Source organism: Haliotis rubra, unplaced genomic scaffold (genome assembly GCF_003918875.1).
Source record: "Haliotis rubra isolate DU_JTF1 unplaced genomic scaffold, ASM391887v1 Scf642, whole genome shotgun sequence".
NCBI lineage: Eukaryota > Metazoa > Mollusca > Gastropoda > Lepetellida > Haliotidae > Haliotis > Haliotis rubra.
The window spans coordinates 114,586-235,815 of NW_025767349.1; the positions used below are offsets into that span (position 1 = coordinate 114,586).

Genomic DNA, 121,230 nt, shown 5'->3' on the forward strand with positions numbered 1-121,230 from the left:
GATGATGTCATTATAAATTCATCATCACCATCGTGACCGATGAAAGCTGCAAACCACACCCATCCTGAATGCTGTTATTTCAAAAACGTTTAACGACCTGGTAGCAGATGTTGATAGAGATAAAGCAAGTCTCGTTAATTGGAAAAGGGTACCACACCAAAAATGTTCAATAATCGGACACTTGTTGGTCGAATATTGCCCAAGAAACTCGTAAACAATATTTTGAATCCGCCTGAAATACCGCATGCGCGCACACTGTCTGCGTTCGATCATGGATGTGGCGGCTGTTGTCTTCTGAGCCAATCAATACACCCCGGACTTAGGGAGATGGAGATCAATAGGCAGTATATGTACATATAACCAGCTGGTAAATGGTTCTTTGAAAAGTAAACACTCCCGGTGTATTCCAGCAACATCTTGACACAAGGCGTGTAGGCAAGCGTGCGCGGGAGAGTTGATCGTTCTCAGTGGCGCTGAATCCGATAAATCTGGACAGAACCGCTCGACCTTAATCTCTGTCTAACTCTCTGTCTGTCTGCCTCTGTGTGTGTCTGTGGCGTGCGTACGCGCGCTTTTCATGATAGATGAACATAAATTCGTGTTGCATTTATTAATATCTTATTTATCTGTTTTATTTTTCATTTAATGTTGCTTCTATACCGTTCCTTGAGTAAAATAATATTTGTCCGTAACTTATCATAAGTACAATCTGTGCATGAAGGCACTTACATAAAATCAAAACCCAAAACCTTTAATTTAGAGTTACTGGAAGAACTAATGTTTGAACACAATAGGTAATTGATAGATTTTAAAAAATACAAAACACCTATGCGTTTCCTTTTTGGATATTATTATTACATCAAACAAAAAATTCAATGTCCCTATCGTTTGGCAGTATATCTTATTTCGTAGTCTGTACTTTGAAATGGGTGATATGAAATTTGACTCAACTGACTTAATACTTAGCACATTGGAACATTCACAATGCGACAGCTGTATTTATAATGACCGGTAGCATAGCCTCTTGAAAACTGTAATTTGTGTTCGTATTAGATATGTCCTATGACGTAACGAAAAAAGTTGTTTTTCACATATTGATCACTTAGAGTATGCTGAGTGCCCTCATGTGTCACATCGTGTGCCACACAAGCACTGTGCGTTGGGCGGCGCCCGTAACAGCAGTAGCTGCATAGAAGCAGCGGATTCTCATCATCATGCATATATCACGGTCTCCGTTCCAGGGAGGTTTTTTGAAGAAAGTATTTGACATGTATACAGTGACCTTGACGTCAGTAAGTGACGTGTTTACAGGTATCAGTGATGCCGAAGCCACAATTTGACATGATTACAGGTTTCAAAGACTCTGAAATCAGTATTTTTCGTGTACACAAGTATGAATTATGCCGAAGCCAGTATTTGCCATGCATACTCGCACCAATGATACTGAAGTATTTTACCTGTATCCCGTTAGCAAGGAGTAAGTATTTGTTTGTTTGTTTGTTGTTTAACGCCACACTCACCAATATTCCAGCTATATGGTAGCGGTCTGTAAATAATCGAGTCTGGACCAGACAATCCAGTGATCAACAGCATAAGCATCAATCTACACAATTGGGATACGGGTAAGTATTTGGCCTGTATATAGACACATTATGGTGACGTCAATATGTGCTGTGTATACAAGTATCAATGACACTGAAGTCAATCTTGGACCTATAATGAGGGACGGAGACCTCCGTGCGCGTGCGTGCGTGTTTTGACTGGAAAGATTCTGTGAAGCATCCATCTTAATTTAGGATCATGAGTGGTTTTAAAAGGTTTTATGAAAGTATTATTCCAATTAATATTAATCAAAGCTTCATCTTCCCATTTGGCAATAATGCAATTTTTCTTCACTTTCTGTGATTTTAAAACAATAGCTCTGATCCTTTTTTACATGAAGGAAGATTATTTATACTTATGTAAAGTTATCTAGTATCACATTTGAGCTTTTTTCGATACCTGTTGCTTTGAGGTATTTACTAATGGTCTTTACAATTCCAGGAAACTCAAGAAAATATATCTTGTAGAATTTATGACAAAATTGTACAAGTTTCTTCAGCTTCACATCACCATTCAGTAACCAGTAAATATCAACAATATCGTGTTCATAAAACGTTTAACTGTAAAACGATTTGCGATCTATAATTATGTTTCTGTTATACAAAAGGGGTTCCCTAAGGAACTCTTCACAGGTATTTGATTTAGTTTTATAACTATATTTGGCAAAAGCATTTAGAGTATCTTTCCAAACCTCATTTTGCATAGATTTTAAAAGCGTAAGTGGATTTTCACTACCAAATAATGAGAGGTTAAAATATTGTGGAATATTTTCTATCAACAGGTGTTTCCACTTTCTCTCATAATCGACTTGAAGTACTTTTCTAATCTATGTTACTTTCAATGCATCAAAATAGGCATATATATATATCAATTATCCCCTACCCTCCCTCAGCAACGGGTTTAACAACTGCTCCCAAAGAAAACCAAATAACATACAATTTAACTTTTTAAGAAAGTCACCTGGTGGGTTGGGCAGATTAAGAAATTGGATATTTAGTTTGGAAATAAGCAAATGACTTGATAATAGCAATTTTTCCTATAGGAGTTATGGTTCTTTTCATCCATCGTTTAATTATTTCTTCAATTTCATAAACCTTATTTCCATAATTGAGTTCATTTTGTTAATATCGACCGAAAAGAATATACCAAAAATCCTGAAACTTTCTGGGTTCCAACGTAGGTTTAAATCTGATCTGAATTTCACATTACTGCATTTCTACAACTTCCTATCCAAACAACTTCTAATTTATCATAGTTAATCTTAAGTCCAGAAATGTGTGCATTTAACTCAAATGTGTCAATGACCCTTCAAAAGATTTCTTTGAACCATCCAGAATAAGTTCAGTGTCATCTGCATATTGAGCAATTAGGTAATCCATATTGTTGACCACCATATCCTTGATGCTTTCATTTTAATAAGTAAGCGAGTGAGTTTAGTTTTACTCCGCACTCAGCAATATTCCAGCTATATGGCGGCGGTCTGTAAATAATCGAGTCTGGACCAGACAGCTTAGTGATCAACAGCATGAGCATCGATCTGCGCAATTGGGAACCGATGACATGTGTTAATCGCCTCTTACGACAAGCATTGGTTACTGAAGATCAATATTCTAACCCGGATCTTCACGGGTCCTTTTTGTACTAAGAGCTGATAATATTTCTGCACATAATAAGAAAATATATAGTGACAAAGAGTCTCCTTGTCTACAACATGATGTAAGATGATGTTACACAATAACTCCACATACACAATAACTCATCCCATCTTGTAATCCATCATTAGGTGGTTATCATTTTGTTAAATACTCTTTAAAAAAGTCAGGGAACCTGAACTTTTAATTTGGATAGGAAGTATAAGAGTTAACAAACTTTTCAAAGACAGACATCTTATGAACGCACCACCATTTTTTCTTTATCACCACCCCTAAACACAACGCATGGGATGCACGTGCACAACGCATTAGCACCATACATGCTTGGGGTGTCATTCTTGATTTTGACGGTTTAAGGAAGGTCGATATATCACCGTAGACCATTCTTTTTGAAAATGTAAATTTCACGTCATACACCAACCACCTCTCAAGAGCGATTCCTGTACTAACAACTATGGTCATAAGGAAGTGCAAGTGGGGATCTCCCAATTTTTTCAATCGTAAATTAAAAATGTAATTCCCGTACTTTTTTAAAGATTATATTATGGTTGGTTATTGTATTTAAGCTAGTTGATTCTACACACAGGAAGGTCACGTTCATTGTCAACTCTGTCGAATCATTTCACTTTAACAGCAAATCGGTTTAAAGCTAATGGTACGTTTACGGACATAACCGCCTAGCAGAATGCAGCTTCGATTTTCGGGATGGTGATGTTTCCAGTGTGGGGAAATAACGAATAATATCATGTTTTGCTGAACGTTCCTTCTGTCCGAGTCTGCATTTACAGGGTAATAACTGTCTGGGTTTTACATTTGTACTACCTCAACTACCCATTGTCCAGTCTTGTTCTATAAGAGTGCAGCTGCACTGATACGTGAGTTCATGTCGACCCTGATCACCAGCTCTGGAACTTGTCGGTTGTTGTTTGCAGTGCTATGACCATGTTGCTTGATGTTTTTTATATATTGTTGTCATGATTATTGTTATTTGTTTTTGTTTGTGGTTGGTGGTTGTTGTTGTTTGATGTTTTTTATATGTTCTTATTGTGATTACTGTTATTTGTTTTTGTTGGTCGTTGTTATTGTTGATGGTTGTTTTCGTTGGTTTTTCAGTTGTTTGTTATTGTGATTGTTTTTATTATTGTTGGTCGTAGTTATTTTTTGTTGTTTGTTGTTGAGAGGGTCAAGGAATTGGTGAATGGGTGGGTGGATGAAAGTATTGTTGGTGGTTCCGAGCGCTGTTGTTTGTTGTTGTTTTGTTGTTGTTGCTGCTGTAATTATTTTTATTAATACGGGTGAACCGTTACATACTCGATTAACACTTCCATAAACTTTCCCCTTACTTTACCCTTTACCGGACATACACCAATGGCTGCAAAACGTTTGGGTCCAGGGGCTATGGATGTGTGACTCACCTTAAGTTTAGATCCAGCTCGTACTTACGAACACCTACTGTCCAACCAACATTAGAATGAGGTGCGCGAAAGACGCGTTTGTGAAAGGAGAGTGGGGAGCGTGCCGTGAACTGATCCACTACCCACTCGAAGGGGGAACAGGTGTGAAAACTTCGCGCACGTGATTTTTATGATCCTTGCAGTAATCACTTTCTACGCAATGATTGGGAAGCGTCGTGTTTCTGCTCGAGCATTTGTATACTAGTATCTTGTAAAGTGGACTGTTAAAAGAGTATTAAACTTTGCAGGTATTTGAAACTTATCATGTCGCACTCTAAATTGGGTAAACGTATTATCCATAAAATATTCACACATACAGAACCTAGGCCAGGACAGAAATTAACCTTTTGGTATTTTTTTTGATCGTTAAACACATACAAAATTCGAGTGTTGTATTGGGTTGTGTATGGAAATAGTCAACCGCAAAATAGCAAATAGAACCCGTTCCAGTAGAGCGAGAGTAGACTGACACGCTTCACAGCAGTATATCGCTTTACATACCCTCGGCCCCTTAATGGTAAAACGGACTGCACCGCTATTCAGATTCACGGGTTCAAATGACAGGTCGGCATTATTCTTAAGTTCGTCTCAGTAGTATCATCACTGATAGTTAGTGATCCAGGCTTATCTAATTCTGTTGCCATAGCTACATGTATACGCCCAATGTAATTTGTTTCTTCGCATAATCGAGACTGGTTTTCTTGAGTTGACATTAAATGTAACATAAATTATTGATCATGTTGAAAAAGTTATCGTGGCGAACGAGTAATGTTTTACGCCGCATTAGATATATTCCAGCAATGTAACAATAGGGTGCAAAATGAATGAGTAATGAAACGATGTGATGGGATAAGTCTTTAAACGTAGACTAAACCAACACATTTTTGACAGTCAATACTTTGTCAAAAACAGGTTAAGGTCTCTTGGGACACATGTGAGGTGGAGCATGACTTGATGTCAAATACGCACCACTTTGTTACGTGCCCAATTCAACCAAACCATTAGCCTCCGGAGACATATGCCACTCAATAGAGGTTAAGGACCACCCGATTCCTTCATATCACTATAGGTCATACAGACAATGATTAAACACATGCTTATGAAACACTGGTAACGCCTATCCCGAGGTTGAGCTAGGTGTCGGGATCGAGCCCACCTGTGACCGGATGATCGAGGGAAAAATACCAGCGCCTTGAGCAAGCACTAGTTGTCTGGATATGTGCGCTATAGAAATATCGTACAATAACAATAACAATAACAATAACAATAACACGTCCACATGTACATTACCTAAACCTGTGCATAAGAAACTGCAAGCAGTATATCCCAAAGTCAAATCTCAGTTCCCGCTACCGCCAAACACAGTGTGTCAGATCACGCAATAACGACCAATGAAATAACTTACAGGAAGCGGCTCCAGTTTCAAACTGATGATTTCCATTCAAGAATACGCTTTGAAAAATATGCTGAAGTTTTCGATTAAAAAAATTGAAAGTGGATAGAAAATCTTTTTCAAATGTCAACTAGATGGCCAAGATTGTATGACACTAGACCCGCGGGCTATGGGGTCAAAGTTGTACTGCATATAAGGTTGGTTGGTTGATTTGTTGTTTAAAGCCGCACTCGGCAATATTCCAGCTATATGGCGGCGATCTGTAAATAATCGAGGCTGAATTAGACAATCCAGTGATCAACAGCATAAGCATCGATCTACGCAATTGGGATACAATGACATGTTTCAACCAAGTCAGCGAGCCTGACCTCCCGTTTGACGCCTTTTACGACAATGAACTACAAAAGTGAGTGAGTGAGTTTAGTTTTACGCCGCACTCAGCAATATTCCATCTATAGGGCGGCGGTCTGTAAACAATCAAGTCTGGACCAGACAATCCAGTGATCAACCAATGAACTAAAGGGACAGATAGACAGTGAATTAGACAGAATCTGTCCTCTGTGACCCTGCCCCACGTCCCACAAGTTAACCTTTTCGAGCTTGTATGATTAGAAAACACATTTCAAGCGCACTTTCCTGATCATGTTAGCGACGCTATGATTGGTTGGAATCAAAGTCGTTTAGACGTGACCCGTCACGGGATGTCCTCAAATCATTGTTAAGCGGTAAGGAGAACTGAATTTAATATCCGATTTTAATTAGAGTAAGCGTGCACTAGTATATAACACGATGCAGATAGCCCGAACAAGCAGGCCTCCATAAACAACTCCCATTATTGGCATTAAGAAGCCCCTGCAGCAGTGATAGGGCAGAGCATGTACGTGCATTTCAGACCGCCATCACAGTAGCAGAAAGCAGGTAGAACATAGTGTCTGAAGCAGTGTAATCATTATTATAAGGAACCTGAAATGAAGAGTGTTTTGCTTGTGTTGATTAAGGTTTTTTCAGTTCTGGATATAAAGAACTTCTGAGGAATGGTCTGATCAGGGACTTTTCGGCCAACGTTACCTGTTTCCAATAACGTTTATTTCCCCATTGTAGGAATACAAATATCTACAGTGGGCGAGCATTACTTATCTATCACTACTGTACATGTACCAACTGCTAACATGTAAACTGAAGTACAAAAGAAAGTTCACACCTGGTGTTTTCGAATTGTTTTCCAAATCACGTAAATATTTTGAAACGTTTTCGATTGGGACTTAAATTCACAAAGTGTTGGTAACACCGTAGTTATCGGACCAAATTGCGACGTTGTCAGCGTCTCACGCTCCTCGCCAGTGTGGACGATTTAGTCGATGTTGGTATTAAGGCTAAAATGGGATATCTTTTGCTGTTTGAAATTACGCATGAACATAATCATTTTCAGCGAATTTTTGTGGCTTCTCAACAGATCGGTTTTGAATAATGTACATGAAACCTTATAGTAGTGTCACATGGCCCAAGAGTAGTTTCTCTTTAAAATTTCTAATGGCGTCCTTAATTTCCGTCAGACTTCGTTATATCCAGACTTGATTTCAATCATTATGAAACCTTGTTAACTCGAAATCGTTTTGCTATGTAGTAATACCAGTTATCCGAAGTTCGAAACAAACGCACTGCTAATATGCATGATCATGAAGGAGTATGTGGGTACTCGGTAATAGCCCATGTGGTTCCGTATTATATTCATTCATTTGTCGCCGAAAAGCTGTGTTAAAATGCCACGATTGAGTGCTGCCGACCGAAATATCGCCATTGGTCGTGTTCAAGCCGGAGAAAGTTTTGGAACTGTTGCACGGCACCTAAATGTTCACAAAACAACGATATCCCGACTTTGGAGCCGCTACAACAACTTCAATTTGACCAACGATCGCCCGAGAAGTGGAAGGCCAAGAATCACGACCCCCTTCAAGATCGGTACATCCGGGTCCATCACCTGCGTAATCGGCATGCCCTACCAACCGTGACTGCCACACAAATACCAGGTTTGAGGAGAGTGTCAGCTCAAACGATTAGGAACCGTCTGAAAGAAGCGGGTTTACGTGCCTGTAGCCCAGTTGTTGGACCTGTACTACGCCCCTACATCGACGCCGACGACTCAGGTGGTGCAAACAACGTAAGGATACGGACTTTACAAAACTGGAGGCGAATCTGGTTTTCTGATGAATCACGTTTTCTTTTGCAACGTCACGACGGAAGACAGCGTCTGTATAGGAGACGTCATAAACGTTTTGCGCCCATCTGCGTCCGACAGGTGGACAGATTTGGCGGAGAAAGCGTCATGGTTTGGGAACCATCTCATACAACCAGAAATCAGACTTGGTGATCGTTCCAGGGAACCTGACAGCCCAACGTTACATCAACCACGTGTTAGAGCTTCACCTTCTCCCGATTATTGACCAACAGACACAGCTTTTTCAACGGGACAACGCCCGGCCTCATACTGCACGTGCAACAATGAACTTTCTGCAGAATTCCAACGTCAATGTCTTGCCATGACCCTCTAAATCACCAGACCTCAACCCTATTGAACACCTGTGGGATACTCTGGATCGACGCGTACGTCAACGTCAGCCGCCGCCACAGACGCTGCAACAGCTCGCCGTTGCACTGCAGGAGGAGTGGAGAGCCATTCCCCAGGAAAGAATCCGGCGTCTTATCCGTTCTTGTCCAAGGAGATGCCGTGCAGTGATTGCAGCGCGTGGTGCTCATACGAGATACTGAGAAAGACGCCCCTGGTGACAAACTGGTGTCTGTGAGATGACTTTGAAATGACAATTTTAAACATGCCCATCTGGGTTATTATTCTGCCAAATTTCAGACTTCTGTCTTAAATAATAAAATGCCGTGTCGTCCTAAAACTTCAGATCAAAATCTCTAAAATACAGGGGTTGCGTTTCTTTTTGACAGAGTTTATTATATGCCTTCATCGATATATCGAGCTCACGGAGTTCGAGTTAACACGGTTTCATTTAGGGTGACTAAATACAGTGCTGACTTGGATGTAGTCCAAACCTTCAGGTTCTCACATCACCCGTACCATGACAATGCTACTAATTATAACAGGAGCCTGGAGATTTGTACTACAATACCAACATGCATAGTTACACAGCTGTGTAGACCCGGGTCAGTGTTGCAGCATGCCCAGCGATGTATAGGAACCGCTCGGGGACGTGGTAGCTGGGGGCGTAATATCTCGCCATGTACCAATATAGTGAGGCGTTCGGAAACGGGTTATCGCTTAAGGACCATTAAGCCCATGTCGGTTAACAATAAGTCTCGTAAATCAGTGACCGACATCATGAGCACCATTCAGCCACGATAGCACCCAATAAGTCAAATCAAGGTTTAAGCCAGTGAATCTAATTAAGGGGATATTTGGGCGTATTTTGACCTGGAATAACCACAAAGGAATACATTCGGAACAAGGCTTGGGCAAAGTATTACATATTCCCATGGCAACGTCCCCGAGCGGAGGTAACATAGCAACAGTTGTGCGAGGCAACATGGGAGTAATGTAAGTAAAATAATCTTACCCCGGTAGGAAGAAAACAGAAACATATTCATTATTAAAATATGAAAATTAATGAAAACAATCAGAACACACATATTCATTACAAGCAGATCTGTTTCGTGTTAATCTATCAGAGAGTAGAGCTTGCAACTGTGGTGCTCCGGTGGAAGATGCTAACCATTTCTTCTTAAAATGTCCAAAATTTGTCAGTTGCCGTTTTGATCTGAAGAAAGACTTTGAACTATCAAAAGTTCAGTTAGACATTGATACCATTCTTTACGGCAACCCTGCTCTGCCAAATACTATCAATGAAAATATCTTTAGACATGTGCATAAATACATTGTACGAAGTAAGCGCTTCAATTAATCAATAATATGTCTCAATATTATTATGTCCATCCATTACGTCCAATCATTATTGTTCATTATTGTTCATGTTTCTGATGGGAGCGGGTGGTAATAAGTTACATAACTTGTGCCCAATCCATTTCAACACTGAATAAAATATGTTCAAACAAACAAACACACATATCATTGAAAAAAAGTATATTTAAATTATTTAATAGGTTCATACCAAACCAAATGCAGTAACATCAATATATTACCATTATAATCTAACAAGCATTCGCTTTTGCGAGGTCAGGACAAGCGCAAAGTTCGTAAAAATATCCTGCTCGCAAAATTTTCTCGTTTTACTCAAAAGCATATGTGAAAATTTCATCCGTAACTCAATCAGCAATGGAAAACGTAAAACGTGAAAGCTACATGCTAATGGTATATATCATTTAGTCTAATATACAACCTGACGAGAAAAAATTACATCCACGTGAACCATAGAGATATTGAAAGCGCTTTCGTCACACACACACTAACAAGACAAAATTTTTTTAGAAATTACAATAAAATTTAGTTTCTAAAATCAAACTTTAAATCATACCAAATGAGTTACACGTCCTTTAATACACAGCCGTCTGATCAATAACACACGGGTTTTTTTCCAATTTTATGAATTTTCAGATTTAGAAAAGAGTTTTGAGACGTTGCGATTCACATGAGGAACACATTGATAGGCTGAAAGTTAATACTATATAGAGTGTGCTTAATTTACCCCTGCAACATGGTGTCAGGTAATATAAATATATATATCAAAGCTGATATTCAAAAGACCAATGCCTTATGTTCAGCTGGTTGCAATACGTATATATACATGCATAATATATACTCATGGAAACGAATAAGGGAACACATAACAGTACAAGTGTTCTTTTATTTATTTCCAGAATTTCACTCACATTGCAATAGAAAGCTTGTGAAGAAACCTGGAAAAGAATAAAGGAACACTTTTCTCGTTTCCATGAGTATATATACCATATACAGGGGCGTAGGGCGGCTTAGCCCCCCCCCCCCCCCTTTTTCAAGACGACACCATATCTACCTTACCATAACTACAATTTCATTTTGATTTTCAATACTTTTCATAAATTAGCCCCCCCCCTCCCCCTACCGTTCCTACACCCCTGATATAGGAAACTTGTATCTCTATAATATGGACAAGGATGGAACAGTTACACTAAAGTTACTAAGTATATGTATATATATATATACACATGACTAATTTAACGTGACTGTGTGACTCACCACATCTCCAAGTCGAATGTAGTAGTCGGTCGTATTTAGCCCGCAGGTGACGCTGGGTGGCGTTACCGTTAACGTCGTGTTAATGTTTTCAACGTTCTCCGGCGAGGCATAACAAGCCAAGTTTTGGCCGCTACTGGACACACAGTCACGATAAGGCACTGCAGAATGGGTACATATTATCACAGAGAAAAACACAACACAATATACAATCCACTTGATGGAGAAAGACGTCTCACTCTTTCCTCTGTCGATGTACCTGTGATCAGACATGTAACCTTGAGGGGATGCTGACATTTTGAAAAGTTGCTGTTCGTTTCCGAATGGCACTGAAGGGATAATCCACAATGGAAGTCCAACTAAACACACGCTTTGTTAAATAAGTTTGAAACTACATCTTACTGTGGACTACTTCGAAGATCGTGAGTTCGCTCGCATTGACGTCCCAACACATGTTGCACACGTCGATACTGGTGATGACAGCTTGTTGCTGATTGGCTGAATCCATGTTGAATGACAAGGTGTAGGTAGGGAGAATTTGAACAATGTGTTGTCTGTCGTGTATACACGTAGTTTGCGAACGCGACCTACAAATGGTTATCGATATTTATTAAATTCTATCACGCACTAGATGTTTAAATTCATATGCATTGATTCTGCATCACGAGGCTTAATAACGAGATCAATATCGTTTAGCTTTTTTTTTTTATAAATTAACCTTATCGCAGAAAACCGATCGAAGTAAGAATCAAGGGACATTGGTAGCCCAGCGGTTAAGGTGTTCGCTCGCCACGCCGTAGATCCGGGATCAATTCCCCAAATGGGTATAAGCTGTGGAGACCTTTTCAGCTGTCCCGTACCGTTATATTGCTGGAACATTCTATCGTGCACATTAAACAATAAACAAACAAACAAAAACACAACTGATTTCGAAATTAAAACCTAAAGGTCCGGGTTAGAATTGATCTTCAGTAACACATGCTTGTCGCAGGAGTCGACTAACGGGATCGGGTGGTCAAGCTCGCTGACTTGGTTGACAGACGTTATCGTATCCTCATTGCGTAGATCGATGGTCATGCTGTTGGTCATTTTATTGTCTGGTCCAGACTTGATTATTTACAGACCGCCGCCATATAGCTGGAATATTGCTGAAAGCGGCGTTAAACAACCAACAAACCAACCAACCAACTAAAGTCCTAAGACCATAGAAGTATTGCACGTGAATCGTGCAGTTCCTCCGTGTACGGGGCGGTGGGGTAGCCTAGCCGAGTGGTTAAAGCGTTCACGCGTCACGCCGAAGGCCAGTGTTACAATGTGTGAAGTCTATTTCAGGTGTCTCCCGCCTTGTCCATTTCCCATTTTACTCTTGCTTGCTCTGATGCAGATTATGACCAGTCATCTACAAGTTGATGGACTAATACAACTCACCGAGAGGTAGCCATCATGTTCAATTTGCAAATTTATCTCAGTCTTTGATTTGCAGACTTTCTGCATAGTTTCTGCAAAAACAAAATGTTGATGATCGGATGTCCATGTCAGCAACACGGGAGCTCGATCAAGATTAGATTGCTCTGGACTTTTTGCAAAGACGTGGACGTGTCTCTTGGCCTGCTGACGAAGGTCATACGGAAGGTCATACGTAAGGTCATACGGGGTGGTTGTGTGCTGGTTTGTCGTTTTGTTTTATTTTTGTTGTTTTTTTGTTGTTTGTGGTGTTGTTTTTTTGTGTGTATTTATTTATTTTTTTTTTTTTTTTTTTTTTTTTTTTTTTATTTATTTATTTTTTTTTTTTTTTGGGTACGCCACGACTTCAGAATGGGGGGATTACAATTACCTTTTCGCGTGGAGCATTTCTGGGACGTCAAGGTACACCAGCAACGGAGGCCGGACAGTGCTGCAGGAGGGATGGACAAGACTCCCTGAAATTATCATTTGGAGAAAGACCCGTGAAGATCCGGGTTAGAATTGTTCTTCAGTAGTCCATGCTTGTCGTAAGAGGCGACTATCGGAATCAGATGGTCAAGTTCGCAGCCTTGGTTGACACACGTCATCGTATCCCACTTACGTAGATCGATGCTCATGCTGTTGATCACTGGATTGTCTTATCCAGACTCGATTTCTTATAGATCGAGGTCATATATGTGGAATATTGCTGGATGCGGCGTAAAACTAAACTCACTGACTCATTGGGAGAATGATTCAGACTATACCATGCCACGCCCAACAATTACCACAATATACTACCATGTTTGCTATATGGGTGGGTTAGGCTTGTTCCTTCCGTTTCCTTTCTCTGTGTATTTCTGATACCAGCTGCTATTTTCCGATTTCCCTTCCTTCAGGAAGATCGTCACGATATGGCTGCAATATTGCCGATGTGACGTCAAATATTAACTCACTCACTCCTTCAGGAAGAATATATACTGACGCACAAAAGAAAGTATACACCTGGTACTTTGGGTTTATTTTCCCCAAATAACGTAAATATTTTAAAAGGTATTTTGATTTCAAGTCACAAACACTGTGTGGCAGAAACACCAGGTGTGTACTTTTATTTGCACGTCAGTTGTACAGACATCCCACATGATGGGGGATACACAACATACAATGTGTATGTAACATACAGTCCCACCTTAAATTCAAAATGGAGATATGATACTGGTCGAATACAAATCACAAATCTATACTCTTTTTTCCAGCATAAATGATTAATCATCACGTGTGAAAGGCCACATTGTCAGATTGTGTCAGATAAATATACTGTAAACCAAGTTCAATATATGTCAGCGGCAACATACAAAGCCTGCGCCACGTGGAGGCGAACTGCGTGCATCAGCCACGCCAAAACATACATCACGGCTAGATAATCAATACTAAACAATAATGTAGGAAGGAGACGTGGATTGTTTCATCAACTTTTTCCGTCCATGTTTTTCCATCCATATATCACTGACACTGACTCACCGATTCTGAGTGTTATATACCAAGAGAAAACAAGAAACCTCCTTAAAATTATGATTTATTTTATTTCCATGCGCTGCATGTAATAGATGCTAAGAAGGTGTAAATTGTAAAACGAAAATGTTTAAGTGTGAGGTAGGCAAATATATGCAAGGACATATCACATACATAGTTCTGACACACGAAGCCTTCGCCAAGCAGAAAATGGGTACCCGGTGGGATAAGTCATTATGACTATTAATCTTCTAGCGTCTCACATGCCGCTTTGGTTATCCATATTAATAGTGTCCATGATGTTGTGTGCGCTTTAAGCAGAAATTGTTTTAATTGTCAAGGTATTTTTTAGAGTCGGCAGTATAAAAAACCCACTGTTATTATTTTGTCCGTAAACTAATACAAAATGTGAACCCTTAACTCATTACCTTTAGTTGTTTAAGTGAGCGAGTGTGTGAGTGAGATTGATTTTAGGCAGCTGTTAGCAATATTCCGGCGGGTGACACCAGAAATGTGCTTCACACATTGTACCCATGTCGGAAATCGAACCGTGACGAGCGAACGCTTTAACCACTAGGCTACCCTACCGCGTATGTGTAGTGTGTAATGTAGAATACTAATTATATAGTACCGTATATTATGTAGACCAAGTTAGGTTACCATGTCGACTCTGGCAGACTCAGGGTAAAATATATACTGCCCATCAAAAGTTTAGACTCACTAGTGTACATGTAGCCACTTACTTCAGGCAACCGTTCTAAACTAAATTTTGCAAAATATTCCATACTGTTTAAAGATGCTGTTTATACATGAACTGATATATTGTAAAACAAATTCATAACGTTGAAAAGAGTATTGTCATGTGTTCAATAAATGATGAAACTCGGTTTAAAATGGCGAATTCTTATCAACACTTTACACCAAAACGCAGCTGTTCACATGCACGATATTTGCATATACTTTTCAGCAGTTTGATGCATGATCCTCGTGCAATTAATCTGCATAATGTTTGCAGTTGTTTCCCCCAAGTTAGTGGAGAATTTCATTTCTTTGTAACCATATATACATACATAACATATAGTGAATGTTTTAAGTGAGGTAAACTTTTGATGGGCAATATATGATACATGACAAAATTAATAACTACGTTGTTTGTTATTATCTGTGTGTAATACAGTTCTTTTAGTCAACGCAATTACTTTCATTTCGCAGGAAAATCGTAAAAAAAATATCATTGGAATTCAATGATAATGATTATTCTCACTGTCTAAGGGATCATTGACATGGTTGGCACATTCTTTGATTCGAAATCCATTTTATATGTAGTAGTAATAAATCAACGATGAAATTTATTTCCATTCTGGTTCTGGTTTTATCTTCGAGTTTTCGTGAATTCTGACAACGAGCTGGAAGTGTACGCTGCTCAATAACTACTGATTAGTTTCGTTTCGAATTCACCCTCAGCCATTTTAAGGTTGAGTGAGTGGTGAGAAAAAATATTATAATAAGCGTAATAAGGGCTTGTAAAATAGCTCTGGAACAAATTTCACTTTTCTGTGCTGCTCGAGATTCATTATATCAGGGATACTCTACAACATTATATAGTCTCCCTACTTATATGTGATGACGGGTCACCAAAGCTGAAATAGTAAACAACATATGACAAACACGTGTTTCATAGATTTTAATAGATAAAGAATTTTAAAGATAATATTTTGAACTGGACAAATTGCTTGCAACTATTTTCATACTTGATCTCATCTGTGTCATTACGAATGAAATTTATGATGTCTTTCAGTGGCATTTAGAAGTTGTACATTGATGTCCAAGATATTTTTATGGATTAAACTGATGTCCAAGATATTTTTATGGATTAATATTAATATTAATATTTTATGAATTTATGATTAGGGTGTTTATGAAATTATAAATTATAAAGAACTTTAATCCATAAAAATATCTTGGACACCAATGAAATTTATGTTCATCCTTGTTTAAGCAGAAAAGGGGGCGTGGTCGATTGGTTGTGTTGTCGTAAATCCAAACAGTTAACCCTATGGACCTTTATATACGTATATTTACCAGTTATGTATGTATGAAACAACATTGATACAGCTTTATTTCATGTGATAGTGAAAGATATGGCATATTAAGCGCGTAGTTGATTGTCGTAAAAGTGCCGGAAAACGTCATATCAAAATGGCGACCCGCATGGCGAGTCGTGTTTGGAAAAGAGGATGTCAAAGGTTAAAAAGGTATAGACTTAATTGTTGTTTTGAATGATTCATGCTAATTAGTCCTCCCTGCATTGCGTGATGTTTGTAAACAAGTCGTTGTCGGAACCCAAACGTTAATGCAAATGATTTCCGAAAAGAGTGTTTGTGTGACATTGAAAACCTCATATTTTGCATGAATCGCTGTTAAAATAATCACTGATGACGGATTACAAATAATAACGGTGTATGAAACAGAAATAAAGCCTACTTTCTTAAGGAGTGTAACGTGTCTATTTGAAACTCTGCCACAGGTAAATATGGTATATACTGGTGAATAGTTGGTCCGATATTTGTGAAAGGTGTTAACTTAAATATTTTCTGATGCAACTCTGATTTCTCGAAACTGTTCGTTAGGTGATTATTATTATTCAAATAATACTTTCCCAGAAGAGGTTAAAAGGGTCTATCATTGTGCGAATATGAGTAATATTACAGCTATATCATGGTGGCGGTCTGTAAATAATTGAGTCTCGACAAGACAATCCAGTGATCAACAGCAGGAGTACCGATCTACGCAAGTGGGATACAATGACATGTGTCAACCAAGTCATACTACCTGATGCCGTTAGTTGCCTCCCAGTGGAATAATGTAAAAACTATTTGCCTCCCGTGGGTTACTGAAGATCGATTCTAACACAGATCTTCATGGGTCGTGCGAAAGTGACTTGCTTGTATATACAGCATGAAGGGTTGGAAGGAATGTAGAAGGACATGTGTGCTCATGTGACCACAGCCCACGTGACCACAGCCCACGAGGTCCCCTTGTTTTAATGGGACTACCAGACCCGTGAAGATCCGAGGTAGAATAGGTCCTCCCCAACCCATGCTTGTCGTAAGAGGCGACTAATGGGATCGGATGTTCAGGCTCGCTAAATGGTTGACACATGTCATCGGTTCCCAATTGCGCAAATCGATGCTCATGCTGTTAATCACTGGATTGTCTGGTCCAGCCTCGATTATTTACAGGCCGCCGCCATATAGCTGGAATATTGCTGAGTGCGGCGTAAAACTTAACTCACTCACTAATGGGACTCCCAACAGTAATGATTGGAAAAGAGTGCTTGATCTGAAAGGGGATCCTAGGGGCAGTGTTAGAGTTGGGTTTATCCTACCCTAACTTGCACACCTAACCCTAAGAATTGAAGGGGCAAGCAAAAGATCTGTGAAGAAAAATCCAAAGCCAGCAACATCTGCCAATTCATGCTACATAAGATGTACATATACTCCACTTAATTGCATTTAATGCTCCACAAAATTGCTTTAAATATTCCCTTGGCCACATGACCACTCAAATGATCCTCTAATTTTCAGCACCCCCAGATGTCGGAGTTTCTGCAGCAGCACCCCTGGTGCAGACATCACCTCCGTGCCACTCTCCAAGCCCCTTCCCAACATTGCTGCCCCCAATACGCCTCAGTGTCTGGGTCATCGGCTGATACTCAGGTCACAGTGCTCAACAATGGCCTCTCTGTGGCTTCACAGAACAAATTTGGACAATTCTGTACAGTAGGAGGTATGGAGAGATTTTTGTGTTTTGTTTGTTGTTTAACACCATACTCCAATATTCCAGCTATATGGTGGCTGTGTGTACATAATCAAATCTGGATCAGGCAATCCAGTGATCAACAGCATGAGCATCGATCTAAAAAAATGGGAAACAATGACATGTATCAACCAAGTCAGTGAGCGTGACAACCCGATCCCGATAGTTGCCTCTTATGACAAGCATGGGTTGTTGAAGACCAAATCTAACCCAGATCTTCAGGGTTTTTACTAAGCAATTACCATAGCAATATGACTGGAATATTAAATAGGTGAGTGTCAAAAATTTAATGCTGATTTTAAGAAATGTGTATCAAATTCACAAGTTTAATGAAATTGATATATATTGATAATTTTTATAACCTGCCACTATCAGGGTATGAAACTCCCAAAATGTCAGCCAGACCACAGGGCTGGTTAGATGTAAAACTTGCCAGCCCTGACCATAACTTACCTGCCCACAAAAATACTAATTTACTTAGTATAATTAAATTATAATTTTGTAAAATATTGAAGAAACTAATACCAATGCAAGAAAAGTATTAACTGTTTATTTCAGATTTGTGAGTGAATTAATAATGATTTATTATCCTGAAATATGATGGATATCTTCATACACATGTCTAAATTTTAGCACGACCATCGGGCAGGTGAATTTGAGAATCTGGCAGTCCATGTTGAAAATAACCTGTTCTGGGCAGGCAGGTATTTCGAACGCTGCTACTATGACTAGTGAATGTTGAACGATCCTGTGATATTTTTAACATAACAGTCAAATTCTGTTCCTATTTATAATATCTCAGTATTGTATTTCCTCCCGTGTTTCAGTTGTGTTGGACTCCGGGTCAAGATATGAAGTTGCATACCCCAGTGGGATCTCTCACTTCCTGGAGAAACTGGCTTTCTGTGTAAGTCATTCATTATAGAGGCTTATGTGGTTAAATGCGTTAGCTCATCAATTCGATTCCCCAATGGGTACAAGAACATTTTATCATTGCAACTAAATGGTGCATCACCACCATTGATGCAGGGACCTGGTTAAGCATGCTTAATGAAGGTCCCTAGCTGTCAGTTGTGAGAGGACGGTGGGTTGGCCTTGTGGTTAAAACGTTCGCTTGTGATGCTGATAGCCAACATGGGTACAATGTGTGAAGCCAATTTCTGGTGTCCCCCGCTGGAATATTATTAAAAGCGGCATAAAACCATATTCACTCACTCACTCAGTTGCAAGAGACAACTAAATAGGTCAAGGTCGTGAAGTAGGCTAATGATTCTTGACTTAGCTAATTATCCACTTGAAGTATTGTGCCTTAGCGATGAATTGATTCTTTACACTAGTTTTCAATCACTTTCAAAGATGTACTTTTAAACGGCACACACTTTGTTGTCAGCTAGCCTGGCTTGTAAGTATGATCTTAGTGATGCTTTAAATCACCATTCAATTGTGTTGTACTTTCTACAATTATACTGATATTCTGCTTCATCGGCAGATTTTATGTATCTAGTTCCATGGAGTTCTGAAGACACACTCACTCACTACAATTACACTACCTGCTTCATCGTATCTGTTCCATGGTGTTCTGAAGACACACTGGGGCTGATGAGGGTTCGTCGATTCCCCACATGGGTGCAATGTGTGAAGACCATTTCTGGTGTCCCCCGCCGTGATATTGCTGGAATATTGCTAAAAGCAGTGTAAAACTAAACCCACTCACTCAGTCTGAAGACACAAATGTTTACTACCTACAACAAAAGATACAGGTAGCTTGCATCAATATTGTAATCATTATCCATGCTTAACTAATAGGAAGATAATCCATTACCAGGACAACTGACATCCTTGTAATTTGTTTTGCAGTCAACAACAGAATATGAAAATCGGGATCACATCTTGCAAGAACTTGAAAAGCATGGCGGAATATGTGACTGTCAGGGATCAAGGTACTGTCTAAAATTGATGTGTGACTGTCAGAGTTATGTAAAGGGGTGGGGAGGGTATATGTGGCTGTCAGAGGTCAGGTATTGTATAATGAGGGGACGAGATATGCTACCATCATGGAGTATGGGACCATAGAGACGGTGCTGGGGACATGTGCCTGTCAGGGGGCAGGGCACTATAAACATTGGGGACAGTGGGAGGGTATATGTGGCTGTCGGGGGTCAGATATTGTACAGTGGGGAGGGGGATATGCTACCATCATGGGGTATGGGACCATAGAGAGGGTGCTGGGGACATGTGCCTGTCTGGGGGCAGGGCACTATGAACATTAGGGACAGTGGGAGGGTATATGTGGCTGTCAGGGGTCAGGTATTGTATAATGAGGGAGGGATATGCTACCATCATGGGGTATTGGACCATAGAGAGGGTGCTGGGGACATGTGCCTGTCTGGGGGCAGGGCACTATAAACATTGGGGACAGTGGGAGGGGATATGTGGCTGTCAGAGGTCAGGTATTGTATAATGAGGGGAGGGCACCATCATGAGGTATTGGACCATAGAGAGGGTGCTGGGACATGTGCCTGTCAGGGGCAGGGCACTATAAACATTGGGGACAGTGGGAGGGGATATGTGGCTGTCGGGGGTCAGATATTGTACAGTGGGGGAGGGGATATGCTACCATCATGGAGTATGGGACCATAGAGAGGGTGCTGGGGACATGTGCCTGTCTGGGGGCAGGGCACTATAAACATTAGGGACAGTGGGAGGGTATATGCGGCTGTCGGGGGACAGATATTGTACAGTGGGGAAGGGGATATGCTACCATCATGAGGTATTGGACCATAGAGAGGGTGCTGAGGACATGTGCCTGTCTGGGGGCAGGGCACTATAAACATTGGGGACAGTGGGAGGGTATATGTGGCTGTCAGAGGTCAGATATTGTATAATTAGGGAAGGGGATATGCTACCATCATGAGGTATTGGACCATAGAGAGGGTGCTGGGGACATGTGCCTGTCAGGGGCAGGGCACTATAAACATTGGGGACAGTGGGAGGGGATATGCGGCTGTCAGAGGTCAGGTATTGTATAATGAGGGGAGGGGATATGCTACCATCATGGAGTATTGGACCATAGAGAGGGTGCTTCAGACATGTGCCTGTCAGGGGGACAGGGCACTATACACAATGGGGACAGTGGGAGAAGGGATATGTAAATCGGGGGTCAGATATTGTACAGTGGGGAGGGGTCGATATGCCCATCATGGAGTATGGACCTTCTGAGGGTGTTGGTACAAATGTGCCCATCAGGGGCAGGGCACTATAAACATTGGGGACAGTGGGAGGATAGCCTTCAGAGGTCAGATATGAGTACAGTGGGGAGGGGGATATGCTACCATCATACAGTGGGAGGATATGCGGCTGTCAGAATGTCAGGTATTGTATAATGAGGGAGGATATGTTACCATGTCTTCTGTATGGGACCTGGAGAGGGTGCTTGGACATGTGCCTGTCAGGGGCAGGGCACTATAAACATATGATAAACATTAGGGACAGTGGGAGGGGATATGTGGCTGTTGGGGCTCAAAGTGTATTAAGATCACTGTTTCAACTGATAGCATACCCCTAGAATGGGTTATTTTTACTTTTAGACAGAAGCCTTAAAGGGCAGATGTCTAACCAAACTCATGAGTGGCACTGGTACAAATGACTGGTGTGTTCACAAGAATCATCAACAATGATGAAGAAGCCTTCAGATGTCTTCTGAGGGCACTGGTACAAATAGACCATGCCCCTAAATGGGTGTGTTTTGGAAGAAGCCTTCAGATGTCTTCTGAGGGCACTGGTACAAATAGACCATGCCCCTAAATGGGTGTGTTTTGGAAGAAGCCTTCAGATGTCTTCTGAGGGCACTGGTACAAATAGACCATGCCCCTAAATGGGTGTGTTTTGGAAGAAGCCTTCAGATGTCTTCTGAGGGCACTGGTACAAATAGACCATGCCCCTAAATGGGTGTGTTTTGGAAGAAGCCTTCAGATGTCTTCTGAGGGCACTGGTACAAATAGACCATGCCCCTAAATGGGTGTGTTTTGGAAGAAGCCTTCAGATGTTTTCTGAGGGCACTGGTACAAATAGACCATGCCCCTAAATGGGTGTGTTTTGGAAGAAGCCTTCAGATGTCTTCTGAGGGCACTGGTACAAATAGACCATGCCCCTAAATGGGTGTGTTTTGGAAGAAGCCTTCAGATGTCTTCTGAGGGGCACTGGTACAAAACAACAGACCATACCCCTAAATGGGTGTGTTTTGGAAGAAGCCTTCAGATGTCTTCTGAGGGCACTGGTACAAATAGACCATGCCCCTAAATGGGTGTGTTTTGGAAGAAGCCTTCAGATGTCTTCTGAGGGCACTGGTACAAATAGACCATGCCCCTAAATGGGTGTGTTTTGGAAGAAGCCTTCAGATGTCTTCTGAGGGCACTGGTACAAATAGACCATGCCCCTAAATGGGTGTGTTTTGGAAGAAGCCTTCAGATGTCTTCTGAGGGCACTGGTACAAATAGACCATGCCCCTAAATGGGTGTGTTTTGGAAGAAGCCTTCAGATGTCTTCTGAGGGGCACTGGTACAAATAGACCATGCCCCTAAATGGGTGTGTTTTGGAAGAAGCCTTCAGATGTCTTCTGAGGGCACTGGTACAAATAGACCATGCCCCTAAATGGGTGTGTTTTGGAAGAAGCCTTCAGATGTCTTCTGAGGGCACTGGTACAAATAGACCATGCCCCTAAATGGGTGTGTTTTGGAAGAAGCCTTCAGATGTTTTCTGGGGGCACTGATACAAATAGACCATGCCCCTAAATGGGTTTGTTTTGGAAGAAGATTTCAGATGTTTTCTGAGGGCACTGATACAAATAGACCATGCCCCTAAATGGGTGTGTTTTGGAAGAAGCCTTCAGATGTCTTCTGAGGGCACTGATACAAATAGGCCATGCCCCTAAATGGGTGTGTTTTGGAAGAAGCCTTCAGATGTCTTCTGAGGGCACTGGTACAAAAAGACGATACCCCTAAATGGGTGTGTTTTGGAAGAAGATTTCAGTATGCTCGGAAGTTTTGCTTGGAAATTTTAATATGTCATCTGATTATAATTAATTCTTCTGTCTTGGAAATTGACTCAATGCTTGAAGGAAAATGATGACCTGCCTTATGTGTCTTTGTTCCCTGATTGACCCGTGAAGGTCCTGGTTAGAATGTTGATCTTCAGTAACTCATGCTCGTTGTAAGAGACGACTAACGGGATCGGGTGTTCAAACTCGCTGACTTGTTTAACACATGGCATCGGTTCCCAATTGCGCAGATCGATGCTCATGCTGTTGATCACTGGATTGTCTGGTCCAGACTCGATTATTTACAGACCGCTGCCATATAGCTGGAACATTGCTGAGTGCAGCGTTAAAACTAAACTCACTCAATCTTTGTTCCCTGATTGGTGCACATGTTGTCAACCCCTGGTTTCTTTGACACAAATGTGATATAACGAGAATATTGCCTAGCTCACAGTGCAATAACATTTTCTCACTGTTCTTTTGTCTCACTGTGTCATGAGAATGTGTCATGTGAGGTCATTTTGTCATGTTTCAGAGACACAATGATATACGCAGCATCAGCAGAAACAACCGGACTGCCAGCTGTAATGAACATTCTGTCGGAAGTGGTCCTTCGCCCCAACATAACAGACAATGAGGTTAGTTTGTGATCACCTTCAGTCAATATGACCTGTGAAGGTCCGGGTTAGAATTGGTCTTCAGCAACCCATGCTTGTCGTAAGAGGTGACAAACGGGATAATGTGATCAGGCTCGCTGACATAGTTCACAGATGTAATTGTATCCCAATTGCGTAGATCGATGCTCATGCTGTTGATCACTGGATTGTCGAGTCCAGAGTCAACCATGCTCTTGAGTTCCACCCAGGTTTTAAATGTCCGAGACATGCATAACAAGGGTTTCCATTCAACATTGAGCTGGGACGCTGTGATATAAGGAGTACCATGACAAACGCCATCAAACCCAACTCACTCAGTCTTCTGGAGATAAATATTTTTAAATAATTTTCATCTGAAAGCTAAATAGATGGAACGTCCAATATTATCATCCTCCTTTTGAAAGATAAAGATCCACATAATTGTAATAACATTGATGAAATGCTGATGTATATGAAGTAGGGGGTGTCGCGATACGCGAATGTATCGATGCATCGATACATTTTTACTGACGATACGATACGCGATTCATGCTTGCGCGTATCGATTCCTAATTTAAAACTTTATCGATTCAAATTTTTATGCTATATCCATCTCCTTCAAAGTCTTGATAGTAAAATTATACGAGATCGCTCCGATAAACAGATGTAGCTAGCTTTACTTAAAAAATAGGTTGGAAACTAACAGCTTTTGTGATTGGCTAGACTATTTTGATGGACCAATCAGCGAGCGCGTACGTTGCCGGTAAGGTAATGCTATGAAAAGGCGCGAAAATTATGTATCGCGATACGTATCATATCGTGACCTTAAAATCGTGATACGTATCGTATCGTGAGATTGGTGTATCGTGACACCCCTAATATGAAGTGGGTTTGTTTGTACAGCTTGAAGACTCCCGGGTGGCGATATCATTTGAACTGGAGAATCTCAACATGCAGCCTGACCCCCGAGCCCCTCCTGATGGAGCTCATCCATGCTGTGAGTTGTACTTGAACATTAAACGTTATGGCTACTTTAGGGGACTAGAATATCCAAATATGAGTGTAAAAGTGCAGTATCACTGAGATCTGGTTGTTAGATATGTATTGTGATACAGACTGGCAAAACCACTGGTATCACGATACACCGAAACAACCAATATGACTCCTTGTTTCTTAATATCGCAGACGCAATATAAGCCAAGACCACAATATCATACTATTATTTTTGACAAAATGGTTGTTTTTGAATGTACTAGTTTATGGGTGCATCCACTGTTACCATGTCATTGTGTTCTAGGGTAGTTGGGTAGGGTAGTGGCTTAAATGTTCGCTCGTCACGCCGAAGACCCGGGTTCGAGTCCCCACATGGGTACAATGTTTGAAGCCCATTTCTGGTGTCCACCACCGTGATATTGCTGGAATATTGCTAAAAGCGGCGTAAAACTAAATGCACTCACTCACAAAAACCTTGAAACAAGAGTGTTTTCCCGTCGTGGAGAGAGCAAGCCCATCTGAATCTTACACCTTTTAAACTCAATTACTCAAATACGAACTCATGCTCCAGGCTGCCTTCCCGAGACAACACCGTAGGTCTCCCCAGGTTCTGTCCTGCTGAGAATATTGCTGTCCACACACGGAGCAGTCTGTACACATACCTCAAGAACTTCCACACACCCAGGAGGATGGTGGTGGCGGGGGTGGGGATGGACCACCAGCACCTGGTGCAGCTCACGCAGGAGTACTTCATCAACAGGAAGTCACCCATCTGGACAGAGCATGCTGGGATCATCGACACCAACAAGGCAGACGACAAGTCGGTGGCACAGTACACCGGTGGCCATTTACAAGTAAGTCGGAGATACATTGTGTTTGTGCGAGTTGGTTGTATTGTCAGGGAGAAGTGTGTGGTTATGTGATGGTGAACTTTTCAGTGAATTTGAGCTGAAACCCCATCTAAGGATGTTGTTCAAACTGAAACCGCATCTCTGGATGTTGTTCAAACTGAAACCCCATCTATGGATGTTGTTCGAACTGAAACCCCATCTATGGATGTTGTTCGAACTGAAACCGCATCTCTGGATGTTGTTCGAACTGAAACCACATCTATGGATGTTGTTCGAACTGAAACCACATCTATGGATGTTGTTCAAACTGAAACCGCATCTCTGGATGTTGTTCAAACTGAAACCGCATGTTTGGATGTTGTTCAAATTGAAACAGCATCTATGGATGTTGTTCAAACTGAAACGTCATCTATGGATGTTGTTCGATATTGAAACCGCATCTATGGATGCTGAACCAAACTAAATGGCACACAATGTATGGATGCTGTTCAAATGAAACCCTATGTACAAATTACATTTAAAGTGAAACCCTCTGTATGGATAGCCTTTGAACTGAAACCACTTGTATGGGTCGTGTTTGAACCAAAACCAAATGGCACACAATGTATGGATGCTGTTCAACTGAAAGCCTATGTACAGATTACATTTAAATTGAAACCCCATGTATAGATAGTTTTGAACTGAAACCACTTGTATGGGTCATGTTTGAACTGAAACCAAATGTAACACAATGTTATCGAACTTAAAAGGAAAGCATTTATCAGTGTTGAACTCAAGGTCAAGACAGAATAGGCCGGAAATTGACTGTCTTTTGAACTTTCAACAGGTGGAGAAAGATTTATCAGACGTGAGTCTAGGTCCGACTCCGTTCCCCGAACTGGCGCACGTGGTGATTGGGCTTGAGAGCTGTTCCCACCAGGACCCCGACTTCGTGGCCTTCTGTGTCCTCAACATGATGATGGGAGGTGGCGGGTCCTTCTCCGCTGGCGGGCCAGGCAAGGGCATGTACACACGCCTGTACCTCAACGTTCTCAACAGGTAGGGATATTACAACAAGCCACTATATGTTGTGCCTGGCTGGTTTCCTTTCTTTTGTTGTAATGATTATCCATTCAAATTGGAGTCTCTTAAAGACTTGAAAGTGCGTATGTATTGATCACCAAGCCATTCTACTTGAACACCACTTAACCTCAGCAGGTTCTGGCACAGGAGAACTGCATGTAGACTTCATGCTCTCTCCCTGAGGAGTATACTATGTGAGTGAGTAAGGTTTTACGGCCCTTTTAGCAATTTTCCAGCAATATCATGGCAGGGGACACCCGTAATGGGCTTCACACATTGTACCCATGTGGGGAATCGAACCCGAGTCTTCAGTGTGACGAAAGAGCTCTTTAACCACTAGGCTACCCCACCGCCCCCAGTATACTAAGTCCATCCTCTGTATGCAGGTACCACTGGATGTACAATGCTACAGCCTTCAACCATGCCTACCAGGATACTGGGCTCTTCTGCGTCCACGCCAGCTCGCACCCATCACAGGTAAATAGCATGCATGCCCCTCGTTAGGGCAGTGGAGGCTGATCAGGAAGAACCATATCGGGGGAATTAATCTCAGATTTTTAAGTGCTTGTGGAAGGCAAAATGAAAAGAATTTTTAAAACCATTCTATCTCGCATATTGCATTTCTCCTGAATGCTCCCATGCTGAGTGGGATTGAACAGTTAGGACATGTATCCTTCATTTTCCTGGCCTTGGAACTTCTCACAATTCAGTCATAATGAGTGAGTGAGTTGTGTTTTACATCGTGAAATGGAGTAAAAGAAATATCCTTTTGTAAAGCAGAGAAATATAAGTTAAACAACATTGTATGAATGATGATGATATAAATATCCTGTGTGTCCTTCCAGCTCACTGAACTTGTCGAGGTCATCGTCAGAGAGATCGTCAACACAGCCGGCAGAATTTTCCCGGTAAGTCTTCATCTGCCTCTGTAAGTCTTCATCAGTCTTCATGAGACATAGGCTTAGAGTTAGGTCCCTTTGGCATGCCAGGATTCGCTGATTTTGGTCCTGTGTTCTTGATTTTGCAAATGTAATGAGATGCTGCTATCTGCATAATGTTAGACTTTCCACCTGCATTATGCAAGCATGACATCACATAACTGAAATGCCATCAGAGTTCAAAGATTTGATACCTCTGACTGATTTGATACCTCTAATTTTAAACTTATCCTATCTCACGACTTGCACCTCTCTCTCTTCATTCGACCATGAGTGGAAACGAATTAAAACTTTGCTCAAGACCTACCTTGCCCCTCTCCCCGTGCTGTGCATGCCTTCCTGTCTAAGTCGTGCTCGCTAGTCCATGACAGCACGAGGCATGCGCAGTCCTCACCCACATGATCACCTCACATACTCATTCTCTTTCTTGTCGCTCCACTGAGTGGACGTGAAAAATTTTCGTCTGAGAATTGCTCAAAATGGTTAAGCCTGTTAAGGCCAGTAAGCGGAAGTTTTCGTCCGTTGTAATAAAGTATTTTCAGCATGGGACCCTCACACATCGTGTGTTGATTGTGTGGGTGTTTGTGACTGGGACACACGCTGTCCTAAGTGTTCAGGTCTGTCTAATGAGGCGTTTAAATCTTACAAGCGTGCTTGTGCCAGGCGTTTGGCAGATAGGGCTAGGACTATTTCTGCGGGGTCTGGTCCATCTCCCGCTAAGAAACAATGCTTAGATCGCCCCACCCTCACTGCTCACCGTTCTCAATCGGCCGTCTGCGCCTGGCGAAGATTTTATGGGCCTTCGTCAGATTCCTATTTATCTGAGCGTGAGAGGGGCTTTTAGGGGAGGTTCCCTCACCCAGTTTACGTTCTCAGGAGGAGCGTACCAGGGTGGTAATGACCGATATTTCTTCTCACGCCAGACCTGCGATCTACATTATCTCGTAGGTCTGTTTCTTCGGAACGATCACAGACTTCGAGAACTTCTAAGCATTCATCGTCAAAGCGGGGATCGGCGCGGTTGGAACGTACCCGTTCTCCTAATTCCACGGTTTCATCTAACCGGAACAATTCACCCACACGAGTTGAATCACCATCTGGTGCGAAGGTTCGAATGCGTTCTTCCACGGCTGGCAAGAGTCGTTCTAGGTCTCGTTCACTTTCCCGAGCCGGCTCACCCGGCCGAGCGGCTCACCCCGCCGAGCCGGCTCACCCTGCCGAACCGGCTCACCCTGCCGAACCGACTCACATCGCCGAGCCGGCTCACACAGCCGAGCCGACTCACATAGCCGAACCGGCTCACCTTACCGAACCGGCTCACCTTGCCGAACCGACTCACATCGCCGAGCCGGCTCACACAGCCGAGCCGACTCACATAGCCAAACCGGCTCACCTTACCGAACCGGCTCACCCTGCCGAACCGACTCACATCGCCGAGCCGGCTCACACAGCCGAGCCGACTCACACAGCCGAGCCAGCTCACCAAGCCGAACCGACTCACCCTGCCGAACCGGCTCACACGGCCGAGGCGGCTCACCAGAACATCCTCGAATGAGTTCAGTTGATCGAACTGATTCACGTAGTCGAATGGGTTCCTCTGGCCGTACTGTTTCACGTACTCAAATAGGTTCACCAGGACGAACCGCTTCACATTCCCGACTCAATTCACCTCAACAGGTGTTTCCGTTCGACTCACCACAGCGTTTTGATTCCCGTAGTCGTTCAGTCTCACCTAGTCGAAGTGGTTCGCCATTTCCATCCGGTTCACCTAACCGCTTGGTGTCTTTGCGTCAGAGGGATAATAGAAATCGGTCTCATTCACCTCAGGGGAATCAGAATATCCCCTCTAGCCAGCCTAGTGCTAGTAGCGTCTTCACGGTCAGTGCCTTCCCATGATAGTACACATCAGCAGCGCCGTTCTGTGCGGGTGGTTTCACCTGCTAGGCAGCGTTGCGGCTTCAGTGGATCAGCGTTCACCTTCCGCCTTTCCACTTCTATTTTGCCCGGTCACAGATTATTGCTGAGTCTTGGAATCCTGCTATTGATTCGGCTCAGCGCCCGATTTAGATACCATGCTTCGTGCCGTTCGTCTGCTTGGAATCAGTGTCACTTTCGTCCTCACATGTTCAACAATCGTCTGGCGTGCTTAGCAATAATCGTTCTGGGGATTTGAGGGATCGGACTCGATCTCAGACTACTTTCCCTTCACCTGGGCAGTCAGACATCTCCACTCCTGATGGCAGTTTTGATGTTGTTGAACCGGCTCCGCGTGTTAGCCTGGATAGTTGAAAAACTTCAGCTACCTCTTAGTAAAATCTCCAGATGATTTGGCCCGTCTTATGCCATGACTAATAGAGATGTTGCCAGTATCACACTTTCTTTGCGTCCATGTCTTCAACAATTGCCTTCTTCTCTTGGCGGCTTTCAACAAGCTTAGAAGGGCCGAAGGATGGTTTGTCTGCTCAAGGTTCAGACCATCCACGGCACATACTCATGGTGTGAAACTTTGGTCAGCGGCACCTTCAGTCGATGATGACATTTCCATGGTCTGTGGCAAAGCGTTCCATTTCGCCGTATTTGGTGGAAGACAGGGAATTGGCTCACTTAGATACTACGGTTCGCCATGCTATCCCTGCCATTAGCTGCATTATTTCAGCTGTTGGCGCTGTTGCTTGCGGAGGCGGTCAACCATGCATATCTGGACCAGGGCGCATACATCAGGGGTAGTATGACTCTGATTTTAGACCAATTCCAGGTGGTCTTGAGCAATTGTCTCATTTTTGGCTATTTACTTGCAATACGGCGACGGGTCCGTTGAATTTCTCCTCATGGGAAGATAGATTCAAGGCTGAATTATTTCGTCAACCATGGTGGGGGATCACGGTGTTCAGTGGGGCTATTGCTGAAATCGCATCAAGGTGGACCGTCTTAACCAATTTCAAGTATCTGTTGATCTCTTGGAATTGCAAAAATTCAGCTCCAGATTCTATTCGGCATCGCCCGAACCGCACAATTACCCCTTCCAACCAAGACCTCCGGGACTGTATGAAAGGCACGGCCTCTCAAGCATCGTGGCAGAGGCAGGAGGCCATTTCGGTGGTTCCGCATCCGCGTAAAGCCTATCGACCCGACACGGGGAACTGGCCATAGACAGTCCAAACAGTGACTCACGGAAGTCAGAGCTCGGATTGGTTCTGCGGATCCGGTGGTTCCAGTGTTCGATTCCCCTGTAGGAGGGAGGTTAGGTCTGTTTGCTCCCAACTGGGAGGTTCTGGGAGATCCTTTTGTCACAATGACTCTCATTCACGGCTATCGACTGCCTGTGGTCGGGGATCCACCCCTCACAACTCAACCCTTGCAGCAAATATATCCTCTGGATCGGGCTGCAGTCCTTTCAACTACAGTCCAAACTCTACTGGAGAAACATGCAATAGAACACCTAGATCAGGTGTGCATAACTCCAGGATTTTACTCCCCGATTTTTCTGGTGCCAAAGAAACACTCCAGCAAGTTGCGTCTCATCTTCAATATGAAGACATTCAACTCTCGATTCCTGCAACAACCACCTCATTTTTGCATGGTATCGGTCAGTCTTCTCCGCTCAATTCTGAAGAAAGGGGATTTCCTCATATCCCTAGATCTTCAAGGCGATACCTGCACATTCGATTCACCCAGATCATCGGAATATCTAAGGTTCACCTTCGGGGCCATCACTACCAATGGAGCGTCCTTCCATTTGGAATCTCTGACCCGTGGCTTTTACTCGGGTGACCAAACCCATCAGCAGTTTCCTACATTCTCGGGGAGTGACCTTCGAAAGCTATATCGACGATTGTATTCAGGCACAACAGGATCCAAACGTTCTTCAAATCCATCGGGAGTTCACCATCAGGCTGCTCAAACAGTTAGGGTGGCTCCTCAATTACGAGAAGTCGGAGTTAACACCGACTCGCAGACTTCAGTTCATAGGAGCAATCTTCGACACAGAACAAGCCAAGTTGTTTGTTCCCCAGGACAGGTGGACCAAAATTCAGCGTCTGGTTCCGCTAGCCTTGGATCACCCCAGAACTCGCCAGTGGCAGGAGTTGTTAGGCGTCTTAACGTCAGCTCAGGCTCTGACTTACAGAGGTCAACTGCAGCTTAAGCCCACTTCAGTTATTTCTCGCCCTCATCTTCAAACCAACAACCCTCAGGTGTTGATTCGGTTACCAGGGAACTACGTCAAATTCTACGTTGGTGGCTCAGCGTACAGAATGTTTGCGCCGGCGTCTCTTTGGTGCCATTCAGTCCAACCCATCAGTTGTTTGTGGGCGCCTCTCTAGAAGGTTGGGGCTTCCACTTCCTTCAGCATCAAGTGGCAGGGCAGTGGTGCGATCCGAAGACAAGTCACTCCACATAAACATTCTGGAGTTCAAGGCAGTATTACTGGCGATTCAGCACTGGGCGGCTCTACTCAAGATGTCTCACCTGCTGATACAGTCCGACAACTCGACGGTAGTGTGGTACATCAATCACCTAGGGTCGACGGGTTCAGCAGCACTCCTACAGTGGACGTTTCGTTTCTATCTTCTGATAGATTCTCTCAACATCGTCGCAAAGAGCCAGGCACATTCCGGAACAAAGAGCGTTCCAGTCGCCATTAAGCCCACAGAGTGGCAACTCCTGCCCAAGATTTTTCGGACGATAATTTACCCGATCTCTCGACCGGTGTCGACCTGTTTGCCACTTTCGGTTCAACTCCCAACTGCCGAGATTAAGTATCTCCAATTCCAGATCCACTAGCTTGGGATCACGACGCCCTGGCCATTCCTTGGGAAGGCCTCAACGCTTATGCGTTTCCACCTCCGGCTCTACTTCACAAGGTCATTCAGAAAATTCTGTTAACCAACAAAGTACAACTACTTTTGGTAGCCCATTTTTGCCAGCCGAAGTTGGTTCGTCGGCCTAAAAGTCTATTCAGTCGAAGCAGCATTCCTCTTCCGTCGCGGGACGACCTACTAGTTCATCCGCTTTCGGTGTATCCGCAGTCACCACAGATGTTCAATCTTCACGCATGGCACATTTGCAGAAATCACTAATAGCCAAAGGTTATTCTCACAGAGTGGCCTCAGCTATCACTGCAGCTCATCGTCACGTCTACCGTTCTTTGTATGGCGATAAGTGGAAGAAATTTGAATGTTATTGTCGGGTCAGAGGGATCGCTTCCCCTACTACTGCTTAAGCCCCAGGTTGTTGCGGAATATTTACAACATTTCGCGGGCTACAAAGGAAACTCAAGGGTTCCACTTTAGCCACCTACTTGGCGGCTCTTAATTCGGTCCTAGCCACGACTTCTGAATGCGAAGGTTTAAATGCGGTACGGAACTGCAGTACTTACTTCGTTCTTTTAAGCTAGCCGACCAATCCAGGAAATTTAGTCCACCAGCTTGGGACTTATCCGTGGTCCTGCACCACTTAGTGTCGAGCATTATGAACCCTTACAGGACAAGGAGTTTGAACAAGTTTCATTCAAGACCTTTTTCTTATTGCCTTGGCCACAGCGGCCGCGTTATATCAGAACTGCATGCTCTAGATATCAACCGTGTCCGTTTTGAACAGAGTAGACATGGCAAGGTATTGTTGGGATTGCTGGGATTTTATTGCAAAACCAGTTGCCAGGTCAACCTGATCGTCTTTTACGATCCCGCCTTTGTCTACCATATTGGGTCCAGCAGATGTTGAAGATCTGTCTCTTTGTCCAGTCAGAGCGCCGCATTTACCTTAAAGCATCGCCAAAAGAGCCGCCGTCTGCGTAAGAGACTATTTATACCCTTGTCTACGGCTTCCAAAGGCGGAAGTTTCTCGCACAACACTCTCATATTGGCTCTGAGCTACAATACTCACGAGCCTACACTTTTGCGGTTTGCCACCACCCTCTGACAGTCAACCCTCATGAAACCAGGGCTTTGGCTTCTACTATGGCGTTGCATAGCAACTGCTCGTTAACTGCCATAATGGAGGGGTGTTTTGGCGATCTGACCGCGGTATTTTCGTCTCATTACCTCAGAGATGTGTCGGTGACCGGATATTCAAGGCCTTCATCAGTTTGGACCATTCGTCCTTGCCCAGCAGTTATCAGCGGCACAACATAAGCAGATAATGAACTTCCTTGTGCTCCGATGCTATATGGATCCCACTGTGCAGTTGATCCCAAGTCGCGATCATTTCTGCTTGTGTACAATCTGAATAAATCTGAAAAACTTTTCTGATTTACGTCTTTATTTCTTCTTCCGGGATTTAGATTTTCTCCTCTCATTTGTTTGAGACTACAGAGAGTAAGCCACCTCACTTACTGTCCTCTGCTCCGCGGAGTAATTAAGTCAGTGAAGTGAGTCCTTCGAAGTGTTACGCCGTGGCGTTCATGCTCCTAAGTGCCTATACACATCTATGTGATCTTATTGTGGTAAGTAATGGAAGTCATAAGATGATGTTGTGGTACTGAGCGTTAAAAATTGTGAGTTTTACCGATTCAATTTCTCTTTCACCCTCCTCGGGGCGGTGTCTGTGGGGGTTGTTTGAAGCAGGGGCTGGCCCGATACTAGTCGTTTGACTTTTATTACGGGGGTACCTTGGAAATCGTGGCGATGCCACTGATTACACTCGTTAAGCTTCGTCCTTTCACTTAGTGAAGGTAGTGACTGAACACCACATTGCTCGGGAATCTCGGGTCCCTGGGAGCAGTTGTGCTTAATAAGTCAATGGGTTCGACCTAACCCTCCATGCGTAGTAACTTGGTAGTTATTGCCCTACCTTGCAGTTGCTTCCCTCACGGTTGTTTGGGTAACACTAGCTGTTATCGCTTGAATTCGGGTAATCTATGACCCACCTTCCTACCGTGGGATAAGTGCAAGTCGTGAGATAGGATAAGTTTAAAATTTGAAAATTTTAACTATAAATTGTATATTATATACTTATCCTATCTCACAGCGATAAAGTCCCTCCCTACCTCCCACTACATAGATTACCACCGTTCCGGTTTTGTCCTTTTATGGCTCCAAGATCGAGAATGAGTATGTGAGGTGATCACGTGGGTGAGGACTGCGCATGCCTCGTGCTGTCATGGACTAGTGAGCACGACTGAGACAGGAAGGCATGCACAGCGCGGGGAGAGGGGCAAGGTAGGTCTTGAGCAAAGTTTTAATTCGTTTCCACTCATGGTCGAATGAAGAGAGAGAGGTGCAAGTCGTGAGATAGGATAAGTATATAAATATACAATTTATAGTTAAAATTTTCAAATTTGATACATCTGATTTGTTACCTCTGACAGATTTGATGCCTCCAATTCATACATGTGACTGATTTGATACCTCTGATTCGATACCTCAAATTTTATGCTTGACTGATTTGACACCTCATATTTGATACCTCAGACTCATTTGATACTTCATACTGATTTGATACCTCTGACTAGGTAATAATGCCTTCTATCCCCAGGATGAGCTGGACCGAGCTAAGCGGCAGGTCCAGTCTATGTTGCTGATGAACCTGGAGTCCCGGCCCGTGGTGTTCGAGGACATCGGCAGACAGGTGCTGGCTAATGGGCATCGCAAACCAGCCAAATACTTTTACGAAGAAATCAGTGAGTATCTGTCAATAGCTTCATTCAGTGTTCATCTTTCATGGTACAGTAATAAACTCTGGATCAGTCTCTGTTTCTCAAATGTTAAACTAGTTACTTCTTCCGTCAGTGTCTGTTAATACTGTACTAAGTGAAGCCAGAGACATATCAGAGTCCCTCATTATATACATGGTTGAAGGACCCGTGAAGGTCCGGGTTAGAATGAGCCTTCAGTAACCCATGCTGTCATAAGAGGCGACTAACGGGATCGGGAGGTCAGGTTCGCTGACTTGGTTGACACATGTCATCGGTTCCCATTTGTGCAGATCGATGCTCTTGCTGTTGATCACTGGATTGTCTGGTCCAAACTCGATTATTTACAGCCTGCTTCCATGTAGCTGGAATATTGCAGAGTGCAAAACTAAACTCACTCACTCACTCATGGTTGAAGGACTTGTGTCAACAAAACTACTAAATATAGTAACATGTGTTATATTTGGGATTACACTTTCTTAGTAAAGTACAGATTTTAGTACTTTTTGAGTTGAGTCCCATCCGGGATTCAAACATAGTATCAGGCTCTTACCACTGGTTCAGATTTAGACTAGGCCTCTTTTTATTACTTGTTAGCTGTTATTTTTCTCACATTTTGTAATGTTAATGAGTAGTTGAAATACAAGTAGATTTTCACTTATTTTAATTGTAAGCAAATGGCGTCAAAATGATGAGAGTAAATAGATATATTTGCTCCTTAATGTGGAATATTCTATGTTTTTTCTTCCTGAGTTTTCAGTAAAATAGTGATTGAAAAGTAATGAGGTGAATTTTCGGGCAATTGTGATATACATGTGATATTATCATTACTAGTCGAGTCCATTGGAGGTCGATAGAATGACAGATACAACTCAATAAACTTATAGACACAAAATAACAGCTGGCTTCTTTCATCATGTAGACAAGATCACTGAGGAGGACATCAGAAGAGTTGCCTCCAGGATGTTACGAAGTAGACCTGCAGTAGCTGCCTACGGTTCTCTAGCCCAGATGCCATCGTACGGGAATATTGAGACAGCACTGGTTAGCAAAGATGGCCGCATGCCAAGGAAGTTCTCACTTTTCCGCTCTTCATGATTGAAGAGTTCTGTAGTTACTAAACTTGTGATATATACACCAGATTGTCATGAGGTATTGAAATACACTCACAGCCAAAGATGGTCCTGTTGGAATTGAACACTGGATGTCAACTGTGGTGTGTGTCACATGTGTTCCACTCCTCTTCCACTCATTTGTATGAAATCTCTGTTTTAGTGATATTGTCTTGGTTTAGACTTTGTGGAACTCAAAACCACAAATTTTGTGACTGATGTGTTATTACAGAGTACCCAGTGTCTTGCATGTCTATGTTTGCATTTATGATGTGGGATATGTACCCATGATCAACGGATCCTGGTAGCAAAGGGACACAACTCTGCCAAGTGATTTGCAGGACTAATTCACCACCGGGTATATGACTGTAGGACATGGTGATCCAGTGGTCTAGTTCATCTTCTATGCTGAGTTGTGTCCCTTTTCTGAACCTGGATGTGCTGGTTGAGGGTTTAAATCCTTCTTTAGCTTTCACACAATATGGTCTAACGCAACTAACTAAGCTAGACAGATTCCTTACAAAAACACAAAGGTATCAGTGCAGATTGTAAACCAAAAGTCACTGTGTTCTTTACTCTGATTGGTTGAAAAACATGATTGAATGGTATTCGATGCCCAGAAATCGTAAGACCATTCGCTGCGTATTGATACATACAAACATTGCACACATCATTGTATTGTTACATCGTCAGCAGTGGTGACGTCATTCAAATCATATTGTGACGTAAAGTCCGAATGACGTCACAAATCAGTAGTTCCAGATGCTACCATGGGAGACAGACGAAACGGCCGGCTGATGACATTTCACTGCTGTACCAGAACTCGATGTCAATGAGTGCAGACACAAAAACGTGTGTGGACCTTTTGGTTTACTTTTGTGTTTACAATGTCGATATACATCATGTGTTGGCCAATTTCCGGGTGTTATTGAGTATTTGAAGCACGGGAATATTTTATTTGAAACCTCCGGCTAACGCTGTCGGTTCCAAATGAATTCCCATGCTTCAAATACTCAATAACACACGGAAATGAACACATGATGTTTATAACCTATTTCATTCATATCTTCTCACTTATTATACTCTTAAGTCCATTTCTGGTGTCACCCGCCGTGATATTGCTGGAATATTGCTAAAAGCGGCGTAAAACTAAACTCACTCACTCACTCACTCACTTATTATACTCATAATATATTATATTACTTAAATATGTTATGTTGCGAGAAATATACTTGACACAAATTCACTGCAGATCACCATGTTTGACAGTTATACTGCACACCATCCAATTTTGTCAAAACAAGTACATGTACTTACATCTGTGAACTGTAATGGAAGTTATCAATATAATTTCTTTCCCAAATACTTTTGTGAGAGAGGTGTGCTAGGTTTTCATTAAGATTTCACGCTGCTCTGGACCCATTCATCTTAGCTTTGTCTTGGAAGTGCCATTACCATGTGTGAAGCCCATTTCTGGTGTCCCCCCACTGTGATATCGCTGGAATATTGCTAATAGCAGCATAAAACCATACTAACTCACTTTCCACTCGCTAACTTATGGTGTATATTGTAGATCTGTCTTACAGCTTTATTAAGTGACCAAATGGATGTTGTTCAAGATACCATTATATTGGCTGGTCAGGCGACTTGAACCTAGAAACAATGCCACCAGATGGTTCACTCACTCACTCACTCATTGTCTGGGCAGGTGAGCAGTAGAAGTGGTCACCCACTGACATAGACCTGGGTTCTATTCCCAGCATACGTTGTGTAACTGGGGGGAACACTTGCCACACAATGTTCAGGATGTGGTTACACTGGAGTCCAGGTTTGATTCCCCACCTTGGTACACTGAAACCCAACCGTATTTTCCCTCTACCCCCATTCGGGTGTGTGAGGTGAGGTGAAATTGGGTTAACGTCGTGCTTGAGAATAGTTCGCTCATATGACGACGTTGCGTGTGTATGTGTATGTGTATGTGCGGCTGCTTGTACTAGCCCAGACTGACGCTGGTTTTATAGTGCTAGCCCACTGAGATACCATGCCGCAGTGAAGCATGAATGCCCCACTCAGACACATTAAACTGACTCCGAGCCGACCAGTACTTGTTGTACCCATTAATGCCGAGCGCCAGGCAGAGACCAACAAGTACAATGACTCGGTCGGGGATCGAACCCGCTCTCTGGCGGACGCTCTAACCACTACTGGAGGCGGTCCATTCGGGTGTGTAATGCTGACGAATGACTATGTTACCATTAGTGAATGAGATCTTCTTTAGCTGGTTTACCAGTCAGCATTGTTTATGTATTGTGAATTTTGTACCTTTCATCTTTTAGACCCTCCTTGTATCTGTGACATGGACTTCCATAGAGACTAGTTACTACAGAAATGGGGAATACAATTCAAGGAGAGGAATTGTGAAAAAACTGAATAAAATCATGTAAGAGACATTTTGTGTTTATATTTATTATCTCTGGGACAAGAGACGGGTCGTTTCTAAACTGGAGAAGGGGAAGAAAGGGCATGGATTTTATCCACAAAAAATATTAAATGTCCCAGAAATTGTCAGCAACATTGGGTTAGATTTGATTTTCAGTAACCCATGCTTGTCGTAAAAGGCGACTAACGGGATCGGGAGGTCAGGCTCGCGGAATTGGTTGACACATGTCATCGGTTCCCAATTGCGTATATCGATGTTGATCACTGGATTGTCTGGTCCAGACTCGTATTATTTACAGATCATATAGCTGGAATATTGCTGAGTGGGGAGTATAACTAAACTCACTGTTTCAGTTTGGTTCTTAATTGGAATATATAGTTAGGCTCATAGCCATTTTTAGAGAAATACATACTTAAGAAATGTACTGACTGAAACTTGACAGCTGCCCGTGCAAGATCAACAGAAGAAGCAGCGTTCTTCAGGGAAAGTAACCAAACCAAAGCCCAGTGGTCAAGTGCCAAATCTGCTTCATGTTCACCCGACCATGTCCCAGTGTGGTGTACCTGTTTAACTGCAGCAGGGTTCCAAAGGCGACCCCACACTTTGAATAAGCATATACATACATGCTAGGGCTGCGCACTATAACCGGTTTACCGGTATTTACCGGTTCAGACATGAAAACGATACGTATTGCGATACGCTGATCGAAAACCGGTATTTTGACATGCATTCGGAAAACTTTGTAACAGTCGGAAATCTTCGGATATTTCCGTTTTTTCATTTGTTCTTTTCCCTGTTTCATTAGTGCCAAATGTTACTTACATTTTTATTTTGACATGATTAAAAGTTTTTATAAAAGGTTAATCAATCATAGTGATTTTGTTGTGTTTTTGCTTTATAATCAAGCATTAACTCGATTATAAGTAGTTTTTGTTAAAAAAATAATCCTTGCAATATATTGCAATACATATCACAATATATGCTTCCGCATCGCAATATATCGCAATATGAAAATTCTCTGCAATACCCACCCCTAATACATGCGCACTCTCCGTCCGGCGCCCAATTCATCAACCTATCCATGCGCCCATGCACACGCGCACACACAATCCACCGTGCATCCAACCATGCATCCATCCATCTATTCATGCATGCATCCATCCATACACACATCCATCCATATACATGCCGTTTTATCACTTTCAAGATAATTGTGCTATTGTTTCTAAACATCTATTTAAGTGCAATAATATTGATTTCAACGTTAAGCCCTATTTCAGCTCGCCTGTGTTGTCGCTAAAATTATGTCAAGCAATATCGAAAACATGTCGCTAACTAAATGTCATTATTATGCAATCAAGTTTCTACCGACACAATAAGAGCGATGTTGGGCACCGGTGTAACGGCATACATACAAGAAAACGTGGTTTTACCACTACATGAACTTCCCATCAAAACAAAAATCAATAGAGTCTGACACGAACAGTATCGATCCACTATTTGTAACAGTTCCACATTCCATAAAATATATCTCCCTAAGAAGTATCCATTTCTTAATAATTGAAAAACTGTCAGATATTCTTCTGTTTATTGCCACCCTATATATTGGTAATCATGGTAAATGGCAATTGACGTTGGTAGATGTTCAGGTGTATGGGAACAGGTGTACTCAGGTGTTCTGGCGACGTTAATCGACCGGTAGAAAATGTGGTGCATTATGGGGAATTTATTAGTTTTGGGGTTATAATTATTGAGTGCTGGATTACGGGATTATCTCATGCTTGTTCGAACCATAACTTTTCGACCGTGTACCTTACACACTGAACTACATGCACTAAGCCAGTACAACTTGTCATAGGTGTCGGGGCGGTGGGGTAGCCTAGTGGTTAAAGCGTTCGCTCGTCACGCAGAAGACCCGGGTTCGATTCCCCATATGGGTGCAATGTGTGAAGCCAATTTCTGGTGTTTCCCCCACCGTGATATTGCTGGAATATTGCTAAAAGCGTCGTAAAACCATACTCACTCACTGTAACAGGTGTCCACTGGCTGGTCCCAGTATTTGACCATAAAATAATTTCAGTATTCATGCAGAGCCTTATCCAGATTTCATTGTTCTTGATTTATGACCGCCTCCGTGGTGTAGTGATTAGAGCGTCCGCCCGGAGAGCGGAAGGTCGAAATGGTTCGATCCCCGACCGCGTCGTACTCAAAAGACGTTAAAATATGGTACTTGTTGGTCCCTGCCTGGCGCTCGGCATTAATGGGTACAACAAGGACTGGTCGGCTCGGAGTCAGTATAATGTGTCTGAGTGGGGTATTCATGCTTCACTGCGGCATGGTATCACAGTGGGCTAGCACTATAAAACCAGCTTAAGTCTTGGCTAGTACAAGCAGCCGCACGTACATTTACTCACGCATGCACGTCGTCATATGAAGCGAAATATTCTCAAGCACGACGTTAAACCCAATTTCACCTCACCTCACCTTGATTTATGAATTCTCGGTGAGTATTTTTTGGAGTTAAACTACATATTACCGGGATATCTTGAAACAGGGGCCTGGGATTCGATGGGAATTGTGAACTGAGACTGCCAACACCCTCTCCGTTTGCGGGATTGGGACTGATGGTTGCAGTGAGGGTTAGATGGCATAGCCTAGTGGTTAAAGCGTTCGCTCGTCACGCCGAAGACACGGGTTCGATTCCCCACATGGGTACAATGGGTGAGATGGCATAGCCTAGTGGTTAAAGCGTTCGCTCGTCACGCCGAAGACACGGGTTCGATTCCCCATATGGGTGCAATGTGTGAAGCCAATTTCTGGTGTTTCCCCCACCGTGATATTGCTGGAATATTGCTAAAAGCGTCGTAAAACCATACTCACTCACTGTAACAGGTGTCCACTGGCTGGTCCCAGTATTTGACCATAAAATAATTTCAGTATTCATGCAGAGCCTTATCCAGATTTCATTGTTCTTGATTTATGACCGCCTCCGTGGTGTAGTGATTAGAGCGTCCGCCCGGAGAGCGGAAGGTCGGGGGTTCGATCCCCGACCGCGTCGTACCAAAAGACGTTAAAATATGGTACTTGTTGGTCCCTGCCTGGCGCTCGGCATTAATGGGTACAACAAGGACTGGTCGGCTCGGAGTCAGTATAATGTGTCTGAGTGGGGTATTCATGCTTCACTGCGGCATGGTATCACAGTGGGCTAGCACTATAAAACCAGCTTAAGTCTTGGCTAGTACAAGCAGCCGCACATACATTTACTCACGCATGCACGTCGTCATATGAGCGAAATATTCTCAAGCACGACGTTAAACCCAATTTCACCTCACCTCACCTTGATTTATGAATTCTCGGTGAGTATTTTTTGGAGTTAAACTACATATTACCGGGATATCTTGAAACAGGGGCCTGGGATTCGATGGGAATTGTGAACTGAGACTGCCAACACCCTCTCCGTTTGCGGGATTGGGACTGATGGTTGCAGTGAGGGTTAGATGGCATAGCCTAGTGGTTAAAGCGTTCGCTCGTCACGCCGAAGACACGGGTTCGATTCCCCACATGGGTACAATGGGTGAGATGGCATAGCCTTGTGGTTAAAGCGTTCGCTCGTCACGCCGAAGACACGGGTACGATTCCCCATATGGGTACAATGTGTGGAGCCTATTTCTGGTGTCCCACGCCGTGACATTGCTGGAATACTGATGAAAGCTAAAACTAAACTCACTCACTCACCAGCAGAAGGTAATCGGGACTAAAAAGTGTTTTATTGGCACGCACATATATCATGTTTAATTAGCAGATTCAACATTTAAAAAGTAAAAGCGTTCTTCATCTATTCATTTTCTGATATAATGTCGAGTGAATTATGATGTGAGCTCTTGAATTTTAAATATTAATTTATTTATTTTATTTTAATCGAGAGGGTGAGCAAATGAAAGTGAACGTATTTGGGATTTAGGGGACTGACGGTTTGCACTCTCTGATCTGACAGGCCTTGCAATTTGCTTTTCAGTATTTTTTTTTTAAATTATTGTGTCAAAAATCACGTTTCATTATGTGCGATAAAATCCCGTTTATCCATACGGTAAAGATTAACGTGGAATTGCCCAGGAAATCAGAATTTCAGATAAACGAGTCATGGTTTACAGCTACTATAGATTTATGTTGCTTTTTTTCTATAGATGAGTTTCCAGATTGTCAGAGTCCGTATTATCGAGAGTAAGCCTCAGTCACTGCTTGCTCTCCCCAATGATGTTTAAAAGTTCACTGTCCCCATATGTGTCGTGTACGAAATAATTCTCACCCCGAATACAAATAAAGTAAAATCTAATTTGAAAATATTGAGGTTTATTTATCCGATCAAAATGTGTTTTTGTTGTGATTACCAATAATCAATAGGTAACTGCTGGCTGGAGGCATCGCGGTGGAAAGAATCAGACGTATTACTATTATCATTATGGTTACTATGGCAGCCTAGTTGTCAAATAATTCGATTGCCCTGGTTCGAATCCCCACATTAGTACAGATGCGGTCATTAAATCTCGTCGTAACATAGCTGAAATACAGCCGATGCGAAGATAAACTTTTACCCACTATCTCTTCTTAATAAAAAGAGTTCAAAATCGATAGGCAAAACCAACAAAACAAATAAATGGATTCAATGTGCATTTCCATTTGTATGAAAACATAAAATATATTAAACTAGTAGTGTCAAAATGAAATTGAATATAATTAATCGTGCATATTCGCGCATTGAGCACTCGTGCACCGGAACACCACGTCAGCCATTCGGTCTACTCATTCACTGATGCGTCCATGTAGCACACACAGATGTACAAGTATGTGTAAATTCTCCCAACTTAAACCCCGCCCTTCCGTCGCGCACAGCTTGGTTTAATGGTGGTGAATATATAAACCGCGCGCGGTCCGAAAAGACGATCGATGTGTGTAACATGTGTTTACGTGCGAAGTAATTCCCGTTTAGATATTTCCACGAACACTTACTGCAACGAAGGGAGGTTACCTTGAGAAGAAACCCAAGATTTCCATATCATTTGGATTATTTAAGTGAAAGGCATTTTCAACTCGTCCGGGAGGAAAACTTATCGTGTTCTAGAATCAACTAGTGGGCATTGATTATATGGACGTTCCGTGTTATTCTGAAGTGAAATGTGTCTATATGTGTGAGTCATGGTTGCAATCAACCGACTGACAACGTGAACTACTTATGTAGACTTCGACAAAGACACTACCAAGTGCCCATTACCCACCGTTGATCACCGAAATGTTTACGATGGCACTGAACGACCAAACCACTTTTTCCCTGTGTATCCTTGTATTCGTCCATCAATGTTACGGTCAGACTTGCCCAGAGACCCGGGGTTGTATACCGAATGATCAGGAACTCGTCTTAGCAACAAGTACAGCTCCATCAGCAAGAACCGTTACAGCTACTTCCACGTGCGGTGACCCGAATCCAACTATATACATGAGTTTGGTTACCTCTGATACCACGAACTACACCTGTGCTCCGAACGACCACCGAAAAGAACTTATGACAGATAAAGATAACGTAACTATCACAGTACCCAGTCTTCCCATTAGTTTTGAACTTCAGCCTAAATGGTCCACGTATTGGCAGTCCCAAAACACCGTCGACGGTGACGGTAATCGTACCAGGGTTGAAGTCGTTGTCAACTTTACGGATGTTTTTCTTATATCCGAGGTACAGATATATTTTTCTCGCCCCTGAACGTCCTCGCCAATGTCAAGGTCGACGCACGACCAGCCGCCATGTACATTGAACGTTACGTGAACGGTAACTGGGAAATGTGGCGTTATTTTGCTGAAAATTGTAACGATTTTGCACAAACACCAATGTCGGCCACAGATCCCACGACAGTATTCTGTGCAACACTGACCAGAGGCGATACTAAGAATGAACAACAGAACGCTTTCAGAGTAAGTAATACAGCATTAATCATTATAGACCGAGTTTGTTTTCAGCGCTCTTTGGTTATCGTATGATCGATGTTGCAGATCGATACTCATGGTGTCAGTCACTGGATTGTCAGGCCCAGACCCGTTTATTTACCGACCGCCATCATACAGTTGGAATTATGCTGAGTGTCACGTTCGAGTTGACGATCCAATCACTTTTGTGCCCTATCTGTCAATGTTGGAAATGTCCTGTGCATGACTCGCTTGAAACCTCTTGAAAACTTTACTAAAGGTTTTACCTAGTGGTTAAAGCGTTCGCTAGTCACAGCGAAGACCCGGGTTCGATTCCCCACATGGGCACAAAGTGCGAAACCCATTTCTGGTGTCTTACGCCGTGATATTGCTGGAATATTGCTAAAAGCGGCGTAAAACTAAACTCGCTCATTCACAAAAACTTGAAACAAGAGTGTTATCCGTCGTGGAGAGAGCGAGCCCATCTGAATCTTACACCTTTTAAAATGTAAACATAAAGGTCTCGAAAGTTTGGGGAAGGATTTTGGCCAGATTCTGTTGTTTTGATTTCGGAGAAGAAACTCAGACATAGATCAGCAAGAAAGGGATCTTTATTTGCGTCCGTGGGGACCACTGACCCTTGTGTGCGCACACATATGCATACACTCACTCACTCATACGACATTTGCTTTCACTTCTGACAAATATTCTTGAAGTTAGTTAGTCTTGAATACCACGGAGGGAGACACTAGATATGGGCTCCACAAACTGTACCCCTGTGGGGAATAGTCTAGAACCTCTGGCGATGCAGGGACATCTCTGGTCACCACGTTAGTAAGTAATGCCCCCTGGCTCTAATAATGAAGTGCTTATTTAAGTTTGTTTGGCCTGATAATGGTGTACGATATTAAAATGTTAAACGTTTTGATGAAACTGAACTTGGTACTTTTCTTAAATTGCAATAAAATCAAGTTTAAAAATGTGCAACTCCAACTGCCTCTGTGAATATATAGCAATCGCCCCATCATTTAGTGAGGGTGGTATACATGTATATATATATATATATATATGAGTCCAGATATTTCTTCTTGCCAAATCTCCTTTATATCTGCACAAGATCTTTCTTTATATATATATATATATATATATATATATATATATATATATATATATATATATATATATATAAGAAAGATCTTTCTTTTATATATATATATATATATATATATATATATATATATATATATATATATATAAGAAAGATCTTGTGCAGATATAAAGGAGATTTGGCAAGATATATATGAAATGGGGTTTAACGTCATACTTAAGAATATTTCTCTCATATTTCTCTCATATGACGACGTGCATGCGTGTGTATGTGTGGCTGTTTGTACTAGCCGAGACTTAAGCTGGTTTTATATATAGTGCTAGCTCACTGAGATACCATGCCGCAGTTAAGCATGAATAGCCAACTCAGACACATTATACTGACTCCGAGCCGGTCAGCCTTGCTGTACCCATTAATGCCGAACGCCAGGCAGGGACCAACAAATACCATATTTTAAGGTCTTTTTGGTATGACGCGGCCAGGGATCGAACCCGCGACCTTCCACTCCCCCGGGCGGACGCAAAAGAGGGATGGACAGCCTTGAGGTTGAGTCATGTCAAACGTTGATTGTGCTGACGCGTAGTTTTGACTGCTTACACCCTCAGTGCCATGTTGCATGGCCTGAGACATTACCAGTATGTCATTCATACCCTGTTATTTTATACCAATAGTTAATGTAGTGATGTATACAATTGTTAAATCGTATGATCCATCTCGTCACGAGGAATAATACAAAGTTTCAACTTTCACTGATGATCTTTTCTCTCCAATTTAATTTTGAAAACATAAATTTTGTATAAAAGTTAATTGCTGGGGTTCCCATACTGACATTCAATAATTCCTGTATTTTTTTAACTCTGACACAGACAGTTATTACAATACTTTCGGAAAGATATATCCATGTGCATGCAATGAATTAACCCAGATCTGTACGCCAAAGAATTTGGTATGAAACCAGCAAACAACGAATTAATGTTATGCAGTTGTGTCATACACTGTACTAGGTTTACAAATCAATACAAATTACTGCTAAGTAATAACAATGGCAGTATACAATAGAGAGGCTGTACAAAACCCAATGGTAGTACCATTACAGTAGCAGTATGCAATAAAGTAGCATGGATAATAGCAACAGAGTCAGTGATAATATACTACCCATCAAAAGTGTACACTCACTTAAGGCACTCACTATGTGTTATGTATATATCTATATGGTTACATCGAAGATGAATTCCTTCCCTAACTTGGTGGCTCTTTAATCTTCAAGGAGCTCACATTAAAAAAGTTATTCATTCCTTGTTAAAACCAGAAACAATCTATTCACAGTAGAATCATCACATAAACAAATATATTAATTATCCAAGACTGGCATCCACTGGAGACATGACTTTGGAGAGATTAAAGAAAAGCTTCACTGTTTACAGACACAAATTACTGTTTACAAACTGAAAAAGCAAATTTGGAGGAATGATATTGAATAATCAATAAAACGTCACTTGACTTTTGATATCAAAGATATTAAAACTCGTCGTGAAAGTAGACGTAGGCGTACTTGTAGACATATTTGGTTATAAATACACACTTTGGTGAGGTTCTGCACGTAGTAACACACAGACAAAATATCTAACAATGGCCGTGTGGCTTTTAGTAATAGTAATAGTCCCCTTATATGGCGCTCATATCCAGGCACATTGCTTGCTCACGGCGCTACGTACATTACTATCCCCGGTCATAGGACACTATCGTACTTTCCGATACTTTTTAACTCCCTGGGGAACATACAGCCATGCTGCCTGTTAGGCGCAATGAACTAAACACTAACATTGCCAGCACATCCTCACGGGTACCCATTTTACAGCTGGGTGAACTGATACAATGTGGATCTAAGTATCATGTCCAAGGATACTACGCAAATGTGCCCACCTCGGGACCCGAACCTATAGGTGCCTCCACCGGGGATCGAACCCGGGCCTTCAGCGTGATAGGCAGACGCCATACCACTGTACTACTACACACCACTTCAAACGTTTACCAACTAAGAGGAACATTTTGTTAGGGACAGGTAGCTTCTTCACTGCAAGAAATGCGGCGTGACGATACTAGGATTTACACCGAAACGTCTCATCTATTTCATTACAGAAGCTGTCTATCCATAAACAATGTTCCTCTTCATTACCAGCTTGTAAATGCCACTTAATGAAGTTTAACATACAATAACCTACGGTTATAGCTACCTTAAGTGGACCATTTATACAGTACAACCAGAAATGTTTGAGAATTTAATGATTGTAAATGTTTTATTTTTTTCACTCATTACTCACGTATTAAATGTGAATATTAACAGAACATAACTCCAGATTCAAAGACAGGTGAACAGTTAGTATTTTGTCAAGTCACCATGGGCAGCAATGCAAGCTTCAATGCGGCGGGGCATACTTCTGATCAAAGAAGTTAGGAAGTCGTGGTCCATGCTGTCCCAATATCGGACCACCTCTTCTTTCATTTCAGCAATATTTGTCAGATTTTTCTTATTGACACTTTCCTTCATAAGTCCCCAAACATTTTCTATTGGATTTGGGTCAGGGCTATAGCTTGGCCAATCTAATAATGTCATATTTTGGGTCCGAAACCAGGCCTGTGAATGCTTTGAACGATGTTTTGGGTCGTTGTCCTGCTGGAAAATCCAAAACTTTCCATAGAACACGTGAGCAGATGGAAGTGAATGTCCCTCGAGAATATCTGTGTACCGCTCACTGTTCACGTTCCCTTCAAATACACAGAGGGGCGTTGCCCCTAACACAGATATGCCACCCGAAACGTTAAATTTCGGACTGTACTTTGGGCGCTGATACAAAGGTTTTTCAGTTTGTTTGGTCCAGAATTTCAGTGTATTAGGAACAGCCACACAGAACTTTCATCTGAGAAAATCACATTGTCCCAGTTAAAATTTCTATGCTGTAAGCACCAGTTCAACCTTCGCTCCTTTTGTTCAGGTTTCGAGATCGGTGATGGAATTCCTCGACTTTTCTACCAACCCATTGCATTCAGCTCAGTTCTAATTGTCTCGTTACAGACAGCCACAGTTCCTCTATCGATCATATCCAGCCTTAAGTTTTCTAACCTCCTTCGTTTGTTTTTAGAAGCAAGAATACCAAGCCGCCTCCTGTCACCGACAGTCAATTTTCTGGGCCTGCCTGCGCCTCCCTGGTGCTCAATGCCATATCCATTTGCAATATTTTTCAAAACACGATAAACAGTGGACAAAGGGATGCCTGTTCTACTTGAAATCACTTTAGCTGATCTGGTAAACAAAGGGGGTCCTCCCTTGAATGAAACCAAGCACTTGATAGCTGGTCAAGGTTGTTTGTACTAGAAATCCAATCAATTCTCAATAATTTCTGGTCATACTTTATCAACTCGTTATAGCCATAGTTTGTTAATGCTACCTTAAAGCAGTTCGTTACATCCGTCAGTTCGTTATAAGCGTGTTCGATATAACGCAGTTTTCTTTATTTAACCATAACCAATCTGCTGTTGTTTCCAGGTGGAGTTGCACCCAGCGTCAGAATACAGCACCGAGTTCCTGTCGAATCAGACAGTGATGGAGTACTACACCGCCTCGGCTGTGAGGATCACCCTCGTTAAACCAGCCAGTTTGGAACCTCTGCAGTCTTACTACGCCATAGCAGATATCAAAGTAGACGGAACTTGTTTCTGCCACGGACATTCTTTAACATGCACAGGACCTGTATGTACCATTATATTGTTTTAATTAATTAACTTAACATTTGAAATAAGAAAAGTCTTTTCAAAATTAGTATTTAGGAGTCCATGTCAGCCATTTGTACCCATGCATACACTCGTAAAGGTCCGGGTTAGAATTGGTCTTTAGGAACCCATGCTTGTCGTAAAAGGCGACTAACGGGATCGGGTGGTCATGCTCGCTGACCTGGTTGACACATGTCATCGGTTCCCAAATAGCGTAAATCGATGTTCATGCTGTTGATCACTGGATTGTCTGGTCCAGACTCGATTATTTACAGACCGCCGCCATATAGCTGGTGTATTGCTGAGTGCGGCGTAAAACAACAACCAAACCAAAACAAAAAAACACTACTTAATCAACTTAACATTTATTGTTGCAGTATTTCGTCTCTGCGTAAAGTTTGGGTTAAAAGGGAGTATTCACTTGAAAAATGGGTTAGACCAAGTCGTACCAAAATATGAAGACGCTGCTTTGTTGAAAACACCCCAGATTAAAGCAGTCGCTCTGTAAAACCCCAGCTGTTGCCCCGGTATCAAATACATTAGAGTCTAATAACCATTCCTTTCATTTGTTTTTAGCCACCAATGAACACCGGTGTTTACTTTCATTTACAATAATAATAATAATAATAATAATAATAATAATAATAATACCATCCATGGTACGACCCTGAACATGCCCAGGGCGTCATGGGAAATGATGATTTAAACTTCTGTGGAATAGACCCAAATACAGCCTCAGAAGAATTCCAGCCAACACACCTGATCTTGTCCTTAATGATAAAGCCAATTAATTTATTTATATCATTGAATTTTCTGTCCCTTTTGACAGCAATGTGATTGGCAAGATTCAGGAAAAGCATGCTAAATATGCAGACCTAGCCTTTAAAATGTCTCGCTTGCATCCCAAGTACACTGTCGTCAGGCTCCCCATTGTTCTCGGTGCCCTTGGTTTGGTACCTCCTGATTTCTTGGCGCAGATCAGGAGTGCCCGGGCTCTCCACCGGGAACACAGCCCTTCTGACACTCTGGGTAATGCAGAAGGCTGCAGTGTTGGGGAGTCTACATATTCTCCGGAAAGTTCTTGGTGTTCGACTAGGCAGCGTTTACTGGGAGAAGTCCCATTCGCTGTCTGGGCTGCGTGTAGAGGGGGCAAGGACCCTTAGCTGATAATGATCCTTACCAGCCTGACTGTGCCAGGATCACCCGAACCCTCTCTGATGCATTTTCATCTCAATCTGTAAAACATAATAATAATAGTAATTATCCACTTATATAACGGTTGATCACTGGATTGTCTGGTCCAGACTTGATTATTTACAGACCGCCGCCATATAGCTGGAATATTGCCGAGTGCGGCGTAAAACTAAACTCACTCACTCACTTATATAACGCTGAACTCCACCCCCGCACTGACATACCCTAAGCGCACACAGCATGATCGACATTATTACCCCGAATAACCCAAGCTGCCTGTGAGGCGATGGAAGGTTACCAGTCATATGACTTATCCCACCGGGTACCCATTTTCTGCTGGATAAACAGAGGCAATGTTGAACAAACTCACTTGTCTGAGGTGTGTCCACATGGGTGCTTCCTTATGGGGCAGGACTGAAGTCCTGGAAACTCTCAGGTGTCATGCTACTAAACACGGTCACCCGTGCAGTTTAGATAATAGTGACAGCTTGTAGACATTTATAACTTTTTACGGTATATATAATAACGATTTACTGCTTTCTGCTTGATAAATGTAGTCTATTGCATAACACTCTCCTGTATTCTATTGAGATCCACTGCATCATTGTACATTACAGTCATGTATAACTATGCACTACTGCATCCAGTTGCAAACAGTACTCTGTATTCTGCCGATCTGATTGTGCTTTACTGAACCGTACAATATTATAACACTCTCTTTCATATTGGACTGAACCGTACAACATTACAACACTCTCCTTCATAACGGACTGAACTGTACAACATTATAACACTCTCCTTCATAACGGACTGAACTGTACAACATTATAACACTCTCCTTCATAGCGGACTGAACTGTACAACATTACAACACTCTCCTTCATAACGGACTGAACTGTACAACATTATAACACTCTCCTTCATAGCGGACTGAACTGTACAACATAACAACACACTCCTTCATAACGCAAGGGCGTAGGAACGGTTTTCGTGTGTGTGTGTGTGTGTGTGTGTGTGTGTGTGCTAATTTATGTAAAGTATTGAAAATCAAAATGAAATTGTAGTTATAGTAAGGTAGATATGGTTTCGTCTTAAAAAAAGCCCCCAAGCCCCCCCTGTTCCTACGCCCCTGTAACGGGTGTGTACTCTACTGCATAGCTATACTCTGCTTTGGACTATAGTACAGCTACACTCTGTCGCCTTTTACCTCATAACTATACTCTACTTCACTAGTCTGTGCTCTACTGCGGAACTATACTGTGTTGCATTTTACTGGATAAGTATACTCTATTTCTCTATTCTGGGCTCTATATAGTGCGACTATATTCTGTTGCGCTTTACTGTATAACAATACTCTACTTTACTATTCTGGGCTCTATAGTGCGACTATATTCTGTTGCGCTTTACTGTATAACAATACTCTACTTTACTATTCTGGGCTCTATAGTGCGACTATATTCTGTTGCGCTTTACTGTATAACAATACTCTACTTTACTATTCTGGGCTCTATAGTGCGACTATATTTGGTTGCGCTTAACTGTATAACAATACTCTACTTTACTATTCTGGGCTCTATAGTGCGACTATATTCTGTTGCGCTTTACTGTATAACAATACTCTACTTTACTATTCTGGGCTCTATATAGTGCGACTATATTCTGTTGCGCTTTACTGTATAACAATACTCTCCTTTACTATTCTGGGCTCTATATAGTGCGACTATATTCTGTTGTGCTTTACTGTATAACAATACTCTACTTTACTATTCTGGGCTCTATAGTGCGACTATATTCTGTTGTGCTTTACTGTATAACAATACTCTACTTTACTATTCTGGGCTCTATAGTCCGACTATATTCTGTTGCGCTTTACTGTATAACAATACTCTACTTTACTATTCTGGGCTCTATAGTGCGACTATATTTGGTTGCGCTTAACTGTATAACAATACTCTACTTTACTATTCTGGGCTCTATAGTGCGACTATATTCTGTTGCGCTTTACTGTATAACAATACTCTACTTTACTATTCTGGGCTCTATAGTGCGACTATATTCTGTTGCGCTTTACTGTATAACAATACTCTACTTTACTATTCTGGGCTCTAACTATACTCTATCGCATTTTACTGCATAACAATGCTATACTTTACTATTCTAAGATGTATACTGCCTAACGATACTATATCGCATTTTCCTGCATAACTATGCTATACTTAACTATTCTCAGATCTACTGCCTAACTATACTATACCGCCATTTACTGCAAGTATATGCTCTACTGCCCTATTCTGGGCTATACTGCTTACCTATACTCTACTTCACCATTATGGGGTCTACTGCATTTTATTGAGTACCTTTACCCTTCAGTATTCTAATTCATTACTGCTGCACCCCACTGAGCTCTACGCCATGCCTGTACTCTACCGTACCCTACTGCAATTTATTACCCACGTGGTCAACGTATGGGTAGTTGCATACTAATCTCGTACGTCACACGAGTGTCGTATCCCGTTGACCTGTGTCGTAACGACTTGACCTGAGATTCTAACGATTTGGTGCTTCGGAGTAGTTTACTGTAGGAGGCTGTACGAGGCGATGACAACTGACATGCATCGTGACGTCGGTTACCAAGGCAGTGACGTCATTACAGTACGACGTCATGCAAATATTGTACTACTGTACAAAACTCTTCCGCAACCTCTTTATGAAACCGGTTTCGGTTTGAAACCAAAAACATAACAAAAATACGCTATTTTGTTAATTTAATGCATGTAAGACGTGGGTAATAAATAAAATACCACACTCGGTCTCATTACATACGAATTATACGAAACTCGTGACCTTCCTATGTTATCTGACCTCGCTTTCGCTCGGTCAGATACCATAGGAAGGACACTCGTTTCGTATGTAATGAGACCTCGTGTAGTATTCTCTACGTACTGCATCTCTACCGCAGTGCATTCTTCTGCATAGTTCTCCTCGACGCTGACCAGCTGTTGACGCTCTATTTACCAGTAGTAAGCAATTCGCTGAATGTTATCGACAGATCCCATGAGTTGCTGGCGTTGATCATGTACGCCGTGGACATCAGCGTTGTAGTCGTACTGACATACCGCTCTTCGGCATCACCGTTCTGTGTAAATACATTCGAAAGAATGGCAGTTTGTTTAAATTTGAATAAAACAAAGTAAATATATTGATAGATACCCTGACTCGGTTGATTTAAAAAATTATGTTAGACCTAAACCCATGACTCCCAAATCCGAAGCTGTTGCACTGTAGAATTCAATAAATTATGCCTTCTTTGAAATCTGAACAGGTACATTTACAGATGCAATTTTACTCGTGACGATCTTATTTCATTTCCCATTACATGAAGACCAGCTGTCACCCGTGGGGATCCGGGTTAGACTTGGTCTTCAGCAACCAATGCTTGTCGTAAGAGGCGACTAACGGGACTGGGTGGTCAGGCTCGCTGACTTGGTTGACACATGCGTAGGTCGATGCTCATGATGTTGATCACTGGATTGTCTGGTCAAGACTCGCCGCCATACAGCTGGAATATTGCTGAGTGTTGCATTAAAAGACAAACAAACAAAAACACATGTTTATGTAGTAGATAAGTTGCAAACAGTAACAAATAAGCAACAAGCGTCCCGAGGTCCCCTGAATGTTTGTCAAGGCTGCAACCCAGCGGTCGCTCTATTCCCGTGGGCGATGGTGGTTCACACGTGTTGACAGCCTCAGAAATCCCCCTTTGTGACACGATAACAGGCCTCTTTGTACGTGTAATTTACCACGAGCAATTCGTATTGATGTTTGTGACACAAATACCATTACGTATCTAACGGCAATGGGTTCGCAAGGCCCTTTCACAACACGAGCTGTTGAACACTTGGTCTAAACTGATCGCTAAACTGACGCGAAGGGCTTGAATGGATGCCATGTTCCAAGTGTATTGACACGTTTAGTGAACGTATGTTCGCGATTTTCGGCACTTAAATCTAATCAGGAAGTCATAAGGTTTGTGTCCTAGACATACGGGTAATTCGTTTGCCGGTCACGTGTTACTTTCGAACTTTAACCTGTGACGGTGATCTCACACACACACGCACCCACGCAAGCACACATACACGCACGCACGCACGCACACACACACACACGCGCACACACACACACACACGATCAGGCACCAGCGAAGGGTAACAATTTGGTAACAATTTATCAGAGGCGAAATTACAAAAAAACGTGAATATAATAAATGCTGGCGAGCATGGTTACCATGACAACGCAACCAAATCTGATTTTTACACCCCTCGTACGGATAAGAGGGGTTGGGGGTCGAGAGTTAATGATATACCTATCATATCCCGTTGTCAAACACGTTGCTTAACACTGTGTCAATTAAAACATTTTGGTTTTTTAACTGACCAAACTGCAAAACTGTCGAGGGCAGGCCAATGTATCTTAGGTCTATTACGTTAAATACCACATACATACTATACTACGTTCGTCAATCTACACGACGTGAAAAAATAGACTAACTTATTAAACGTTTGTGATAGATCAGGGTCGTCGATTCCTATAAAAAACCTTGAAACTACAATGCCCAATGGACCCAGATACACCCTAGGTATGAGAGGGTTCTTGGCTACATGAAACTCAATGTAAACTTCACGTTGTGTTTTCCAGAACATGAACGAATGTGTCTGCAGTCACAACACCGAGGGGTCGAACTGCGAGAAATGTAAACCTCTCTATAACAACAAACCCTGGGCTATGGGGACACCGACCTCTAGTAACGCATGTGAAGGTAAGTACAGTCAATATGATACCCTCTACATTACAAAACCTGGACAATAAGGATACATGTGAAGGTAAGTCGGGTCAATACGATAACCTATATATAACAAACCCTGGACAATGTGGACGCCTGTCACTGTAAACTCATGTGAAGATAAGTCAGGTCAATACGATTACCTCTATATAACAAACCCTGGAGAATGTGGACGCATGTCACTGTAAACGCATTTGAAGGTAAGTCAAGTCGATCTGATCATCTCTACATAACAAACCCTGGAGAATGTGGACGCATGCCACTGAAAACGCATTTGAAGATAAGTCAAGTCGATTTGATAACCTCTACATAACAAACCCTGGAGAATGTGGACGCATGTCACTGTAAACGCATTTGAAGGTAAGTCAAGTCGATCTGATAACCTCTATATAACAAACCCTGGAGAATTTGGGTTCGATTCCCAACATCCGTACAGTGTGCGAAGCCCTTTTCTTGTGTCCCCCGCCGTTATATTGCTGGAATAAATCTAAAAGCGGCGTAAAACTAAAGTCACTCACTTTTAGGAAATCTTTAAGACGTTCTATTTAAACATGAACCTTGGCAAAATGGTTCTCGGTTTGCTATGCTATGAATGTTTAGTATAATATTAACTATTCTAAATTTGGTGCCACAAGGTCTTGTTATGTCGTCTTCCGCCCAGAAGACCCGGGTTCGATTCCCCACTTGGGTACAACGTGTAAAGCCCATTTCTGGTGTCTCCCGCCGTGATATTGCTGGAATATTGCTAAAAGCGGCGTAAAACATACTCACTCACTCACTCTTCTGCCCAAGGTTATGACTGATATTCACTGAATTTGTTTTAGTCAGTCCGTCCCTTGACCATTACTATGTAAGATTTGCAATATAAAATGCATGTTAACACGGCAATTGATGACGTTGCAACATCTACTTGACAGCCTGCAGCTGCAACAGCCGTGCCGGTGCGTGTGTGTACAACGCTACAAAGGGCCACGGTGTCTGTACAGACTGTACGGGGAATACGGCGGGAGACAACTGTACAGAGTGTAAATCCGGGTACTTCGCCAATCCGTCCCAGATGCCCGGATCCTCAGTGGCACCGGCTCCAAACGGCACCATGTGTAAAGGTAAGTCTCTAAAGGTCAATATAGGCAGGAGATACTATATCAAACAGTGTACCAGATGATCCAAGCTTTGTACCCATCGGGTAATTAAAGATGAATATATTTTCTTACAGTTTGTGCGTATTTAAATTACATTAGAAATACACACTTACATCTATACTATCTATATAACCCCATTGTAATCAAGTATTGGTATCTGTTGGCTGTTGGTCAGGTGAGGTGAAATTGGGTTTAACGTCGTGCTTGAGAATATTTCGCTCATATGACGACGTGCATGCGTGTGTATGTGTATGTGCGGCTGCTTGTACTAGCCCAGACTTAAGCTGGTTTTATAGTGCTAGTCCACTGAGATACCATGTCGCAGTGAAGCATGAATACCCCATTCAGACACATTATACTGACTCCGAGCCGACCAGTCCTTGTTGTTTCCATTAATGCCGAGCGCCAGGCAGGGACCAACAACTACCATACTTTAACGTCTTTTGGTATGGCGCGGTCGGGGATCGAACCCGCGACCTTCCGCTCTCCGGGCGGACGCTCTAACCACTACACCACGGAGGCGGTGTTATTGGCTGTTGGACAAGATGTTAAACTTATTAACTGTGGTAAAAATATGTTTTAAACTGTTGCTAGAAGAAAAAAACGTCTTTGTAATATTACCATCTGTCATTGTGCAGTGTTTCCAATGATATGTGTGCGTCCAATTGAATTGAAAAACGCATTACGTGGCCATTAGAGTTCTGACCTATGACCTCCGATCTATTACCTATGACCTATGACTGCTGACCTATGACCTACGATCTATGACCTATGACTGCTGACCTATGACCAATGACTGCGGTGCTTCAAATACATGTCGATGTATTTGTCATTCATATGCATTTCTATTGTGACATATTTAGATGCTTGTGTCTAAATGGATATTTTTAGATGATATTTTGAATGTATATTGGCAAAGATACACATATTGATAGTGATAGAAAAAGTTGCATATTTCAGTAGGTATGCTTACAGCTGCATATTATGATAACGCCAGGGATAGATTCAGATTTCAATAGGTATCTATAAAGCTGCTTATTTCAATAGTGATAGAAATAGGTGCATAGTTGAATATATACATGTATTTAGATCCATTTCAGTGGTGATGCTTAAAGCTTAATATTTCAGTAGGTATGCTTACAGATACTTATTATAATATTGATAGAAATAGCTGCATATTTAAAACACGACAGGGAAATGTTAATATTTTAATAGGTATCTATATAGCTGCTTATTTATATAGTTATATAAATAGATGCGTTTCAATGGTGATGCTTAAAGCTGAATGTTACAAATGTAACCCAGATGCATATTTCAAAAGTATTGCATTTTATTTCTTTTTTCAGTAGTGAAGTTTGTAGATGTACATGTCAATAGTTATAAAAATAGCTGCATATTTCACGCTTCTAGTTGAATAATGCAAATGTAATACAGGTGCATATGTTAGCAGTTGCTATACAAATCTCTGCATATTTCACTTGTATTTCATTAAGATGCTTGTTTTTTATGGTTTTCTTTATATCTAGATACATATCTTGATACTAGCGCATATTACGTATTTCTAGAGGGATGTGTATAGCTGAATATTAAAATGATGGTGCAGATGCTTATTTGAAGATAATGCCACACACGTCAATGTTTCTGTGCTATATTGATATAGCTGATGCAAGTGCAGACAGGTGTGCACTGTCATTGTACTTTGCAGCACGACTAGGCCGAACTTAATGACACACAGTCCCCAGATGTTGGCTACGCCAAATCAAATACACTCGAGATATTGCCATATTGTCAACACTGATTGCTGAGGGCAAGCCTAGTTATCAATGTTCAAATTAAGAGAAATATATTTCATAAAATACTGTGAAATGGTTAAAGCGGCCGCAGTGAAGCATATTAAAATAGATGAAATTAAATGGTGATATGGGATCGCACTTTCTAAATTTAATAATTGGCATAAGAAATATTGGTTTGTATGTATCGTAGCAGCCAGATCCATTTGGTGCAGGTGCACTCGTAAGTGATGCACCACAGTTAGCAATAATCTGGCTTGATCAGTGCGGCTGGCGCATATCTGTGTCAGATGTCAGTCACAGACTGATCCCAGTTCAGACTGCTACTACTAGGCTGCTTAGACACTTTGAATTTACATTGTCCTTCTTTGAGTGGCATTTTAGAAGTTGGGGAGTATAATATTGACAACATTTATTGATAGCAACTTAATTTATTTCGTTAGTGAAACTTTTGGATACAGATTCCTGTACCCTTGCAGGAATGACTTACATTGCCCGCAGAAATTAAGCAGTATAAGATATAGAAAAATTGTATAACCTGTCTATAAATTATCTTTCAAGAAGTCAAACACATATAGTGTACATTTATGAGGACAGTAGATACTACAGTCGGTCAAACATGCCTTACCAATGTTACTACCATGTCTCCAGTGGTGTCACTAAGTATTGTTATAAACGTTGAACCTGTATGTATGTACAAACTTAACTCCGATTCTTTTACTTAACAAATGAAAGCATTTACAGCTAAACTAGCTCGTAAGGTATGTCGTGTGGGTATTTACGTGATTACTTATCTCGCTTGGTTTATTCAGCAAATGTATCAATATATTGATTTTTATCAATCGTATGAACACTTAAACTGGATAGGCCTGTGTTAGCTTATAATTATTGTCCTATACGTTTGCAAGTTTTTTCAGACTGTTTGTGCAGAAATTCTAATTCTTACTTGTTATTGCTATATTCGTGTAGGGTCTCCAGGTACGTATGGTATAGATATATACTCTATTTATTTCCCTCCAGGTCAATCCGACCAAGGCCCAATAAGGGCATTTACTGGTTTTTCATCCTTAGACTGCGCTCAGACACTGACCTGGGCTCCGTTTCACAGCGCTCTCGTAAGCCTAAGATCTCGTAACTTTCCTCGTAGCATTCCTACCTCCTATACTGTAACACTGACTTACGATAGTCGTAGCGCTACGAGAACTTTGTGAAACGGGGCCAGGAATTCCTCAATGCCCATTTGTCTCAGGGTACAGTAACTGAAATATCGAAATTCAGTATTCAAGAAACCAAGTTTCCTAAATACATACTTCTTTTCTATATTTCGGGGGAAGACGGAGGTGTGGGTGGGGGGAACGTCGGAATGGTTCTGCGAATACAATGAATACAACGTGGTTAGATGTGGTTGGTGGTAAAGACTTATCTCCCTGAAATCTTCAATTATCCTGTAGGTGAGCTACAGAGACTCCAGTTCATACATATTGTAGTTCACGTAACCCTGTCTTTTAATAGTTACATTAGATTATTGTAGAACATTAGTTTTTCCTTTTGTCACAGTATCATTCCCATTTTTCTCATTTTAACTGGTGGTTGACTTCCAATCCCCGAATAATATGATTCAACACTCAACAAAATATTACTTTCCATCGACTGAAACGTACAAACTGCCAGAAGGTATTCTACTGTACATTGTCTTTGAGAAACAATCAAATGTGACAGCAAAGTAGGTATGTAATCTTTAGATCTGCTACACTGGTATTATTTAGTCCCCAGATGTTAACGTTTCACTACAAAATGGTGGAGTTTTACACCCTTTTTACATTGTTGGTGTCGCAAACATGCGATTGTTGAAACAATATTTTGTTCTTTCATGCTAACATTTCTGATATCAACCATATGGGTTTGAAAACGTTTCACACGTTTGTGAAATTTGTAGATCCTATGATGCAAAAGGGCCCTAATCATACGACGACCTTTAACCATTAATAGGTATCATGACTGTGTGACTTTAAAAGATGACAAATCATCCACGTCACTAGACAAATCATTTATCAAATGGTCACGGGTAGTTTCAAGTCGTCGTTTTACGTTCTGGGCCGTGAAGATCAGGGTTAAAATTGATCTTCGTATGAGGTAACGGGATTGGGTTGTCGGGCTCGCTGACTTGGTTGAAACATGTCATCGGTTCCCAATTGCGCAGATCTATGCTCATGTTGTTGATCACTGGATTGTCTGGTCCAGACTCGATTAATTACAGACCGCCGCCATATAGCTGGAATATTGCTGAGTGCGGCGTAAACCTCACTCACTCACTCACATAGTAGAAGTATGTTATATACATAGTAGAAGTATTTTTCACTACATAGTAGAGGTATGTTTTATACATAGTAGAAGTATCTTTTATACATAGTAGACGTATTTCAATACGTAGTAGAAGTATAGTAGAAGTAATATGTTCTATACATAGTCGAAGTATGTTTTATGCATAGTAGAAGTGTGTTTTATACATACAGTGAGAACATATGTTCATGATCGCATGTGGTCTGTATTTACGTTAACCTTTGCTTTTTTCCAGGTCACGATGGTTCTGGAAGTGTAGGTAGGTAAGAGAAAATGTCGCCAAAAACGTTTTGATACACCTAGTGTTGACATCAAACATAGTCAGATGACGGAGAGTGTGTGAAGTGGGTTTAACTCCACTTGGAATATAACCATTGATCAATGAGTGAGATGTGTTAAATACCACTTTGAACAATAGTTCAGTGAGAAAGGTGGGATTAGCATCACTTTGAACAATAATCCAGTGAAAAAGATGGGATTAGCATCACTTTGAACAATAGTTCAGTGAGAAAGATTGGGTTAGCATCACTTTCAACAATAGTTCAGCGAGAAGGATGGGGTTAGCATCACTTTCAACAATAGTTCAGCGAGAAGGATGGGGTTAGCATCACTTTCAACACTAGTTCAGCGAGAAAGATGGGGTTAGCATCACTTTCAACACTAGTTCAGCGAGAAGGGTGGGGTTAGCATCACTTTCAACAATAGTTCAGCGAGAAAGATGGGGTTAGCATCACTTTCAACACTAGTTCAGCGAGAAGGATGGGGTCAACATCACTTTCAACAATAGTTCAGTGAGAGAAATGGGGTAAACATCACTTTCAACAATAGTTCAGTGAGAGAAATGGGGTAAACATCACTTTCAACAATAGTTCAGCGAGAAGGATGGGGTAAACATCACTTTCAACAATAGTTCAGTGAGAGAAATGGGGTAAACATCACTTTCAACAATAGTTCAGTAAGAAGGATGGGTTCGCATCACTTTCAACAATAGTTCAGTAGGAAGGATGGTTTGCATCACTTTCAACAATAGTTCTTTGTGTGAGATGGTTTAACACCCTTTTTAAGAATATTTCCCTGTGCCTCATTAGAAGGAAATACCAAGATGTCTGCTGACGTGTTCCATCATGAATGGGGAACAATATTATGCATAGTGATTTCACAGTTTTTAAATATCAACAGTCGTGAGAATATGTTACCGCAAAGATTCAGCTGATGTTTCAGTATATACACAACAATGTATGTGAATGATTAATGTACATGTATACTATAGGTAACTATGGTAACACTATTGTTTCCCTTCCAGACTATCTCTGCAACGAGTACTGCATCCGTAAGTATTTAACACCTTTCTCCGTGGCTTTTTCTCTGTAATGCCACACTCAGCAATATCCCAGTGAGATGGTATTGGTCTGTAAATATTCCCACGGATTATCTTACTTGGAATCATTCAGATATGCTCGTAATATATTTGGTTTTATGTTTAACCAGTTAGATCGGAAGGGTTGTGATTTTGATATGCAAAACATGAACGTAGTTCTGTATTCCCAGGCTTGTTTAGGACTGCGTCTGTTTTTTCTCTTTGATATGCAGTTTATTCTTGTTCCCAACAGGATCAGGCACTTAGGTCTGGCCCGTGAAGGTCCGGGACAGAACTGGTCTTCAGACCCATGCTTGTCGTAAGAGGCGACTAACGGGATCGGGTGGTCAGGCTCGCTGACTTGGTTGACAAATGTCATCGTATCCCAATTGCGTTGATCGATGCTCATGCTGTTGATCACAGTATTGTCTAGTCCAGACTCTGGAATATTGCTGAGTGCGGCGTAAAACAATCAACCAACCAACCATTTGGTCTGCTGTTCTCACGAGGTGAAACAGTGGTCAAAGACTGGAATGTATTGCATATCATAAATATTTAAAGTGCGGGTTTCTGTTAATTGTTGTAGTTTATGATATGATATTATAGTTTATTTATGATATTTATTATTTCTAGGGTTGTTTTATTCGCCCCGGTTTGTCGAAAGAGTGATAAATATATTTTTTAAATGGCAGATTGCTATCTCTGTTCTTTTATCACCTGTTGCAGCTTTTGTGACCGAATCTATAACAAAAACATTCACCGGCAAAACTCAATCAATGCTACATAGGTTGTCTCAATTTACAGGGCAACCAACTAGTATAACCCTCCACAGTGGATTATTTAGTCCATATATTTGATGCAAATTCACACCAAACTTCCATCGGTGATATTGCCTGGGGAATATTGATGTATATTTCACCTGTCATGTCATTACAAGGATATTGACCATGCTCATAACATGAGCGTTGGCGTATAAATGGGATATTACCTGTCTATTCACTGTTGTCAGTTATTGAAGGTATAGACAATGAGCTAGTTTGTGGTATATGTTAAAATACGTATCGACCATTCAAATGGCTTTCGTTCGTAATTAAATTAAATCATGGTTCTTGAAAGATAAATAGTTGGGTATTTTTCTATCTAATACGCTGACTTTAAAACCCAGAAATGGTGCAGGTCTCAGATAGTAACTATTTTGGTGAAACCTATAGAATATGGCGTTGACAAATCAAGCAGCTTTATCACAGCGAATGTTGGATTCGAACCCACACTGGCAAATCTTTCTGTTGCCTGCATGCAGTTATGAAGTCTGTGTCCTCTCTTTCAGCCTGTAACTGTAGCGGAACCGGCACTGAGCAGTCCAGCGGCTACAAGTGCAATCCAACGACTGGTCAGTGTGTGTGCAAGTCTATGGTACAGGGCAGGACCTGCGACGAGTGCAAGGACCAGTTCCATAGCCTGGATGGTATGAATGCTCTTGGATGCACAGGTAAGTTCCAACTGGTGGTGTTTGATAATGAAACATGTTCACAATTGTCAGTAACTCTGTCTTGTTTTAATGGGGCGGTGGGGTAGCCTAATGGTTAAAGCGCTGGCTCGTCACGCCGAAGACCCGGGTTCGAATCCCCACATGGGCACAATGTGTGAAGCCCATTTCTGGTGTCCCCCGCCGTGAATATTGCTAAAAGCGGCGTAAAACCAAACTCACTCAGTCAGCCAGTCTTGTTTTATGCGACTTGGGTGAGTGAGTGAGTGGGTGTGACGGTGGCTGGATAGATGGTCTAGTAAGTGAGTGAGTGCGTGGGTGAGCTAGTGAGTGAGTGCGTGTTGGGTTTAATGCCACTTTGTACTGTATTCCAGTTATATCAGTTTAATGTTGGTGGGTCTGACGTAATGGACAGCTCTGACATTGAAATGGTGAAACCACTGACCACCACGCATATGGGGCTGACAAACCTAGACACGTAACTGTTTGGCATTAGACATTATATTTGTATTTTAGAACAGAAACAGTGCATGTTTTGTATATGCTTTAACAACGACATCGTATTACGGTACTTGCAAAATATTTTACTCTGATTAAAGCAAAAACAAAACAAAAAAGTTGGTAACAGTTTACTTGCAATCTCAGAGGAATACACAAAAACGTGAGTATCGACAATGCCGGAAAGAATGGTCACCATGACTACGCCACCAATGTGATTGTCACGTTGTTTTTACACAGTGATTGGTGTGGTTGTATGAACGAGTGCCTGCTACTACATCTACACCTAGTGTAGCCACCCCTACGGATGACATCTACCCGTCTTCTCCCCATACTCAGAATCCTGTCATACCTCATGGATCTTCTGAGTATATCTGGTTCGAACTTGGCGGCCATGATTGTCTCAAAGATGTTTGATGGGGTTCATATCGAGGCTCCATTCGGGCCATAGTATTGTTTTGATGGCGTTGTTCTGCAAATAGACGATGACGGCTCCTTATTGGGGAGGTCTTGTGTTGTCACCAATGACCATCTGACGACAGGCAAGAGGGCGGTTATCGACGGAGTCCAGTACTTCCTGTTGATATCGTTGATCATTTAGGGTCCCAGGTACAGTAAAAACATCCAACTTGCAGTCATACGAAGCGCACCCCCTACCATCACTGAGCCACCACCAATGGGTCCAGCTGTATGGATCATCTCAAGTCGTCTCAAGCCGTCACAAACCCTCTTGCCTTTTCATAAGCTATATTGCAACTGCTATTTGTAAGTGCTGTTATACCGAGACAGTGGTGTAGGCCAGTGGGTCAAGCGTTAACTTCCGTCAGATGTCGTGTGTGTGTGCGCTTGCGTGCGTGCGCGTGTGTTCAATTGCTGGAAACCTATTTCTGCTGTCCCCGCCTTGTTACTTCTAAAAGGTACGTAATGCCATAGTCACACATACAGAACCCTGGCATCAACAATCTTGGGTCAGGTCTGCCGGTAACTGATGGGGAAGTGGTCTAAGGGAGGTAATCGTGAGATGCTACACAGAACCATCGCTTCCAAATGATGGAAAGGTGTAAAATTAATTCGGCCCAGGAAATAAGGTCCACTCAGCTATAATACAAAACAATGTGTGTCGGGATACAACGAGTGTCCGGATGAGCATGTGTTGTAAGGCCAAGTTAAGGCGTAACATTCGGAAGACTCACATATGTCTGGAAGCAATGGCTTACAAAATATTCTGTCGCAAACGAAATGTTACCGTGATACAAGAGGCAAGTGATGTGCTGGTATAATTATTCAGCCTCCATGCGAGACATATTGACTGTTTCTCTCTGTAGAGCCGAATACCCTGTCGTTTTCTGTATACAGGACTGGACCATAAACAAAGGCAGACTACAGAAACTTACCCGGTAAATAATAATATAACTATTTGTATAGCTCTGACTTCCACCACAACAAGAACAATGCTCAAAGCGCTGACAAGTCACAGTTCATTAGTACAAGAAAATACAAGGTATCATGAAACACAGCGTTGAAGAGGTGTATTTTGAGTCTGTTTTGAAGAGTGGCAGAGTAGGTACTAGTTTTAGATCAAAAGGCAGAGAGTTACCCTTAACAACGGACAAGTCCTTATTCCGCAATGTAACCGTATGTAGTTGTTCCCATTTAACTGATTGCGAGTGGCATTGTGCTTCACGAAGTATGCTCGTTCCTAATATAACGCAATCAACTGTATTTAACACAACAGTTCGGATCAAGAAAGAAGCACTATGCGTCATGGACTCGTCCTAGGGAACGTTTCTGTATTTTGATATTGTACCTGGGGTACATATCTGTGACACCTGTGCCGACAAAGACCCCACCAGCCTCGGTAGAACGTGCGTCTTTGAAGGAATTGGCGTTATAGGGCCTGATATTGTTGTGTTGATTCTGTTTCAGCGTGTGAATGTGATGCTGTTGGAACCTTCAACAGCTCCAACTACTGTGATAAACAGTCTGGACAGTGCGTGTGTAAGAACAACACTCAGGGCAGTCGTTGTGACACGTGTAAGGTAAGACTGCGGCAATGTATGTAGTGGGTGGGTGTCACAATGGCGTGTGTCGATGGTGCAGGTGTCACCGGCATCTGTAGTCAGTGTGAACAGGCCGTATAGACAATGGCGTATGTAGTGTGTGTAGTGTGCACAATATGAGACATGGCTGTGTGGAAGCAGTGTGTGAGACAAGGACGTGTATAGGCAGTGTGTGAGACAAGGACGTGTATAGGCAATGTGTGAGACAAGGACGTGTATAGGCAATGTGTGAGACAAGGACGTGTATAGGCAATGTGTGAGACAAGGACTTGTATAGGCAGTGTGTGAGACAAGGACGTGTATAGGCAATGTGTGAGACAAGGACGTGTGTAGGCAATGTGTGAGACAGGGTTGTGGGTAGGGAGTGTGTGAGATAAGGACGTGTGTGAGACAAGGTTGTGTGCAGACTGTGAGGCAAGGAAGGGTGTAGGCAATGTGTGAGACAGGGTTGTGTGTAGGGAGTGTATGAATTAAGGAAGGGTGTAGGCGGTGTGTGAGACAAGGATGTGTGTAGGCAGTGTGTGAGATAAGGAAGGGTGTGGGCAGTGTGTGAGACGGAGTCATGTGTGGGCAGTGTTTGAGACAAGGACGTGTGTAGGCTGTGTGTAAGACAAGGAAGGGTGTAGGCAGTCTGTAAGACAAGGAAGGGTTTAGGCAGTGTGTGAGACAGGGTCATGTGTGGGCAGTGTGTAAGACAAGGACGTGTGTAGGCAGTGTGTAAGACAAGGAAGGGTGTAGTCAGTGTGTGAGACAAGGAAAGGTGTAGGCTTGTGTGTGACACAAGGAAGGGTGTAGGCAGTGTGTGAGACAGGGAAGGGTGTAGGCAATGTGTGAGACAAGGAAGGGTGTAGGCAATGTGTGAGACAAGGAAGGGTGTAGGCAGTGTGTGAGATGTAGACAAGGAAGGGTGTAGGCAATGTTTGAGACAGGGTCATGTGTGGGCAGTGTGTGACAAGGAAGGGTGTAGGCAGTGTGTGAGAGACAAGGAAGGGTGTAGGCAGTGTGAGACAGGAAGGGTGTAGGCAGTGTAGGGAAAAGGCAATGTGTGAGACAAGGAAGGGTGTAGGCAATGTGTGAGACAAGGAAGGGTGTAGGCAGTTTGTGAGACAAGGAAGGGTGTAGGCAATGTTTGAGACAGGGTCATGTGTGGGTAGTGTGTGAGACAAGGAAGGGTGTAGGCAGTGTGCGAGACAGGGTCATGTGTAGGCAATGTGTGAGACAAGGAAGGGTGTAGGCAATGTGTGAAACAGGGTCATGTGTGGGAAGTGTGTGAGACAAGGACGTGTGTAGGCAGTGTGTGAGACAAGGAAGGATGTAGAGAGTGCGTGAGACAGGTTCATGTGTAGGCAGTGTGTGAGACAAGGAAGGGTGTAGGCAGTGTGTGAGACAAGGAAGGATGTAGAGAGTGCGCGAGACAGGTTCATGTGAAGGCAGTGTGTGAGACAAGGAAGGGTGTAGGCAGTGTGTGAGACAAGGAAGGGTGTAGAGAGTGCGTGAGACAGGTTCATGTGTAGGCAGTGTGTGAGACAAGGAAGGGTGTAGGCAGTGTGTGAGACAAGGAAGGATGTAGAGAGTGCGCGAGACAGGTTCATGTGAAGGCAGTGTGTGAGACAAGGAAGGGTGTAGGCAATGTGTGAGACAAGGAAGGGTGTAGAGAGTGCGTGAGACAGGGTCGTGTTTAGGCAATGTGTGAGACAAGGAAGGGTGTAGGCAATGTGTGAGACAATATTGTCTGTAGGCAGTGTGTGCAGCATCATTTTATTGTTATTATTTTACTATTTTATCATTTAATACTTGCTATTTGAATATTGCTTAAAGCAGCAAATACAGACAATCACTGAAACACCTTACAACCCGTTCCAAGATGAGATATTTGTATTATCTTTTGGTTGGTTTGCAGCCCCAGACATACAACCTACTGATAACTAATATAGAAGATGGCTGCACGGCATGTGCTTGTGACATCGGGGGTGCGGTGGACAACAACTGCCAATTGACCGGTGGCCAGTGCACATGCCGCAACAACATCGAGGTGAAGAACTGTACAACGGCGAAGCTGGGCTTCTTTGTGCCTAAGTTGGACTACTTCACTTACGAAGTGGAATTCGGAACATTGACGGTATTATTATGATATGCATGGTACTGTAAACTGAATGATGCCTTCATTTCTTTTCAAAAAATGAATTGATGATGGCGACATTCATCAGTGAACTTTGTTAACTCACTTCTTTTACATTCAAGACATTCACTTACTCTGTTCCCTGAAAACCTGTGGACATGCTTTATGTTTACCTGACAACCTGTAGCCATGCTTTATGTTTACCTGACAACCTGTAGACATGCTTTATGTTTACCTGACAACCTGTAGACATGCTTTATGTTTACCTGACAACCTGCAGACATGCTTTATGTTTACCTGACAACCTGTAGACATGCTTTATGTTTACCTGACAACTTGTAGACATGCTTTATGTTTACCTGACAACCTGTAGACATGCTTTATGTGTACCTGACAACCTGTAGACATGCTTTATGTTTACCTGACAACCTGTCGACATGCTTTATGTTTACCTGACAACTTGTAGACATGCTTTATGTTTACCTGACAACTTGTAGACATGCTTCATGTTTACCTGACAACCTGTCGACATGCTTTATGTTTACCTGTCAACCTGTAGACATGCTTTATGTGTACCTGACAACCTGTAGACATGCTTTATGTTTACCTGACAACCTGTAGACATGCTTTATGTTTACCTGACAACTTGTAGACATGCTTTATGTTTGCCTGACAACCTGTAGACATGTTTTATGTTTACCTGACAACTTGTAGACATGCTTTATGTTTACCTGACAACCTGTAGACATGCTTTATGTGTACCTGACAACCTGTAGACATACTTTATGTTTTCTGACAACCTGTCGACATGCTTTATGTTTACCTGACAACCTGCAGACATGCTTTATGTTTACCTGACAACCTGTAGACATGCTTTATGTTTACCTGACAACTTGTAGACATGCTTTATGTTTACCTGACAACTTGTAGACATGCTTTATGTGTACCTGACAACTTGTAGACATGCTTTATGTGTACCTGAGAACCTGCAGACATGCTTTATGTTTACCTGACAACCTGCAGACATGCTTTATGTGTACCTGACAACCTGTCGACATACTTTATGTTTTCTGACAACCTGTCGACATGCTTTATGTTTACCTGACAACCTGTAGACATGCTTTATGTTTACCTGACAACCTGTAGACATGCTTTAGGTTTACCTGACAACCTGCAGACATGCTTTATGTTTACCTGAGAACCTGTAGACATGCTTCATGTGTACCTGACAACCTGTAGACATGCTTTATGTTTACCTGACAACCTGAAAACCTGTAGACATGCTTTATGTTTACCTGACAACTTGTAGACATGCTTTATGTTTACCTGACAACCTGTAGACATGCTTTATGTTTACCTGACAACCTGTAGACATGCTTTATGTTTACCTGACAACTTGTAGACATGCTTTATGTTTACCTGACAACCTGTAGACATGCTTTATGTTTACCTGACAACCTGTAGACATGCTTTATGTTTACCTGACAACTTGTAGACATGCTTTATGCTTACCTGACAACTTGTAGACATGCTTTATGTGTACCTGACAACCTGTAGACATGCTTTATTTTTACCTGACAACTTGTAGACATGCTTTATGTGTACCTGACATCCTGTAGACATGCTTTATGTGTACCTGACAACCTGTAGACATGCTTTATGTTTACCTGACAACCTGCAGACATGCTTTATGTTTACCTGACAACCTGTCGACATACTTTATGTTTTCTGACAACCTGTCGACATGATTTATGTGTACCTGACAACCTGCAGACATGCTTTATGTTTACCTGACAACCTGTAGACATGCTTTATGTTTACCTGACAACCTGTAGACATGCTTTATGTTTACCTGACAACTTGTAGACATGCTTTATGTTTACCTGACAACTTGTAGACATGCTTTATGTGTACCTGAGAACCTGCAGACATGCTTTATGTTTACCTGACAACCTGCAGACATGCTTTATGTTTACCTGACAACTTGTAGACATGCTAAATGTTTACCTGACAACTTGTAGACATGCTTTATGTGTACCTGACAACTTGTAGACATGCTTTAAGTGTACCTGAGAACCTGCAGACATGCTTTATGTGTACCTGACAACCTGTAGACATGCTTTATGTTTACCTGACAACCTGTAGACATGCTTTATGTTTACCTGACAACCTGTCGACATGCTTTATGTTTACCTGACAACCTGTAGACATGCTTTATGTGTACCTGACAACCTGTAGACATGCTTTATGTATAGCTGACATCCTGTAGACATCCCACTCACATCTTTAATATTTACCAAAGAGACCATTGACTAGCCTTGTGTGTATACCTAACAAGCTGACAGCCCATTGACTAGCCTCAGATTTAATGATGCTCATTCAAAGATACTGATTGACAAGATGCACCTCCTGTGTTGTTATTGAAGAAATATGAGACCGTAAAAGTTTCTTTTACTAACTTCTTTTCATTCAGTGAAAACGAGATGTGGATATGTGTTTAAAGATAGAGATAGAGATATATTTATTCAGTAGTTCGGCCTCATTGCCTAGAATACAATTGGTTTTTAGATAGAACACATGTCACGTAGGAATAGAAAGAAAAATGGCGAGTGCTCGTAAAGTATCCCCATTGTTTGTATTTGATACAGTACACAAGAGTTTCACCGAATAGTGAGATACTTGGGAGATATTTTAAAATATGTGTTTTTATAACTTATATGACCCTCCTACTTCAGAACATATCATGACTTTGTGCCACATATGTATTCTAGGGCAGCTCAGTCATAGAGACACCTGGACACGGCCAGCTCACGGCGGATCTCACCGGAACCGGTTACGTCGAGCTCACCCCGGGTACTTCAGTTGCTGTAGATGTCCAGTTGCCAGGCAACCTTATCCGTCAGTTCGTGGTAGTTGTCAGATACAAGGTAATTCTTCTTCCCCTGAATTGGCTTAAATTTAACTGAAGAGCCAGTGCCTTTAAATTTGGGCAAATGTTTTTTCCCACACAAGATGTGTCGACAAAACTACCCTGGACAATCATTGCAAGTTGTTTACTGTACAGTTTTACAATAATTCTGTTACCATATGTATACATCTTCAATGTTACTGTTGCCTCTCTAGTTTTTGGTCTCTGTGGGTGCATGCGTGCGTGTGTGTGTGTGTGTGTGCATGCGTGCGTGTGTGTGTGTTTCAGCTGATTGTTCAACCACTTACATGGTTTGATTCAACTAAGTGATTGTTCAACCACATACTTAGTGTGATTCATGATATCTCCCTCTTCTTCCAGTCAACAATCACGACCGCACAGCCCCTGAACGTACAGATCAGCATGCCGAATGGTGGGGCTTACACATGTGAAGGGACACCAATCCTTGCAACTCAAACCTGGAATGGGACATTATCTGCGACTGGTCCAGTACCCAAATGTGAGATCTTGGGAATTCTTTCAGAAAAACAACCTTCTATTTGTTGCATCCTTCTAGTCTGTCTCACAGTCCCTGAACCGCATAATTTTATTTTCTGTCTAGCCCTGTCTGCAATGAAGCAAGTGTACATTCCCTCAGGTTCTGAATCTCCGATTTCAATTTTATTTCTTGTTTTACAGGTTTTTGTCCTCAGAAAACCTAACGGCAGGAGGGGAAAAAAATAAAATCACCAGTCAAAGTAATATTCCTTCTAAACATTAAAAGTATTTTGCATCTGGCAATTTATCAAGTGTATTTGGGGCAAAAAGCAATCAAAATATTATTTCTTTTAAGTTTACATTTTTTGGCTAATAAAAACATAAGGTTTTTTTTTTTTGAGAGGGGAAAATTAATGGGTTTTTTCTTATTCTTGAAAAATATGACCGGTAGATCTGTAAAACAAGAAATAAAATTGGTCTGGCCTTATTATGAAATGAAAAATTACGAAATTCTGTGCTTCGTCAACACTACAACAAAATATCCTCAAAATGGTCATGATGCTGAACTTTTTATGTTCAGTATATATGGGCCGGGTTAGGGTTAATAGGAATAGTGTGGGTGTATTTCTTTGTGTGCCTATTTTCAACATAATCCTGTTGGTTTAGTAAGTGTTTGTTTGCTTATTTACATTCTAGCTTCATTGCAATGATATACTTTCTCTTGTATAATCGTGATATTGAGTATTTACCTTTATAAATACAGGGTGCCATTTAGAAAGCGGTCAAATGCAGCATATGTTATTTTGGGGATGAAACTTTGTTAGTAAGGTACAGATTCTAGTCCTTTCTGCGGTGGAGCCCCATCTAGACTACCAGTTGTTACATCTACATTCAGTGGAAGCTATGGGGGCTAAGTGGGTTAGATCACTGTGGCGATTAGGTGTTGGGGTTCAAATCCTAGATGCGACTCAACCGAAACTGTAGTTTACTGAGAAAGTGTAATCCCAAAATAACATATGTTATGCTTTCCTTTATCATATAAAATTATATAGAATTAATCCTCTGGCTTCTGTTTGAATGATAAACACTTTTTGATTTTGCAGCTTCCCTGGAACTGGCAACACAATTCTGTGCGTCCTCCGCCTTCAAATATACAATAAATGTTGCCGCTCCTGCCTCCAATACAGGCAACATCATGGTGGACTCGGTGAGTGAGTGAGAGAGTTACTCATGATAACACTCTTGTATCAAGGTTTTTGTGAGTGAGTTTAGTTTTACGCTGCATTTAGCAATGTTCCAGCAATATCAGGACAGAGTGAATGAGGAGACGAGAGTTTAAAGGTCACATAAACCCTAAGGGGTACAAATACATAAATCACTAACTGGCATCGTTATAAATGAAACCCCGTCATTAAAACTACTCATTTCGACCTTTAATTGACTTAAATCGACCTTTTTGACAACAGTGCACAATTCTCACCCGCGAACGAAATTTCAACCAATCAGAGCGGCGCGTCTCTGTGACGTCATATTTGGAATAGCTTTGAGGGCCGATGCAGAATTCATCTACATTTTAGGGGGTAAATTATCTTGTTTACAGGCTTGTATAAACCTGAAATCGTGACAATTGTTGTGGAAAATGAAAGCTATATGTTCTCACAATCTACTGTCATTTAATTTTGTCTCCTGCTTTGCCTAGTTTCCGAGTTACAACTTGTTTTCATAGACGATTCTGTCAAAATCGATTGGTGTCTTTAGGCCCTATTTGTATAATGACTGATCTAAATTGATCCCATTTCTGTGTTTTTTTACCTCGATATTTAATCATATCATGTAAAAATCTGTTTGTATTCTCAAAACAGTGTCGGCCCATAAGTTTTCACATGCAATACAGCAATTAATATTCCCTTGTTCTAACCCTTGTTAGGTGGTATAAACCTACACGTTATTTGTCATCATTCACTTGATGGTCAGTTAATGAATTTATAACAGGTATAATTAGTGGTAACACCCTTAGATTACCCGACAAAGGTTCCCATTTGGCATTTCTTGTGTCTGGAGTAAATATTCAACATTATAAACATCGATCAAAGGATTAACCGATAACACGCTGACTGATTAATTACTTTTATCTTACACAGCGGAATTGTCAAAAGGTAGTGTTTATGTATGTAGATTTACTAATCTATACTGAATACACTCTGTCGTGTCGGTGTCTGCGTAAAAACAACGTGCTCCGTTCAAAGGATTAACCGGCAATACATTAATTGATTGCCCATTATTGGCTAACTAAATTACTGTTTTAAAGAAAGGCGGACATTATGCAATTAGTTGCCAGGTGTGCTATCTTGGGTGACCAATGAGACTATACACCAATACCTGAAAAGATTGATCACTTTTTCGTATATTAAACTGTTAAAAGACACATCATTTGGAACAGTTTTGTGGATATTGATGGATACATTCCTCGAACATGGTAATGGCCTGATATTGTTCCTATAACTTTAATCTGTTTTAATTTTAATATTTGCATTTTGTTTTTGTTCATTTGTCGTAGCATTCAACAGAATCATTGTTTTCGCCGTGAAGTGTAATGAGACAGACAACATGCACTAGGGTGTGTGTGCGAATTATGATTCACATTGGCAAACTATAAAATGTCTAGATATTACAGTTCTGTTATAAATTCACTATAAGTATCAGCAGATCGTCTGCTTTTTATTTAGTTTCAAAATGCATACAAGTATGATCACAAACTAATTAGGATTATAAGACCAAATATAAAGACGCACATTGACTAGTATCTACATACTGGTGAGTGGACATTAACCATGTGAATGTAGCAAGAAATTTATCGCGCAGTATTGTAACTTCGACCCCACCTCGCTTCCGTGGAAGAAATCGTTATGTTATAAGTTGTGTCATGCAAAATCCGTTTGGTTATGATTCCAATACATATTTAACTACGAGTAGAAAGTAGTTTTGATTTTCTAACTTGATGAAAACAAACTATAATCTCATTAATTCTAACAGACTTTACGATTTTCAAAAATGGCGGCGCCCTGTCGGGAACATCCGCCAGTCTGAGGATAAATGCTATTTAGATTTGTTTTCACCGAGTTACAAAATCAAAACTACTTTCTACTGGTAGTAAAATATTTATTTTATTGATGGCCAATAGGATTTTGCATGACATAGCGTATAGTATAACAATTTCTCTCCTGGCAGCGAGGTGGGTGTCAATATAATACTACTTACAATATTATTGTTACTTCGACCACAACTTCACTTCCGAGGAAGAAATCGTTATGTTACAAGTTGTGTCATGGAAAATCTTTATGGTCATCAATCATATACATATTTTACTACTAGTAAGTAGTTTTGATTCTTTAACTTCCGTGAAGCGATCTGAACACAAGTAAGATATCGTTTCAGGCTTCCACAACGCTCGCTTCGCACTCACAAACATAACCCATTTAGCACGAACTGCGGGGTCCTGTGGAAATCTGTGCATGGTGACACCATCGCCCGACCCCGAGGAGCAATTGACGACAAAGCAACGATTCGACATGTCGTCGTTGATGTCGAGAAATCATCAAAATGATGAGCATGCTACACACTTTGGTGTCCTCCCATTACGCAGACAGCCAGTTTGCAGACACCTTAAAACAACAACATTTACGGTTCAGTGAACAGATTATCTACTACCCGTTACCTACACATTATAATGGAATAGTCCAAATAAAACACAGGAACAAACTGAAGCTATATTATTTATTTTGAAAGATGGACGAAAAGACAGTAATTTGAATTTTTATTGCTGCAATATAAAAAACAGTTTATTTTCATAAACATTTCGGCTTAACCTTCTAGTCTAACGGGAGTCGGCATCATCATATTGAAAACATTAGCTTAGCTATTAGATATTGCGACACTGTTGTATCATATAAATCAAATAGACAAATGTGAACCTAAATATTATTCATATGGAATAAAGAAATTATATGTTTTGCACACAATATTAAGATCCATGACAAGTGCACTTAATTACGATTTTTTTTTAGAATAAATATTTAAAATAAGACGCATCATGTGAATGTGGCCATGGATGTGAGAATGTTTTTCATTACTTCTTTGAATGTCCATTGTATATTACTCTAAGACACAAACTGTTACAATCTTGAGAAAGTATTGTAAAAATTAGAAAACTGATTGGTATTAATCATATCTTACATGGCAATGCAGGTGTTTCATTTACTGCAAATTAGAATGTTTTCAAATATGTACATATCTATATCTCTCCAACAAAACGTTTTCTCAGTTAACTTCTGTTGTACATATCCTATTATTGGGAGGGGGCTTTTCTATCAATAAACACAATCAAACCTCTCAATGACTAACCTGTTTTTCTATTTGATAGTAATTGATAGTAAAATCAATTTGAGAAGACAAACCATTTATCATTTAATCACAACAAAGTTCTATTTACCCACAATCAAACTTCTCAGTAACGAACCTGTTTCAGGCTCACCCTGCTCTACTCACTAGACAGTGGATTGTTCCATTATACCTTTAGGTGTTACCTTCATTAACCTTCTAATTCAGTGTCTGTCAACTGGGTGTCTGTCAATTGGGTGTCTGTCAATTGGGAGATAACCCACACTTTCTATACAACTAACTGAAAATCGTTCCTCATATGACGTCACTGCAGTGCTCTGGCGACAGAGTTACGTAACCTGTCTGTGGTTTCGTTGGCGGACGAGAGAGAAGCAGGCGACTTTTTGGCCACTTTTAAACGCTCGGTATTAATTAACCACAAGTTTTTAAAGAATAAATTTGGTGTTCCGCATAAGACTAACCACAAATCTTTCATATGTAATGGTTAAAAGAGTAACAAAAAAACAAAGTTTAGTGGTTCTTTAAGCATGGGAGAGGTTGGTCAGCTCAAGTGAATAAGTGAAATAAATACACTGGTGTGGTGCATGAATGAGAGGAGGATTGCAGTGGTCAGACAATGAAATGTCTTCACTATTGGGTCTAAAATAGTGGAGTATTTACCAAGGGAGGTAACTCGCATTTTGATGAAGTATTTGTGTATTCCATGAAATATAAATGTCTTCTTGGGTCAAATTCATTTGCAAGTATGCACGTTGCAAAATTAAATTTCTATTGCTGAGTTTATAAGTATGTTGTAAAGTTAAAAAGTTAAAATGTTGGAGTCAGTGACTGTTTTGGGACGGTTTATAATTCATGCTGGGGGTGTGCTGATGATTTTAAGGTGGGGTCACCCATTTTGTTCTGGGAAGGTAGGGGGGTCATCAGTTTTTTACATACGTTTTAGGGGGTCAGCTATTTTGTACATGAAAATATTCAAAACATTATGCTTAAAAATTAGGGGGAGTGCATTGATTTTGAACATTGCATGCAGGGGGTCAGGTACTTTGTACATAAATCTTAGGGGGTTCATTCACATTGTACATGCTTCTCATCACTGACGTGTCTGTTTAGGATATGAGTTTCATCACTGACATGTGTCTGTTTAGGATATGAGTTTCATCACTGACATGTGTCTGTTTAGGATATGAGTTTCATCACTGACATGTGTCTGTTTAGGATATGAGTTTCATCACTGACATATGTTTGTTTAGGTTGTACTTCTTCCTGATATTACAAGACTGACAGCGTATCTCAACTCTTCGGACACTGTCAAGTCGAACATGGACTCATGTGTTGCTACTAGCAAGACTGTGGATGTAGCTGTGCAGCAATCTGGAAACTGCTCGGCCCTCGAATACTCAATCATGGCTGAGTTTATGAACGGAGCGATACGTAAGTGTATTTTTAAAGGTATTCCCCCTCTTGCCATTTTCTTTAACAAAGAAAAAGTGAGTTTAGTTTTACGCCACTTTTAGCAATATTCCAGCAATGTCACAACGGGGACACCAGAAACGGGTTTACTATAATGTACCCTTGTGGGGAATCGAACAAGGGTCTTCGGCATGACGAGCGAACACTTTAACAACTTGGCTACCCCCCGCTCCTGGATAGAAAGAACATATGGCTGTAAATGAATGGAAAACATAGGAACTGCCATGGTCAAATAATCTGCAATGACAGATTGTACATATAGCCTACGATTTGTTTCACATGTTTGTCGGAATATAAGACGGAACCCAGTCTATAAACTGCCAGAAAAGAGAACAGAAAAATGAGTTATAGTACTGTCGGAAATAGAAAAAAACTGTTTTTAGGCCGTTACGTCTTATCCCTAAAATTTACACAATTGCAAATAGCATATGTCGAAATAACCCACTTCGGCCTAACTGGGCGTTCAGTGGGATGCGTAATACGATATCCAGAAAAGCATGTTTACTCGTAAAATCGGGCAAAACTTAGAAAAAATACGAATAGCTGCTACAAACAATAGATCAGACTATAGATGACAATTAGGGCGCTCAGCCAGGTATGACGACGGATCGTCGACTCACCTGGCATGAAATGCACGTGCTGCCTACAGGCACAAGGGGTCATCTCAAAGATATTTTGTGCTTTTTCAGGTGTGTTGACTATGTCTCATCCACTGATAAACATCTTACGTCTCTTTCTCTACAAAGTTTATTTTGAGATATGTAAGAGAGTATGATACCCGAAAACCATAGAAACGCATCGTAGTATATAGGTGGCATGACCACCCGAAGATCGACAGGACTGGATATTATTTGTAAATTGTTATGACGTGCCGTGGACCTCCCCAGTATAATTTCCCTAAACGATTATCTTATCTTAGCTGATATCTCTATCCCCAAGCCCGAACCCAGGTTTTGCTTTTGAGGCGACCCCTCCTATCTGTTTCTTTTTGTGACAGTGAGACTGCATGGTGGCTACATCCTGAATAGTTTCGGCATAAAAGTTATTATTTTTTACGTCAGCTATCGTTTATGATGAATATACGTCTAATTTCAAAGTGGGCATTAAAAAAGTGTCCTTTGTAATACAATATCGTCGCACACGAATTTGCATAAAGCCATAGTCTGTTCCAAATGATTCATTTTGGACTCAGAAAAAAACCGCATTGCTCATTTCTGCACTAATTTCCCCTCAGTAAAGTCCTTTTTCTCCGTTTCCTATCTCTACCACTGAGACTGTAGTTAGGTCGAACTTAGTTTCACAGATATTTCACACTTTCACATATCAACTACATAAATTGTAGAGATGAATGAGAAAATACAGGGTTTTTTCTATTTCCGACAGTACTATAGTGAATGTTTTTCATCCAGCTTTAATAGTGGCCCAGATTTCAATAGTTAGCCACCTTCATTAGTGGACCTAAACAATTGTAAATGCATGCAAGTGAAATGAAGGTTGTTAAGTGACAGTCACAGTATATATCAAGTCTAAACTAGAGACACAAATGATTGATATCATGAGCATAGACCAGGTTACAATGGTATCATTCTGTACATGAGAACTGTCTTAGTGCAGCTTACAAAATGTAATGATATTTGCTTCCAATACAACAATTATTACTACAAGTGTATGCTCGCATACAAGATGCATCAAATAATTCTTCATTCTTACAATGGCGTTTCTTGGTGGCAGTAATGGGGGAGGTCGGGTAGCCTAATGGTTAAAACATCACGCCGAAGACCCGGGTTTGATTCCCCACATAGGTACAATGTTTCTGGTGACCTCCGCCTTGATATTGCTGGAATATTGCTAAAAGCGGCGTAAAAACATACTCACTCACTCATTTGGTGGCAATGGGCATTACAGATAAGACAGATCCTCGGTAACCTGTGCTTGTCCTAACAAGCAGCTTAAATAGGTATAGTTGGGGGATCTTATTGGTTACAGTAGGTAGCATCGAAGGTTCAATATGGCTCATAATATCAGTCAAGGTCAACCTATGGGCTGACATGATACAGCTGGAGTATTGTTAAGTGTGGTGTTTAAGAACATCAGCTCATTCCCTGTCGGTGCTCTACTATTGAAGCGAGTATTACAATGTTAGATAATGCATTACTGCCTCTGAGAGTGATGCATGATCGGACTTCCCTTGACAGCATGTGCCTGTGGCAGTGGGACGGTGGCGGCATCGGTGGGGATGTGCAACCCTAAGGGGGGGGAGTGTGATTGTCGGGAGGGCATGATCATGCGGGACTGCTCTCTCTGCCAGGTCGACTCCTACGGACAAAACTGCTCAGGTAAGTACAACATGCTCAGGTAACAACAACATGCTCCATTACAACATTGTTATCAGGTAACTACAACATGCTCAGGTAACAACATGGTCAGTTACAACATTGTCAACAGGTAACTACAACATGCTCAGGTAACAACATGGTCAGTTACAACATTGTTAACAGGTAACTACAACATGCTCAGGTAACAACATGGTCAGTTACAACATTGTTAACAGGTAACTACAACATGCTCAGGTAACAACATGGTCAGTTACAACATTGTTAACAGGTAACTACAACATGCTCAGATAAAACAACATGGTCAGTTACAACATTGTTAACAGGTAACTACAACATGCTCAGGTAACAACATGGTCAGTTACAACATTGTTAACAGGTAACTACAACATGCTCAGGTAACAATTTGTTCATTTGATAACAACATAATCAGGTTACAATTCATTTTACAACAGCATAATCAGGTAACAATGTGTTCATTTAACAACAACAGAATCAGGTCACAATTTGTTCATTTAACAACATAATAATAAGGTAACAATTTGTTCATTTAACAACAACAATCAGGTAACAATTCATTTTACAACAACATAATCAGGAAACAGCTAACCATACTATCCTTACACCATACTCTTTACTTGCAGCATGTAACTGCTACAGCCTCGGCTCGGTCAAATTGTCGTGTAACGGCACTGGTGACTGCACCTGCAAAGTTAACGTCACTGGAAGCAAGTGTGCTGCCTGTCTGCCTGACCACTTTGGACTGGGCACAGGTGAGGATGCGCTGATGTAGGAACGTAAAAAATAATAACGGCTGGGTGAACAGAGGCAATGTATGAACAAACTCACTTCCCTAAGGTGGGACTACATGTGCTATGCCAGTGTTCAGACATTGTGTTTTTGTACATGTGTGAGAAAGAGAGAGAGAGAGAGAGAGAGAGAGAGAGAGAGAGAGAGAGAGAGCGAGAGAGAGAGAGAGAGAGAGAGAGAGATAAAGAGAGAGAGAGTGTGAGCGTGAGAGAGAGAGTGAGAGAGAGTGAGAGAGAGAAAGAGAGAGAGAGAGAGAGAGAGAGAGAGAGAGAGAAAGAAAGAGAGTGACAGAGAGAGAGAAAGAAAGAGAGAGAGAGTGAGAGAAAGAAAGAGAGTGAGAGAGAGAAAGAGAGAGTGAGAGAAAGAAAGAGTAAGAGAGAGAGAGGGTGAGAGAAAGAAAGAAAGAGAGGAGAGAAAGAGAGGAGAGAGAGAGAAAGAAAGAGAGAGAGAGAGAGAAAGAAAAAGAGAGAGGAGAGAAAGAGAGAGAGAGAGAGAGAGAGAGAGAAAGAGAGAGAGTGAGAGAAAGAAAGAGTGAGAGTGAGAGAAAGAAAGAGAGAGAGTGAGAGAAAGAAAGAGAGAGAGAGAGAGAGAGAAAGAAAGAGAGAGAGAGAAAGAAAGAGAGAGTGAGAGAGAGAAAGAAAGAGAGAGAGAGGAGGGGTTGTAGAGGCGTGGCTGAGTGTGAGAGTGAGAGTGCATGTGTGTAGATGTTGTGTAAGCTAAGCTGTGTTAGGGGCTGTTTGTTTGGGTTGAGTTTTATGAATGTGTTCCCTTGAATAGAATGCTTGTAAATGTTGTTTGTAATCTTATGCCAGGGGTCTTTTCGGCCAGTAATGGCCAGGTGTTTTGAAAGTGAATATGTATGCATTTTGTCTGTTTGCACACATGACACCATTATAGACTATATTATTATTATCATTATATTATTATGTATTACTGAGATCTATACTTCCAGGGAACGGCTGTTCTCTGTGCAGCTGCAACATGAACTACTCGGCCAACAACTCCTGCAGCGACAACGGTCAGTGTCCGTGCAAGCCCGGTGTTGGGGGGCGTCCTGTGTGACGTGTGCCTGGATGGGTATGTGCTTACCGTCAACTTCAAACGACCAGTCCGTTCATATCTTGTTGATTGGACCGGTGAAGATCTGGGTTAGAAATGAACTTCAGTAACCCATGCTTGTTGTAAAAGGCGACTAACGGGTGGTCAGGCTCGCTGACCTGGTTGACTCATGTCATCGGTTCCCAGTTGTGTAGATCGATGCTCATGCTGTTGATCACTGAATGTCTTGTGTCATCACACCTCGTGGGATCTCAAACCCTTGAAGATCGGGGCTAGAATTGATCTTCAGCAACTCATGCTTGCCGTACACGTGTCATCGTATCCCAATTGCTTAGATCAATGCTCAATTTTGTTGATCACTAGATTGCCTAATTCAGACTCCATTATTTACAGGCTGCCGCCATATAGTTGGAATATTGCTGAGTGTGGCATTAAAATACAAACAAAACAAACTCAGTGGAATCTGTTTCGACGAACACCATGACTGGGCACTCTCTGGCATGGACAGAATATATTTCAATAATATGAGAACTGTCTATTGCAGTAGGACACATACATTTGGGTACTTTAAAGCCGAAGGTATATACGGCTGTTTAATCTTTTCTCGATCCGTTTCATGAAAATACAGATGACATTGACATTTAAGAAAATTCTCGTCTCTCATACAGATACTACAATCTGACGACATCTGGGTGCATGCCGTGTGGATGTGAGACTAACGGCAGCGTCAGCAACGTCTGCAACAAGGCTACTGGAGTCTGCACGTGTAAAGCAAACTCACAGGGAGACAAATGCACGCAGTGTAAAGAAGGTACCCATCAGTGTCTGTTCGTTTACCATTCCTTTACTGACCAATACCCCATTCATCTGAAGATCATTGAACTATCAGTCCCTTGTCAGCCTAATATGCATAAATTAGGATATTATTCAGCTATCAGTCTGTCGTCAGCCTAACCTCCATAAATTAGAAGATCATTCAGCTATCAGTCTCTTGTCAGCCTAATATGCATAAATTAGAAGATCATTCAGCTATCAGTCCCTTGTCAGCCTAATCTCCATAAATTAGGTGATCATTCAGCTATCAGTCTGTCGTCAGTCTAACCTCCATAAATTAGAAGATCATTCAGCTATCAGTCTCTTGTCAGCCTAATATGCATAAATTAGAAGATCATTCAGCTATCAGTCCCTTGTCAGCCTAATCTCCATAAATTAGGTGATCATTCAGCTATCAGTCTGTCGTCAGTCTAACCTCCATAAATTAGAAGATCATTCAGCTATCAGTCTGTCGTCAGTCTAACCTCCATAAATTACAAGATCATTCTGCTATCGGTCTCTTGTCAGTCTAACCTCCATAAATTACAAGATCATTCAGCTATCAGTCTCTTGTCAGCCTAATCTGCATAAATTACAAGATCATTCAGCTATCAGTCTCTTGTCAGCCTAACCTCCATAAATTACAAGATCATTCAGCTATCAGTCTCTTGTCAGCCTAATCTGCATAGATTACAAGATCATTCAGCTATCAGTCTCCTGTCAGCCTAATCTGCATAAATTACAAGATCATTCAGCTATCAGTCTCTTGTCAGCCTAATCTGCATAAATTACAAGATCATTCTGCTATCAGTCTCTTGTCAGTCTAATCTCAATATAATAGAAGATTACTGAGCTAACAATCCATTATCAGCCTATTCCCCATTCATCTGAAGATCATTCAGCCATCAGTCTGTCATCAGCCTCCACAAAGCCAACACGCCAGGAGACAAATGCATGCAGTGTAAAGTAAAAGTAAAATCAATTTGTTAGCGGCCAACCTGCATTCATTTGAAGATCTTGCAGCTATCAATCCTTAATCGGACAAGGATTTGAAAATCATTCAGCTGACGATCTGCTGTCGTCTGATTCCCCCTAGACTTGAAGATCATTGAGCTAACAATCTTTTATTCACTTATTCCCCATTCATTTGAAGATCATTCAGCTAACAATCCTCCATTAACTTATTCCCCATCCATTTGAAGATCATTTGGCTAACAATCCTTTGTTAACTTATTCCCCATCCATTTGAAGATCACTGAGCTAACAATCCTTTATTAACTTATTCCCCATCCATTTGAAGATCATTCAGCTAACAATCCTTTATTAACTTATTCCTCATCCATTTGAAGATCATTCAGCTAACAATCCTTTATTAACTTATTCCCCATTCATTTGAAGATCATTCAGGTAACAATCTTTTATTTACTTATTCTCTATTCATTTGACGATCACTCAGCTAACAATCTTTTATTAATTCATTCTCCATTCATTTGAAGATCATTCAGCTGACAATCTTTTATTAATTCATTCTCTATTCATTTGAAGATCACTCAGCTAACAATCTTTTATTAATTCATTCTCCATTCATTTGAAGATCATTCAGTTAACAATCCTTAATCAACATATTCTCCAGTCATTTGAAGGCCATTCAGCTTCCAATTCTTTTTCGGACACTTTTGTTCCTAGGATACTACGGCCTGGGAAGCTGGTCAAATGATGGCTGCCTAAAGTGCCAGTGTTCCGGTCACTCCAGCAACTGCACCACGGCCACAGGATGGTACCTGACCCAGACGGAGAGTCACTGGACACTGGAAACTGTAACCGCAGCCACTGGTGACCGCTGGACCGGCCAGGATGACCAGGGAAATAACGTGACTGTTGATGACCCACTGCGACTTAATGAGTTGCCCTCAGACCCCTCGGCTCAGTAAGGACGAAATACGAACCTGGCTAGCTATTCTTAAAACGTTAGTAGCCCTACGAACTTCTTTAGCCCATTCTTAACACATTGGCTACGATCAAAGTTAAGAATTCTTAGGGCTACGAACGTTTCGAGAATAGCGAGCTTAACACTAAGATTGTTGTATCTCTGACTTTCTAAAACTGATTCAGGACAGTCTAAGCATTTAACATAAGCTTATGACACTAAGGAGGACATCCGACTGTTTATAATGCCAGAAATCTGTTCCCCATAGACTTTCTGCAGTTGCAGCATTTAATACAGGCTTACGGCAGTCAAAGCGTGTAACATAGACTTTCTGCAGTTGCAGCATTTAAGATAGGCTTACAGCATTTGTAGCGTGTAACATGGACATTCTGCAGTTGCAGCATTTAAGATAGGCTTACGGCAGTCGTAGCGTGTGACATAGACTTTCTGCAGTTGCAGCATTTCAGATAGGCTTACAGCAGTCGTAGCGTGTAACATAGACATTCTGCAGTTGCAGCATTTAAGATAGGCTTATGGCAGTCATAGCGTGTAACATAGACTTTCTGCAGTTGCAGCATTTAAGATAGGCTTACGGCAGTCGTAGCGTGTAACATAGACTTTCTGCAGTTGCAGCATTTAAGATAGGCTTACGGCAGTCGTAGCGTGTAACATAGACTTTCTGCAGTTGCAGCATTTAAGATAGGCTTATGGCAGTCATAGCGTGTAACATAGACTTTCTGCAGTTGCAGCATTTAAGATAGGCTTACGGCAGTCGTAGCGTGTAACATAGACTTTCTGCAGTTGCAGCATTTAAGATAGGCTTACGGCAGTCGTAGCGTGTAACATAGACTTTCTGCAGTTGCAGCATTTAAGATAGGCTTACGGCAGTCGTAGCGTGTAACATGGACATTCTGCAGTTGCAGCATTTAAGATAGGCTTACGGCAGTCGTAGCTCGTAACATGGACATTCTGTAGTTGCAGCATTTAATATAGGCTTACAGCAGTCGTAGCGTGTTACACAGATACAAAGTCAGTGATCTAACTTACTCAGCCACCACTGCTTCCACAAAATCGAATCAGACAACAGGTAGTCAAGATCACATACTTTGTGTGTCCCTCTGGCAAATGTAGAATCGAGGTGGCTCAGTGGGTTAGATCGCTGACGTTGTGTGCTGGCGATTACTTTCCTGACCCTGAGAGTGTGGGTTCTAATCCTGGATGGCACTCAATCAAATAAAATTACTTGAACCTATCCGTTACAGTAAAATATAATATAATGTAATCTTCAGTGTACTTACAGTTTGGTATTTTTATGGATGTTTAGTTGAAATAATCCAGCTATAGGGCAGCGGTCTGTAAATAATCGAGTCTGGACCAGACAATCCAGTGATGAACAGCATCAGCATCGATCTACGTAATTGGGATACAATGACATGTATCAACCAAGTCAACGAGTCTGACCACCCGATCCCGTTAGTCGCCTCCTACGACAAGCATGGAGTGTTGAAGATCAGTTCTCACCTGGATCTTTTCAGATATGTGATGAGGCTGGTGAACAGTGGAAACAACATCAACCGTCGTCACATGTACTTTGTTGCACCGGCGAAGTTCCTGGGTAACAAGAAGACAGCGTATGGGCTGTCACTGACGATCCAGATGCAGGTGAATGTGACAGAGGTTGTCCAGGACAAATACGTAGAAGGAGACGTGATCCTTCAGGGTATGGGGCTGCCATACAAGCTCACCACAAGCCTCCAGCCGCCTGCAGATGTCCAGATCCGTACTTATGTGGTGAGATATGGATGTATAGTCGTAGTAGTAGCAGTAGTAGTAGCAGTAGTAGTAGCAGTAACACCAGATTCATCCAGTACAATAAGTTCAACTATATTCTGACAATCTTTCAGTACAGTAAATTCTAACCACACTGTACATTAGATATTGACACCAAACTCTTCTGTGACCTATATCTCAATGAAACATGTTTGTATTGTTTGTGTTCCCAGATAAATATGCATGAGGGCAGCTGGATGGTCAACACGACAGATGGCCAGAACGCCACCTACGATCAGATGTTGCAGACGCTCACGGAGTTGACGTCGTTCAGAATCCGGGGCAAGTTTAGCAATGTAAGAAGGCAGACAACGTTCATTCTATGTCCTCATAGTCTGTAATACGTTCTTTGTTACAAAGGATAATCGTATTTTACTTTTGTTTTGCTGAGATCAGTCAAGGTCAAAGTGGGGCGCTAGGGTAGCCTAGTGGTTAAAGCGTTCACTCGTCACTCCAAAGACCTGGGTTTGATTCTCCACATGGGTATAATGTGAAGCCCATTTCTGGTGTCCCCCGCCGTGATATTGCTGGAATATTGCTAAAAGCGGCGTAAAACCATTCTCATTAACTCTCTCACTCAAGGTCAAAGCAGATATATCCTGGTTTAGGTACTAAGCCACACAAAAGGAATTGTATAATAGTCAAATGGTTCATTGGAGAAAAACATAATGTCATGAGGGAATGAACAAATTTGGCTGAAAACAGTTTGACACAGTTTATCTCCGTGACACATGTAATTTTGACTTGCTGAAATACTGCTGAAACCAACATAATCACTGATTGTAAGAGGACTACACACGGAGTTGCCAGGTGATGTTAAGACTGTCTAATCAAACTGTTACTGGCAAACAAGGATAAGTTGAGCACTGACCTGACAATTGACCCCTATTAGCATGTATGAGTGCCGCCCACTGGCTCTTGTCATTGTTAGCGAAGGGGCCCCAGGTTGTCCGCGATCAAGTGTAGTGCAACTTGCTACACCGACGTGAGAGTCTTATGAGCAAGGCGTGTGCAGCTACGCGCGGAATCAATTTCATCATCATGCTCTCCCTTTCACAAACCAAACGGGTTTGCTAATTGCCGTGCACCGCCTACTTCTCGTAAATGTGTTCTTTGCGCCAGTCCAACTTATCCTTGTTTGCCAGTAAATATCTTCTCTGATGGACATTTGCCTCTGTAATGATAAGAAACTTTGTCTTTCACTTTTTCATTTACGTAGCTTATCCTCGTTGACTTCAGGTGATATTTATGTACAAGCTCAAATCTACATCACCCCTGGCTTGCCTCCCACCTTGATCACACATGCCATGATACATGGCTGAAATATGTTCAAACCAGCCTACACTCACCTATATATAACATATCCTCCGTGGTGTAGAGGTTTGAGCGTCCGCCCGGAGAGCGGAAGGTCGTAGGTTCCATTCCCGACCTTGTCATACCAAAAGTTGTTAGAATATGGTACTTGTTGGTCCCTGTCGGACGCTTGGTATTAATGGAGCACAACAAGGACTGGTCGGCACGAAGTTAGTATTATGTGTCTGATAGGGGTATTCATGCTTCACTGCGGCATGGTACCTCAGTGGGCTAGTACTATAAAACCAGCTTGCGTCTAGGCTAGTACAAGCAGCCACACATGCACATGCATGCAAGTTGTCATATGAGAGAAATATATTCTTAAGTACAATGTTAAACCTCATTTCACCTCATCTCACCTCAACTATATATATTTTTACTTATCCTGACTCATGATCTTTTGCTTATCTCCCTTTCCCTTTCGAATGGTAGTGGAACACTTGAATCCTTTGAAGTTCCCGAAGCGGACGTAAAAATACACTCACCCACGAGTTACCTCCCTTTTGCCCTATTCCCGCGCAAACCAGTCAGGTGACATGCCTTACTTGTCACTCTCTCCCTTATCGCCCAAACGGATGGTTGGGCGAGCACTGGAGTCCCGTATACGGCATTATATCCTTTTTATTTAGGTCCTATTCTTCAAAATTACGCTGTATATCGATTTGGCTATAACTACTATGTAGTATTTGTAAAACAATTGTAAAAATTAACTACATTTGAGTTGTGTTTTCATCGTCAAGTAACTTTGTTTACATTTCATGAAATCCTGCAGTGTTTGCAGGCACAGGTTATCCGTGGCTGATCTCACCCCCAGTGCCCTTCGTGCATAAAACCATGTTCTTCCAGCTTGCGCTGTACTTATTGTGTTGATTTATCAAATCTTCAATTTAATTAATATTTGTCTTATATCTATAGACATGCCATGGATCGGGTGAGGAAGTCATCTCAAGTCACGGTTGATAAAACTGGAGATCAGCCTACAAACCGTATGTTGCTTTCTACTGCTGATGTTCATAATACTGGTGCTATGTTTAGTGCGTTACAGGGGCAGTCTGCTGGTAATGGGGCTAAGAAGAGATCGTCTACATTACAGTCGACTCCGTCTCAGGCTAAGAAAAAGACGTCATCCTCTTCTACAACGCAGAAGAAAGCATCTGTTACCAGATCGGAGGGCAAATCTACGCGTGCTAGTACATCAACGCAGCAGAAATCCTTCAACGAAGAGATATTACTTCCACACGAATTAGACGTCTTTGATGAACCCCCATTACTTCTACCTGAAGTATTTATGAGATCAGCGACTCAATCGACCTCTACTACTACAAGATCGTCCCCTACAACAGTCACAGCAGGACAGCTGTTTGACGAACTACCTCTTACTTCTCGGAGTGAAGTTGAGGCACAGAACTCATCAGCGTTCGCGAACGCTTCATCTACACCGCAGCAGCTTCAACCTATGCAGAACTTTGACCCAGGCGAATTTATGAAACAATTCACCGATCAGATGATGGCCATGATGGAACGCAGATTCCAGTAGGAAGCGAAGGCTAGGAAAAGCCTCTCATCTACCGACACCGTGCGCAAACCTACAGACCTGTGCGAACCTACAGACCTGCGCGAATCTACTCCTCATGGAACTAAACCTCAAGACTACGTTGGCGAACGTACACCTTTGCGAAGGTCTCCACAGTCAGGACGACTCTGTCATCTTGGAGGATAGAAGAGATGACATGCCTACTCTCAATTCTACTTCTGCGAACCCTCAACGTTCGAGCAAAGGATCCAGCTCCTACACCTAGCCGCTCTAGGTTGAGATCTCATATCTCTCACAGACGTTTGCGAAGTCACTCTCCTCAAGACAGAGGTTCGCGAAGAGAAGGCTCACAGCACAGAAGTTCGCCCTACGATAGACGTTCGCGAAGAGATAGCTCACCTCACAGAGGTTCGCGAAGAGGTGTATCTACAGATAGAGGTTCACGAAGAGAGCACTGCCAAGATAGACGTTCGCATAGGGAGGAATCTTCAGATAGAGGTTCGCGAAACAATGATGAAGGTTCGAGAAGGGATACAGGTTCGCAGATGGATGAGTTGTTGAGACCTAGCACTAATAATCAGGACTTTGGACTTGCAAACGGACTTCGTCTTCCAAGACTTAGAGGTTACAGCATGGATTGCCAACGGGTTGAACTTGGAGTCTCCTTCTAAGGATAAAGATGAAGTCTACACTTATATGATGCGCAACGATGACTTTGACTCCGTCACTATCCCTCTGATTGAACCTACACACAGCTTTCGCGAAAGCTTCCAAGTACCAGAGTCAGCACCTACCATCATTTAATATGAAGAGATTCCCCCTACATCATATGGATCCATTTTCAAAGGCGCCTGAATGGGATGATAACATCAAGGACTCCCGAAACAAGATGTATAAAGTGGAAGACAAAAAGTTATCTCAACTTGATACTGCTACAAGGAGATCCTTCTTCGGGTTGGCCAGGTCCAGACCCATCAATGAAGAATTGATAAATACATTCCAGAATTCAAGTTCGGAAGATGATATAAGATGATATACTCAGCCCTCATTACACAGAAGAAGGACCAATACTTTTTGTCGGACCATCTGACATCTATAGCTGCAGGTCTCACTTTACTACGCAGACAAGGGCTACTTGCATCCTGTTCATGGAGTATTAGATTCACCCAACCGCTACTAAGTGCTCCATGGGAGGCGCCTACTATTTTTGGAGGACTAATAGATGATGCAGCTAAGGAAGCTACGCACGATACCAGGGAAGTTATGATGATAAAATCCATAGATACTCTGGCCGACGTCATCCGTCATACTTCTCAAAAGTATAACAACAAATCAAAATATTCCGGCATACAGAAGGCAAAGGACAAGAAGTACTCCAGCTTCAAGTTGCTCACTCAACTAGGATGGTTGGTGAACCTTATGAAGTCAGAGTTGGAACCAAAACAAGATCTACAATTTCTGGGGATAAGGTTTATCACAACACAGAATCGTATGTCGTCCCAGAGGATCGTTGAGTCAAGATACAAGCCATGATTGCACCAGCAGTCATCTCTCCATTAACACTACGATCATGAGTTCTACTCAGTCTGCTAACCTCGGCGCAGGACTTGACTCAACGCTGCAATGGTTCCTGATAAAACATCTAGACAGCGTCGACCCTATCTTGCTGCCAGACAGCCTCAAGAGGTATCTACTGTGGTGGACACACAGGTCGAACGTTTGCGGAGGGACCTATTTACAAGAGCCGGCCTTCGACACACATCTCTACGCAGACGCCTCGATGAAGGGATTGGGTGCGCATCTCAACGTTCAAGTGGCGTCCGGAAGGTTGTCCAAAATAGAACAGCAGCTTCACATCAATCTGCTAGAGATGAAAGCCGTGATCAATGCCTTACAACTATGGTCGAGCTTGCTGAACAACAAAATGCTGATGATCCACACGGACTACTCTACAGTGACATTGTCCATAAACCGGCAAGGGTCCACGAGGTCTCCAAGCCTGTTACAGCTCACATTCCAGTTGTTCCAGATCACACAGGAAGCAAACATCTGGATAAAGGCGTGTCACATACCCGGAGCCAAGAACTTACTTGCAGACGCTCTCTTCCGACCACTGCACCCGTCACCTATGGAATGGATGCTCCATCCAGAAGCGTTTCGGCTCATAAGGGAAATAGGATCCCCTTGCATAGATCTGTTTGCCACGAGGTTCTACAAACAACTACAGACGTTTGTCTCGCCAGTTCCAGATCCTCAAGCCTGGGCAACAGATGCAATGAGCATGTCGTGGGAAGGACTAAACGCCTACGCGTTTCCGCTCCCGATACTACATCCAAAAGCACTGTTCAAGATCAAACAGACTCAGACGCTACAACTGACTTTGGTCGAGCCCTACTGGCCAGAAAGAGCATGGTTCCCAGACCTAATAGAAGATCTCGGAAGTCCAGTTATCAAATTACCAGATTGGCCGAACCTATTAATACATCCGCACACCAAGCAAGTCCACGGGAGCCCGACAGTATTCCAGTTACACGTGTTGACCGTATCAAAACATGCTTGAAGAAAAGAGGATACTCCGCCAGGGCAGCCAGGGCAGCCAAGGCAGTCACGCTAGCGTTACGCAGATCGCCTCGTAACATGTATGATGACAAATGGCTAAAGTTTGAGACTTCGCTGCGATGATAGCCACTCATCCTCAAGTGGCGGAATATCTGTGTCATCTTAGACAGACCAGACATCTGAAGGGTTCGACATTATCTACATACCTCGCTGCTATCAGTACAGTGATTACTATGAAAACAGGCATCAAGTTGACGAAAGTACCAGAATTACTTGCTCTGCTGAGATCTTTTAAGCTGGAGGACCAGCCTGGGATCTAAATGTAATTCTACGTCATCTTACGAGTGATGTCTACGAACCACTAGACCAGATTACTCTCGAGCTGCTGACACAGAAGACTCTGTTCCTGCTTGCGCTAGCCATGGCAGCTCGAATATTGGAGATACATGCGCTGGACTTTGGTCGAACCAGATTCGACAGAGGGCAACATAATGCAGTTCATCTTGGACTTAGATGGGACTTTATTGCCAAGAACCAACTACCTGGTCAGCCAGATAGACAGTTCCACGTACCAGCGCTATCTACAATCCTCGGCCCACAGGATATAGAGGACTTATCCTTGTGTCTGGTCAGAGCCCTGAAGATATACCTTCAAAAGACTGAGACAAGGAGCCTGTTCATCCCATTATCAACAGAGACTTCAGCAGAAGTCTCAAGAACGACCATATCGTTCTGGATGAGAGCCGTCATATTGAGAGCCTATAAAGCAGCAGGACTAGAACCTCCTAGAGCTTCCAACCCACACGAAGTCAGAGCACTTGCGTCAACACTGGCTCTGCACGGAAATTGCTCTATACCAACAATTATGGAGGGCTGCTTTTGAAAGTCGGACACAGTGTTTGCTAACCACTACCTCCGAGACATAACCGCTGAAGACGTCTCAGGCATTCACCAATTTGGGCCTCTCGTTGTAGCACAGCAACTAACGGTTCCTCAAAGGCGCTGAGTTGGAAAGTCTCCCCCTTTATCACGTTGACTTGTTGATTACTTTTACTAAAAGAAAAGTACTAGTTTGAAAGTCCATGTGCACAGTCTAGCAGAGGCTAGCATGAGTGATTAAAGATCCTGTACGGGTAAAGATCTTACCTGTACGTGAAGGGGTCGCAACTCATTTATGATAAAGATTTTATCATAATCTATGGGTTGTTATGAGATATCTAGTAATAGGAAGATACTAGTTTATCTGTAGCCACATGAATCAACATGATTCAACCTGTCTGAGATTGAAGTAAGACAAGAAAGTGGTCCCCTCTAGTTATAACGGAAGTTCGAAGAATAGGATCACGGAAATGCTGTTCGCAGTTCCCATGGGGGGGATACAGGACGTATCTAAGGACAGCTGATGAATCCACAAAGTGGCTTGACCCACCACCAATCTGTCGGATTCTATAAGCAAAAGATCATGAGTCAGGATAAGTAAAAATATGTAATTTTAAAGTAAAATTGATATTTTTATACTTATCCTGACTCATGACGAGAAGCCCTCCCAACCTCCCCGTTGAAGTCACTTGAGATTTCACAGCAGATCCAAGTGCATGGGCAGAAATTCAGGAGAGAGTGACAAGTAAGGCAGGTCACCTGACTGTTTTGCACGGGAAAAGGGCAACAGGGAGGTAACTCGTGGGTGAGTGTATTTTTACGTCCGCTTCGGGAACTTCAAAGGATTCAAGTGTTCCACTATCATTCCAAAGGGAAAGGGAGATAAGCAAAAGATCATAAGTCAGGATAAGTATAAAAATATAAATTTTACTTAAAAAATTACATATTTGGTTTCAGATGAGCAGTGCAGCGACCGATCTGTTCCGTGTGGTGATGGAACACGCCACCAGCAGCCAGACAGCTAGCACTGGGGTGCCAGCAACCAACGTGGAGCAGTGCTACTGTACAGAGCAATACACGGTGAGACAGAAACTGTCATATGTGTCTGTAACGGTGTAAGTGAGTGAATTTAGTGTAGCATGGGCACGAAGCCATATAGTGACGAGACCAACTTTACACATAACAGTGTGAATGCTTAGACTAGCGTAATGGTGTTGAGGAGCGTGAATGCTAAGACCAACATAATGGTGTTTAGGAGTGTGAATGCTTAGACCAGCGTAATGGTGTTTAGGAGTGTGAATGCTTAGACCAGCGTAATGGTGTTTAGGAGTGTGAATGCTTAGACCAGCGTAATGGTATTTAGGAGTGTGAATGCTTAGACTAGCATAATGGTGTTTAGGAGTGTGAATGCTTAGACCAGCGTAATGGTGTTTAGGAGTGTGAATGCTAAGACTAGCGTAATGGTGTTTAGGAGTGTGAATGCTAAGACTAGCGTAATGGTGTTTAGGAGTGTGAATGCTAAGACTAGCGTAATGGTGTTTAGGAGTGTGAATGCTAAGACTAGCGTAATGGTGTTTAGGAGCGTGAATGCTTAGACTGGCGTAATTGTGTTTGGGAGTGTGAATGCTTAGACTAGCGTAATGGTGTTTAGGAGTGTGAATGCAAAGACTAGCGTAATGGTGTTTAGGAGCGTGAATGCTAAGACAGGCGTAATGATATTTGGGAGTGTGAATGCTAAGACTTACGCAATCCTCTTTGGGAGTGTGAATGCTAAGACTAGCGTAATGGCATTTTGGAGTGTGAATGCTAAGACTAGTGTAATGCTATTTAGGAGTGTGAATGCTTAGACTAGCGTAATAGTGTTTAGGAGTGTGAATGCTTAGACTAGCGTAATGGTGTTTAGGAGTGTGAATGCTTAGACTAGCGTAATGGTATTTAGGAGTGTGAATGCTAAGACTAGCATAATGGTGATTAGGAGTGTGAATGCTTAGACTAGCGTAATGGTGTTTAGGAGTGTGAATGCTAAGACTAGCGTAATGGTGTTTGGGAGTGTGAATGCTTAGACTAGCGTAATGGTGTTTAGGAGTGTGAATGCTTAGACTAGCGTAATGGTATTTTGGAGCGTGAATACTAAGACTTCTGTAATGGTGTTTAGAAGTGTGAATGCTAAGACTAGCGTAATGGTGTTTAGGAGTGTGAATGCTAGCGAATGCTAAGACTAGCTGGTGTTTAGGAGTGTAGCCAGACTAGCGTAACGTAATGGTGTTTAGGAGGAATGCTAAGACTAGCGTAATGGTGTTTAGGAGTGTGAATGCTAAGACCAGCGTAATGGTGTGTGAATGCTTAGACATGTGAAGCGTTTGAATGTGAATGCTAAGACTAGCACTAGCGTAATGGTGTTTAGGAGTGTGAATGCTAAGACTAGCATAATGGTATTTAAAGTGTAAATGCTAAGACTAGTGTAATGGTGTTTTTAGGAGTGTGAATGCTTAGACTAGCGTAATGGTGTTTAGGAGTGTGAATGCTTTAGACTAGCGTAATGGTGTTTAGGAGTGTGAATGCTTAGACTAGTGTAATGGTGTTTAGGAGTGTGAATGCTTAGACTAGCGTAATGGTGTTTGGGAGTGTGAATGCTTAGACTAGCGTAATGGTGTTTAGGAGTGTGAATGCTTAGACTAAGCGTAATGCAATTTAGGACCGTGAATGCTAAGACAGGCGTAATGATATTTGGGAGTGTGAATGCTAAGACTTACGAATCCCTCTTTGGGAGTGTGAATGCTAAGACTAGCGTATGGCATTTTGGAGTGTGAATGCTAAGACTAGTGTAATGCTATTTAGGAGTGTGAATGCTTAGACTAGCGTAATAGTGTTTAGGAGTGTGAATGCTTAGACTAGCGTAATGGTGTTTAGGAGTGTGAATGCTTAGACTAGCGTAATGGTGTTTAGGAGTGTGAATGCTTAGACTAGCGTAATGGTGTTTAGGAGTGTGAATGCTTAGACTAGCGTAATGGTGTTTAGGAGTGTGAATGCTAAGACTAGCATAATGGTGATTAAGTGTGAATGCTTAGACTAGCGTAATGGTGTTTAGGAGTGTGAATGCTTAGACTAGCTTAATGGTATTTAGGAGTGTGAATGCTAAGACTAGCTTAATGGTATTTAGGAGTGTGAATGCTAAGACTAGGGTAATGGCATTTAGGAGTGTGAATGCTTAGACTAGCGTAATGGTATTTAGGAGTGTGAATGCTTAGACTAGCGTAATGGTATTTAGGAGCGTGAATGCTAAGTCTAGCGTAATGGTATTTAGGAGTGTGAATGCTTAGTCTAGCGTAATGATATTTAGGAGTGTGAATGCTAAGACTAGGGTAATGGTATTTAGGAGTGTGAATGCTTAGACTAGCTTAATTGTATTTAGGAGTGTGAATGCTAAGACTAGGGTAATGGTATTTAGGAGTGTGAATGCTTAGACTAGCGTAATGGTGTTTAGGAGTGTGAATGCTTAGACTAGCGTAATGGTGTTTAGGAGCGTGAATGCTTAGACTAGCTTAATTGTATTTAGGAGCGTGAATGCTAAGACTAGGGTAATGGTATTTAGGAGTGTGAATGCTTAGACTAGGGTAATGGTATTTAGGAGTGTGAATGCGTAGACTAGCGTAATGGTATTTAGGAGCGTGAATGCTAAGTCTAGCGTAATGCTTTTTAGGTGTGTGAATGCTAAGACTAGCCTAATGCTATTTAGGAGCGTGAATGCTAAGCCTAGCGTAATGATATTTAGGAGCGTGAATGCTAAGACTAGCGTAATGGTATTTAGGAGTGTGAATGCTAAGACTAGCGTAATGGTATTTAGGAGCGTGAATGCTAAGTCTAGCGTAATGCTTTTTAGGTGTGTGAATGCTAAGACTGGCGTAATGGTATTTAGGAGCGTGAATGTTAAGTCTAGCGTAATGATATTTAGGAGCGTGAATGCTAAGACTAGCGTAATGGTATTTAGGAGTGTGAATGCTAAGACTAGCGTAATGGTATTTAGGAGCGTGAATGCTAAGTCTAGCGTAATGCTTTTTAGGTGTGTGAATGCTAAGACTAGTGTAATGGTATTTAGGAGCGTGAATGCTAAGACTGGCGTAATGCTATTTAGGAGTGTGAATGCTAAGACTAGCGTAATGCTTTTTAGGAGTGTGAATGCTAAGACTAGCGTAATGGTAATTAGGAGTGTGAATGCTAAGACTAGCGTAATGCTATTTAGGAGTGTGAATGCTAAGACTGGCGTAATGGTAATTAGGAGTGTGAATGCTAAGACTGGCGTAATGCTATTTGGGAATGTGAATGCTAAGACTAGCGTAATGGTATTTAGGAGTGTGAATGCTAAGACTAGCGTAATGGTATTTGGGTTTGTGAATACTGAGACTAGCGTAATGGCATTTGTGAGTGTGGAAGCTAAGATTAAAGGTAGCAAAGTTTGTCACAAGTTTTGGAAATCTATGTAACGTTGATAGCTACACTTGTCACTATTGAGAACGCTGTTTGATTCATCCACACAGGGCACAGGCTGCGAGAAGTGTGCTGCCGGTTACCGCCGTACAGTTGCCTTCAGCGGGCCGGCGGGACAGTGCGAGAGCTGCCAGTGTAACAACCACGCTGTATCATGTGACCAAGAGTCTGGCGTCTGCACCTGCAAAGACAACACCACAGGGTCTCTTTGTGAAACATGTCTGCCAGGTTTCTATGGAAACGCACTAGCCGGAACGCCAGGTACCTGTGATTGAGTTATGGTGGTCAGACACACGATGTTGAACAAAGATAGAACAATGCGTGTGTTGGTTCATATGCTGTATTGAACACTTCAGTTATTTGTCCACTGTATTGTGAGAAAATGGTTTAACATACGCGGGTTGTACACGTTTACCATTCAATGAATGTGCGTACTCAGTATGATGCTTAGAGGCATGGATTACAGGCAGGAAGGATATGAGATTTAACTCAGTGATCAAAGGACCCTTCTAAGGCACCGTTACACAACTCTGTAGGTCACCTGATGAGGGAGGAAGGATATGAGATTTAACTCAGCGATCAAAGGACCCTTCTAAGGCACCGTTACACAACTCTGTAGGTCACCTGATGAGGGAGGAAGAATATGAGATTTAACTCAGCGATCAAAGGACCCTGCTAAGGCACCGTTACACAACTCTGTAGATCACCTGATGAGGCAGGGAGAATATGAGATTTAACTCAGCGATCAAAGGACCCTGCTAAGGCACCGTTACACAACTCTGTAGATCACCTGATGAGGCAGGGAGAATATGAGATTTAACTCAGCGATCAAAGGACCCTGCTAAGGCACCGTTACACAACTCTGTAGGTCACCTGATGAGGGGGGGGAAGAATATATTCCAACATGTTGTGTCCTTCATGTTACAGTGAATGAGTGAGTTTAGTTTTACGCCGCACTCAGCAATATTCAAGCTATATGGCGGCGGTTTGTAAATATTCGAGTCTGGACCAGACAGTCCAGTGATCAACAGCATGAGCATTGATCTGCGCAATTGGGAACCGATGACATGTGTCAACCAAGTCAGCGAGCCTGACCACCCGTTAGTCGCCTCTTACGACTAGCATGGGTTACTGAAGATTCATTCCAACCCGGGATCTTCACGGGTTTCATGCTACAGAAGTTGATGCCCATCAATATTCACCCTTGATGTCTATGACATCTAAATGTCATTCAAAGATCTTTCTGTAGGTTGAATTGCGTTCCTTAGACAACTCAACCACGCATTTTATAATAATTATATATTCTGGGATAAGTACTATACGATCTAGATGTAACCCATCCACTTCCTAAATGTTTTTAGAATTTTTCAACTTTTGATATACTCCCTCACAGGATGTTCCCTTAAGTTAGTTCAATATGAGAAAATCTTAACCGCCACAGGTTCATATTTATAGCTAACATCAGGATTTGAAAGAGAAGGAAAAATATTTAAAAAGGAACAGGATCTCCTGAAATGCCATTCAAACTGTTACATTCTGAACACTGTAAGGTGTAGATGCTGAGAGTGATTTGAATAATAACAGTACCTGTAAACTGATGTGTGATGATGTGGTAAATATTGATTAAGCATAACATTTATGATGTATCCAATTCATTGTGCCTCGTGGCACATTTCTGATGTAAATGTTTCTTTGAAAAAGCAAAAAGGTGCTCATCATGAAATAGTCAGAAATATGTCTTCGATCCAGTCCCATTAATTATCTGTTTTAACCAATGAGATTGCATCATTCTCTCGTTCATATTACCATTGTTTTTCATTGCCTTTCAGGAATACTTGATTGTATCTGTAAGGTTTGTGTTTGTAGGTGACTGTAAGCCATGTACATGCCCTGGGAATGTAATTGCGAAGGACGTGAATGTTTTTGCCACGGAGTGCGTTCTCAACACCACTTCAGGTGGTCCGACTTGTACCAACTGCTCTGTTGGCCATGAGGGTGAAATGTGTGAATCCTGCATCCAGACTTACTACGGACAACCTGCAAATGTCACAGTTAGTATTTCGTCCTCCCTCCCCACACACACCGCACACCACCACACACACACACCCCACACCACCACACATACACACACCTGCATACATCAACCCAACAAAGGTACAAGAATCTGTACTAAACTAAAAAAGTGTAATCCCAGAAATAACATATGTTACATTTGACCACTTTCTAAATGGCATTGTGTATTTCATAGCTTTCAGCCGTGGGAGCCGTGCTAATTAACACTTATCAGAGGGGTACACAAAGTCCGCAGTCTAGACTACCAGTTGTCCGACTTCCATTTTTGTGGAATCTGCGGTGGCTGAACGGGTTAGGCAGCTGACTTTTTGTGCTGGCGATTAGGTGCCTGACTCTGAGGGTGTGGGTTCAAATTACGGATGGGACTCAACCCAACAAAACTACAAGAATCTGTACTTTACTAAGAAAACTATAATCCCAAACATAGCATATGTTACCTCCAGAAATGCTTAAGAACCTATCCATTTCGACATCCCCACTGAAGACAAGTTGTATTTTCTTGTCTTCTCGGACAGTACATTTTGTTAATTCTTCAAGGCATGACATATTGGTAAAGACCACAACACACGATCTTCATAATATTCAACATGCCCATTTTGGGGGTAAAACCTGTTGTCAGTTTAAGTACAAATCTTTACCATTACCATCACGCCACCTACATTTGAAAGGTGAGTTAGTCGACGCCCATAAGTTGGAACACTATGACATTAACAAACAAGAACGAATGAGAATCGTAATGAATGTCTCATTGCAGAACAATGATGGTAAATGTAGAACATGTTTCTGCAACAACCGATCGGTGAATTGTGACAGGGTGACTGGCAGGTGCATCGGTTGCATACTTAGTTCCAAAAAAAAACGCGACATTCATGTTTGTTTTTGAAATTTCCATAATTGTCTTATCTACTTTACAATCGTAACGAATGTGCATGTTAAATGTTCTTTGAAACCAATTTTCGAAATAAAACTTCTGAAACAAGACTTTTAACGTCAGATTAGCCGTAACAATTGAATCTAATTATTGAACATTTTTATGGGAAAAAACAACAGAAACGCATCACATAAACGCATGCCCTGACACGTTGTGCACATGAATTTAATGATACGACAGTTTCTTCAAGAAAACGAGAGAAAGAACCCTTTAAAAGATGCGACGGCAGTTTCTGTTGTGTTCTTTTTCTGAATGGTTCAGAAAACAATATGCCACGTTTGAGCAATGAAGCACGTCTACGTGCTCTTGGGATGATTGATGCTGGTTCCAGTGTTGTCAACGTTGCACAACATATGGGAGTACATCGGACGACAATTTACCGACTGATTGAACGCCAAAATCAAACGAATTCGGTGAGAGATCGACCTAGAGATGGCAGGCCACGAGTGACGTCACACAGGCAAGACCGTTACATCGTAACGTCACATCTTCGCAACCGTTTTCTTCCAGCTACTGTTACAGCCCGTCAGACAATTGGGATTCACAACAGACCAATTTCAGGAAACACTGTGCGTCGACATTTGAGAGCACACCGGCTACACTGTAGGAGACCCTATGTTGGACCGATTTTGACGCCATGGCACCGTCGTCTGCGCTTAGCATGGGCTCGCCAACATCAGCATTGGAGATATGCACAGTGGCAGAACGTTGTTTTCTCAGACGAGTGTCGTTTTTGTGTCCACGTTGCAGATGGGAGAGTGAGAGTATGGCGTCGACGAAATGAACGTTTCAGAGACCCATGTGTTCTGGAAAGTGACCGCTGAGGTTGGCCATCCCTTATGATGTGGGGTAGAACAAGCTAGGGAAGGCATGTACCACATGTAATCTTCCAAAACAATGGTCAAGGTCGTGGAAGGGGTGTAACTGCACGACGCTACATTGACGAAGTCTTTAAGGCCTGTTGTCCCGTTCTTTAGACCCTGACCACAGTTGCAGTTCCAACACGATAATGCCCGCGCCCACGCCGCCATTATCACAGGACAATCCCTGGCCAATCACCACATCCAGATAATGGTTTGGCCACCTCTTAGTCCTGATTTGAATCCAGTGGAACATCTCTGGGACGAGTTGGACCGACGCCTTCGTCAAAGACCAGTTCCTCCACAAAATCGGCGGCAGTTGGAGAATGCAGTGTTGAATGAGTACAATAACATTCCCCGTGCTTTCATTCGACGTTTGTTCATGTCCATGGGAAGACGGTGTACTCATGTGATAAACAATAATGGTGGTCATACCAGGTACCGATAACATCGAATATCAGCTTAAGCTTCTAAACGTATCTAATGCAGACTCTTCAGGTTGGGCACACATAAAAATTTCATCAGATCTTAAATCCACTGTCGTTGCTGTTGTCTTTTATCTTTCTTTGGCGCGTTCTGTGTAAAGCATATAGTGGCTGGAAGCACGTATGTGGGACAACAGTTCTCATTTCAAATGGACATGTCGTCGCGTGTTTCTTTTGGAACGAAGTATATTAACTAAGTATATTGTATATCTGCACCTTTGGGGTGTACATGGGCGGATCCAGGAGTTTTGAAAGGATGGGGTTCGAACCCCCTGAACCCCGACTCCAGTTGGCTCCACCAACGCAAAAAAAAAATCTTCCATGTGAACTTATTTTTCTGGATACGCCACTGGTGTTGACATCATTCGTCGTCTTCCAACATTTCAAAATTTATGTAAGTTTCAACATCAAGTAGATCAAACAGAGATGAGAAAAAAAATGCAGATAAGTAATAAGTTCTCACTGTGTAATATCATATGGTTGTCATTACAATAGGCGTGGTTGTTAGAAAACACAAACATTCTTTTGAGACTTTATTTCGTGATGAAAATTTCAAGCATACTTGCAAGGCTGCAATGTTTAACTTATCTGTAAAGTTGATATGAATCTTACAACCTTATCTTTATCTTGTAGAATATTAACAAACTTAATGGATAGCAACATCCTTTATTCCGTGACAACGATACAAGAATCTGTATAGAAACGTTGTTTATCCCTAAAAAATGTCAATCCCAATGTCTAAAATGCCACTCAAGGAATGTATCTTGAAAAGCTAATACATTTTATGGAGTGATTATCTTGTAAAATTATCACATATCACACAGGGTTCCTTAAAAGGTTGAGGCGGTGGGGTAGCCTAGTGGTTAAAGCATACGGCCAAAGACCCGGGTTCGATTCCCCACATAGGTACAGTGTGTGAAGCCCATTTCTGGTGTCCCCCGGTGAAATTGCTGAAATATTTCTAAAAGCGACGTAAAACCCAACTCACTCACTCCCTTTAATAGTTGATATATGTACATCACCGGAAGCTTCGAGCCTGAACATAGCTGAACCTGTTTCCTCCATGTTACAGCTTGCTCCTGCACAGCGTCTGTGGGTGCTTCTGGCGAGTGCGACAACAAAGATGGCCGCTGTACGTGCAAGACCAACGTTGAAGGATTCCAGTGTGACAAGTGTGTAGTGAACGCCTACAACCACTCCAGCGGGCTAGGTTGCACCATGTGCAACTGTCACAACGAGGGGGCCACAAGTCAGCAATGTAATGTAGTGAGTATACTGACCAGCGAAACAGACGCTAAACATTTACTCCATTCCTGACTGTCGCATAAGAGGCGACTAACGGGATCGGGTGGTCAGGCTCGCTGGCTTGGCTGAAACATGTCATCGGTTCCCAATTGCGCAGGTCGATGCTCATGCTGTTGATAACTGGATTATCTGGTCCAGACTCGATTATTTACAGACCGCCACCATATAGCTGGAATATTGCTGAGTGCGGCGTAAAACTAAACTCACTCACTCACTCCTGACTGCCGCTAGGTAACCCATTGACTGAAGGCACATGGACTTGTTCTGATAAACCCAAACAGCTGAGTGAGACACTGATGGTGATATTCACCTCTCAGCTACAATAATGTACCTAGCAAGAAAGGCTTCCCAAGGTGCAAAATCAATCACACACACACACCTTTTCCATTATTTTTCAGCATATGTTTTTGATATTTCTATGTAACTTTTTACCTAACTTCCGACATGGACTGGAAGTATATTTGAGTTGGGTTTTATGTTCCATCGGCATTATTTCATCCATATAGCGACAAGTATCAAAGTCGTTGGAGTGGCATTTTAGAAGTTGGGAACTACAATATTGACAAAATTTAACTTCCTTTTTTTCGTAAGTGTGATGTTTCGATACAGATTCATGGTTACTGCTTGACAACAGTACAAGCATCTGTAACATCGCACTCTCGAAATAAAGAAGTTTTTATCCGTAAAGTTTGTGAATGAGGTAGAAAACATTCACAAGATATTGTTATTTGTTGGTAATCAGGATATTTATGTAGAATTGCTGGTTGTGTTGTTTATACAAGTGAACGAGTTTATTTTTATGCCACACTCAGCAATATTCCAGCTATATGGTGGCGGTCTGTATAAAATCGAGTCTGGACCAGACAATCCAGTGATCAACATCATGAGCATCAATCTACGTAATTGGGATTTGATGACATGTGTTAACCCAGTCAGCGAGCCTGACCACCCAATCCCGTTAATTGCCTCTTACGACAAGCATGGGTTACTGAAGACCAATTCTAACCCGGACCTTCACGGGTGTTTATACAAGTAATGCCATACAAGTCAATATGTGTTGTTTGCAGACATCAGGAATATGCCCATGTCGTTCCAATGTTAATGCCCAGAGATGCAACTCCTGCGTCGACAAGTTCTGGAACATCAACCTCAACACAGGATGTGACGGTGAGTGTGTGAAAATGAGTTAGATTATACTTTGATCAGTATATACGTTTAAAATGTGAATCCCACAGAAATACACCGACGTCGCAGCCAGTAGGGCTAATTACCACTCACGTGTGATTGTTTGTTTACAGTCGGATTATCCAACCGGCTGTGTTGATTGTCAGATTAACGAATGTTTCTACAATGTATTTACAATAATCAGTTGCTAGATTGGTATGTCTGAGTCAGAATGCAAGAATGTTGGATTAACGAGAGTAATTATCACTGTTTTAAATGGTTCCCTAATTGTTTGTCGAATTAACGAGAGCTGACTTTATAACTCCTAAATAAGCTGTGTGTCAGCTTATAAGGATAATGTCCCAAAGCAAAATATGTCATGTCCGTAGTATGGACCAGGGCCCACTTGCACACAACAATCTTACGCTACAGTTATTGTAAATCCTAAGATCGCTATCTTAGACTTCGGCTACAATCGCCATCTACTTGCACAAAGCGATTGTAGGCTAAGATCTTCGTAAGATATAATCGAAACTAACAACTGGTCCGGACCAATCTTAAGTAGTTTAGATTGTTCTAAACAAAATGGCGTTCTAGTAGACAAGAGTTGAGTTTAAGAAATTCGTACATTGAAGAGTTTGATCTTAGCTATAATTGCGATCTTAAATCCATGCCCTCTTACAATCGTGCTGAGATGGGTATTGTGCAAGTGGAGTAGGACAATTGTATGGTGATTGTAAAATTGATAGTAGGGGCCTAAGATTGATTGTAACTAATACAAGTGCAAGTAGGCTCAGGGTTCCATTTCACAGAGCGATCGTAGCGCTAAGGTGATCGTAACTCCCATACTTTATAATAGACTTACGACAGTCGTAGTGCTACGATCGCATTGTGAAACGAACCCAAGGACACATTCAATATTTCATTTTGAAACTTCACAAAAAATTTAGTCTTCTTATGTAAATGTATTACTTATGAATGACAACAGGGGAATAGTTTCCAACTTGGAACCCTACATCAACTGACAGAAGATGTGTTGAACTGGCAACTTTGGTATTTGTTAATTTTTGAAAGGTTTAGTCCTTGTGCAAAGGTATAAGTTATGAATGACAGCCGGAGAATAGTACTGTACTTTGGCCACTATGTTGACGAGCGAGGGATGTGTTGAACTTGGAAGTTTAGTAGCTTTAGGAGTTTAGTCCTTGTGTAAACGTATCACTTATGGATTACAACAAGGGTGTAGTTCTGTACTTGAACCACAATGTCGACTAGCGGACGATGTGACTGAGTGACATATTTGAAGGTCATGTATCAATGCTGTACCACTCTTCCCCCCAGCCTGTGACTGCCATGTACAGGGGATGCTTCCACAGTCTAACGGCAAGTGCGACCTGGTTTCTGGACAGTGCACCTGCAAAAATGCCGCCTTCACCGGACAGAAGTGCAATGGCTGTTCCCCAGTGTTTTTTGGTATGGTATGAACTCTCCGGTCAGGCATGAACCATATCTAGCACTGTGTGTAGACACACAGAAATGTAGTCATTTTCATGTGAAATCTAAGCGTGCATTATACCCGGTGTGGGTCGTGAAAACATGGGCAGGTTTATTACACAGACATCTGAGCATATACGACACTCTATGAAAACACATGAATACAAAATAATTAGATGCTTGATGGGCATTTAGAAGTTGGGAGGTAATACAACAACGTATGGTGTGGATTTACAACTTCTTTAATATTTACAACGTTGTAAATATTAAAGAAGTTGTAAATCCATACCATACGTTGTTGTACAACATAATTGCATGTAAAATTAGCACGGATCATACCCACGGAACATAAACACAGCTATTTACAGAGACATCTAAGTATAAGTGACTGTATATAGGCACACACAAACAAGGCAATTTATTTACATGTGTGAAATATATCCATTCATGACATGTTCGGGAACTTCATTTGCAAGTGACATCTTAGGGAAGGCACATGAAAACATGAGCACTTCCTGTACATATGACATCTTAACATGAATGATACACCATGAAGGCACATGAAAACAGGAGCACTTATGACATCTTAGCACGAATGACACACCATGAAGGCACATGAAAACATGAGCACTTCCTGTACATATGACATCTTAGTATGAATAAAACTCCAGGAAGGCACATGAAAACAGGAGCACTTCGTGTACATATGACATCTTAGTATGAATAAAACTCCAGGAAGGCAAATGAAAACAGGAGCATTTCCTGTACATATGACATCTTAGTACGAATGACACACCGTGAAGGCACATGAAAACAGGAGCACTTCCTGTACATATGACATCTTAGTATGAATAAAACTCCAGGAAGGCACATGAAAACAGGAGCACTTCCTGTACATATGACATCTTAGTATGAATGACATTCAATGAACACAAGAAAACAGGCACTTTACTGACACCTCAGCAATAACACAATGTCTCAATCACTGGATTGTCTGGTCCAAACTGGATTATTTACAGACTGCAATCATACAGCTGTAATATTAAACAACAAACATTACACCTGAGTCACATGAGCTTTCTTACAGTTTGTGACAAAAACACCCTTGCTCAATGACTGACTGACTGACTGAGTTTGGTTTTACGCCGCTTTTAGCAATATTCCAGCAATATCACGGCGGGGGACACCAGAAATGGGCTTCACTCATTGTACCCATGTGGGGATTCGAACCCGGGTCTTCGGCGTGACGAGCCAACGCTTTAACCACTAGACTACCCCACCGCCCCCTTGTTCTATGAATTTAGCCATACATGATCAAATTGCAATGAATAGAAACAAGATGTTTTCCTCATTTGAAAATTCCAATTCCTTCATAGCAATTTTAAAACAATTAAAGTCGAAAAGTTCTAATATTATTTTATTATTTTCATAAATTCAACATGAGCCTTTTGTTTGCAGGGAACTATGAATACATCAACCTATTTTCCCTGGGTAAGTCTTTAGTTTTGTTAAATAATGCTCCGAATCAACAGTGAGTGAGTGACATGAGTTTCTGCTTTCAACAGTATTGTATGGGAGTAAAGCCCGAAATAATGCAGGTCTTAGATTTATGGCGTCTTCAAGGGACACAACTCTGTACAGCAAATTGCAGAGCTGACTCATATTTGCAGGAATCAACGGTCATTGTTACGATAGTCTTAACTTATCCCTAATAATACTACTAATAATAATGATGATTAAGAATTTTGTTGGTGCCCTTGGTTTGGTACCTCCTGATCTCTTGGCGCAGATCAAAGAGTGCCCGGGTTCTCCGACGGGAGCACAGCCCTTCTGACACTCTGGGCAATGCAAAAGGCTGCAGTGTTGTCTGGAAAGTTCTTGGTGGGTTCGACCAGGCAACGTTTCCTGCGAGAAGTCCCATTCGCTGTCTGGGCTGCGTGTAGAGGGAGCGAGGGCCCTGAGTTGATGATGAGCCTTACCAGCCTGTCTGTGCCAGGATCACCCGAACCCTCTCTGCTGCATACTATCTTATAATCTGTAAAATATGATCATAATAGAAACGTATTCAATTGTGATTTAGAAACAGAAAGATCGAGCACTTTCAGGATCAGATGTAGACTAACGCTTAGTCCCTGAATATATGGCATTTTGATAGTAACAAATAAACCCATTTAAATTGAAAAGGAGCCCCGGTGAGTTGGGAGATTCCTGAACCCGAGGAAACAGACTTGATTCATTAAGTGCTTTAGCATTGCAGGGAGGGCCAGGCATTTGGGAAAATAATGTGGTTCAGGGACTGTGAAACAGACGAGGTCAGATGGACAGAATTCCTCAGAGATACAGCTGATGAAGCAATAAGATTCTGAACCACATTCTTTCAGTTTTATTAAATCCATCTCATTCCATATTGTATAAATTCATTTCAGTCAATATTATATTTTCTCTAGTCATAATGTCAAATGTAGAAATTAAATCCCTGATATATACTCAGCAGCAAAATAAACGTCAGTACGAATTCAAAATTAGATAGGCCCTGTAATCAAACCATTACAGAAATATGCGGATCAAAAACATTTTTTGTGTACAATATCTGGACAAATCAATGAATAACTCAGGACAATTACACGACATTACGTGAACGTTTACAGTCTATTCAGACTCTTGACTTCAGTATCTAGTGTGACCACCACGAGCGGCAATAACTGCAGCACAGCGTCTATGTATGGAGTGCACGTACCAATCGATTGATGAAGGTCATTGGCACCTGGAACCACACTCTGAGAAAAGCCTGGCGCAATAAATCGGCTGTGTTCGGCCTTGGTGTGACATTATTCAGTCTCATCTGCATTTCATCCCAAAGATGTTCAATTGGGTTTAAATCAGGACTAAGGGCTGGCCACTGCATAATGTTGACACCCTTCTGCTGTAGGAAGTCCTGTGTAGCTTTGGCAGTATAGGCTCGGGCGTTATCAGGCTGGGAAATGTTGTTCCAGTGACGTGCGAAATGTGGTATGACATGAGGTCTGAGAGCTTGGTCGATGTAGCGCACTGCTGTGATGCCGCTTCCTATCCCTGGACCAAGGTTCTGGAACACCACAGGACCCACTCTCTGGTTCAGGCTTATTCCACCCCATACCATGATGCCTGCACCTCCCCATGAGTCTCTTTCCATAACACATTGGTCTGAGTAACGCTGGCCACGTCGTCGCAATATTCTTGTTCTGCCATCTGCAGTTAGTACGCAGTACTGACTCTCATCTATGAACAGAACAGTTCTCCAATGCCTGTATCGCCAGTTTTGGTGTTGTAGTTCAAACTGTAGACGTTCACGCCGATGACGAGGGGTGAGCATAGGCCCACGGTAAGGTCTACGGCAATGGAGGTTCCCGCTGTTAAGACGTCGGCGAACTGTATCAGTACTGATTGGTCTTCCCACTGTCTGACGTGCTGTTTCGGATGCCTGTATGAAGGGATTCTATACATGCTGTCGCACAACATGGCGGTCTTGTGGTCACCCTTGGTCTGCTAATACGGGGGCGACCATTTGTGGTTTGGGGTGGCCCGGAAACGTTGCTGCAGCCTGAGGATGGTCCGAACCTTGACCTGGAAGTGATTGGCACGGCTTGTTCAGCGTGGCCAGCTTCTAGTCTTCCTAACGCCTGGTTCCTCTGAGCTGTCGTGAGTCGCGGCATCCTGCTGACGTTGTAATGTGAATGTTTCAAACAGTTTTGGGGGTGCATTTTATAGGGCTGGTCCTTTTGAACAGCACTTTCAGCATGAGTTGCATGAAAAACATGGAGAACACCGTACCATCTCCGAGATCAGGTTGCGTTTTTGAGACCATTTCCTGGGATTCATTCTGAGTTTGGGAAAGAATGTCTTTGCGTTGGAGATGTTGTCAAAAATATGCTATCAAAACATTGAATGAGTTTACAGTTAACCGTTTCTGCGAAGGAAAAATTCAAACTGACATTTCTTTTGCTGCTTAGTATATCTTATGGTAACCGTTTAGGTTCATTTCCCCACTGCGGTCTGTGTGGCGAGTGCTTTGACGGATGGGCAAAGAAGATAGAAGCTATTGGGACAGAGGTGTACAAACAGTTCAACGACACTGATCTGCTGTGGCAAAACTACAGTAAGAAGAAATATTTCATCCCCATAGTGATTCTGGGTTAGAAAATGACCCAAACTTTCTATGCTTGTTTGTATGAGATCCCTGAATCAATGGGTGTACTGGCTCAGTCATCAGGGATGTTGTTCATAATATTAATCATCAGTTTGTCTGATCCAGAATTATTTTTATAAGTATCATGAATGATGTGTTTTTCTTAAGTTGGATAAATTCACAGATTGTATGTATGATGAATTTTCAAGGTTTCCCTGTGCTTAACCTCAAATGGATCATTCTATTGAACAACATATCTTAAGATATATTCAGATATAAATTATATCCTGATTCAGATGATATTTCTGTTTCACATACATGATGTGCATACATGAGACAATGGTGTGCATGCATGAGACAAGGATGTGCATGCATAAGACAATGATGTGTATGCTGTGCCTGATGTGCCTGGTGTTTTGTGCAGACAGATGGCAGGTGTCTCACGCTGCCCCGAAACTCCTGAGCATGCGGTCTAACATCAGCCTGGCACAGGGATCCATACAGCGAGCTGGAAACTTCACACAGCTCTTGTCTGGACTTCAGGCTGACCTTCAGAAGGTACGGTAGAATGGCAAGTTCTTGGTGCATGTTTGAGACCGCGTTGCTTTTGGTTTACGATAAGAATTCGAGGTCAGAAGAGTCAAGTGTGAAATGTAGAGATGAACAAAATTTAGTGTATGGAAGAAAAAGGATGAAAGGGACAACTTTGTACTCCTAATTGATGTGTATCCATCTTCCAGTACCTTTATCTGTATCTATCTTCGACCTCCTGTAAGCCATCTTCCAGTACCTTGATCTCTTTCTATCTTCGACCTCCTGTAGCCATCTTCAGTACCTTGATCTGTGTCTATCTTTGGCCTCCTGTAGCCATCTTCCAGTACCTTGATCTCTTTCTATCTTCGACCTCCTGTACCCATCTTCCAGTACCTTGATCTCTTTCTATCTTCGACCTCCTGTAGCCATCTTCAGTACCTTGATCTGTGTCTATCTTTGACCTCCTGTAGCCATCTTCCAGTACCTTGATCTGTTTCTATCTTCGACCTCCTGTAGCCATCTTCCAGTACCTTGATCTCTTTCTATCTTCGACCTCCTGTAGCCATCTTCAGTACCTTGATCTGTGTCTATCTTCGACCTCCTGTAGCAATCGTCCAGTACCTTGAGCTGTGTCTATCTTTGGCCTCCTGTAGCCATCTTCCAGTACCTTGATCTCTTTCTATCTTCGACCTCCTGTTGCAATCGTCCAGTACCTTGATCTGTGTCTATCTTTGGCCTCCTGTAGCAATCTTCCAGTACCTTGATCTCTTTCTATCTTCGACCTCCTGTAGCCATCTTCCAGTACCTTGATCTGTGTCTATCTTTGGCCTCCTGTAGCCATCTTCCAGTACCTTGATCTCTTTCTATCTTCGACCTCCTGTAGCCATCTTCCAGTACCTTGATCTCTTTCTATCCTCGACCTCCTGTAGCCATCTTCCAGAACCTTACTGTAAATCAGTATGTTCCACTTCCATTAGCCAACTTCCTGAACCGCAGCATGCAGACAGCTGCCATATAGCTGGAATATTGCTGAGTGTTGGCATTAAACAACAACAACAAAAAAGACGTGGACAGGTTATCACTGTTTCGGTCTATGTTTCAACAGGTATCTGATAGGGTAGGCAATCTCAGTGGCGACTTGGACAGCCTCCAACTTCAATACAACGCAGCAAACACCACCTACTACTCTCTCCTCACCTTCATCGGAACGGTGGACATTGACAACCTCACAAGTGTGTCTGAGCAGTCATTACAGGCCGACGTCCGAAATCTGTCATCGCTGATCGAAAGTCAGAACACTGATGGTAACGCCACCTGGCACGAGATACTGAAACTATCCATCCTCGTAGGGGAACACTGGGGACCGATCTCGGGCACTACAGCAGCGTGTTGACATCGCCATGAGGGACTTAGCTGCAGCCATGCAAACATTTAACCTGATGATCACAGTTTATAATTCAAGTTTCCTGTTCGGATACAACACGAATGAAAATGCATTGACTAGTGCGAAAAACGTGGTTGCAAAAGCAGAAAGTGATTACAATAGACTGACAGAGATTCTTAATAGTATTGCAGCTCAGAACTTAACATCTAGTGCCATAATTGACAGTCTGAGTGCTCAGTCGGCCACCCACAGGGACAACATGGCTGCTGTTAGTGTATCAAGCGGTATCACCAAGACCTTGGCGACACAAGTCCTGCAAGAGGCCGGGGACACGCTGGCCATTGTCAATGTCTTTTTGGTGAGTTCACTTACCATTTAAACTTAAGTAGTGAAAATATATTACTTTGTATGAAGCAGTCATGTTCCCTGAAAAATAGCATGGTTTCCATGGAAACATGTTACCTGACAGTTTTAAGTCTAGAGACTCCAAGCTGTCCAACCATACATATATATATGTTGCTATAATTACACAATGTCATTTAGAAAGTGTCAAATGTAACACATATTATTTTTTTGGGATTACACTTTCTCAGTAAAGTACAGATACTGGTACCTTTGTTGGGTTAAGTCCCATTCAGGCACTTAGTCGCCATCACAGAAAGTCAGCCGTCTAACCCACTCAGCCAGCAGCTTCCACTGGAAGTGTAATCCCAAATATATCATGTGTTACACATGTTGCTATAACTTCGATAGAACTGTCTCCTTTGTTGTACTAACTAGCTGGAGATTGCTACAAAAGGATCCCCTTGGGTTTGGTATAAGAATAGATACCCAGTTCTTCCAAGTGCTGATAACATGTGGATTGAATGGTCACAATGTATGGCCTGGCACTTAGAGTGTGGTCATTACAGGATTCTGACCATCTCCATGGTGAAAGACTGTGGTTTCACGCTACTTTTAGTAATAATCCAGCAATATCACGGCGGGGGACACATTGTACCCATGTGGGGAATCGAACCTGGGTCTTCCGCATGACGAGCGAACACTTTAACCACGAGACTACCCCACCGCACCCCGTCTCCATGGTGTAGTTGTTAGACTGTCCGCCTGAAGAGAGGTTTGATCCCAGCTGCGTCATACCATACCGTTATAATATGGTACTTGTTGTTCCCTGCCTGGCGCTGGGCATTAATTGGTAAAACAAGAACTGGTGGGCTCGGAGTCAGTATAATGTGTCTGTATTCATGCTTAACTGTGGCATGGTATCTCAGTGGGCTAGCACTATAAAACCAGCTTAAGTCTGGGCTAGTACAAGCAGCCGCACATACACATACTCACGCATGCACGTCGTCATATGAGCGAAATATTCTTTTGTACGACGCTAAACCCCCTTTCACCTCACCTCACCAGATTTCTAAAAATTTTGTTCTTGCTATAAACCACATGTTTGCCTGCATGTACAGTGAAGCATGGACAATGAATATCATGGCAGAGGAATTTATAAATGGTCATCACACACAGTACACATGTGTGAAATCAAACCCAAGCCTTTGGCAAGATCAGCCTATTCACAGAGCTACTCAACTGACCCTGAAAACATGAGTTTGATGTTAGTGCTATCTAACGAACAACTCTCATAAGGGACTTTAGATCCATGAAGACCTGGGTTAGAATTTGTCTTCAACAACCCATGCTTGTCGTAAGAGGCGACTAACAGGATCGGTGGTCAGGCTCTCTGACTTAGCTGACACATGTCATTGTATTTCCGATTGCGTAGATCGATGCTCATGCTGTTGATCACTAGATTGTCTGGTCCAGGCTTGATTATTCACAGACCACCGCCACATAGCTGGAATATTGCTGAGTGCAACGTTAAACAACCAACATCAAAACATAAGGGACTTTAGCTTTGTTTGTAGTGAGTGAGTGGAGTTGGTTTAATGCTGTACTTACCAGTATGTCAGTTATAGTGAGTGAGTGGAGTTGGTTTAATGCTATACTTACCAGTATTTCAGTTATAGTGAGTGAGTGTAGTTGGTTTAATGCTATACTTACCAGTATGTCAGTTATAGTGAGTGAGTGAGTGTAGTTGGTTTAATGCTATACTTACCAGTATTTCAGTTATAGTGAGTGAGTGAGTGTAGTTGGTTTAATGCTATACTTACCAGTATGTCAGTTATAGTGAGTGAGTGAGTGTAGTTGGTTTAATGCTATACGTACCAGTATTTCAGTTATAGTGAGTGAGTGAGTGTAGTTGGTTTAATGCTATACTTACCAGTATGTCAGTTATAGTGAGTGAGTGAGTGTAGTTGGTTTAATGTTATACTCACCACTATGTCAGTTATAGTGAGTGAGTGTAGTTGGTTTAATGCTATACGTACCAGTATGTCAGTTATAGTGAGTGAGTGAGTGTAGTTGGTTTAATGCTATACTTACCAGTATTTCAGTTATAGTGAGTGAGTGAGTGTAGTTGGTTTAATGCTATACTTACCAGTATGTCAGTTATAGTGAGTGAGTGAGTGTAGTTGGTTTAATGCCGTACTTACCAGTATGTCAGTTATAGTGAGTGAGTGAGTGTAGTTGGTTTAATGCTATACTTACCAGTATTTCAGTTATAGTGAGTGAGTGAGTGTAGTTGGTTTAATGCTATACTTACCAGTATTTCAGTTATAGTGAGTGAGTGAGTGTAGTTGGTTTAATTCTATACTTACAAGTATGTCAGTTAGATCATGGTGCGTCAGTTTGATGTGGGATCAACCAGGAGTGATACGAACCACAGACATGTACCACCTCTTTGATTATGCTCACGACTAAGGGTCTGAAGCAGAAAATTGTTAAAATTGAAAATTTAGTTTAGGAATGAATGTTGGATTCAAACCTTTATCTTTGGGTTCAGACACACCAAAGGAATACAACTCTGCAGATTAAAATTTTACGCTTGATACAACTGTGCCACTTGCGTCCTGGTGTTTATGAATATTTCCTTGTCCTTGACAGTCCGCAGCTCAAATCAGCAAGGCCAACTTGACCACTGCTTTCCTGGATGTTATTCTGGGCATCGAGTCCCTCAACGCCCTCTTGACCAAGCTGGGTCAGGCGGAAGGGGTCTACCAGAACATAAATTCAATAACTCTGCGACCGCATTCAGACATGGCGGCCATAACAGCCAACATCTCCAGCATCATCATCAACATGGCGACTGTTGCTCAGACCAATCAGAAGGCCGATGCAGCACTTCTTACAGCTCAGCAGGCTATGGTCAAAACACAGAAGGCCAGGTATGTGTGTTTGGTGGGGCAGGTTCAGTTGAAGTGTTAGTTAGTGAGTTTAGGTTAATCTTATATCTGGATTGAGCACAAGGTATAAGACTGTGGATTCTAAAAGAATTACAAACATGCTTATTTCATTATTGAGTTATCATCATCATCACCATCAGCACCACCACCATCATCATCAGGCACATCTAGGGGATACATTTCTGACGTGAAAATTACTGCATCATATCAATTCCTGTGGTGTATAATCATCATTTTATCATCATCATCATCATCATCATCATCATCATCATTTAATGCACCTAGAACGTGACCACCAGGACCATGGCACTGTATTAATAGTTCATCTGAGTGCACATGACATGGCACATTAGCTATGGTAATGTGAACAAATCGAGAGCGCCTAACTTCTTTAGAGTAGCACACATGAGATGACGTTTGAGGTTTCACTCAGATGCAACGTTCAAGTTATTAAGTCCTTTATGTTTTAGTCGGTAGTAAAATAACTGAACTGAATCTCAAGTGGCCTGGCCATCTAAGTCATCCCAGTAAACTGTTGGTCAATCTCTAAACATCTCTGGAAATGGTATATCTTTTAAAACCAGGATCACTTTGGACTTTCCTCAAACATTATTGTTATTATTTATTATATGATATTTATATAGCGCACATATCCAGGCAACTAGTGCTTGCTCAAGGCGTTGGTATTTTTTCCCCTCGATCATTGGATGTCAGTCTCAACGGCACATCGTGTTATCAATCTCAACTCCCTGGGGAGCATACAACTCTTGCAGCCACTAGGCGCACCAAGTTATTGTGGCCTTCTCATCCTAACGAGATACCCATTCACAGCTGGATGGAATGGGACACATAGTCACAGTACTTTGTCCAAGTTCACTGCACGTTGCTGTACCCGCAACTTGGTGTTTGCACGTATTCATGTGTCCACCATCTGGTCATATACCAACATTAAGCACTGGCCATTGTAGACTAGCAATCATTTAGGCTTCTGTATTTTAGATACAGCTGGAGGATAAATAGTAGGTCAGGGACTATGAGACAGACCAAATATGGACCTTCTTCATTTAGGGCTCCTGCATTGCATAAGGGAAGATAATTTGGTTCAGAGAATGTGTAGATGTGAGACAGACTACGGATGAACCATTGTAACTTATTCCAGGGATGACTCACAGCAGGCTAAGGAGGAGGTTGAGGGCATACAGACGGCACTGAACCAGGCCGCTGCCCTGAAGACCGAAGTAATCACCCTGAAGGCGCAGAGTGACTCCCAGAACCAGACCATCTTCACAGTACTGGGGGCGGTGAGTTACCATGGCAACTTAGGTGGAGGTGTACGGTGGGTGAGGGTGGGGTCTGTATGTTGTTCTTCTCCACAGTTGGCAGTGTTACAGCTGTATCAAGGTGTCAGAATTGGGGTCAGAATTGGAGTAAATTTTAGACTCGAACCCAGCAGCAGCAGATCCTTGGAGTGACTGCAATGAGAAGATAATTATAGAGATAATCCATGCTTCACATAACAAGGTGAAAATGGAACACAAATCGACTGACCACATCTGACCAAGGATGGTCATCATAACTGCCCGATCAGCCACGTTCGACCTGAATGTATTTAAACTAAAGTGTTATCCAGAAGCGATAATCTGTTCTATAGTGTTGACTGGCAATGACGAACTTGACTCATGTTTACAGTCTATTAAACTAAATAAAGTCCCAAAAGAATGGAGAGTCTCATGGATGTTTTAGCTGGTCTTGAAGGGCCTTCCTTCCTGGTTGACCCCTCTTTTCTGAGGGTTTAATGTGTCCCACATGTGCACCCTGCACACATGATTAGTTGAATTAAGATTTGTGATGAGACTCAATAGGAAAGGCATTGATTGTCATTACATGGCCATTCTCTTTTCTTATTGGTCATTCAGATGTTTCAAATTGAGAAAACATGCCTCAGATTTTGAGCTGCCAATTTGTCAGCCAAGTCACATCGTATACATTTCACATTGGTACATATTCGTGATATCTCAGAAATATCAATACATACTTCTATGAAGCAAAACTCATATATGAGAATGATACTTACAAGTACATGTATCTGACAGGCCCAGAGTTACAGCAGCCAGGTGACGTCATTGGGGACACTCACCAGTTCCAACATCAACAACGTCGAAACCTTCATCAGCTCTATCAACCAGTGCATCACTGACAGTACAGTTCAGGCAGCAGGACTCCGCACGGCAGCTCAGTCCGCTCTCGACAAAGCTACAGAGGCTGAACAGGTATGTGTGTGAGTGAGTGAGTTTTACACACCCTGAACCCCCCACTGGCTCCGCCAACGCAAAAAGATCTTCAATGTTATCTTAAGTCATTTTCAAAAGGGGGGGAGGGTTCGAACCCTTGAACCCCCTCTGGATCCGCCACTGGAGGAGACTGCTCAGCTTCTTTCACTAAAAACCCAAATCACTTAATTCATTTGTCTATCATTAGAATTTGAATATAATTCTTGAGATATAGATCATATTGTACTAGAATCTGTACTTTACTAAGAAAGTGTATTCCCAAATATAACATACGTTACATTTGACCTCTTTCTAAAACATGGCATCGTGTATTTCATAGCTTTCGGCCGTGGGAGCCGTGCCAAATACCACTTATCAGAGGGGTACACTAAGTCCGCAGTCTAGACTACCAGTTGTCCGACTTCCATTTTTGTGGAAGCCGCGGTGGCTGAACGGTCTAGGTGTCTGACTTTGTGTGCTGGCGATTAGGTACCTGACTCTGAGGGTGTGGGTTCGAATCCCGGATGGGACTCAACCTAAAAAGTACTAGAATCTGTAATCCCAAATATAACATACGTTGTATATCATATTGTATATCATATTGAGGAAGATAAGCATTCAGGGCAAATTAGTTTCCCATGTATGTCACAAGCAAGCTGATTCCCGTGAAGATCCGGGTTAGAATATTGATCTTCAGTAACCCATGCTTGTCGTAAGAGGCGAGTAACGGGATCGGGTGGTCAGGCTCGCTGACTTGGTTGACACATGTCATCGGTTCCCAATTGCGTAGATCGATGCTCATGCTGTTGATCACTGGATTGTCTGGTCCAGACTCGATTATTTACAGACCGCCGCCATATAGCTGAAATATTGCTGAGTGCAGCGTAAAACTAAACTCACTCACTCACTCACTCACAAGCAAGCTGATGTTGGGATCCGGATATAGCCTTGGCTGACACTGTATCACTTAATTCGATGGCGATATTCATGGTTTCTGTCACTGGTTTGTCTGGTCCGGGTTCGTCTCTGGTCCGGGTTCGTCTCTGGTCTGGGTTCGTCTCTGGTCCAGGTTCGTCTCTAAGCGGGTGTCATTAGCTGGAATGTTTCGACACCGATCGACATTCAACGGCAATAAGTGTATGGTTGCAAAACAATGTATTGTATTTCTGTAGGGTCTGGACACCATCATCACCCTGACAAGTGTCATCAACTCACGTGTTGGCCTGAACAATGTGTCGGCACCATTCAACATCCTCGACAATGTCAACACTGACTTGACAACTCTGGAGACAAACTTAAACAGCGTGGAATCTATCACAGACTTGAACGGTGAGTAAATGTTCGGCTGAGTATCATCAATTAGCTGAAGTATATACAGTTGATACAGTGTTTTGTCTACAGTGTATCGTAACAGACCTGCATCACCTCACACACTCACACTCACCCACTCACCCAGATACTCACCCACTCACCCAGACACTCACAAACTCACCCACTCTTACTCACCCACCCACCCAGTCACTCGCTCAACCAACCACCCACTCGCTCACCCACCCACTCATCCACTCACTCACTCACTGATTTACTCATCAAGTCAACCACACACTCACTCACCCATCCACACACTCTCTCGTTCTCCCACGCACCCACTGACTGACTCACTGACTCACCTTCTCATGAAATTCTGACTGCATATTATATTCTCTTCAATAGGTTTTAGAGGGGCTAGTTCCTATGCTATTTACACGATCATTTCCTACCTTTTGTTGTGTATATTTTCTGCTCCACAGTTACATCAAACAGCTCAATACAACTACAAATTAAATTGTATTTCATTTCTCCTCGTGATTACCTTTCAACCAGGTTAAAGAGCTTAGAAACTGTCAAAACTAAACTGTTAGGTACAAGAGAGCTCGGTAGGGGCAAAAAATGAAACATACAGAAATGGTTATTCCATGGTGATGTGTTTGTACAGTAATCATAAGTGTGTCTTCACACTGTTTCAGCAACTGATTCCAGTTTAATAACATTTCTAGCATGTTTGTAATGTTTTGGTCAAATCCAGTTTCCAAACATATATTTTCTTTTACCTAAAGTTTATGTCTGATATTTGTCTGAGTTTAAAATCATGACATTTTAATTGAAATGAAAATTCAAATGTTTCCTGTCCATCAGCGATGCTACAGAAGTACCTGGAACAGCTGAGGGAGATCGAGGCAATCAAGACGGAGGTGCAGACGCTGGAGACGGAGCTGGATGGTCTCATCGTAAGACTGACTTTGAAAACAACGTCTGGGACAGCGCAATGCAGCAACTGATGCCACTACGCCTACCTTGCTCTGCACATACGTGACGGAAACTCAGCAGTGTATATTGTCATCAGTATGTGCCACTGACGGATTCCGAGGGGGGATAGGGGATAGGGGGCGGGGAGACACTCCTCTTCTTGCAGACACTGTATGCATAAACTGTGCCCGTACTGTTGGGTAGTTCATAACATTATTACTTGGTAATGTGAATAACATGCACATGTGCAAACGCACGCACATATGCACACACACGCGCGCGCGTACAGATGCACACACACACACTCAAACACTCACATATGCCCACATGCATACACGCGCGCGCGCGCGCACTCACGCACGCACACACAATGCCCACACACAATGCCCACACACAATGCCCACACACAATGCCCACACAAACACTCATGCAATCACGTATACACGCATGCCAGACTCATGCACTCCCACAGACACGCTCCCTGGCCTCCCCAAACCAACTCTTCTTTCTTCAGATCCAACCATTGATTGACACTGGACACTGATTGTGAGAGTCTCCTACACTGAATCCTCCATTGTCAGCATCAGCCCCACACTAAGCAATGAGTTCATTCATGTCTTCCATCTTCGATCAGATGATCATATCCCCTCATTGTTGTCATCATTGCAGTTATACAGTGAGTTAATTGAGATTTTAAAAGATGTGATAGGAGATCTCTTCATCTCCATCATCAGTTCCCCATTGAACGATGCGTTCATGGACGTTTTCAATCTCTGGTTAGACATGACAGTACATCTTGACCTTGTCACCATCAGTTTCGCGGTAAATAATGAGTTTGTCAACGGTTTCCCAACACTGAACAATCAGGTCTGTTCAGCTCTCCACCAGTCCACTCTACTAGTGAGGTTGTGTATATTTTTGTCTGCTATGCCGTTTCGACACATGACTTTGGTTGTGTTCAGACACACAGTTACTTCTTCAAAATTTGGGCCTCGTTTCACAAAGCTAACGTAGCGCAATGATTGTCGTAACTCCTATAATGTAACATAGACTTACGACAGCCGTAGCCCTACGATTGTCGTAACTCCTATAATGTAACATAGACTTACGACAGCCGTAGCGCTACAATACCTTGTGAAACAAGGCCCTGAACCTGCCACTGAACATCCGCTGAACAGTGACATGTGACCTCCGCAACTGTACAGAGCTTATGGATGCTCATCTTGGTCATTCGAACCATACCGGTGAGGATTTGATGACGTCATCCCATATAGTCCATGTCATCAGGGAACGGTAGAGTTTTAACTTACCTGAACAACCACAAACGCAATGGTTATAACCTGAAAACAGTTTTATACAGCAACTCTTCACTCGGTGGTGCAATCAATATGGGAATTATTCAGTAAGTCCAGTTTTTAGTGGAAATCATTATATTAGTTGGAATATATTTTGGATGAAATATTGAATTGAAATTGTGTTACTGTATTCCTTAACTTGGACACCACTGTTTACAGTTTCAGATAAATTTTATGCATTATACATGTGTGTATATATTCAACATAAACATGTTTGTATATACAGTAGTTACATACTGTAATCTGTTTGTCCTGGAGCTGTAGATATTAAGCATGATTTTGCTTGTTTACCAATACAGATTTCATTTATAAAATAGAAATACAATGTATGTGGAAACCAAAAGGTCGAAGTACGA

General features: G+C 42.0%; 4 protein-coding genes across 4 annotated transcripts; all 4 read left to right on the forward strand.

The window, feature by feature from the left end:
• The first annotated feature begins 16,446 nt into the window (after positions 1–16,446).
• On the forward strand, positions 16,447–36,567 carry LOC124256890 (mitochondrial-processing peptidase subunit alpha-like). Its single transcript, XM_046690860.1, is given in 14 exon segments — positions 16,447–16,502; positions 17,835–17,917; positions 17,920–18,036; positions 18,894–18,973; positions 19,924–20,006; positions 23,637–23,739; positions 24,640–24,699; positions 24,701–24,740; positions 25,315–25,583; positions 26,407–26,618; positions 27,029–27,119; positions 27,488–27,550; positions 35,054–35,198; positions 36,133–36,567. Coding segments are annotated over 14 exon segments (1,578 nt in total). The 3' UTR covers positions 36,309–36,567.
• A 7,122-nt stretch (positions 36,568–43,689) lies between these two features.
• Positions 43,690–101,477, forward strand: LOC124256891 (laminin subunit alpha-5-like). The gene is made up of 25 exons (XM_046690861.1): positions 43,690–44,726; positions 49,370–49,573; positions 55,483–55,603; positions 56,545–56,733; positions 61,135–61,158; positions 62,203–62,229; positions 63,584–63,745; positions 66,167–66,279; positions 68,201–68,419; positions 71,191–71,346; positions 71,709–71,847; positions 72,929–73,032; positions 77,474–77,654; positions 79,889–80,029; positions 80,671–80,799; positions 81,789–81,894; positions 82,564–82,706; positions 84,395–84,635; positions 86,171–86,426; positions 86,639–86,761; positions 93,748–93,870; positions 97,326–97,536; positions 99,142–99,326; positions 100,103–100,219; positions 101,388–101,477. The coding sequence occupies exons 1-25, from the start codon at positions 44,559–44,561 to the stop codon at positions 101,475–101,477; spliced, it is 3,672 nt and encodes a 1,223-aa protein (XP_046546817.1). The 5' UTR covers positions 43,690–44,558.
• Positions 101,478–102,689: 1,212 nt separating this feature from the next.
• On the forward strand, positions 102,690–111,676 carry LOC124256885 (laminin subunit beta-1-like). The gene is made up of 7 exons (XM_046690852.1): positions 102,690–102,890; positions 103,997–104,096; positions 105,432–105,563; positions 107,043–107,075; positions 109,597–109,719; positions 110,174–110,307; positions 111,389–111,676. Exons 1-7 carry the CDS (start codon positions 102,843–102,845, stop codon positions 111,674–111,676), a joined length of 858 nt encoding a protein of 285 aa, XP_046546808.1. The 5' UTR covers positions 102,690–102,842.
• A 7-nt stretch (positions 111,677–111,683) lies between these two features.
• LOC124256884 lies at positions 111,684–119,839 on the forward strand. Its single transcript, XM_046690851.1, has 6 exons — positions 111,684–112,025; positions 114,665–114,945; positions 116,123–116,264; positions 117,057–117,233; positions 118,406–118,562; positions 119,409–119,839. The coding sequence occupies exons 1-6, from the start codon at positions 111,684–111,686 to the stop codon at positions 119,549–119,551; spliced, it is 1,242 nt and encodes a 413-aa protein (XP_046546807.1). The 3' UTR covers positions 119,552–119,839.
• The last annotated feature ends 1,391 nt before the right edge of the window (positions 119,840–121,230 follow it).

What these genes read in the sequence shown, in the direction of transcription:
- LOC124256884 (XM_046690851.1), top strand. Translation starts at nt 111,684, where the DNA reads ATGAGGGACTTAGCTGCAGCCATGCAAACATTTAACCTGATGATCACA. An exon ending in GTCAAAACACAGAAGGCCAG is followed by an intron (nt 114,946 to 116,122) that starts GTATGTGTGTTT and finishes AACTTATTCCAG; the next exon opens with GGATGACTCACAGCAGGCTA. An exon ending in ATCTATCACAGACTTGAACG is followed by an intron (nt 118,563 to 119,408) that starts GTGAGTAAATGT and finishes CCTGTCCATCAG; the next exon opens with CGATGCTACAGAAGTACCTG.
- LOC124256885 (XM_046690852.1), top strand. Translation starts at nt 102,843, where the DNA reads ATGTGCAACTGTCACAACGAGGGGGCCACAAGTCAGCAATGTAATGTA. An exon ending in CAAGTCAGCAATGTAATGTA is followed by an intron (nt 102,891 to 103,996) that starts GTGAGTATACTG and finishes TGTTGTTTGCAG; the next exon opens with ACATCAGGAATATGCCCATG. An exon ending in TTCAGGCTGACCTTCAGAAG is followed by an intron (nt 110,308 to 111,388) that starts GTACGGTAGAAT and finishes ATGTTTCAACAG; the next exon opens with GTATCTGATAGGGTAGGCAA.
- LOC124256891 (XM_046690861.1), top strand. Translation starts at nt 44,559, where the DNA reads ATGTACATTGAACGTTACGTGAACGGTAACTGGGAAATGTGGCGTTAT. An exon ending in CTGCAACGAGTACTGCATCC is followed by an intron (nt 62,230 to 63,583) that starts GTAAGTATTTAA and finishes CCTCTCTTTCAG; the next exon opens with CCTGTAACTGTAGCGGAACC. An exon ending in GGTGTTGGGGGGCGTCCTGT is followed by an intron (nt 81,895 to 82,563) that starts GTGACGTGTGCC and finishes TCTCTCATACAG; the next exon opens with ATACTACAATCTGACGACAT.